Source organism: Rhyacophila brunnea, unplaced genomic scaffold (genome assembly GCF_057557595.1).
Source record: "Rhyacophila brunnea isolate RB1 unplaced genomic scaffold, BYU_Rbru_1.0 scaffold_9, whole genome shotgun sequence".
Classification (NCBI taxonomy): Eukaryota; Metazoa; Arthropoda; class Insecta; order Trichoptera; family Rhyacophilidae; genus Rhyacophila; species Rhyacophila brunnea.
The window spans coordinates 18853440-18997618 of record NW_028233361.1 but is presented as its reverse complement, the minus strand read 5'-3'; the positions used below and the strand labels follow the sequence as shown (position 1 = coordinate 18997618).

Genomic DNA, 144179 nt, shown 5'->3' with positions numbered 1-144179 from the left:
CAGGAATGAAGCAATTCAGATCCAAACTGAAGGCTCTTCTTTATCTTATGCCGACACACTCAGGAAGATAAAAAAGAGGTAACGCTGAGAGATGTGGAAGTGTCGTCCATTCGAAAATCGAAGCGAGGCGACCTGCTACTCTATATGAGACATGGGACGCAACAAACCGACGAGCTGATGGGGGCCATTTCCAGGGTTCTTGGTGAGAGTGCGACGCTCAGCAAACTTACCCCTAGCGTCACCGTCGAGATACGCGACATTGACGGCGCAACAGATGAGGGTGAGCTCTTTGAGTCGCTATCGGCCGTTTCACCGGATATAAGAAGGAATGCGAAAATTTTGTCATTGAAACCTGCCTTCGGAGGAACTCAACTGGCAATCGTCAGACTGCCAAGAGTGGCATCTACCGGACTCATCACGGCCGGAAAAGTGCGGATTGGCTGGGTCAACTGCAGGCTGAGACCGCGTGTTCATCTGCCGCGGTGTTTCAGATGCCGTGGATTTGAACACGTGGCAGCCGACTGCAGTAGCTTGGTGGACCGAAGTAAGGAGTGCAACCGGTGTGGCCAGGAAGGCCACAAAGCAGCAGTTTGTCAAAACAAACCGAACTGTACGACCTGCGCTGCCTTAAAAATGAATTGTGACCATCAGACAGGTAGCAGAAACTGCGCAACCTTCAAAACGTCATTAGAGGAAAAAAGGAAAAAATGTTAAGACTCCTCCAAATCAACCTCAATGGCTGCCAGGTTGCCCAAGATCTGATGGTACAGATAGCTGAAGAGCGACGAGCGGACCTCGTGATTATCTCCGAGCAATACCGCGACGCAGCCAACAGGTGGTATGCGGATACCAACTCGAGATCCGCAATCTACGCACCGACTGGCCAGCTACGCATTACAGGTGTTGAAACCGACAGAGATGGTGGCTGGGTATGGGCAGAAACAGCAGAGCTGAGAATATACAGCTGCTATTTCTCGCCTAACTCTTCTCTCGAGACCTTCGCAAAGGATATCCAACGCCTCGAAGACGACGTGAAGATGTCCACCTTACCAGTGATCGTCGCAGAGGATTTCAACTCTAAAGCTCCAGAGTGGGGTTCAGCTACCACAGACAGACGAGGAGCGATGCTCTCAAATATAGCATCCCACCTGCACCTGCACGCAGCAAATACTGGTAGCAGAAATACTTTTATTCGAGGCAGCAGTGGCTCGGTCATCGACATTACATTTGTGGACGAGCCTATTGCAAGAAGAGTAAAAGATTGGCGGGTCCTTGATATTTACTCAAACAGCGACCACCAGTATATCAGCTTCGAGGTAGAAGAACATCGCACTAGACAACAAGCAAAAATGACAACTGCTGGTTGGGGCGTCCGACAGCTCAACTTGGAAGCCTTCGAAGAGGCGGTGGAAACAAGACGAGTCGACATAATAAACGCCATAGATAGCGGGACGGGGGCTGAAAACGTGGTCCGATCGCTCAATGATTCACTACGACACATCTGCGATGCATCGATGCCAAGGCGCAGCGGACACACTCAGCGCAAGCCAGTCTACTGGTGGACCGACGAAATTGCTGTGATTCGTCGTGAGTGTCTATCATCCCGACGCCGAGCGCAGCGAAGTCCTTGCAACGAGGAAAACCGGCTTGCTTACCGCGATGCCAAAAAAACATTACAGAGAGCCATCAAAGAGAGCAAGGCGAGATGCTGGGCAGAACTGTGTCACTCAATTAACACCGACCCATGGGGAATGCCCTACAAGTTAGTGCGAAACAAGCTCCGGAAAACAACCGTTGATCTCTACCTCGAGAACCCAAAAAATCTGGAGTCTGTAGTAGATGGACTTTTTCCGCGGCATCCTGAGAGAGGAAAGCAGACAGCGACAGACCAGGATGACGTACATATTCCATTCTCTCGGGCTGAACTGATAGAAGCAGCAAAGCGGATTAAAGTGGCCAAAGTACCTGGCCCGGACTGCATCCCAAATGCGGTCATTAAGCGAATCGCTTTGAGGGACCCTGATCTGCTGCTAGCTGTATATAATACTTGTCTGTCCGAAGGAATCTTTGCAACTCCCTGGAAGAAGCAAAGACTCGTGCTCATCTCTAAAGGGAAACAAGGCATACCTGGCCCTTCCTCGTATAGACCACTCTGCATGCTGGACGCAGTCGGGAAACTGCTGGAAAGACTAATCCTACAAAGACTCCAGCAATCCCTAGAAGGCGAAGAGACGGGACTATCGCCGCAACAGTATGGGTTCCGACCAGGCCGATCCACCATCGACGCAATAGCAAAGGTCGTAGCAATGATCCGGGATGCATGGCACGGAAGCGTAAAGGCCTGCAAACATTGCGTACTGATTGCCCTGGATATTAAAAATGCCTTTAATACGGCCAATTGGGAAAAGACCCTCAACGCATTGACCGAAATTTGGGACTCAAGGACATCTGCTAAAACTAATAAGCAGCTATTTCTCCGATAGGGTACTAGAGTATGACAGTGCGGGCAAGAAGTGTGAGCGAAGCATCACAGCAGGGGTTCCTCAAGGTTCAGTATTGAGACCGGCCCTGTGGAATGCCATGTACGATGGCCTGCTTAGGGTGCCCATGCCCAAAGAAGCCATAATGACAGCATTTGCTGACGATGTGGCTATCATTGTTACGGCAAAAACGGTACCAATGCTTCGCCTAGCTAGAAAAGAAGCCATACGAAGCGTGAAGAAATGGCTGAACAATGCGGGACTCGAACTAGCCGTCCAGAAAACTGAAGCTGTCTTTTTCACAAGACGAAGAAAGCTGGCTCCCCCAACACTCGAGGTTGACGGCTTCGTGGTACCATTCTCACGATCTCTACGGTACCTCGGAGTGCAGATCGACGATAAACTACGCTTTGCGGAGCACGCGGAAAAAGCAGCTTCAAAAGCGGCGAAAGTAGGCGAAGACCTTGCCAGACTCATGCCTAACATAGGTGGGCCGAAACCGAAAAGAAGAAAACTCTATAGCGAAGTCGTACACTCCATACTCCTATACGGTGCCCCGATATGGGCAGAGGCAACAAATATCGAGAGGACACGACTGAGCCTAGCCAGAGTTCAACGGAGAAGTGCACTGAGAGTCGCATCGGCATACCGCACGGTGTCGGAAGAAGCCATCTTGGTGCTTACTGCAATCCTGCCTATCGACCTGCTAGCACACGAAAGGCAAGCGGTGTACAACGGGACGCAGAAGGCTGAAGCAAGAGAGCTGACCATGCATAAGTGGCAAGAAAGGTGGAATACATCCGCAAAAGGCAGGTGGACGCATAAACTCGTCGGTGACCTCAAAGCATGGTGCCAGAGAAAACACGACGAGTTGAGCTACCACCTGACACAAATGCTCACGGGACACGGATGCTTCGGAACTTACCTACACAAAATAGGTAAGGAAGCTACCCGTGAGTGCCATCAGTGCGGCGGATGTATTGAGGATGATGCGAATCACACGCTTTTTGACTGCCCAGCATGGCAAGAGTTGAGAGCCATCTTGAAATGCAAGACAGGTGAACAGTCGCCGCTGACTGTTGGTGGTGTCTTACGAAGATTTCCCTCGCCGGAAAAAAAAATAAAAAAAGGTTGGGTTAGGTTAGGTCAGGTCCCCCCTGCGTCTGTCACCTTGTCGTGGTAGGGGGGCTTCCGCTGCCCCGGCAGCTTACTAAGAACAGACAACGTCTTTAACCCAAGATATAGTGGAAGGCATCGTGTTGATGGATGAGTGGCCTGTAGACGCAAAATAACAGGTTGCAAACGATCCCTCAGAGGTACCTGCCAACCCCTCTGAGTATTCTGGCTTATCCGGCTATGCGGGGCTCTGGTCGGATGGACTTCTTCCCTTGCTACTCGTGGGATCAACTATGATTACTAATAAAACTAAAACAAAAACAAATACGACGAAGATGTGGGAGACGGTGGACTTGCTGGAGGCAAAGGTCATGTCCCTGATGGCGTACATCAAGGAAAAAACCAACGTCCACGCCCCGATAAAGGAGGGACTAGCATAGATCACCAATGCGGTTTTGATATTGGCTGACCTCCGCAAGCATGACACGGGCACCTGCCAAGACGTGGCTGTGACTGGGCCGAAGGTAGAAACCATGGCTACCCAGACTTCATCACTCACGGAAGCTGGGTCTCCAAAAGAAGATGAAAAGTGGCGCAAAGTCACTTCAAAGAGAAGGGCCAAAGCAGAAAAGGCGAAGGAGGGGAAAAAAGAAGAATCAAGACCAAAGAGAAAATCACCAAATGGCCCTAAAGAAAAAGAAAATGAAGGCTCTAAATACAAGAAAAGAAAAGAAGAAAAGTCCCAGAAAGGGAAAGAAAAGTCAAGAAAAGAGAAGACAAGACAACTTCCTGGACCCAGAAACGACGCAATTGAAGTTAAAGCTGAGGGAAACGCCTCCTATGCGGAGACTCTCAGGCGCATTAAGAAGAACGTCGTTCTCTCGAATGTCGAGGTCTTAGGAATTCGACAAACCAGGAATGGAGACTTGCTCCTGCAAATGAAAAGAGGCACAAGCCAAACCGAAGAGCTCGCAAGCGCGATAACCAAGGCGCTGGGAGAAGGAGCTCAGGTGAGAAAGCTAACCCCCAGCGTCATCGTCGAAATTCGTGATATTGACGGAGCAACTGATGGCATCGAGCTGATGGATGCTTTGACGGCTGCGTCCCCCCGAATGGCAAAGGATGCAAAAGTCATCTCTCTGAGGCCAGCCTTTAGTGGCACCCAATTGGCGGTCGTCAGACTGCCTAGAGATGCATCCGCAGACTTTATCAAGGGGGGGGGAAATACGGATCGGCTGGGTGAACTGCCGACCAAGACCTCGGGCTCACCTCCCAAGGTGTTTCAAATGTCATGGATTTGGGCACCTCGCAGCGGATTGCACAAGCCCTGAAGACAGAAGCAAGGAGTGCAATCGCTGCGGGACGGAAGGCCACAAAGCCGCAGCCTGCACAAACAAGCCCAATTGCAGGACATGCGCCAACCTCAAAAAGAGCTGCGATAACCAGACAGGGAGCAGAAACTGCGCAACCCTCAGAGCTGCATTGGAGTACAAGAAAAAGAAAAAATGATCCGAGTCCTCCAAATTAACATGAAAGGTTGCCAGGCTGCCCAGGACCTGATGGTGCAAATAGCCGAGGAGCGGCGAGCAGATCTCGTGATAATTTCTGAGCAGCATCGCAATGCCCCAAACCGATGGTACTCAGGCTCAGTTTCGAGGTCTGCAATCTACGCGCCGACTACCCACTTACGCATCACAGGGATCGGTTGTGATAACGGAGGTGGCTGGACATGGGTAGAGATCGAAAAGCTTAGACTTTACAGCTGCTATTTCTCTCCCAATTCTCCCATAGACGCCTTCGAAAATGACCTCAGACGCCTCGAAGATGACGTGAAAACATCAATCTTACCTGTAATCCTTGCCGGAGACTTCAATGCAAAACTCCAGAATGGGGCTCATCGACAACAGACAGAAGAGAAGTCTTGCTCTCTGAGATGGTGTCTCACTTGCATTTACATGCGGCTAACATTGGAAGTCGTCACACCTTCGTCCGAGGCAGTAGCGGTTCGGTCATTGAAGCCACGTTCGCGGACGAATCAGTCGTGGGGAGAATCAGAAATTGGCAGGTCCTCAACGCATACTCCCACAGCGATCACCGCTATATCAGTTTTGATCTGGAAGCGCGCTTCACCAGACCTCAACCGAATCTCGCAAACACCAGTTGGGGATTCGAAAGCTCAACATGACTGCACTTGATGAAGCCGTTGCTGAAAGAGGGAGTGCGGTGCTAAGCAAATCACAGAGTGCTAGTGCTGAGGACATTATCAGCGCTCTGAACGACCTACTGCAACACAGTTGTGACGCTTTAATGCTCAGACGTAGCAGCCAAAACCAGCGACGGCCAGTCTACTGGTGGAACGAAGACATTGCTGAGCTCCACCGCAAATGCCTTTCCTCCAGACGCTGGGCGCAACAGAGACCTAGCAACGACGACCTCAAGCGGAATTACCAAGACCACAGGAAGGCGCTACGGAGAGCCATCAAAAAGAGCAAGGCAAGATGCTGGGCCGAGCTGTGCAGTACGGTCAATGAAGATCCCTGGGGCATGCCCTACAAAATTGTGAGAAAGAGGCTCCGGACTGCAGTCGTGGACCCCTACCTCGAAGGTCCGGGCAATTTGGAGTCGGTAATAAGCACCCTTTTTCCACAGCACCAGCCCAGAGAAAACTTCTGTGCTGCGATGGACGAGGTGATCAGCCCATTCTCCGAAGCAGAACTGCTTATAGCTGCTAAGCGCATAAAAACCACGAAGGCACCAGGACCAGACTGCATTCCAAACGCGGTCATCAAACGAATCGCATTGACTGACCTTGAGCTGCTGCTGGCGGTTTTTAACACATGTCTGTGGGAAGGAACTTTCGCTTCGCCCTGGAAGAGGCAAAAACTGGTTCTTATACCAAAAGGCAAGGGGACGCCACCTGGCCCATCTTCGTACCGACCACTCTGCATGCTCGATGGAGCCGGAAAGCTGCTAGAAAGACTAATCCTTCAGCGACTCCAGGAGTCATTGGAGGATGAAGACAAAGAACTGTCACACAACCAGCACGGTTTCCATCCTCGTCGATCTACCATCGATGCAATAGCGAAGGTAGTAGCGACGATCCGACTTGCCTGGCAAGGAAGTGTCAAGGCAAGCAAGCACGTCGTGTTGATTGCACTGGACATCAAGAACGCCTTCAACACGGCGAATTGGGAACAAACCCTCAATGCGCTTGTCGAAATCGGCGCACCAGTGCACATCGTCAGACTCGTCGAGAGCTACTTCACGGAGCGAGTAATCGAGTATGAGTGCATGGGCAAGAAGTGCCAACGTAATGTTTCGGCGGGTGTTCCACAGGGCTCAGTCCTTGGGCCAGCTCTATGGAATGCGATGTACGATGGCCTTCTTAAAATCCCTTTGCCCGAAGAAGCGACTCTGGTTGCCTTCGCCGATGACGTGGCCGTCCTCGTCACAGCCAAAACAATCCAGCTACTACGTTTTGCTGTAGAGGAGACTATAAGAAAAATCAAAAGATGGCTTGACAGCAGAGGGCTCGAACTCGCTGTCCATAAAACAGAAGCCGTCTTTTTCACAAGGCGCAGAAAGCTGGCGCCGCCAAAACTTGAGGTCGACGGCTTCGAGGTGCCGTTCTCCAGATCACTACGGTACCTCGGAGTGCAGATCGACGACAAGCTGCGATTCGCAGAGCACGCAGAAAAGGCGGCGTCCAAGGCAACGAGAATTGCAGAAGACCTTGCTAGGCTGATGCCCAACATTGGTGGACCAAAACAAAAAAGACGGAAACTCTACTCCGAAGTGGTCCACTCTGTCCTCCTATACGGCGCCGTAATATGGGCCGATGCCACGAAAATAGAGAGGACGAGGCTCACTCTGGCAAGGATGCAAAGAAGGAGTGCACTCAGAGTCGCTTCGGCATACCGCACGGTGTCGGAGGACGCCATCCTCGTGTTGACTGCCACCCCGCCCATAGACCTACTTGCCAAAGAAAGGCAAGCAGTGTACAACGGCCAAAAAAAAGTCGACGCTAAGGAGCTGACCATGCAAAAATGGAAAGAAAGGTGGAATGCCTCCACAAAGGGCAGGTGGACACATCAGCTCGTCGGAAACCTAAACGCGCGGTGCGAAAGGAAACACGGCGAGCTGAATTACCACCTGACCTAAATGCTCACGGGCCATGGATGCTTCTCCAACTACCTTCACAGGATAGGGAAAGGAGACCCGTAAATGCCATCACTGTGGAGGCCATGACGACAACCCTGCACACACGCTGTTTGACTGCCCAGCTTGGGAGGAAGCCAGAAACACCCTGAAGGGGATTGTCGGCGAGGAAGCAATGTTGCTGACGAATATGGTTCTCTTAATGCTGGAAAGCACAGCTGCATGGTCAGCATGGACAGAATTTGCATCGTGTGTCCTCAAGACCAATGACGTCCCGTGGGGGTAGGCAGATTGATCGTCGCTTGGGGGCGGCAGTTACTCGAAGGGCGGCAAATCGAAGAAAATCATTTTGAATATATAGAAATAGCTACCTAAACTTAGTAATAACGAAAATATCTTTCCATTAAAAAAATTCCCTCACTGGTTTTGTCGGGTTCGCGATATCTAGTTTACTTCCGTTACCCTTCGACGTCCTTGGTGACCAGAAACAACACGTACAGATTTGCGAATAATTACTCTGATATTTTGTTAGTAATGTATCCTTAGTCCTTACAGCACATTTCTTAGATATTGGACTGATGCAAGGATGATAAAAAACGAGGCGGCATTTTGGCGTAGCCTAGGGGCGGCATTTTATTTAGGGACGTCACTGCTCAAGACTAAAGAAGAAGACGAAAGATCCCGGCGAGGAGAACAGGTAGAAGTGGCCTAACAAAAGGGAAGGACATAACTGCCTCCCTGACGTAATGCATAAAAGCGGATTCCGGGGGGGCAGCTGAAAAGAGGAGGGGGGTTTTAGTGGGTAAGAATCCCACACTACCATCAGCCAGTCGCCGCTGACTGCTGGTGGTGTCTTAAGAAGATTTCCCCCCGCCGGAAGAAAAAAAAAAAAAAAGGTTAGGTCAGGTTAGGTTAGGTTAAGTTATATTAGGTTAGGTTACGTTAGAATAGGTTGGGTTAGATTAGGTTTAGTTCAAAAAAGATACTTATACAATCTCATGAAGGCATCTGCGCCACGTTTACCAAAATTTATATCGATGAACCGAAAAAAATAAGTATACCTAGGTGGTGTTATTTGGTTGTAGATTTACATCAAATAATATATATACATATTTATATTACTGCGTTAAACATTAATTATATTGACTCCTCAGCATCATTTTTGCGATTGCCTTCTAATAAAATTGTATTGCTTCAATTATTAGTTTGACATTTGTGAATTTCTACCTTTTCTTTGTGCGATATATTATTTATCGGTGAAAACAATTTTACAAATGTGTGCAGTTGTCAAAATTGAGTGAATTTATATTTACAATGAGTGATTTATGATTTTTGTTTTGTGAAACAAACTATTTTATGTGATTTCATCTATTTATTTGTGAAATCATTTAATATATGTGAAAACTATTTTCTAAATGTTAAAGTTATTTTTTTTTCGTGAATTTTGATTATTGCATTGTGCGATTAATTCCCACCCTTAAATTTTTATATTGCGTAGTCTATGCTAAGACAGAAAAGTTATGCAGTTGGCAACACTAGGTAGGTCTTTTGTTCTCTTTTCAAATTTGCTTTCTTTTGTTTTCGTAGTTTCAGTTTCGTGTTTTTCAACTGCTGTCACTATTTTGATAATATAATATCACACGTATTTAAATATAGTCTTGAAACATCTCAGCCTAATAAAAGCACATGTTTCATATGTGCATAAGCCGTTTATAAATAAATAATAAATGTCAGTTTAAAAACTTACTCTACCTACAATAATTAGACAGGTATTTTGTCTACTTGCGAATAAGTACCTAGGTACTTAATTCCCGTGATCGTGATAACAATAGATAGGTACCTATTCCCGGTATTGAAAGCTCTAGTAAGTAGGTGGGTACTCTTTGTTCAAGTTTGAAAGTCTCCATAAATTTCTTTTGCTGGTATTTTAATCAATTTAGTGGCCTGCTTACCATGTTGAATGGATGGAGATTGACAGTGACAGTCAATTTTGAAATAACAATGCAAACTTTAGCTGATAAACAATACATAGACAAAAATATTCTAGGTCACTGACATGCTTAAATAGATTGCATTGTTTATTACATTTTTATAGAACATCACTTTTCCACACGGAAACAACAATGTCCGCTCAAAACAGTATTTTCACGAAGACGATCTTTTGTAATGGAAACGATTCAGATAATTATTTTGTCCATATTAGAAAATATCACCTAAATAATTTTTTAGATAGGTACTCTGTTGATATTATGAATATTATCTTTATCGTTTTGAATAAGAAATACATAGTACCTATTTAATTAATAAGAAGGTAGGTAATGATCTACTTTACTATTGAATAAAGTGCCGCTTTAGAAAAAATGATTGCCCGTTATTTAATTACAAACAGTACTTTCCGTTATTTGCATTTTACTTCCATTCGTTTATTGATTTGTGACATGAAATGGATACTTAATCATTTAATCGCCCGTAGTCCGTTGAACGTGGAATCTACATAAACCTGTTGCCAGTGACGCCCCTACGCAAAGTGCTGCCCTCTACAATTTTATTTTGGTCGCTTTTTTCTTATAAATATGTTATTATTTAATATGATGGTTTTTTAGTATCAAAAACGGACTAAATTAGGTACAATCTTCTTCGGCCATGTCCGCTCCTCAGCTGGATCATAAGGACACCACACAGCACTTCAAAGAATCCCTGTCGCTTGCCAGTGTTATTGCGTTATTCCAGGCCATACCAGCATCCCGTAGTTCCATCGTATCTCTGTAGATCTTATTTAGCAACCTTTCAGGACGCCGGAATCCGGTTGGATTGAAGAACAGGCAAGCCAGGTTGAAATTCTCTTTAGGCGTCCGCTGCACGTGACCGAGTCAGATCTATTATCAGCGTGATGGGAGACTGCTTTGTTTATCTAGTCATTACTCCTAAATTCATACCACTGCATACCGAATATTCGTCACAAACATCTGTTCTCGAAGCTCCGTATAAGATTGCCTTATCCTTTGTAAGGTGCCATGATTCGCTACCGTAAAGCAACACCGTCAGAATGCAAGCGTCGAATAAGTGACATTTGATTTTAACGTACACTCATGAGTCCCAGATACTAAGCACTGAGTTGAATGTTGCCCCAGCCATTCCAATTCGGATTGCGAGTTTTCATTGCAAAATGCCACGATGTGTACCCCAGATGTTTCAAGCTGTCTACACTCTCAATGTTTTGCTCGTCGCTAATCAGAAGGAAGTCTGAATCAGGACAGGTGCTATTGCACAATGCAGAGCCTAAAATTTTTAACATTTAGATCTATAGGTAATATTGTGCAATGGAAAAACTTTTTCACAAATGAAAAAAAAAGTACCGCGTTCCTTTCTTAATATGCTGCCTCCTACAATGTGCCACCCCTACGCAGTGCATAGAAGTTACTGGCCGTCGCTTCATTGGAAGAGCATATTATTATTTAGATATATATTTTTTAAATAACCATGCCTTTGCTTTTTCGTACAAGGTGGTTGGGAGGGTTAGTTAAATTGATGTACAGTTAATTAATATGTTCCTCCATTTATATCTTTAATTTTCTTTATGGCCAGAATTAAATATTTTGTGTAGTGTTATTGTGTTGTTTTCTTGTTTAGTATGTTGTAGGGTTTTTGGAGGTCAATTGCATGGTTACTGTCTACATAGAGTTCTGAGAGTCTATCGCTCCTTTTCTAGTATAGGGCAGTTGTTGATGACATGCCACACAATTTGAGATGTGTAGCCATCACATGGACAACAGTCATCCTCCCTTAATTTAAATCTTTTTAGATAGGCTTGCACTGCTCCGTGGCCTGTTAGTAACTGTGGCAGAGTGTATGTTTGCAATATATTTCTCATATTAGATCTTAGATATTGACTCCGTGAATGAAGATTGTTGAATTTTTACAATATACTAATATAGTAACTCTGATTAATTTCTAGTCGACCCAGAATTATCATTGGACCGGTGCGCGTGAATCACTTGTTAAAAATAAGTACAAAAATATTAGTAAGTATATAGTTTTCGAACCATTTGCTATTGATGAGACAGTACAAGAAATCGCACATAAATCCTTACAGAGTATTATTACGAATTGATTTGGATGGAAATCAGACAAAATTCTTTAAAAAACCTTTGGAGTCGGTGTCAGAAGCAGCTCAAGATCTTGTGAGTATTGTTAGGATGACCAGGCTCGCAGCTGATGTCACCGGAGATTCACCGAGCAGCAACTCCAAAAGAAAACCACTGTTATTATAAAATTTACAATTATTTACGATCATTGATTATGATTATTCGGTTGAATTGTTTTTTTCCGAATATCTTCACATTATTTAATCTCTGACGGAATCTGTTACCGTTTCAAATTACTTGTCGGAAAAATTATCTATTTAAAGTATTACACGAATACTACAATAAAATTATTACAATTTTCTTCAGTAAGCACCGCGTAATTAATTATATTCAGTTACCGACTATTCAATTTGCTATTTTTCATGTTGCAGTATTTACAGTAAATATTGTCTAATGTTCTTCTACTGAAATTTCCATATAATGGAATAATAGATTAGTTACATACGATAAAAACTTTCGCAAGGCATTTTTTAATCATGGTAACATGCTGCTTTGTCCAAATTCAATACAGATTAGATCACTGATAAATATAAATTATTTCATGGCTATAAAAAAGCCAAATTATTCTTTATCAGTTTCTATTTTTGAGGTCGTCTTGTAGATTTATTTATTATGTAAAATGATTATTATTTACACACTCTATTATATAATCGAAAACATCCGCCCGGTTGAGCTGGATTATAAAAGTAGCAGGTTTCTTTGACGCAGATGATGCAATCGATTCGTCGGAAGATTGAAAAGATGCTTCGAAGGAGTTCAAACCAGGCATGTATTTTTTAACTGTACCAAAAGCTTAAAATGAAGCGTATTTCACACAAATTGAGTAAGAAATAATATCGAAGGCATAACAAAATCCATCCTACCTAACATTAAATGGGCCTATAACAGCGATGTCAAATACGTGGCACGCTAAAAGTATTCGATGGCACGCCAAAAAAATAATTCTTAATATCCATGTACTTATTCAATGTGGAAAATTTCTTTTCTTACCCTCTTGATTGGATGCAATTAGAAAATTTTGAAATTCCAATTATTGATTTGCAAACTATTTGGATTGAAGAATTTGTAAACATACGAAAATGAATTGAAGAATTGGAATATCATCTGCTTTCTCAAAATGATGAATTAGAATGTCGAATTGAAAATATACTATTAAAAACTATAGATACTTTTATATCTGTTAAAAAACTAGCAATCTCGTTGTTGACCATTTTTTCTTCCACCTACTTACTAATGTAAAAATATTTTTTCTATATAGAATCATGTACATTTAAATACTATAAATAGGTTGACAAAGGAAGATTCAGCAGGATGTATTAATTTGCAATCAACGACATATCAGCCTGATATAAAAATAGGTCTCGCAAATAACATGAAACAAAAAATCTCAAACAAAGATTAGTGTTATTAAATGTTTTTATATTTCCTTATTTTCTTTCATTTTTTATGTGTATCATTTTTTATATATTCAATAAACAATATAGTTGCCAATATACCTCATTGTTTTTTTTTATACAATAAATATAATTTAGTTAGATTATAATCATCATGTGTGGGTACACCAAAGGAATGGCACCCGCCACGAATTAAAAAAAATCGACTCCTTTTGGCACACCGATCCTATTTACCGGTGGCGAAGGGTGACTTTTGGAAAGAGGTAGGCTGTGGAGATCTAATAAAAAGAGCACACTTTCAGGTATACTTACGAGAATAGTACTATATTTACTACTAATGAATAGGTACACACTAGTAAATGTCAACGACACACTTATTCAATGAAACTTCAAAAACTCATTAATGACATAAAAATGAGCGATGTGTTTAAATTACGTATTTTTCAAAACATGTATACCCATCAAAAATCATTAGATAATTTTTTCTTTATTTAAAAAAACTTTCTATACTTACTTATTTAGTATTATTCGATTAAACGCCGTTGAAATAATTTTTTTAATTATCTAATTATTAATAATTTTGGACAAAGTGCGCAGTCGTGACAACATTATTATGCGCGAATGTTTTAGGCTCTGCGATAGGAGCTTACCTTATTTCGTACAAATCAGCAGACTTGCTGCGGTTACGAGACGTACATATGAAAAAATTCAGAATCATTCACACATAATCGGAGATTTATTTACGTCGAGACGTCGCGGGGTTTATTATTTATTTACGGCGCGCTGTGGTATATTTTTTAATACCTTTGCAGTTGTTTTGTAAACTGTGTAATACATTCCTATATATTATACGACATCTCTCGTTGGCAAAATAAATTATTTTTATATAACATAAAATAATGAAGTGATTATTAAGTAAGTATACAAATATGTCAATATGCAATTAAAAAATATTTTTCTTAAGAAGGTAGGCTTTAAATAATCGCCTAGTATGGAGTCTTCGCCACTGCTATTTACCATCCCTGGCCTATAACAAAACCACTCAAACATAATGTGTGTATTTTATACACAAAAAAACAAAAACCAATAATTAGATAATATGTAGGTACTATTGTTGCATCATTGTCATCTACAATATTTTAATTATTAAATACTGTGATTCTAGAAAAAGGATCCATGTTTTATTAGGTTTCTACTTTTTTTACCGTGAGTGCCTTAGAGTCAGTCAGTGCCTCTAACCTCGGCGTACCTATACCCACCACTACAGGTTAGTAGACACATTATTCGTCAGTGGCGCCTTAAAACACAAGGACGCCCTAGGCCTGACTTCAGGCCCCATGCTAAAAAATCATTACTATGAAATAAATTGGCATCTACAGTAGGCTACATTTTATAAATATAGAATCCATAATTATAACACAATATATAAAATACAATTCAGAAGATATTGAGTCTTCCAATTCCATTTTAATAAGCGACTGAGCCTGTGGATGAAATGCTACGGCTAATGGTGTTTGTTATCTTCTTGTCATCCTGTTTTATCAATCGGCTTAAATTTTTTCTAGCCCATCAGCTCAAAGCTTGATTAACGAACAAATCAATTAATACCATCAAATGTGTGTTCAATTAGTTACAATAAATATACATCATCGTTCAAAATATATGAATTAAGTGAACACACGATAAAAAATGGACATTTCTAAAAAATGCTACTCATATTAATTACGTTTACACTCATAAATATGTGTAATTTCAAATAGTACGAACTGATTCATATTTTTGTAATTAGCGAAGAATAATATAATCAAATCAGCATGTTATTATTATTATTTATACTTAAGTGAGTGCCAAATAGATGTTAGAAGCAGAGATAAACAACGCGAAATTCAAGTGTCGTTGCCGGTACCCAGGGGTGGGCGTTGAGGAACATTTGGGTAATAAGAAACTATTAAAAAGTATAATAATTATTATGGTTGCATTAACAATTTTCAAGAATATATCCACTTTACTATACATTCATAGAGTAATAACATCGTCGTAAGAATACATAGTTATTTTAATGTAGATTTTTTGCGATGTAAGTCTGTCTTTCATTAAAAACCGAAACCAACAACAGATAGCTGTTCTTCGTTGAAATTAAAAGATGCTGTTGACAAATTTGTGGCACATCACCTTTTTAATTAACTATTATTTTTAATTTTAATAATTTTCTTCTTAATAATAGTAAGCAATCTAGTGTGTTTATGCTAATTTTATCATTTTGGTACATAGTATTATTGTTTCAGACCAAAATTGCTTGATTTCCATATTAGCACTACCTCCATAAACATTTTGGTGAAATTCAAAAATTACCCTTACGATAATTTTATTAGTACCTAGTTTATAATATACAGATAGAATTCTAGTGAAAAGGTTATCAGAATACATAATATATTGTCGACAGCTGCTCCTTTCGTTTAAATTCAATAATATCTTGATGAAGTTGGATCGTGGATTCGTGGATTCATTTATAATCCGTCTATACTGGCAATAATTAATTGTCATGTTCCCACTACTATCACCCGTAACACTGCGGTCGTCATCATACCCCGTCCCAGGACGGATGTGCTGTTTCATGATGCTGTGTATCGTGCGATTAACCTGTTTAATGGCACCAAAAAGGCTGATTTTTTTAAAACTATATAATATTCATTGGTGTGTTAAATAGGTTAAATTTGCAATGGTTTTTATCATTTTACTTTAATATTTACATAAGAACATACTTTCTCTTCTACTTTATTGTTATATTGGTTGGTATTTCTAATTAAATTATTTTAGGTATATTCTGTATATAATTTTATGTATTAGAGCGCATTGGCCTATCTATGTAATGTCATAATAATCTTTTTGTCTAAATAAACAAACAAATCAATAAAATGATTGATGTTTTCGTTATATTTTCTATTAAATGGGTTTATATAATTTCAAAGACATTGAATTGCTTTGCGTCCTTTTTGACTGTATAAGTATAGAGAATATAGAGAACACTAACGTTTTTATTATTAAAGGTCATATAAAAACTTAATATATCGGGGAGTTTATATGTAAAGATGTTTACAATATATTTATTAAAAGACAGCGTTACGTATGCGGATGGGTTAACGATATAATGTCAGTTCGCAGTAATATAGGTAGGTGGTTTACATGCACTGAATTGTATATTATATTTTTAATTTAATGAAATCATAAAGCAATAAGCAGGAATATAAAATGCAGTTGCAATCGTGGAAAATGTTCGGACTGCCGTTCGGGCACAATGTTCGCCAGGTGTGAACTCAATATCGCAAAAAGTCGTATTTCGGTCCGTTATTTTTTCTTTAGAAAATTCGCATAAATATAACGTATTATTACTACGTTGACGTTTATCGTGAAGCAGTTACCTTAAATTGACACAATTAATATCAAACTGTGTACTGTTATGAAGTTATGATTTAAAACACAATAGTAGTAAAAGACATTAAAATATAATCAATAGAGAATACTATGTTATATCATAGGCTCTCGTATAATAGAATCATGGCCCCCACATCCTGAAGCGGGCCCCATGGCCGTTTGGCGGACCCCTACATAGTGACGTCCCGTGGAGGTAGGCAGACTGAGCGTCGCTTGGGGGCAGCAGTTACTCGAAGAGCGGCAAATCGAGGAGAATCTTATGGTATATCGCTCATGAGAAAGCAATACCTCGTATGCCACATGACACTTTTTGTGGATGAGATGAAAAAATATCAATATTCTCTATGATTTCATCAAATTTATCACGTATTTTTCGTATTCTACTATTAGTCTTAATAGTGATATACAAAAAATGAAGATTTTTTTTGCCTTGATAGTGACTAGAAAGAGTTTTCTTCATCTCGTGTTTTGCGGCATACGAGGTATTGTTTCCTCATGAACGATATATAGAAATAGCTACCTAAACTGACTACTAAATAACGAAAATATATTTCATTCAAAAAAATCAGATCACTGGTTGGAAACAAAATGCATTAATTAACATAAAACGTTTATCAGGGCTGTATTTTTTTGTTGGGTTCGTGATGTCCAGTTTACTTCTGTTTCCCTTTTTCGTCCTTGGTGACCAGAAACGACACGAACACGGATGATAAAAAATATTTTATACAAAAATGGGGCGGCATTATGGCGCTGCACAGGGGCGGCATTTTGTCTAGGGACGTCACTGCCTCTACATATCGCTATGGTTAAGGGCAGTATGATCGATATTTTACAGTACACAGTAGCGTTCCCAAAATGTTATTCCGCCGTCAAATTAAGGGTATTCTTTATATTTTTAACGATTTTGGTAGTTTTAAATTAATTCATTTGAATTATTGAGTAGTCAGCACTAAACATCATAATATTATTATGGAGTATTGATGGCGACAATTTTGCGACCCTTCGCCATATTGGATAAATAGCCACTACTATATTAATCATTATAATATCAATCATCAAATTCCATCACACAGTTTCATATATTTTTATGTTAATATTCTTTCATTGAAATAGCCCGCAGGCGACATTTTTACCATTAGAGTAAATTTGTGGTCTGTATTTATCTCACTCAACTGGTTAACCCACCACGCCGGGCCCCTCCTAAACCCGGGCCCCCAGGCTCTAGCAATAGCTCTAGAATAGAATAGATGGTGGAACTTATTTTACAGTCAACTGAAATACTTATATACTTACAAGAAAGTTAGTTGCCATACTATTCCACATTGTCGCAGTCTTGAAGAAAATCGAGTCGACTGGGACATGGTCATAATGAAGTCAAAACCGCAGGCAATTTTTCAACTCTCTTCCGCGCGCACAGTCGAAACCATGCCGGGACAATGAAGTTACGGGGATAGCCGAAACGAATGAAAAAGCAGCTTCGACGTATGCGCCGATGCATCATTTTGCTATTTTACCTGCCACCTATGTCGAGTGAAATTTGTTACATGCGACAAGCAGGTGTTTTTGTCTACGAAAAATGTTGCACCGACGCTATGTGCGGCGGTACCCACATTAAGTCACATGTGTTTTCTGAATGACAAGAAACTCGATGTGTTCGATACACAGATACGCAGTCGATACGACTTTCTATGTACCATCGCACAACATCCACCTGTAGGTGCGACAGATCATAGGCCAGATGTTTAATTCACAATTTATCTAGATGCGAGGAACAGTGGCGCACCCAGGGGGTGGGCCAAGGGGCCATGGCACCCCCAAACATGAAAATTATCTGAATGATTTTAAAAATGGAAATTGAAAGCCAATAAACTATACCTTTAACACAAAAATTTAGAAACACTAATGTCGGTTTTTTTTAGAAACCCAATCCCTAATGGAACTGTCAAAAAATTCTCGGTGTCCACCCGAATTCCGGAGTGGCGTAGGTCATGGCTAAGGAGGGCTGACAGGGCTCTAGCCTGGTGGCCTGGGCTGTGAAGAGCCCGGCGTGTCGGGTTGACCAGATAAGTGAGATAAACACACATAATAAATTAGCTTTAATTGTAAAAAAAGTTGCCTGCGGCGCTATTATGCTTCATGGCCATGAATATTTAAAATTATATAATTGTGCAATATATTTTCTGATTATTATGTGTCGATACTTGACAGCTCCATTATTAAAGTAGATGTATTAAAAATCGCCAATAATTCACTATATAAGTACCCTTAATTTGAACTAAAACACAATTTGAAAAACGTTAATTAGTATTTCACACTGCCTTTAATCTTAGCGGTAGGTAGGGGGCTCGCCAAATATCCTGAGGCCCCGTTTCAGGATGTGGGGGCCATGGTGTAGGTATACCTAGTGCAATAGACAAAAGACCGATAAACGAGAAATTAGGCTGTGTTGAGTAGGTTTGTGTATAAGTTAAATGCACTAATACTTTTTTTTGTCCATTTTCAATTATATTTTGGAACCTCAATATTAAAAAATCAAAAATCGATGATAAGAATTCGGCGAAAAGAACTACTACCCTCCTCTAGTCGGTGGTAGTGTAAGTCAAAAGAACATTTGTTCAGTGTAATTCGGCATAAATATTGTAGCTCTCTAGACCAAGCGGGTAGCACAGCCGATATTATTTGAGTAATGTTTTAGCATACTAGACGGAATGCCCAGCATCGTCGCTGAAGTCACTTCCAATCCGCCAGTCGCTGATGACACGTTCAACGGTTACCGCCACTATGTTTCGAATTTTATAAAAACTAGGATAAACTGTACAAATATACCGCCGTGTATTGTGAAAATATGTAAAAATAATTATATGATGAAGAAAAAGAGCCTATGGGACTAATTTACATTCTCCTCCTTGGGCCCCCCCCCATATTAAATCCTGGGTGCGCCACTGGCGAGGAATGTATGCAGGGCTCCTCTGTCGATGATTACGCGCCAGCTTTGAAGTATGTAATCACATGGAATTCTTTCGTGCTGTAACAATGCTACAAGAATGATCTACAAACAGGGCTAACATGCTGTTAATTATAATTATATTGTTTTGATAAAAAGGCTTTACTTGAGGCCAATCTATTCATGGCACGAGAAATAAATAAACTGATTTCGTGGCTGGCTAGATAATCCGCCAAAACTACTTATTTCTTCTGTGATTGGACGAGATCGTTTTTCATTTCAAGTGTAACAACCAACAAAAAAATAAACGAACTGTTAATATTGTACTGTTGGTAACTCTTATACTATTTCATCCCGCTAAAAACTCCCGCTTAAACATTATAATTAAACAAAGTCCGCAGTTTTTATTAGTATCAGAACTCTTCGTGCGTAACCGAAGTATTTCGGTTTTGATTTTAATTTAAACATCTTTACAAAGACTATTATTTTAAATAGCTGACTAAAAAAAACCGACAATTTGAAACGCAGGTACCTATTTGCTTTTATTGAGTAGATTCGCGTTTTCTCTATAGGTATTAAAATAAAATCACAAAGGTACATAAGTTATAGTTAGTTATGTTCAATAGATTTTAAATTAATATAGAAACTTTGAAAATACTATTTCTTTTAGAAAAATAATAATTACTCAAAGATAACAAATACTTTATCATGTACATAATATATATACTCGTATTGTATATCATATAGGTATATTATTAATGTTCGTATGTACTTATTTCCACAATTCATAAGTACAGGGAAGAAAGAAGGATGTAAGTTGTCTTAAAATGTTCAGGAGACGAAATTTAAGATTACTACACTAATATTATTGACCTCTTTTCTACCACTTTTTTTATTGTTTTAGTGTATTGGTGTTGGTTTATTTATTTATAATACTAGCATCTAATAAAGCCAAAACTATAGAAATCTTTTACTTTTGAAGATAGAAAATAAATCAGACTTAATCCCAAATTTACAATGCAAAGGGGTAGGATGTCAGTTGACATTCCCCTTTTTGCACAGTTTATATCACAAGACGAGGTAAATAGAAATAATAAAAGTTTTTTGTGAATAATTTATTTATTTAAGTACCATTATGAAATACATGAAACAGAATAGTAATCTTGTAGAATAGTAATGCTGTATAGCGTTGCGAGATTTTAAATTAGTTACACAAAATTTTCCACTAGGTGGCATTCAAAATTCTATTTCGCAAATTTAGTGACATGCCTTTTTCTCCTATACCCTTCAATTATATTTATAACATGATCGGTTTTGTGCTTAGGACATTTTTAATTGGGAACCAAATAAAATATTTTATTATGTTTGTTATTTCTTTCCATTATAAGGAATAAAAGTACCTACCGACCTATAAAACACTCATAAACTACAAAAACTATTAAAAACTTAATACAGAAATTCGGTAAGAACAGTTGATCAGACCTCTGTCTCCATTCCAATTCTGAATTCCACTCAGTCCTAGATTTATTTATGATTTATCTAATACGTATGTTTATACGACTTTTCCAAATTATATATTTTTCATAAATACATAATGCCACTTTTGTAAATCTTGTGTAGATTTCGCCTAGAATAAAAAAAAACAATTAAATTAAGCGTATTAGTATCGTTAGATAAAGAATTAGTTCATTTAAGGAACTGTTCCACGCGGCCAGGAACAGAGAGAAATTCCAAGAAATGCTGCGTCAGAATCAATAACCTGAGTCCTGAATCGGTTTATATAGGTACAGAAAAAGATAAACGAGTCTTAACATTAGTGCAGAACTCAATAAGAACTCAGTTTTCAAGTTAACTTCTACATTGTATTAATTTTAATTTTCCACTATTCGAACCCATCATAGGTAAACGAGGAAGTATGTTGTTCGCTATTGTTATAATGTAGCAATTAACTAACCAAATTGTTGGCTTCGATACATATATTACCTATGTGCTTAACTCTGTAGTTAGTTTGTGCAGACAGCTTAGCAAAGGGAATCAAAGTAACTAACTAACAATCCAATGCAATGACACCGCTACATTTTTTTTTAAAACAAGAAGGCTCGTTTGCCACAGGGATGTGCCAAGGGAAATTGTATAATATATTGTTTTTCTTCATTTCTTAATCTATAATAATTATTAGTTTCTAAATGGTTAAGCCCATTATTGTAGTTACAATATGTGTATTCACAGAGCTTTTTTTTACCTCGAGGGGTACGCTCGTTTAGACTGCCAAAAGTAGAATACAAATAATGGTAAGATTTATGGGAATCACTCGGAACTGGCTGTCAAAAGTGAATTATCGCGTCGCTAACATAATTATTACGGTAATGGTAGGGGGAGTAGTAAATATCAAAAAAACTACATAATATCTATACGATACACTTTCGGCGCACGAAAATTTTTACACAAAAATACCAAACTGTAAATATTTGAAATATACAACATTTTTTTCAAGTTTCAACACAAGAAGAGATTACCGTATTGTAGGTACGTTTGTAACTCATGTAAAGATAAAGAGTAGACGTACTTTCACGTACTCCCTGAAAATGCCTTTATGTATTGAAATCTCATTCCCAATAATCGAGAAAATAACTATGCCATAACTACATACAACACTATTAAAGCTTGTGATTTCTCGATTTTTTTTCATTGCTCGAGATTCAATAATTCTCGAAATCATTTTATCTAGAATTCGAGATTGGTTTTTTGATTCCTCGAGAATTCTAGAGATTCTAGAGAAATCCTCATTATTACGAAATTACCTTTCACCATTTTTTTTCTTATTTTTTAGTTCCTCCGGGAAAAAATGGCCGACAAATTTCTTCTAGCCAATTTTTTTCCCCTATCGATTTAAGAAATTTTATTCAAAATTAAAGTCACGATCATATTTCTTTGAGCTTTTCCGTCTAAAACAAATTATTCCGTTCGAGGCTTTTTTATCGATCAATCAACATTTTTGAGAAATTCCATTTTTGAAGATTTGAGATTGGGTTTTTCTAAATATTTTGTCGAAAATTCTCGATCATCTACTTCCGTCTAGTTTATCATTGTATCCCATTTTTTTATTTAGTCCACATCTCATCCATCCTTTCAAGATAACGATCAAAACATTATAATAGCTTATATAAGCGATTCAATTAAAATTAAATTGATTTATTTACATGATTGAACGATAGAAATTATTAGTTTAAAAGGTTCACAACAAGACATCAATGTATAAAGAAAGTAATTTCTTTAATGGTATTAACTGTCAATTCTTGATGGAAAGACATTGTATTAATTAAAAATTGTTTTTTTTTAGTATATGTATATAACTATGATACCTATTCTATATTTATTTTGTATCAGTTGGTAGTATCGTCGAAATGCACTGGCCACCAAGAATCACCTGATACAGCAGTGTCAGATTACTTCCTGTGGGGATACTTTAAAGGAAAAGCTTACGTCACAAGTCACTGATATTGCAACAATTATTTATGGACATTATTTACCAGGAAATTGAGTTTTGAATGGCCGAAATGTTGAAGGCAGTGGTGGAAGCAGCCATAAGTACTGTTCAGTTATACGGAATACAGCAGAAAACGCATTTTGAAAATAGCCAATAAACTGGATTATTTGTTAGTTTTTTTAAATTAATAAAAGTTCTTTTATTAATAGTAATAATCAATCGAGGTATATTCTGGTAAACGGTTATTTTAAGTTTACTCGCGAAGCTTTTTGCAGGCCCTGCCGTGGTTTACCTATTGTGGCATGAAAAGCATATCGAGCCATGTCGCCTGACATTGCCAAGCCGAGACAGCCTCCTCTTCTTGGAGGAGTCATCTCAACATCAGTTGGATTCGAATCGCGGCCGCAGTGAACGCGTTTCAAGACCTCACTCACACTCAATACATTGCGTTTAACTTGCATATTCGCAAACAAAATAACGTTAATATATTTTTAAACAATAGTGAAAAATAGTTCAAAAACATTAATCATTTTAAGTAATGCAAAGTGTTAAAATATGTAAATAATGAATTGCTTAACAAAAAAACATGTGTAAGATATTAATAATTAAACTGACATTGTTGTTATACCTACAATATATTGTAATTATTATATTAGTCTATTCCCATTATTTTATAACATTAATATTTATACACTAAAAATAATAATTTCCTCATCTTTTTCAACACTTAAAATTTAATAAAATAAAAGTCAGCTAAACGTTTTTTGCATAGGCATCCAGAGTTCACATGCATATTCAAAAAACTATTACCCAGTCACTGCTATAATGAATACATTATTTAATCACCACTATAACACTTCACAACAATGATTGTGTGTCGATTAGTTTAAACTAAATAATATGTAATAATACGTAATTTTTTGCTTAGATATACGATCAATAATACGATTTTTACGGTTTAGATTTAGTCCATTCCTGATAGGAAAATGCAATATTAATATAAAATAAAAAATTAAATGGTTAAAAATCCTGGAAATGAACAAAATCATAATATTATAATAAGGTATTTTTTTTATTCAACTAATAATTTTTATAGAACTTGTATAAATTTTAAAACACCTCAGATAGTAATTTTAAAAAAATACACTAGGCGGGACTTGAACCCACACAGAATGGAATCTGGCCAATGTGCTTTACCAATTATGGTCACCTACACCTTACCTAATTACGACGAAATTAAATTATAGTTCATACATCTGAAGTGCTTCACAATTAGCGTCAATATGGGCAATGCGATTTTGGGGTTTGAATCAAGGTACTAATAATAGATAGACACTTACCTTGATTCCTAGTCGACGTCAGGATCTCTCCAAAGTTTGGTTTCGGATTCTTTCTAGTGGTTATATATCCAGTGCTCGAAATGAAAAGTTTACGAACCGGAGCGCTCGACAATTTTTCTGAAGATATTTACATAGTCATCAAATCGTATGTGTATTTTATAAAAATAAGTGTGTCAGATTTTCTATTCTATGGTCTATCTAGCTCAGATGGTCAACATATTTTTTCCATGAGACGGAGCGATAATTTTACAAATTTCACGAGCCGGAACGGCGCTCCGGTGCGTTCCGTACCATTTCGAGTCCTGTATATGTCTGAGGTGTTTTCAAATTATACGATAATAATAAATCGGCGGTCAGATAAAATTATTATTTAATTATTGGGATAATTTTGATTAAGTATACTGTTTTTAATTTTTCTTATAATAACAGATTGGACATGAGTATAGAATGCTTTTCATTAATAAACCAAACGACATCTTCGCAGAAATTGAGACAATATTCTTGCATAAATATGTTTGCGATCTCCACAATGATGTCGTTTTTGGTCACATACATACTATAATTTCGCAATAAGTATATTTGTATGTAAATCCTTTGACGCGACGCGAATCTTTTAAAGATCATTTTGTAATGAAGAAATGCGAAAACCTTGTGCGAAAATGCATATGTAAATAAACTGTTCTTTTCGCTGCATACGCAATATGACAATGCATGTGAAATGCATCAACAATATTGGTGCTCACGTTATTTCATTAGTACATATAGCAGTTATAATTAGAAATAACTCTTATATAGAATACACAATGGGTCGTCCATAAAGACGTCACACGATTTTCCCAGCTCCCTTGCTCCATCGCCACATTTCATCACAAAAGTTTTTCTTCCTCACTGTCCAAATTACTTCACATTATTGACATCACCCTCAAATCGTTAGAAAACAAATTCAATTGAAAATGATCAATTTCAGTCAGATTTTATCCTCAAAAGTATTTTTTTGGTTTTGTGATTTAACTTTTTTACAACCCCCTAACCTATTCATCACACAGGGGCGCGCCAAACGGGGGTTTTAGGGGTGCGAAACACTCAGCAGCAGGATTCAAAGGGCGGTAAAAGTAAAAAAAAACAGTTTTATGATTATATTAAAAAAAATACCATGTCCGATCCTAAGATTATATGGGCCTCCACGAAGTGTTGTTTTAACAGTTTTTTTTTTCGTTTTTACGAGAAATAGATGTAAGCTACTTGCTCAACCTAATACGTCCATACCTACTCTGGGTACAAACGCATTGAAAATGTGTTCGAAAAGGTTCGAACCCTAGACCCATGACATTATTAAAATAATATTTTATAAAATAAACTTTATGTTGAAAAAAGTCGACTGCGGCGCAATTTTATTATAAATAAATATTGTGCTACTGTGCTACATCGATACGTCTTGTCCATGGATTTAAGATTCCTACTTGACATTATAATTCAGAATGTTATATTATTTAATTGGTAAAAAATTAATAAGTATTAAAAATAAGTATTTCCACTTTTCTTTGACTTCTGTCATATTTTCACCAACAATGGGGGAGGGGGGTTTTGGGATGGCACCCGGGCGGCAGCTATCCTTGGCGCTTCCTGTCGTCACATATCTTCACATTATATCAGTCCCCGTCCCAACCCTTAAGTAGTGACCTCTCACCCACGACTACTAAATGCCCTCATTGGGTGGCGCATAATATGATTATTACATATTAGTATTATATTATATTAAATTGACTAACTGTAACTATCAATACCTACTAACAATGTATTTTGTTACCAATATCTTTAGACACTCCAACTTCAAACCATACATTAATAATTATTGTCTATTATTATAAATACGTAAATTTCTCATTAGTTGTTTTAAGCATATTATATTCTTTGGACTACAATCACTATAGGATAATAAATATATACATAAATAATCATTTTTTACAGTACCTACCTGCAATAATAATTCTGTCAAAATATAAAGTTAACAACATAAAAAATCGTTCTTGATGAGCTAGTCCTAGTTAACCCATGTGATAATTGCCTACTGAACAATATTTTCAGTGTGTTTAATTTTTGACGTGTAACAAGCATTGTTGTTGGGAGTTTAGATCATAATTTAACGAGACGTTGAGTAGAAAGATTGTTTACCGCAATCAAGAGTCCCGTAACAGTGTTGAACCGTGTAATGCGCTCACTTAACAACCCTCCTGTGACAAACCAACTCCTCAAGTAGACCGCGAATAGAAGACAGCGATAATAATTCACAAGATGATATTCTTCCGGACATCTATACTGGTCATCTCTCTCACATTGGTAAGAAGAATTTAACTAATCTATAACTGATAATCCATTAAAACGTTACCCAAATAATAAAACCTTCTTTTAATATTTTGTACTACGTATCGTGGGTTCTGCCAAAAGTTAGTAAGTCTCGAAACCATGTTATGGAGTAATTGCAATTTGAAATTTTCACATTCCCTACAAAATCAGGAATAATGTTAATTAATTTGTGTTTTATATGCATGTGCTATTATATCTGATCACCTTAATTTTTTTCTAGCATTCATATTTATATTTATAGAAATATAATCCGTTGTTAACTCTAAATATGTACCTAAATTATCCACTTACCAACTTTTGGCAGCAACCCCATGATACTACTTAAATAATTTAGCGAATCACATAATACAGGTGAGTTTTTTATGTTGCGAATTTATTCTTCAAGTTTAAGTTTGGTTCTCCAAGAAAGTGTGAAAAAATGTTAGAAAAAAGTATAGATACGGCACCGCACTACGGCAAAGGTATAAAATTGCAAACCAATCACCCTGCATCACACGCGATCTTAATTGGGCGTAGCACGAGGCCCTGCTTTTAAATATGAAGCATAACCTGTTGTTTATATCCGGAATTGTCTTAAGATCAGTTAACCAATGCACTCAAGTGTGCTTTTACTGAGTTTGCGTGACTTTAAAGAAAAACTGAAAAAATTAAACAATAAAATATAAAACTGCTGAAAGATCTAAGTAAAGAGTTCTTCATGGTCGCATTATCGTATTGAGATTTTTTTAAGCAATAAAAGTGGTCTTAGTTAACTTATCAGGTTGGTCGGCCCAATGGGCCCAATAGCTGGTTTTACGGACTGAAGTAACTCTTGTCTTTCGGTACATATTTCTGGATATTTCCAAGGTATGTGGTTTGCATTTCGAACTTCTCAGCTACATGGACATGTTGGTAGACGAACAAGTCCATGCTCATGAAGCTTGCCAGCGAAGCCACCACATCCAGTCAAAAATTGACCGGTGTGTTGGCCAGGAGTCAGTGCGGTTATCTCTAACCATCATTGTACATACGGAGAAGACAAATAAGTGTGCCTGAAAATGTCTACCAGGGCTTCGACGCCGCATCCAGTGTCATTAGACGTATCGTTCGCATTCTCATGTACAATAAATTCTTCATTAGCAAATAGGGATGGTGGCGTATGTTGAAAGTTACCAACGCACACCTCCTCCCTTTGAAGAACATGCACCGAATACACAGCATATACAATATACCAGTGGTCCAATTACCTATATTCTCAGATATCTTAGTTAAACAGGTGCGAAAAAATGTTTTAAAATTTCAAATTCACGTCAAGATTAAGCATGCCTTCTCTTTACAAGTTAAAATTAACTGTATTCGTTGTCAGTGTGTATTTACCTTTTGGTGAGTGCACATAGTGCCTGAAGATGCCGAAAGTCGAAGCCCGGGATGCAAAAAACTACTTTAATCGAACAGTACATAACTTAAATCCATTAGAATTCATGGGATTCCAGGAATGGGTCCAGCGTGCGGACCTAATGGCTTGAACAGAGGTCTACCAACAAATTCTTGTTATACTCTTTAATGATACATATTTGTAAAGGCCAATATATGAAGCGCCTAGTTTCAAAAGCCCCTAAAACGGTTTTAAGTAGTTCTGAGAAAAATAGGAAAAACGATTTTAGGTGGTATGGGGAAAAATGAGAAAAAATCATATCTATTAAATCTGTGAACTTTATGTATTTATTTTTTAATTCGTTACATTCTAAAGAGTATTTTGGTTTTGCATTTTAGGGGTATTTGAAAATCACACCCACCCATTTTAGCGGGTTTTGAAATTTACCCTAATTTTTGATCATATCTACCTATTAACGGTTTTTGGCGTTTCATAAAGTTCAATCTTTAGCCATAATATAGGTAACAAAAATATCCATCTAAATACATATCTAACTTAAAAATTTTCAAAAACCGTTTTAGGGGCTTTTGGAACTAGGCGCTTCATATATTATATTCTGTATTTAGGATAATAATATTAATAATATACTGACTTACAGTACATATTTTAATACATTTATGATAATCAATCTCCCATTAGAATTAAGTTGTTAAGCTCTGAATAAAAGAGCTTTATCGGATAGCCTAACACAATAAATACCATCATTAAAATAAATGATTCATTATTAACTATTCACAAGGTGTAACTGTTCGTTTGGATCAGATATTATATTACAATTACAATAACGTGCTGTAACTACAAAATTACTTCTGTTTTTACGGAAACAAAACATGTGTACGAAACTCACCTGTACCTTGTAATTATTATTATACTGTCTGCCTTTCCGCTATACGAGCAATGTATGTCGTCTTATTTTGCAGTCAACCACCCAAACATAAAAGTACCCAAGTATATGGTATTTAACTTTAAATTATTTCTGCCAATTCTGACGCTAAGTTTCTTTTAAAAATTTTAATCAATGTGTCATCACCAACGACAATGCACTGAGGGTCTTGGATGCGTCCATAGAATGTCTCCATGCTGATTTTACCGCCATAAACTACATCAGTCGGAGTGTTGGAGCGGACCATTTTTTGAGTTGCTTCGCTCCGGGACCTAATACTTGCTCCAGCTCCGCTCCAGAGTCTGCTCCGCTCCGGGTAAAACCGGGTTTTAATATGTATTATATGTACTTATATAAATATTAAACATTTTAAAAATAAGTAGTTTTGAAATAAGATTTATTATTCGTATTCTATAAACAAAATCCTGACAGCAAATCGTCTTTATTATCTACCTTTTCTGTAAAAAAAAAAGCAAGTCAGGCTTATTTATCACTCGGCAGTGTTGGTGTATTTCAAATAATTCCAGTTTTGCAAAGCGTCAAATATAATATTTTCATCTGATTTTAGGATGAAAATGTAATAATAAAATGAACATTCGGAGCAGGAGTACTACAAATTTTCAGTGCTCCTGCTCCATTCCTACTCCGGGTAAAACCCTATTGCTCCACTGCTCCGTGCCCCTGCTCTGAGCTCCGCTCCAACGCTCTGACACCAGTGCACTTTTAAGTCGGTGGGATATTGATTACCAAAAGTAGAATTTGGGTAAAACCAAAAAAAATCTACCCTTTAATTCTTCCCAATCTTCTATAGATATTATAAATATTTTGTCTTCGCTTGATAGACATGCGGGTAGTTCCATTTCATTGGTAAAATTATTGTCCTCTGTGTTAAATACCTATTTTGTCCTGGTTATGATTTTTCCACTTTGTCAATGTCACCAGTATTTCCAAAAAGTTTATATTGTATTGCATAATTGCCTACTATATCGGCTGTTATAATAGTCTAGTAATTAAATTTGAATTAAAGAAATCTTCTTATTAGGCTGGAAATATAATTGTCTTATAAATGTAAATTAAACTGTGTTTTTACCTATGCACTGTTGAGCAATTACTTTCTTTAGAGAAAACTGCGTTTTCTGCTTTTTAAATTGATCTCATTTTATTAATTATATTATAGAAAAAATACTTTTGATTATCGAATCGCAAAATTCTGATTTTTTAAGGATATATTATCAAATACACATAAGTAAATCGAATAAAAACACGAATTTTATTAATTATGGTTTCATGTCTGAGATAATATTAATAATTTAGTATGAATGAACGAAATCATTTATCTTCTTCATAATATTATATTATGAGAATGAAACATCTTCCAAAAGCTCTAATTAATTAAATAAATTTTACTTACAACTTAGATAAGCAATGGGAACCCGAAAAGCTAAATGTATTACGTGTGAATTAAATACAACTCATAAAATTCAAATGATAAACGGACTGGCATTGTTTTTTTATTATTATCAAACTGATACATCTCTATTAGCCAAAAAATAGGTAACTATTTTATCTTTATAACGCCAACTAGCATAATCTATTTCCTCAGATAAAATACGGATTACATACTAATTATTACAAAAGTTCTCTAAACTAAACTGAATTATAATAAAATTATTCTATGTTGTTTTTTATCACTAATTTTCGTTTCTATTCTGGCAGTCCACTGTTAAGGCGAACTTTACCACTAGTAACGTGTGTACACATTGTCTATTATGTATGCCAGTTCGGTGTTACAATATCAGTTAGAATTTTGATTCCTGGCTACCATAATGAAAAAAATCTTTACTGTAGATATGTAAGAGAATATAATATCTTTCCTTAGTATTTCAATATCGAAAATGTCACACGCATGCTAAAATATTACATATTGCAAAAAAGCCTTCCCGTCTTTAATTTATCATTACTATTCTTATGACAAATTATAATAACATTTACCTTATTTTAAATTAGGAAAATACATAATATGCTTTCCCACAACCACCCGCCATATCTCCACACCCTTACCGGCGTCTACCGTGAAATAACAAACGAGAGATTATACTGGGAACTACCCAACAACAACTTTTGAAGACCCTGATTGAAAATATCCTGCACTTGTGTGTAAAAATATTATTAAAAGGTATTGAAAGAGAATGAATCTATATACTATAATAATTATTTAAACCAAAATTTTCATAATGTTTATACAGATTTATCGAGAAAATAGGTTTTTTGTAAGAAGTGTATGATTCACATCTTTTGTTCACATAATTAATAGATTATTTTAGATCGGGGATGGTGAACATGCACGAAAAACTAAAAAAATGTTTGTGATAATGAGTGGCGTACCAAGTGTTTATTTTTAATTCAGAACCGCATGTGCAGGTTTGAACAAGCGATGTTCCTCGGTACATAGCCCATACCCAGATACTCCGCACTTTGAGTCTAGCTATGGACAACTGACTTGTAACATTCTCAAGATCAGCCGTATCAGTCATGAGATTCAGACGAAGAAAAAGAAGAAGTGATACATATTCCATTTTTCTATTTTTTTTCGTTCTTTGGGGGGGGGGGGGTTCGGACTCGAAACCTCCCCCTATGTGTGCACACCTGTTTATTTAGTAAATAATCATTAAGTGAATTAGTAGATAATAAATTAAATGATAGGTATTATCAATACGCCAACCCTGAAGACACGTTAGTCAAGTAAATAAATAAATAATCGATACAATTTACCGCCAATTGCCACCAGCAAGTTTGTAGAATAAGTCATGTAGGTAGTACACGCAAAAAGCGCGGCAAAAGGTGCAAAAGTAAATGGAATAAATCATTATCACGAAAGCCGATGGGTACAGACTAGTGTGCCGTAGTCTTGTGCATTGTACAAGACGTATTCATAGCGACAGTGGTGTATAGAAATAGAAGATAGTAAATAGTAGATACGACTTTGTTCTGCTCAGTCATAGAAGCGTGTCGCGGTGAGCGGGTCAGATCGCCCGTTAGTCGTTCTCGCGGCGTGACGGTTAACGCTCACCGTATATAAAAATATAATATTGCACTCGTATGCCATAATTTTAATACGACGCCGTATCCCCAAATGAATAATAATATGAGTATTTATGGTTCGTTTGGTAACGCTATCGACTGTCAAACTAAAGCGAATGGCTGTCAAATTAACGAAACGGTAATGCACAACCGTCTTAAATTTGGAATAACATTGTCAACTTACTCGGCCTGGTTTGATAATAGCAGTCAATAATTGAATCTTTTTACGGTTCTTGTCGGTTTACGGGAAGCCAGCAGCATACAAATTTTGAAAATAGCCTTCGGTTAGGTTAGATTTTCATTCTCTAATTCATGAACTTTGCCAAAATCGGCTATGAAAATTGGCGCGGTTACCGACTTTTACAGTTTTTACTGTTAATCAGATGGTGTAAGTCATCACCATTATTATCAACGCCATTACAACCCAATCTAGGTCTTGGCCACCACCAGAAAACGTCTCCACTCCCGGATATCTGCTACAAGCTACCTCCACACCCTAGCCTCAGAGATAATGTGCTTCTTTCAACACACTTCAACCATCAACTAGGTCTCCCGACCCTCCCCTTCTCCCGTGTGGGAAGTTGAAAAGGAGCCTCTTGGGTAGTTAGGTGTCTTCCATCCTTGAGATATGGTCTGCCCAATAGAGTCGCCCCATCTATGAGACGATTCTTTGGTCTCACTTTCCTCGCCACGTGCTATCCATCGCACACGACTCCGAATATATGCTAAACTAATACTAAATATTTTCCTTTGAAATATATATAGCTTAGTATTTCATCAATATATAATATATAAAATATGTGCAAAAAAAGCACCAACTAGTAACCAATTATACATCCACCAGAATAAATTGTCCGATGAGTGAGGGCGCCACATGCTACCATTTGACATAATATCATTCAATACTTTTTATACTGTGTTGAGCTTAGTTCCAAATTCGAACACCTGACGATTTACAATGGTATAAATATGTATAGTAATAAATACATCTCAGTTATTAAATTGGTTACCAGTAATGCCGAGTAGCCAATTGTTCCTAAAACTCTATGCAGATTAGAGTATACGCTTCATAACTTTGCACTCCGACTCTAGGATGAAAATGATGTAATATACTTATTCTAAAAATATTTTTTTTACATTTTAAGTGAATATCATTTGATCTAATTTTATGTGAGGTAATCATGCAAAGATGCGTATCAGTGTAGTAAAAAGTGCAAAAAAGTGCAAAGTTATAAAACGTATACTCCACCTATCTATCAATGTATTTGTTATCCCATATCTTCACCTAAATAAGCTATTGGCGAATTTAATGTTATATTAAACGAAACAAATTCCTGCAAATTATTGTCAGGCACCGGGTTGTCTGTTATTGCCTTGAAAGGCCTTGGCGCCATGCGTATCGGATACAAATACAAAATGATCGAACACATTACGCGCCATAATTGCTGAACATCTCATCGCAGAGCTGCAGGGCTGTAATTCACACACAGCACATAATTCTACCTTTAATAAGGATCTCATAGCCAAAGAAAATTATCGATACCAATATGTACTTATTGAAAAATATATCAATTAGCCATTATCGATATAGCGTTCGTCTACTTGTCAGAATATATAAATTAAAATAATTTCATTGAGATTTTGAACGGGAGGCATGAAGTGTTTTAGGATAAATGTTGATGACAAGTTCAGGATGGATGATAGACGCGATGTTCGCTCAAACCGTATCAGATTTAGCACAGCGAAGGTAGATCAAATGCATTTTGGATAAGTCACTCTGTGGTTAACGACGGCTTAACTTTAACAAGCCTAGTCACCCCCGCTGTCTTGAATTAACTGAATTTAACTACAATCACGGTCGACTAATGACCTGTAACTGCTGATCGCCCTGACGTGCGACAATAACTGGGATTTTTGGTAGGTAGGAAAAAAGGAATGAGAGACACCATAATTGGCCAAACCAATTTATATTTTTAACACGTCAATCAGATTACGTGAATGTCATTTTCAAATACACAAGAAAATCTGCGTCACCTCATCGTATCCCTAGATTCACATTATATCACTCACGGCCTGCCGCAGAAGTGAGAGAAAGAAAAAATGTAAATTTATGTGCTTCAAATTGATTTGTGGATTCCTCTTACATATTGCAATAAGTACCCAAAAAAAGACCAAAACTTATATTTTTTTCCACGAATTGGAAAAAAAGACAATTCAGTGTTGTTTGCTTTGTATCCTCACGCCTCAGTATCCTCAACTAAATATACCTAATACTTACGTTTTTTCAAGTCAAAGAATCAGATTCTAGATCATTACCAGTTTTCATTGGATAGATCACAGCCTGCTTGAAATTTGACATTCATGCATTATTGCAAGTGTTCTTGAAAAAATAATAACATTGTGCATAATATGATAGTTCTAAAGTTGGGAACACTACTCTAAAGAATGTGATATATTTTTTGTTTCTTTTTTCAAATCTTACATTCTTTTCTTTCATAATATTATGGTATTTCAAAACATTGTTTTTATCATGCTTAACACCGATACCCTGCGTAATAACACTATCTTTATTGCACTTATGAAAAGTAAATTAAAAAATACTTTCTTTGCGTACCATAAAACTGAAAATAGCCCACACAACTGGATATAAGTGTAATCAAAATGTCGAACGCGTCTCGGGGCATCAATGTCTCAAGAAACAGTTAGGCATTCTCACTATTTAATTGTTCCCGCGAAAATTACTCAATTTGATACAGATCTTTTTTGAAAGACCGCAATAACAACGAGAAAAAAAACTCCGATTCAAATTTTAAAAGATTATATTTCCGTTTATAATTGATTTTGTTTTGATTGTGCCGCTCGTGTGAAGATGGCCTATATATTATTTAAATATATTTCGTTTTATAAGGTGCAAAGTAAAAATGTATTTAACCGTGTTTGCTGAGATGAATCCGGCCAGTTATAATTGCCGCGTACATACTTACTTGCCACATTAATTTTGCATTTAATCGTTATGCAAATAACGCTGTTATTATTGAGGTTTGCACTTTTTCAAAGAGTGTGTTAAGTGTGGTTCCATTCAATACAGCATACTGACCGCATAGAGTCAAAGGCCTGCTTAAGATTTTAATAACTTATTAATACGGTAATTGAGGAAAATAGATCATAGTATAAGCCGTATAATGAGTAATTATATAAATTAGGGATCGGCAACCGGCGGCCCATACGTGATTTTTTGCGGCCAGTGAACGATTGATCATACTAACAGAACATGCCACCGGTACGTTGAATTTAATGATATATTATTTTTAGTATAGAACTAATAAATAAATGTATAATATAGTGTGATACTCGGGTTTACGTTACTTTGCGAGGAATGGCAGGAAACTGAATACAATCTCGAATCGGGAACACATTTATCGGTGCTAATTAATTAGAGATTCAACAAAGCCGATTTATATGACAATTATTATACAATATACACGGCCATGGAATTGATTTTTTTACTTATTGGCCAAGTGCGCGATATGCTCTCTTGGCCAGAAAAACAAGCCAAGATTAGTTACATTTTGAATGGAATGCTTGTTGTGAAAATCTCAAATAATTCATCAAAATCGCCTGTATTATAATTTAACCTTGAAGCCATGCGAATGGATATTCTGCATATTACCTAGTTCCAATTAAAAAAAAAAAAAAAATATTTTGAAGTCAAATGACGACATGGCAGATACAAATGAAAATAGTAATTATTAATTAAATTGTATGTGAATATTATATGTTGTGCTTGTACGCAATGCATTTTCCTTGGCAGTTAGTAGTAAAACAATGATGATGAGAGTTGGCACTTTTATGAAAAATTTATAAAAAATAACATAATGCCAATATAAAGTTCCTAATAACTAATTTTCAATAATTTAGATATTATTTCATACATTCTTTGACGGGCTTTCCACTCAGTAATATTATAACTACATAGGAAAAATTATGCTCAACATTACCCCCCTCCTCCTGAACGCGAGGACCGATTAGACTCAATCTGTCCAATTAAGTTAAGACCGCATATACAGTAATATCCCGACTTACACTAACTCGGAGTTACGCGGTTGAAGTACCTATCCGACATTATTCAGATCCAGTTCCACCAGAAAATCACATGACAATTGCAAGCTTTACAGAAGGTATTAGCTCAATTGAAAAGGGCTTAATTTTTTTAGAAAACATAGACTCTATCGAAGAACGCGTTATAGCTATAAAGCAAGGAATAAAAAAAATATTAGCTTGCTACGCAGAAATTCAGCGTGAAAAAAAGATGGCATTGTGTTTATGTGAATTTGTTGGATTTAGATTGAAATAAGTAATAATTTATTAATAAGTAAGTATTTAAGTGACTCATTTATTTTTTAATATTTCGTACATAATTAATAATACATATTATTATGTGCAAAGGACATTTTTTTTTTTTTAATAAGTAATTTTCTTTTAAACTAGTTGTTAGCAATGTTTCCTGTAAGGTGTGCGCGTGTGCGCGCGCACACCTACCAAAATGTGTCCGCACATATTTTTTCATCCCCCGCACAGTCCTCACACAAAAATATTGGAAAATAATGTTTCCTTTGCCAGAAGGCGAAGGTCAAGTGCGACTAACGCGAGCACGCAAGTGAAATTTTACGTCAAGCGGGACCACTATGCCGAAGTATACGAAAAGAAGATACGTATATTAATGTTTATCAATGACCACCTATGTGCCGGGTCCTCTGCATTTCTTTGTCTTTGACATGTTTCAACTTGCAAGAAACATTGTCAGTACAGTCTCTCAGTAGTCCTTATTGTGAAAACATCACAGTTCTTACAATATTCACAATACGCACTGGGTGACACCAACCCTAGTTACGCCACTGCTCAGATGCGTTGATGATCCGCACACACAATAGAAAAATTAACGGGAACGTTGGTTGTTAGTCCTTGATCTTCTTCATCTTAGTGTATAGCTTTTTACGTATAAATGGAGCTCCGGGGCTGGGCCCCCCATCTCCTTCATCTTTTGGTAAATTTGGTTTGGTAAGCTTTATCCGAATTAAACAAAATGGAAATGCAAAGTTGTACCCCGACTTACGCAAATTCGACTTAAGCGATTTTCCTCGGACCCATCCATCGCGTAACTTTGGTGTATTGCTGTAGGTATGTATTTTGAGTGTGGGAATCGCACCTGGCGCCCCCATGTGAGTGGCCAGTGCCTGATGCATTAGACTACGAGGGCCGCTCTACTTTGTGATAGTCCATCCCATCAATTATCTGTTCATGAACACTTAACTTATTTGCGTTATAAAATTGCGTGACAAGAGACGCGTCTCATCTTATTCAAGATAATGTGTACTCTGAGAGATAGTATTTTGTTTATAATACACATTTAAGTGATACAAAAACAGAGAAAACCATTTTACTTTGGCTTTAAGAAAATGATAAAATCACTCACAATGTCAAAATCCCGTATTTACCTACTTGTTTTTTTTTTATAAATGCATGTAACGGTGTAATATCTCAATAGAGATAAGATTTATTAATCGCAGTTACTTACATAGAGAGACACATTTTATTACAACACTTTACCAGGTACACATTATTTACTGTTATTATAATATCTATTAAGTTAAACAAAATGCTGTTACCGCTTACATTTACATTTCAGATCCAAACTCTCAACAAGCCCAAACAGAGCGGGACAAAACTGAACATTTTGAAAAGAAGATGTTGAGAAAGGTCTTTGTGTCGAAGTTTTTTGTGACTATATGTAATTGGCACAGAACAGAATAAATAGAATTCCTACAGGCTATTACCCAATACACTAAATTTTAACGTAGGGTTTTGAATGTGAGTGTGAGTGTCCTCCGAAAATGAACCACACATTATAGACGTGCAATAGTTTGTGTTTGAACCTTCAAATACACCAATATTGAATGTGTGTCATTGAATAAACCGAGTGCAGTTGTCAGAACAAAGGACAATAATTGTATTCTTGACACGTGTTTAAGTTTATCCCATATTCTAACGCACACACACATTGTTACATTATTTCATTACTTCTTAAACTGGGACATGCTGCGATTATTATGTGTGCTTCCTTACATTATTTTCACATTTTACATATTTTCATCATTAGATCGTTTGTTTTAATATTGTTAATCGTCGTCAGTTGAATGCAGAACTATTCTAACTCACATTTGAAATAATTTGTAGAAGAGTTTTTTGAAACGGCCTACTTCAGTTATTTATTATTTATATAGACAAGCGTACGCACCATTTTTTCATCAATAATCCAACTAAAATATGATGCATACATTTATACATAAAAATAATAAGTAATTTCAGTAAGTTGTTTCAAAGAGCTCTCTTGTAAAAAAATCAAATGTAAGTTCAGCTGATGTCTAATAAATCTACATAACACGTATATACTTATATAATATATTACACGTCATCATGTTAACGTCTTTAATTTATAATTACACAAATGTTAGCATCATATAAATAAACAAATTTGGATCCAATTCAGTAAATAATCCTGCTAAAATTACTATACATATAAAAAACGTTTTAAAATTATCCATATGAGTTTCGGTAATGCGATTAAAAGGTACAGTAAAGCCACAGCCGCTCATGCTATTAACTACAAAATGATTATCACGCGTAGCAATGTTTACTATTATAATTTAATCTATTGAATATGTTTTTTTTTATATAACACGGTGTTTCATATTATAAAAAACTACGTGAGACTCGAGAAAATGTTGGGGGTCTTTTTAATCTCGTACTTAGAAAAAATGTTATCACCAACTTATGGTCGATCGATACTATTTACTGTTTTAAACAAATTATTTCGACTATCTCCAAATATGTCATGCATATTAAAAATAGTAGACAATAATATACTGAAAACAAAAGTGTAGGGCCGCGTTAAGTGGGGGTTTTGTGGGTGCGCTGGAACCCGGTGGCATGATTTAGGGGGAAGAAAAATACTCGGAAATCACAATAAAATTCAAAAAAAAAAAATCTTTACATATACTTAGTTTAAATGTAATACGTTCACAGCATGAAATTTAAAAATAAATATTTTTAAAACGGTATAAAGAACAAATAAATGTATGCTGTATAACAGTAAAAAGAGTAAATAGGTACAAAAATTATAACCTAGATAAATGTAAGTACCTACACCAAATGATCTAAGTCCTAAGTGGACCCTATTTTAAGAATTTATAAAGCAACGCCCACCTATTATATTATATATATATTACGTAGATTGAATATATCAACATCGGAAGCGATTTGGTTGAACAGAGTTAATGCTCTCCCAACTGGCTTCACCAATGGCAGGGTAGTTCTGCACCTTGGGGGAACAAACAACCGATTTCTACGATAATTATCAGGGACACACAGGTGCATACTACCAATAATGCCATAGTTTTCATTAACACCGCGTAAAAATACATATCCAAATATAGATATATTCTAGTGTTTAAACTACAGTATGTATACTATCTACCTAATACTTATTATTAAATAAATATTATATTCATTAATATAAACTGAAATCTATCTAAGATGGCACTTGCTAAATTGACACATTAACGCAAAATATAGTTTATTTGTGTATTTTATAGGTTTGCGTAAATGTGTAGGTACATACTGACTATTTTTCAGTGCGTAATGTAAATGACAGCCATAATACATTAATTTGTTTTGAAAATCTATCATCGAGCATTCATGAGAGATAATGTATGACTATTTTAATATCCCAGAAGTAACAAAAATGTTTTGATATACGAGGGTGGGTCAATAATTCCTTAGAAAAAAGCATTAAAACAGTTTTTATTTTTGTATTTTTTTTTTATTTCTCAACATAATCTCCTTGGAGCTCAATACACTTGGTTAGACGTTTCTCAATTTTTTTTAAACCGTCAGAAAAATAAGTTTTCGGAAGGTCCTCAAAATAAGCATTTGTCCGATCGATGACTTCTTCATTTGAAAAAAAACGTTGTCCACTTAGCCATTTTTTTAAGTTTGGGAAAAGGAAAAAGTCACTGGGGGCTAAATCTGGCGAATACGGTGGGTGGTCGACCAATTCCAATTTCAATTCTTCAATTTTAGCCATTGATCGTAAACATGTGTGAACACGGGCATTGTCCTGATGAAAGAGGATTTTTTTCCTGTTTAAATGAGGCCGTTTTTCTTCAATTTTGTTTTTTAGCTGGTCCAATAAAGATGCATAATAATCCCCTGTTATTGTTTTTCCTTTTTCCAAATAGTCAACGAAAATAATTCCACGTGCATCCCAAAATACAGTAGCCATAACCTTACCAGCTGATTTTACGGTTTTCGCCTTCTTTGGACATGGTTCGCCTTTCGCAATCCACTGCTTTGACTGTTCTTTCGTCTCGGGAGTATAGTGGTGTATCCATGTTTCATCTACAGTCACAAAGCGACGAAAAAATTCATCCGGATTGCGTTGCATGAGCGACAACAGGGCTTTAGAGGCCACCACCCTATTGCGTTTATTGTCGACTGTAAGCAAACGCGGCACCCATCTTGCAGAAAAATTTTTATGCCTAATTTGTCATGTAAAATAGAAATGACGCTACCTTTTGAGATCCCTGTAACCTCAATTATCTCACTCAACTTTAATCTTCGGTCACTTAACACCATATCGTGGATTTTATTGATCATTTCTGGTGTAGTCACCTCTACAGGACGTCCTGAGCGTGGTTCATCCTTTGTTGATGTACGACCACGTTTAAATTCATTTAACCAGTTATAAATAGTTGCAAGTGAAGGAGCAGATATGCCGTGAACTAAATCCAACTCATTTTTTATTTCCTTTGCTGTTAACCCTTTTATATTAAAATGTTTAATAACAGCTCTAAACTCAATTTTCTCCATTTTCCATTTTTCCATTTTCCACAAGCAATTTTTTTTTTTAAATGTACGAGAAACACACAATAACCCGACCAATCTGATTGAAACTTCGCAGCATACTGAATCGGTAGTGCCGCTGCATGAAAACAAACCGCTTACAGTACTAGTCGCGCCACCTGTCGGCTTTTCTAAGGACTTATTGACCCACCCTCGTAGGTAGTCGTTTTCTATTGTAAACCCCATTTATGGATACTATAAAAAATGTAAAAAGAATTATGGCATAGATTATAGAACAATGATTCCTGATACTAGCGATTAGGATTCCTATTCATTGTAAATATAATTTAAGAATTTACAAGGTGGACCGCCATATTTATAAGCATACATCTCAAAATACCTCTAATGATATTATTGTAAATAATATGTACATAATATTATGATGTATACTTCCTAATTATACATATATAAGGTTTGCCTTGTATGTTATATGCATTTATTGTGTTTTTCCTGAAAAATCTGTTTTAATGCAGGAAGTATGTATTTATAGAAACCACCAAAGTTCACATTTTTTTCATTTACATTTCCATTAAACGATTCAACCATGTGTCGAGGTTGCTTAGGATAACAACATAATTTGCAACTTTAGCAGAGGAAGTTCATTGTTCTTAGAAAATTATACAATTTCTAAAGAAGCAATAATTATTCAGAAACATTTCAAATTATCGAACAATTATAATAACAATTTTAATTGATCATTTATATTACACCTACAGTATTTATAAAGTGGGTGGTAATATTTAATTTTAATAGTCGACCTTGGATCAATTACGTACTTACTTTATGCTTATATTAATTGTAGTTGTTGGTCAATTCTCTCAAATAGATTTAACGAGATATCATCATCAGCCTGAATCTATCCACTACTGGAAGAAGGTCTCTCCAAGCTGATTCCACTTCTGTCTGTCATGTGTGTTGCGTTGCCACGCACTTCCGCAGAACTTAACCATTTCATCGATCCAGCGGCCTCTAGGTCTACCTTGTGGACGTTTTGTACCTCTTGGGTACAAAACGTACGTTGAGGGGCTTGTCAGTTCACAGTTTTAATGCGTATACAAGAAGTTCTTGTTCGACAATACATAAACACAACTCACCAAAGATGACGCTTGCTATCTCCCTGAAAATGGCTGGAGCAGCTTTAGGTTGAATATTTTTTTTTCGACCATGTCCGATCCTAATAAGATCATAATATGGGCCTCCACAGATTAGAGATTTGTATTAACAGATTTTTTACGAGAAATGGGTGTCAGTCACTTATTCAACTATTAGGTCAATATGAGTTGGTCCATAGGAGTTGAATACCCAGGGACGATCAGAGCAAAATGCAGCCTGTTCAACACTTATTAGCGTAGGTACTGGCGGGCCACAGTATCCAACGAATACCCAAATCAACTGTATGTACACATGTCAAGGACAAATGCTTGTTGCAGATAAGTAGGTGTGTTTTGTCAGAATAATGAACATAAAAACAATATAACCTCGCACCACATGTACGGTGAAGATACGATTTGGATATAGTTCGGTGAGTGTAGAGAATTCCCATTATTCAAGTCACCAGACGATGCAATGGGATATTGGCATGGCTTAGAAGACGAAAGAAGATTAACGAGCGACAGGAACTGCTGGTGGAAAGAAACACATATAGACAGGAAAAGAATACATGCTATTTATTACATCCGGCCAAACAATCCAATACAATACAGTTCTTGTACATATTATTGTACTGATTGATGGTCGCTATTTATGCTCTATGACCTATGTAATTCCGAAAGACATCTAAGACATCTCAAACGAACTACAGATGGGAATTTCGAAATTAATACGTAAGGCATTTGCGATCAGGCAGAAAATAATATTTTGGCAAAACACCTATAAAAACAAATCAACTTCGGTTTAGGACGTCGTGGTAGGTAGGTACTTGAGATCAAATTTTGCGAAATCGAAAATTAGAAACTTATCGTAAAGGAAGCAAACAAAAGAGTATAGGTACTTAAAAGATATTATGAAATCATCTTACGACTCCTAGTCAAGAAAAGATGTTGGCGCCCTTTGACGCATGTTGAAATACCGACACTGTGTCGATATATGGCAAACATTTTCTGGCCAATGCGAGTGTCACTCTCCTCGCAATAGTGCACATGGTCACAAACATTTATTTTGTCTGAGTTGGACCATTGTGTGGTACAGTATTAGATACAAATAACAGATATAAAATAAGTTCATATTTCAAGAGGAACAGCAAACAACCGTAATGTGTTGTTGATAGTATTGAATATGTCTTAGGAATAGTTTGAAAATGGTGCATTTGAACGTTGCAACCAGAGGGTTGGAGCGGACCCTTTTTTGAGTTGCTCCGCTCAAGCTCTACTCCGGGACCTAATACTTTCTCCAGGGTCTGCTCCGCTCCAGGAAATAAGTTTTAATTTGTATTATATGTATACAAATGTTAAAAAATAAGTAGTTTTGAAAATAAGATTTATTATTCATCCTTTCCATTAGTAACTCTATTAAACAACATTTTCGCCAGCAAATCGTTTTTCATTATCTGCATCTTCTGTCAAAAAAGTATCACTCGGCAGTATTTCAAATAATTCCAGTGTTGCATAGTGTCAAATTAATATAATATTATTATTGGATTTTAGGATGAAAATTTAATTATAAATAAAAAAACACCCGGAGCAGTGGAGCACTGACAAAAATCGGTGCTCCGGCTTCACTCCTGCTCCGGGTAAAACCCCATTTATTGCTCCACTGCTCCGTGCTCCGCTCCAACGCTCTGGTTTTTAACGATCGAAATACGAAAGTGCAATATGTAGCGCGTTCTTCAAAGCAGTGGCGCACCCAGGGGGGGGGGGGGCAAGGGGCCTTGCCCCCCCCAAAAACATTGAAATTGAAAGCCAATAGATTAGAAAAATAAAAACACGGCAAAAAAATGATTTGTAATAATTCTCCAGCACCCTTTTTAGAAAAAATTCTTAGATTTTAATTTCTAACACAAAAATTTCGAAACACTAATGTCAGGTTTTTTTAGAAACCCAATACCTAAGGGAACTGTCAAAAAATTCTCGGTGTCCACCCGAATTCCGGAAGGTCATAGCTGGGGGAGGGCTGACAGGGCTCTAGCCTGGGGCCCCGGGCTGTGGGGGCCCGGCGTGTCGGGTTGACCAGATAAGTGAGATAAACAAACATCATAAATTAGCTTTAATAGTAAAAAAGTCGCCTGCAGCGCTATTACACTTCATGACCATGAACATTTTCAATTACTTATATAATTGTGCAATATATTTTTTGATTATTATGTGTCGATACTCGACAGCTCCATTATAAAAGTAGATGTATTAAAAATCGCCAATAATTCACTGTATAAGTACCCTTAATTTGAACTAAAATACAATTTGAAAAACGTTAATGTAGTGTTTCACACTGCGTTTAATCTTAGCGGTAGGCAGGGGGGCCGCCAAATATCCTAGCCTGAGGGCCCGTATCAGGATGTGGGGACCATGGTATAGGTACATCGAGTGCAATAGACAGAAGACCGATAAACGAGAAATTAAGCTGTGAAGAAGAAAAAGAGTCTATGGGACTAATTTACATTCTCCTCCTTGGGCCCCCCCAATATTAAATCCTGGGTGCGCCACTGCTTCAAAGTATCCATAAACGTCAAAGTCACGTAATAATATATGCACGAGTACGATTTAAGTAATTATTAGGTATTAAAAATAAAAGATAATTTATTATTTTATTGAGATTAATAAATGGCGCTTAATAGACAAAAGACAGGTGGTTTTGTAAGACAATTTCGTGAGTCCATAATTGAGTTACATCCAGTTATCGCTGGTAGCCGCTCAATGTCATCGCCCATCGGCATAATGATAAACAGATAATTCATTAAAAACTTCCAAGTATTTTAAAACGGCATAAAATTCCCGCGGATAAAAAATCAACCCGTTACCGGCGAGTGTTTACAAACCCATTCAAAAGAATCTTCTTTACGAGGCAGTCCAAATTGTTCCGTTGATTCCATCGGCATAAAAAAACACCATCACAATAAACAAATTATTATCACCGAGCTTCGACGGATGGAATAAGATTCGACATGGAGATTGCGTTAATTTGTATGTTTTCTTACTTTTTAATCTCGCAAAGTCTTAACTGTCCGTTACTAAAGCTTTTACATTTAGACGAATCAATATTATAGCTACCGCAGCTCGCTATATTATTAGAAGACTACAATAAAATTATTATCATTACTCATCAGGGAACTCAAAAATAATGGTAACTGAAATACTTAACGGCCCACATGCTCAGCGTAGGTCAAAATGGAACATTTATGGTATTTTCAGAGCATAACCCTGGACATCCCTTAAACGTTGTAGATAATCTATTTATATAATTTTGAAGCCTTATTATCCTTTATATTTATTTTAAACAGTTGATGACTGCAAAAATTATTTTTTATTACATAAAATAATATTCTTTTAAACCTCTCGCTCTAATGTTTTAGAATATAGTCATATTTCAGTACATCCATGTGCAGTGGTGTTAAGATTTATTAATTTTTAAACGCATTTACAAAACCATTAGTAAAATTAATGTTAACATTATATAGTGACATATTTACGATAAAAAATATATTTTATAATCTTTGTGATCCCAAATTTTACAAGAATTAGTTAGGCATTTAGAATTATTCAAAAAATGGGCATGATTAACACATTTGAAGATAATTCTAAAGATATTGATTATAAGCTATGTCTTTGATCATTCAAATGTGATAAACATCCTACGAATAATGATTGCTTTATAATAATTATTGACCTAATAATATGGTAGTTTTTTTTTTGAAATACGCCATTTCTATCGGCATTTCCCCAATTATTGCATTTCCCAGTGGTTAAGCGACAAACGATAAATGAAGTAGGGAGTAAGATCACGGTAACGCGCGTGTTTGAACATGTACTTTTTTAAAAAAATACTTTTTTTCGGTTAGGTTAGGTTAAAAATCTTAACACCACTGCATTCCATTAGCTTATTTTGTGGTCTTTCCGCGTTATACTCAAAATATCACGTTACGCTATTCTTATTTTTTGGATTTCTCTGACATTCAGTATCCGTGTTTCACAAGATGTATACGTGAGAACTGGTAACACACATTGGTTGAACACTTTACGCTTAAAACACAATGGGAAGTCATTTTTGGAGATACAATTCATATGCATTCTTTCTAATTATTTATGGAAAAATAACGGCCTTATTGTATCTGGAGAGATATATAAATTTAAAATACTCTGGGTCAATGCAAAAAAAAAGTATTACGTTAATAATTGAAAACCATAAATTTATTTTTGTCGAACTAAGCACCTTTTACTCGCTAATTTGATATTTTAAAAAATTCCATTATTTATCTATCTATTATCTAACTAACAAGCATGTTTATTTCATTTTTCTTAGCTCTATTAATGACAAAGATTTTTTCAATTCAAATACCGAAATGGCTATGAACCGTCGTAATAAACAGCTATGATTTCATTTTCGAATTATTTCAATTGAGAATTTCCAGAGTTGCCACTAAAATGATCCAACTATCCCTTACCCGTTACTAACGATGAGAATAATAATAATTTAGATGGCTTATTATACGGCAATACTTTTATAGTGGAATCTCAGCTGTCTTGAAATTAAAAATGAGCTACCGTTGGCGGAGGTTTATAAACATTTTTTTTCTTCCGCCAGCAAGTATGCTACGTGGGTAAGTACATTGTTGTCAGTGGTTTATTCTTTGAACAGCCTGATGAGGCGAATTGGAAGCGATAAAATATTAATTGGGCGTAACCAACGTGGCAGAACCTTCGTACAATGGCAGCTATTTGTACAATTTTTTGTATTTGAACAGCTGTTTGATGCTTATCAGTGGCGTGGACGGAAGGTATCCCCGACAAAATTTTTTTCGAATATTATAATGTCGAGTCGACTTTTTAACAGTTTCCAGTTTTTATAACATCGCGTACTCCCCCTACTGGATTGTCTTATATTAATGTATATGTTACGCCGAATGTGCGTAATTGACTATTACATGAAATGGGCAAAATTTTGCCTAATTCATGTAATAGTCAAGCCCGTTGCCTTAATCATGAATTAGGTAAATTATCTGCTGAATGCGTGAATTCCCCAGTAATTCTGAATTCAACTGAATGTCCATTTTGCGATTAGCTAACAAGTGTCAACAAACTATCAAATCACACTATCACAAACAAACAAACGACCATTGCACGATTGTTACATTACATTTCATGTAATAGTCAATTTCGCACATTCGGCGTAACATATACATGATTATTATCTATCTGCATGCTCAAGCTCTCTCCACTCTCTACACTTCTCAGTTTATTGTTCTTCTCTGCCACTCAATTCCGCCGAACCTTCATATTTCATCGCAACGTAGCTTGTACTGGGCCGCTCGTGGAGGAGATGCGCGGACGCAGAAAGGCTGTATGATCGACTGGGGAGAAAGAGAGAGTTTGGGATAGAGATTCCTGGAGGACAGCTGTACAGTGGACTTGGTGGTGCTATGACTTGAGGACAGTGGTGCTATGGACTTGACTAGTCTGCGTTCGTTTTATGTCCTTCGGGTAAAACTGGATTATCGCATTCCTCCAGCATTAATTCTGTATGTGACCATGTGTTTTGGCATACTTAATTACGCCGCATACTCTTGTTTGCTCGCTTACTAATTCGATTGTTCTTCTGTCTACGCGTGATGCCCAGCATACACCTCTCTGTGCCACGTTGTGCAACTCTTAATTACTGAATTTGTGAACGGAGATATTCAGAAATTGGTTATTATCAAGTTAAAATAGTCAGCTTTACATTATAATTTAAGCCTTTTACTTTAAGGCGAAAGCTTAGCCTATCAATGTAACTTGGTAATTTACATTTTTAAGCATTTTAGTTAATCAATATAAATATCAAAAAACAAATATGAAAACATTTACAGTCAAAATTTTAAAAAAATAGGTTATAAAATAGGAATTCGTTGAAGGATCACATATTTTTATTAAGTACATAATTATTATGGTTATGTTTTCATTCAAATCTGATTTATTATAAAATTATTAAAATATTTTTGAATAATTATTCATAGTTTTAATATATTTTTAATTTATTTAAAAAACGTCAATTTTTCTAAAAGATAATATTACAAAAGTGACAATATAAATCAATGTTGATGATTAAATATGAGATTGATGCTGTGATTTTTTAAATTAGTGTTAGAATTATGTAAAACACATGCAAATTATAAAAATATGTCGTATTTTTTTGTAAAACGACCTCTTTGTGTGTCAACAAGTAGGTACCTATCTAATAATTGTACAAGCTATGGATAATGTTGCAAATGAACCTTCTTAATGTACCTAGTATTAAATTATTTGTATGTAGGTATGTTGACAGTTACCTTACGCCCAATATGAAATGAAGGCGCCGCTGTTGGCGGTGCTGGTAGGAATGGGTACTTGTTTCGCCGCATAATACGATTTTCATGGGAAATAAGAACCTTGTATTGTTTGCTTTCCTATGACATTTCTTACCATTATCTCAAAACATCAATTGAGTGCAATTCCCATCGTGAAAGATGGGCGGCAATAATATAGAGAACATTACAAAATGGCGTTTTCAATTTCCCATGAAAAGCGACATCATCATTATCTATCCATTGCCGCATATCACATTAAAATTGTTATTGTCGGCTACACTATTATTTTTCCGTTGTCAGATGATCAAGTCACAAAACGGCAACATTATTCTTAGATACCTATTCTAATGTCATGGGAATAAATATTGGACTATTATACTAGGTAATGGACAGTGGTCCACCCTACTAGTAACATTCACTTTATAAGAAGAAATTTAGCACACTGGTACAGTAGGATTAGCGGGAATTTTTAAGTTTCATTCGCCATTTTAGAAAAAAATAATTCGAAATATCACCTGTAAGCTGTATATGAAATAATTGACTATATTTGGTAGCATTATTATAATTTTTCCGCAGTATGCATTTACAGCGGATCAAACGACTGTTTCGCGAAACCAAGTTCATTGTTCACAAAATGAAGTTTGATCAAAATTTTTGGCTACCGAAATTGTTATTAATTACTTATTTATAAACGCACCTTATAATAAATTATATAAATATTTAATGAGCTTACTTGAACGTAGTTGTTATCACGTATATATAACTTGTTTTATGGGTCAGTTAATCTACAAATTGATAGTTTAATGTATTCTTAATAAGGCATGGCCCCCACAAGGGGGGCTGACAGGGCTCTAGCCTGGGAGCCGGCGTGGCAGATCAACCAGTTAAGTGAGATAAAAACACACAAATTAACTTTAATAGTCAAAAAAGTCGCTTGCGACGCTATTTCACAAGTAGTCTTATTTTAAAATTATTTTTAATGTGTAACCTGACTAATAAAAATGACTATTTATCTAATATGGCGAAGGGTAGCATGTCACTTTTGGCTATCACAAAAGGGGTCGCGATCAGTGATTCATAATATTATGATCCCATGTGTCGACAATTATTCAAGTGGATTTATTACCCTTTATTTTACACGGAACCCTGGTGTTCCGTGGAATACCATTTAAGGAACACTGCTGTATAACATTACACTGCCTTCGCAATAAGTTGCGGAGCCCGCCAACCATCGTGGCTTGGATGCCCGCTTCCGGATGTGGAGGCCATGTAATAAGGGCATTATTTTGTCACTTAAATTGCCATTAATTATCCCAACTGTGTGTAGTTTTGGTATTTTTCCATTAAGTCGCATTTAGACAAAGCGATCTAATGTTTGTTCTTACCCCATTCCAGCGAAATTATTATGCTCGCTCAACAAAAAGCGTTTAAGTCAAGAGAATTTCGCTGGAGTGGGGGAAGAACAAACATTCGCTCGCTTGGTCTAAATCCGGATTTAGACATTGCCATAATTAAATCTCTATGACTTCGAAGTATACCCACTCTTCCGTATATTGATTAACTTCAAACTGGTAAATTGTATTTTAAACAGCTTGGCGAGAGGTGAAATGACAATCATATTAATTGTGAATTGGAACAATAATAGTAATTGGCCGACTAACTGATTTTTTTAAATCAGAATTGCCATGATTTACCGTTTATTTATTCTCAAGAATTTCGTATCAGGTATATTTTAATGTAACGAAAACGTAAAACAACAGTATTATTTATTACGTTATCAGTGTTATAATGTATACATTTGTATGTTCTTATTTCGTTCATAAAAAAATGTGTCTCTGTAAAAAATATAACTAAACATACTTCCACTAATTTTGATTAATTGATGATGTTTCACCACTATGATGAAGCCACGAAGCCACATTTATTACATACAATAATGTTAAACAGGTCGAGGATTCCCCCGAGCAATAATTTACATAAAAGTCATTGTTTTCCGTTAGTCGATCTTAGTTGAGCTCACTTAATTTTATCTTTTAACACTGCAAACACACACGTTTTCTGCAAAACAAATGTAAGCTAAAAAAAACTTACCCACTATCTACTCATATCAATGACTCTCAAATTTTAAATTAAACATATTTTTTTCAATAAATAATTCACAAGATTTAAAAGTGTAAAATTCTTTATTTAGGGCCTGGGTGCTGTGTGAAGGTCGGAAATGATTTTTGTTTTTGTAATTTTTGAGAGATTAACCAAGATAATCTGTAGTCTTATCTATATATCTATATTTCTATATGTCTTTTCTCATCTTAGAAATTAATATGTAAGGACCACATAAAATATATTATGTATTAATACCATAAAAGAGTATTATTGTCAACATCGTCGTGTTAAAATTCAGAATTAAGCCATATTTGGTACCTACACTATCTACATCAGATAAATGTCCGTGGTTTGATAATGAATATGATTTTACATAATTATTTTATGAAAGAATCCAATTACCGACAGGCTACCGCGCCGATGATAAAACATGTCCTATTTAATATATAATCATATTTTGGAATGAAATTATTCTTTTCTCCAATGTAAAATTATTTTTTTTCAATGAACAACAAACAAATTACAGACTCCATTGCAAATTTTACCGAATTTATTTTACTATATACCTAATGTTAAATTCGATGAAAATTGGAGATATAAGCGTGTGTTGTTTTTTACTTAATTTCTCTCTCTCTATTCTCGTCTCTCAAGAAGGTCCTCATAGTCCAGTGCGAAAGGTCCTTTCACCCGGGGCTCCGCGTTGATTCCCGGTGACGTCACAATATATATGTCCCTAGATTTCAAAATCAGCTTAGTCCATAATATATGAATAGGAGAAAAACAGCTTTTTGTTTCAGTCACAAGGGTGAAAGTTTTTATTATTTCGAGTATAGAATATTTCAAATTAATAAATTCCACATGTTGATAATGCAGAAATGTTAGAAAGCAGTAGTTATTCAGCAATTCACAAAAATACCTAAAGGTGGACATGGCTGATTTTGAAATGTAGCGACACATATATATACATAATCTAATATGTATGTGAATTCCTAAGTCTGAGAGATTTTCCTTTGTATTTGGGCTTCGCGGCTTGTGCGTTGTCTACTCTGCGTTTTTCTTGGCAGAACTAGCGTTTCTCGATACCCATCTGACTTGCAAAAAACTCATCTAGCATATTATTATGGCATCTTTTCTATCGTTTTTGTGCTTCAAACAGCTTGAAACGCTCCCAACAATTTATTGAGAATCTCTAGATTAAGCTAGGAAAGAACCAATTTCGAATTCTCGAGAAAACAAATATTTTTGATTTCAAGAATAATTCTCGAATCTCGATTTTTTTAAAAATTGAAACTCTATTACGAATACATATTATATCATATTCAGCTGCGATTTTTGGTATCCAAGAATACTGCTCTAAAATATTTATATAGGTCATTGTCAGGTACAGCACTAGTCCACGTTATACATTATTATCACCCGAATCAATAAACTACTTACCCCGCGAGTATTCCTACATTAAAAAAAAGCCTTGATGTCAGACTCAATCGATTCCTATCTTGACAGGATTCCAATTTCATTGTATTACCGTGTCAAATCAAATGGTAACATCAAATTTAGATTAACCATCTCAACAACAATGAAAATATAATTTTATTTTAGGCCTTCATTTCACAGTTCAATTATTTAACAAATTTAATTATGAAATAGCCGGTACCTACTCTATCAGATAACAGTTACCTAATAAATTAAAAGCTTTGATAAAAACGCATTCGAATAACAGATTCGGTCTGACAATCGCAAATCAAAATAATACGTCAAAATCATTCAAAATCAATATGACAGGTATTATGAAAATAACATAGGTTTTATCTACTACTTATTTAAACTAAACTAATTAAATACTAAAATAGTAATTAGTAATTAAATACTAATATTCATAAACTACCCACGGTGGTCGCGCGGCTTGAGCGTTGGACTATCACGCCGTGGGTCTCGGGTTCGAATCCTGGGTCTGGCAAGTACACATATTGTTTTTCAATTTGTGTGCGAGTCAGAGTATGGACCTAATAGGTTGAGCAAGTTGCTGACATCCATTTCTCGTAAAAAAAACAAAATCTGTTAATACAAACCTCTACTCTGTGGAGGCCCATATGATCCTATTAGGATCGGACATGGTCGAAAAAAAAAATTCATAAATACTAAAATACTAAAACTAAAATAAAAATTAACTACTTAAATAGGTAACATATCTATTTAAAAAAAATCCTAAAAAAATTAACAGAGAGGAATTCGAACTCAACTGCCAAATATTTATACAATGTAATATACAAGAAATATAGTATATACAAGTTAAAATAATCGGCGAGATATTATGAGAAAAATTAAAAACTATTATGAATAGCTAGAAAATTAGACATCCATGAAAATCAAATAATTTATAAAAGTGAAAAAAAAACACTTCGAGCTTAACACTCCCGTTACTGTAATGGCATCTTCGGTTATCTAGCCCAATGAAACTCAACCTTTTTTTTCTTCGGATCAAATACATGTATTTGTAAAGTAACGCGGGCCGCATCACTAGGGTCTAGGACGATTTGGCACCGCGAACTGGCCTCCGGCGATTGGCCTCCGGTAATTGGCCGCCGGTACAATCGGACGCCGACCCAATTCGACGCCGACCCAATTGGCCTCCGGGAGGATTAAACGCCGCACAGTTGAATTAAATGCGCAAAAGAATAGACGTACGTTACGATTTGTTGGAGTAAATAAGCAAGTCAATTATTGATGTTTGTATTTTACATTTTTTTATATTTCCAAAAAAATGGGTTTTTGTCTCTCTTGCAAAAATTGCGCAATTATTGATGTTTGTATTTTTTTATTTTTCGGGATTTAGGCTTTCGGGATTTCGGCCATTCGGGATTTCGATTTTCGGGATTTCGTCCGGCACCCAGTACCTAAGTAGTTTATCAATCAAACTACTGAAACATTTATACTTGGCAGATAACTTACTTAATATTTTGTTTGTAATTTCATACTATCTTAAAATACGCATTTATCCATAATAATATACATTTTTAAGCTTTATTATAATATTAAGTCGATAAAACGCTGAAATATAATGTAATTTTCATTCTAACATCTAACATTATTTTTAATATTTGTTGTAAATATAAATAAGTACCCATGTATAGACAATAAATTAATTGATTATGCACATCTTTAAGTTTTAGCGAGGCAAGAATTATTTTCTTTTAATAAACATCATAAGGCATAATAATTATTCTCAATCTATATTAAAAATGTGTCAAGCGCGAAATGTATAAGGTACAACTACTGAGAAGATAGAAGCATATTAAACTGAATTGCTTATTTACTCCAACAAATCGTAACGTACGTCTATTCCTTTGCGCATTTAATTCAACTGTGCGGCGTCCAATCCTCCCGGAGGCCAATTGGGTCAGCGTCCAATTGCGCCGGCGTCCGATTGTACCGGCGGCCAATTACTGGAGGCCAATCGGCGGAGGCCAGTTCGCGGTGCCAAATCGTCCCATTTCCGCATCACTACTGGTGTGATGAAAAAAATCATGAAACCCCTCCTTTTTTACAAAACATTTTTGAGATTGTAAAAATTATGCGTGTTTTTTAATAGTACATCTTATAGTAATTATGGTATATATACAATTAACAGTGTTTTCGATGGGCCAGTACAAGCTATATTTATGGTAAAAATTTATTTACTTATAAATTCTATAGTTACATCAAATTTTCGTCAGTATTATTAGTATCATTAAATTGTATGCCTAATTCATCCCTGCTTTAATGGACATTCTCGTCTTGAAATAAATTACACTGTCTCGGCTCAATAAATTAAATTGTATTGTGATAAGTAATTCAACTAAGGTACCCACCTCAGACACCGGTAAACATTGAAAGTCAATAATAGAAATGAACTGTTTGAACAATTTGAGAGCTTTTGGACTCGAACCACTGACCGAGAAGTCACCGGTCGCCAAGCAGACAATTGTATATTACTATTATCACCAGTTACAGCTGTCAATTTGCCACTGCATAAAAGCCTCCCCATACATATCCACTTTCAAAATAATTACAAATGAAATCAAATCTATGTTTAATATTGTGAACATTCACTTTAATACTACGGATTAGATTAGAGGAATCATTTTGAATAATTTAACTTTACATCCCAATGCATTAACAAGTGGAGTTTTCTTTTTATCCAACGATAAAACCAATTAAAAGAAATATCCATAATTCAAATATGTTTTCAGCAATCAATTTACCATCCCATCAGACGACTTAAATACGTACATACCTATTAAATTATAACATAGATAGTTTTGTATTTTTCTTCGTCCATGTTGTCTCCCGAAGTGTATTGAGCACCATTCAGCGCCTTTAAAGATCTCTGTCACTCGTCAATTCGATGATTCCAAAGGATTTCTTGACTTGACTTGAAGAAGAGGTCTTATGTTGTACCCACTCTTACTCTAGATGTAACTATGGTTTTGTCAATGACCTGAAAATTCTTGAAAAACCACCATATTTCTTTTTTTGAAACAGTGATCTAGTATTAACAGTGGAAAAATCACAGAAAACCCCAAGCTTTGAGAAAATTCCTCATCGGGAATCGAAACTGGAGCCTCCGGGTGAGAGTACTGTGCCACGCATTATTCTATCGTTGCATATAACGAACTATAAATATTATGTTTCAATGGTGATTTTTATGTTTTTTTACCCACTAGTAAAAATAGTAATACAGTCATACACAAGTAAAGATCGTTATGAAATCGATTTGGGGAATACCATTATTTTATGAAGTAGACTATTCCATTGCATCGATCCTTTGCTCTATCTCTAGCTTTCGACACCATGTAATCTCAGATCTTTCTGTACGCCATGAATGCACCGGATTTGTGGTTTCATCGGTTGTAGGTTACAGCGATGGAGAATGTTTTTGTTTCACCTCTGATCCCTGCTCTAATATATTATCATTGTTTATGGTATGCAATGTACAGATCCGTATAAATAAGGTTATAATTTTGAAATACTCATTGCATAATGAATAATTTTTTATTTAAGAAAAAACCTTTATGCAACATGGTCAGTACTTATTGTAATTGTGTGTTGAGAGTTGGAAATAATATTACTAAAGAATGTCGCCAAATTATTAAACAGGACCGTAAAATCTCTAAAATGTGAACGTACTCATTTATAATAGGACTTTTTCGATAATTAAATATCTATCATACGGCAGGGAATTTAAATATCGGTCAAACCGTTATACCAATTTAAAAAATCAGCATGATTGTTGTCATAAAATTTGATCGTGTCATACAATTTTCTGCGGGAATCGAACCGGAAACTGCTGACTGAGAAGTCATGGGTCGTCAACGAACTAACTGGCGAATGCGAGAAGAAGTTGGCCAATTTCTTTTTGTTCTTCTTCACTGGGCCACGAAGAAAGGCCACGACCGTGACCACACTGACCCCCCATTCAAACCCGCCACATCTCGGTGTGGTATTACTACATAATATATGGAGATAAAATCTTAAGGATTGCGATATTTTGTTGTACTTCTCTGTATTGTTTTCATAATTTATTAATGTATGGCTTTATTGAGTAATTGTCGGCCGCCGTAGTGTTGTGTTAAAAAACAAGACTACAGAATCTTAATGAGTTGAATCAACGCACTGATTTGAATTAACCCGCCACTGAATCTATGTCTCGAATATTATGCAGCTGCGATTTGTGCACGACCGCCTTCCGTGACACTATAAACGTGTCTTAATGAATAGGTTTTAGTGCCACACTTTCTTGTCTCGAGACGAAGCCGCACTAGCTAATGTAGCAATCGTGCACCATGGTTCTTAAAGGTATTCATTCATAATTGAAACTACAACATTATGTGGATGTTAGCTACCTCCAGGAAATATCTCTACTTCCTTTTATCTGCCGGTACCTTAGCTTCAGGGACACCTTGTCTATACAGTCCAATCACCGCAGTTTTAAGTCTCCTGATTCTCCTTATTAGGTACCTAATCGGGTGTCTTTCAGGGGAGGATTTAATCGTTCGGGTCCCTATATTCATATTTCAAACAAAATGTAACCACGAATAAATAGTGCGAAAATCTGTACTTGTATTGATTTTAGGCACTTTCTTTTTTAGTTTCTGATTATGAATGTAAACGTGAAAAATTATCTAGAGTATTCTAGAGCTTCAAATAACCGCTATAACCCGCAATAAAGAATTATAATTTAAAAAAAAATGGAATTTGTAAAGTGCTGCCATTCACCGGAAAATAGATTTCCCAAGGAAAATTTGGCGGCGTTTTAATCTCGATGTGTGTTCCGCCGCGCTCTCTTTACCTACATATTATATTACCTTATTACCTACACCGTAATATGTTCGTTTCTATATATATGATTTTCTCAAGATAAAAATGGTCGAATTTCGTTTCTCGCCTCGAACGAAAATACTTACAGGTCCATATTATGTATTCTAATCGCTATAAGCCATACAACTCAGAATAGAATAAAGATACCAGCAGAGCTATTTACTGTAACTAGTTAACACGTTTCCGTTATTTTTCTTGGTCCAAAAATACGGATATCACTCGGGCAATTCCGTATACCTACAAAGCGGTCATCTACAATAATTGGTAACACACGGCACAGCGTCTTACTTGATTCCAAATAGGATTTTTTTATCCTAACCGGAAGCATATTTGGCATCAAATATGACGTTTCAAAAATATATTGCAGTAGGTACTACTCAACGATATTTGACAGCTCTCAGTTGACGCGGTCATGAGCGGCCGTATTAAAAACAGCACACCTGACAGTTAACTTCCGGGAATAATGAACTATAGTACTTTTGTCCTCTCATAATGTGGCCGAAGTACTGTAGTTTCCTGGTTTTGACACTATGCAGAATTTCTCGGTCCTTTCCCATTGAGAACTTCAACATTTTTCTCACCCGGTCAGTCCAAGGAACTTTGAGGATGAGTCTATACAGCCACTCTCTCTCTACCACTCTTCAACTCTCCGTGACATCTCTTGGTTTAGCATCCATACTTCCATACCATAGAAAAGAATTGCGAGAACATAACAACGTACCATACGCAGTCTCAGACCCAAGTTAAGGTTTCGATTGGTAAGGAGGCGTCTCATTTTGAGAAAGGAACTCCTTGCGATCTAAGTACCTAAATATGTATAATGGGTCATACGTTCAATTGGTTCACAGTTAATTTCAAAACTTGTGTTGGTGTTTAGTGTCGCTATTTTTGATTCTAGTAATAGTTTTGTTTTTTTAGGTTCATTTTTAAACCCCTAAGACCTCATTAACCCTATCTGCCAGTTACCCAATAATGACAATATTAACAATGACTTCTATAATATAATATTGTTATGGTTGGTTTTTGGGTTGTCACCGTGTATTCTCCCTTCTGATTCTTTACTCGGTATTGTATTGATCATTTCAGTCTTTTCACACTTTACCCAATTATGTCTTGAGAATAGCCTCTGCCTTGAGACTGAATGGTCGAGGAAAGAATGAGAAAGTACGGTTAATAAATACAATAACAAATACATTATTGTGAAAAACCAATAAAATCTATATTTATTTATTTAATAATACAAAACATTGTGGACATTACAAATCTAAATTCAAGACGTACACAGCATGAGATTTACATTATAACAAATATTATCATCACAAGAGAGAAGAAGAGAATATAGAATATAATAATAATAATAACAGAAAAACAAATTAAATCAAAACATACTTAAGTACAATTTAATACAGAAAAATGAAATTTTGAAAACAAAAAACATACAATTTTACACAGAAAAATAAAGTTTCAAAAACAAAATACATCACTGAACATGTATATGTCTTTAGGGAGCGCATTTCGCCTCGCTAATGGTGCCTGATAGGCTTGACACGAGGAAACGGTTCCGATCCAGAATAAATCATGGCTGCGACCACGTAGGTAATTGGCAGGCGCATGTAAATTCGAATTTATTAGGACACCAGGATTGGAAACCATCCCTCGCGCTAATAAGCAAAAGTGTTTCAAGAGCAGAAGAGACCGACGAGATTCAAGAGAGTGAAAAGTAAGCATGCCTTGTAGAAAGGCAGTCGGAAAATAATCATTTGATTTGATTATTAGTATTCACTGTTCTGTGAATATCCATATCAGGGATAATCTTATTTAGTTGTATGTACTAAATCCATTTTTTTGTAGCCCCAAAGCATCTTCATTTGGTTGGCCATAATATTATATTAAGATTTGTACACATTATGTTGATTATTGGTAACGTTCCGTTTTTTATTACCTATGTGTACTCCTTTTGGCAAGGTTATTTTATTTATTTCTTTAAGTAGTTTTCTGCGGGCGTTAAGTCATGATAATATTATTTTACTGGTTCATTCGTTTTAAGGGGGACAATTACCCGTTACCCGTGATACAAAATATCCGAAGCCATCTTCTTATCAAGTGACCCACATTGTTATCATTCAACTTCTCTACGTCATTTTACATACTATTTGCATGATTTCAATTTTAAACATATTGAGCGTAATTCAGAGAAAGCTGCTTAGTATAAACTAAGAATTTTTTCCATTTGAATATTAGATTAAAATAAATAGATAAGTATTTACTACCTTCACAACACGCCTGCGCATATTATGGACGTTTTTAAACCCACTTTATTATAAATCACATTACATTTCCTTGCGAATTGGGGTGGAGTATTTGTCTTTACAGTTTTATGTCAGTAAATTTGATGAGAAAATACAATTATGATACGTAGTAGGTATGAAATGAAAATAGTTTTTTTGTGATTTATTTATAAAACAGAAAAAGTCGCCAAATCTGGTTTGTGACTCAACGACTTATAGTTTTAAGAGGATTGGTTAATAAGTTATATAAAGTACCTAATATAACTCCAAATAATGGGTGTAAATGGCTTATCAATCTTTTCATTATATATAGTATACTTATATAGTTTTTGAAACTGCAAAATATATACACTACTTCAGTTTATCATAAAGGGGAAGATAGTGGGCAAAGGTAGGAATCAGAGAGGAACACCCCACGACATCAGAGATGAGCACTCTGAAAATACTTACTCCATGTTGTATGAAATTTTTAAATATAATTATTTTATAATATCGGTAGAGTTTTTGATTACCTGTGGGTAAAAGTGTTATAATGTTTTTTTAAACATCACTATATAATAGTAATTTCTGTTCTTTTCTAGATACAGTCGACTTCTTCACAGGACTATGACGGTAAAAAATCATTTTTTTATTTATTAAAATGCGTTTATTACATGTTATCAAATATTATTTGAATTTAAATTCAATAGTTGATTTCATATATTTTCTTATACCAATTTTCCAACCACATATCTACTTGAGATGACAGTGGTTTATACCTAGTGCTAACCAAAATATTAGTACAGTAAACAAAAATTTTAAGTTACCTCCAAATAAAACACGGTTTTACTTAAATTGTCACAGTCACATTTTCCTGAATTCTTGATGATAAAGCTTTTTCAAAACAATTTATATAAGAAAAGGATTGAGAATATAATAATTATTGAATTTTTATTACTGTGTGCTTTCAAACTTTGGCTGATACAACTATTATAATAAAGAGTAAATGTGTAATATTATAGACTTAAGTACATATTATATCAATCATACATAAATCATAATTTTATTTTAAAGAAATTTTTGGACGGAAGCATCAATTTGTCTGAACGAGAATTAGCAAACACATACAAGCCGATTCATAAATGACTGAATACCATTCGATTCGAATATAATTTGTATCGATAAGCTGTTTGCTGACCATTTTACGAGTCTTATACACGCATACTGGGTGTAATTTATGTGGGATACCTACAGTTTTTGATGACAATTAAATTATATAACATTTGGATATTATTGAGAACCAAACTATTTAATAACAGTTTAAAATGATATTCTTAATTAAAATAATATACAGTATGTTATAGGTAGCATGTCCCACATAATTTAATAACGATGAACTAAATCGTCATCTTTAACGTCACGTTCTCAACAAATATTATTGAAATGAACTGATCGCTATTAAATTATGTGGAACAAAATACTGCGTACATATTATTATGCTTTATTTAAAATTATACGATGTTTCCATCGTGAATTGGCATTTATCACGGTGATAATTAATAATATATAAGTAATATATAATAATTAATTAATATTCGTGCAATTTTAATCTTGAAATTTACCTGAATTCTGTAATGTTAGCATGGCTCATAACTTTGTAAAGAAACGTCACAGCCAGCATTAAAGCATTAAAGCAGAAATTGATTGCTTCATATAACTTAGTCGAATTAAAAACTGAAATAAAATATATATTGAAAAATAAATTTGTGCCCGTTTTTCAATATCAGTATTAAGTCATATGAACAAATATATGAATGTATGACCACGTAATCTTAAAAGTGTTGATGCACCTAGATAGCAACTCTAGTTTTTCCTTCAGTTTATAGATTTTTTTACAATGCATATCGATTGTTGAAAGGAAAAAGGAGTTAACTCTCAATTTTTTCAAAATAGGTTTTTTGGATAATTAGACAGGATTAAATACACGCCGTGTCCAATCAATGGTGTTAGCTGCAAATGCCGAATTATCCAAAGTTTGCTTATAATTTGAAAAAGTGAAGTGGGAAAAAAGATTTAACCATCGTTTTTGTTGGTTTATCTTTAATTACCTCGATAATTAGTATCAGATTGGGAACATAATATACCAAATTAATTTCCCTCGTGCACTTATGGCTTATGCCTATTGCATATTTTAACTTTGATTGAAAACCATACCAAAAACGAGCCTCCTTTAAAACTTGATTTGTGTGGTTAAATCCTATTTCCTTTAAACAGTCGATCCAAAATTAATACTCACATATTATGCAATATATAGGTGGGACATTTGTGACATCTCTATAATAATGTCTATATTCCAAGTAAACTTATAGATTTAGAATATTATATGGTAGATTATATAGATATGAATTTTAACGATTTTCTTTAAATGTGATCTACCTTTATCTCTAAAATATCATTACCCAGTTAACATGAACCTAGTTTTTATACAAGTTACATGGAACAAGACTACTTAAGTGTATTTTAAAGTAGGCTCGACTGTTACAGCTAACTCATTAAATCGCGATATTTGTGTTACAAAACTGTATCTCATTCCAGTGACGGACATCCAGTGCACATTCGGCGGGGTGGGGGGCCGCGACTCGATTGCCGCGCTTCTGCGGAAACCGGAAGGCTTCCGGGGCGCCCCGCTATTCGCGGACGACCGAACCGTAGACCCCAACACCGACACGGCCTGCCAGATCAGAACCGAAGGCGCGGACCCACAGGGTCTCTTGTACAAATTGAAGATAACGGATTTTACGCGGTGCGGGGTTCTAAAGAGAAATGTACGTAAATAATTTACATAGTTATTGATAACATACCGTACCCACGTAACTAAGTGGAGCAAAAATAATGGACCGTCTCTAATTCCGCAGATATCCATTACTACTATATTGTCAAATTTAATTAGCATATAAGTATTAAATTATCTTAATTGTTGGCTATACAATTCTGTATATATGGTGACATACAGGATACCTCACCAGCATGGCCCACATCACAAATTTGCCCTAATGGGGAAAAAGTCGGCTGCGGCGCTAGTTTGTTTGTAGAGTCGATATTCGACAACTTACTCCATAATTCTCATAACTCCATAATGGGATGACTGGGCGCTACGCAATCGAACGTAATTCGAAAATAAATAGACGTTGGTGAATAGGTATTTTTAAAATATATGTTTAATACTTATATTATATTATTATATAATTTAATCTCTGTGAGAATTTCAATATGCACACGTAAAAAATGATGTAATTTTGCATTAGTTTATGTTCCAACCAATAGAGTTCTTTTATTTTTCTAAAAAAGCGTCAGGCATAATAATTCTAAATCCTCAATAAAAAAACTTTATGTTACGAGCAAAGTGAATTAAAACTAACAAGTAGGAGATAGAAACTTATAAAATTTCCTCGTCTACTTTCTGTATCAAATCCCAACGAACGTCTACTTATTTCATTGACGAATGTTATTTCATTCGACAGTGCGGTGCCCACTTGTCCTGGCGTCCAGTTGTCCCATTACCCCATCCCATGTCCTCGCCTGTCTGCCATATGCTGTCGGTCTCCAATTTCGAAGACCCAGTGTGATAACTTCTTGTTTTTTTTTAATAATTGAACCTTCTTTCCTACTAGGTTGCCAATTGTATAATAATACATAATATTGGAATAATCAATCCAATATTATTGGAATTGTAAATACATACTAATTTTCTCATCGAGTGTTTCAGGGGATGCTAAGTATCAACAGTATATAATATTATTATGGATCATTGGTACATACACACATAAAAATAATTAAACTCGTATAATGGGAACAGTATTCAAAACACTTTACGTATATATTATAAGTATATACGTCTTTATAAATAGAAAAAAAAAATCCAAATTTCTATCCAATATCGGTAGATAGGTACATTAATTTTATTGATTCACGATTTTTCATATTGGTTTGTTATTCCATACCTTCTTCACACACATTTCGCAAATATAATATTTGTATCAATTTAAGAATATACTTAATTGTAATATTAAATTAATTGCTCTTTTAACCTAACTGTAATTTTAATTATTGAAAGGTTTTAAAATATCGGAACAAAATAACTGCATTTTAAAATACTAATATACATACATCGACATTTTACTCATCTACATACATCAGAAAAGCACTTAGTACGAAGTATTCCTGTTAAGTATAAAATTTAAATCTGTGTCATTATAATAAAGTTATAGCTTTACATGTAATGAGTTGAATGATTTTTAATGCAATGTTACTTCTTCTTAATTATTATATGTAGTAATTGACTAGATATTTCGGTAATCATCTTTGTATAATATACAATTACCCGTATCAAACTTGTTCTCGTTAGTGCTAAATAGGTATAATTTGATCGATAATTTTCCAAATCACTATTACCTATTTTTCTGAACTTGAACATCTAATGATTTGTTTCAGGGCTTCGTACACGTGAGAGTCTGGTTTCCACAATTTCCAGGAGTTGTAATGCAGTCAGACCAAGAACTAATTATCATGTGCAAGCCTCCGGAGCCGACTATCATTGAAAATAAAGCAGCTGGATTCGCTGGTAGTTTGTAAGTAACTTGTCCATGTTAACAGTGAAAATAATTTAAAATAAGAATATTGTCTATACATAGTAGACGAGATTGCTCGCAGAACCAAACTGGCATGTAGTGCATTTGGACGTTTATCAGCACCTGACGTTAGGGATTGCGATTCCGGTACTTCAAAACCGGTATACCAGTATTTTTAGATACCAAAATACCGGTTTTAAAAATTAGACGATATCGATATATTCGGTATTGAAAGTGGAAACAAAATGTATTAATTAACATAAAAGGTTTCACAATACTGTATTGTTTGTCGGGTTACGCGATGTCTGGTTTACTTACATTGCCCTTCAACATCCTTGAAGCTCATCAATGTGTTAGAAAATATTAATATTTTAAAGAGATTTATATAATCTTCTGTTTTCCATATATGGCACAAATACAGGTATCAATACCGGTTTTTATATTTTCATTCGGTATTGCAATCCCTACATGGCGCCACATATAGGTACCTACTTTAAACCGCCACTTTGACTTATTTAGCTTTCGATTAAATTCAAGTTTGTATCTGACTGAGACTGTATCCTATCGTACTTGTGGGACTGTTTAATAATGTATGGTACTTACTTTTTAGTCCCCATGGTGCACGGGTTTCTGGAGTTGTGGAGGAGACACCTGGCAGATTGGAATACGAGGTCGCCCTTTATAAGGAAGCACCCGCAGCGAGAATAACCAATTCTTCGAATGAACTCCCAGTAGATCAGGTAAATAATTCTTCAGGAGCAAATCAATCAATAAATTGTAATTTTAAAGTCCCGATGTAGTAGGTACTTTAAAATTGTAGAACGACAAAATTCGGACACAAAAACAGTGACGTCCCGTGGGGGTAGGCAGATTGAGCGTTGCTTGGGGGCGGCAGTTACTCGAAGGACGACAAATCGAGGAGAATCATTTGGTATATATAGAAATAGCTAAAATTATTATCTTTACCTATTAGTTGTACAATAATAGTATAGTAAAAATGGTGTGAAAATAATAAATCTGTGTATTGCTCAGAAATGTCAACCAAATAGAACCTCAGACCCTGGTGAATTCGCTTTTTATGTAAATTCGCCTAAATTTAATTATGTATGTTTTAGTGGTAAGTGTAAGTATATTTTGTTAGTAATGTATCCATCCAACACATTTCTTACATATTGGAGTCATGAAAGGATGATAAAAAATACTGAATAAAAAATGGGGCAGAATTTTGGCGCTGACTAGGAGCGGCATTTTGTGTAAGGACGTCACTGCACAAAAATGAAGTTCCTATTCTATTTATATGATCATAAAAATCCTACTTTACTATTTACATACTGTATAGTGTATAGACATAAATGAAATGAGATGAAGTATAATATTATTAAAAATTCATTTTTTTCACGAATTTTAAGGCTGTACCCATTGGCACCAAATTACAACTAAGAGCTCGCATCAACCCTGATTCTGCTTGGAAATATGTGAAACTGATGGAAGTAACCGTTTCTCCGGATCCTGATGACCCTCGTATGGCAGGGAGTGTCACATTAGTCAAAGAAGGGTGAGTAGTATTAACATTTAAATTGTATCCAATAAATTTTGTTAGAATGATGAAAGCAATGCTAAAAAAACAAATATCATTACGGTCCTTTTTGTAAAAAATGCCAATTCGATGTCTGGATTTTTAAAAATTAATTATCTAATACGTGTTGTTGTACTTCCTCCTATAGTTGCAGAAACCGGGACTTTGCGTCAATTATACCTCATCAGCCAGCGAGATACCGTGACAAGCACAATGAAGTTTTCTTGGATTTCGAAGCCTTTCTTCTTAGCACCATGAAGGAGAGAAGTACTTTGTGGATCCATTCCCAGATCAAGGCTTGTATGGACGCAGCAGATTGTCAACCCGACTTTTGTTTAGATCTCTTCGAACCATCAGGTTTGTTCATAATATATTTCGAAATATAAATCGTATCCATGTCAAAAACTGTTTCCATGTAACATATAGTATTTAAACATCGTCAAAACGTCCGGCATTTTTCATTTCATTTGACGGTTTGCGTTGTACAGTGTTTTTACGACTCTCTTTGAACATTTTATATATATTTTTGTTTTTCATCTAGAATCGCTCTAGTAACTCACCAGTAACATTAATAAAATCTATTTATCACTTTGAATCCAGTGGCGGGATTAGGAGACCGAGGCACTGACTGATTTTGAGCCTCTCTCCCACAATTAACCATAGTTTCGAACTACCTACATAACTAGTAAAAATAACAATGCATCTCTTCACTATTCAATTATTAGTGAAAATGACAGTGATTTTTTGTGCAGGTACAAGTACTATCTGTTTGGTGGTTTTGTTATATGTATAAGACTTTTCGATGTTGGTTGCCGGATTTTTTTAATAGTTAATTAGTAATAAATACGCATTTTTTTAAAAACGGTATAATTTAATAATTGTAGGACTTGTTTGAACTGTTTCGAGGCCCCCATTTTAAATTTTCTAACGAATCGATTGCGTCATCTGCGTCAAAGAAAATCGACTCTATATACAAAAATACGACACATGTGTAGCTCATGGTGAGCTTTAACAGATAATTATTATGAGTATAGACCGACTATTACTATTATTATTAATGTCACGATGTGGTACATCCAGTGTTTTGTTAGCTGTTAGTTCTACAAACAGTCTATATTATATTATATTCTAGATATACCTAGTTGAGGTCTCTGCCTACTAAATTTTGCATCAGAATCCATGTAATAGTATAATAATTATTATCGTGAATATCTGTCGTGCTGAAAACGGGTAGCTGATAAAATACTGAGTTACAATTTAATAGAAGTAGTGGGAAATTTTATTAGGAAAATTGTGAAGAGTAGGAAGCAATTTGGTTTAAAAATGTTCTCAATTATTGTATGTATTAATTATTATATGATCTTATTAGGATCGGAGATAATTAAAAAAAAATATTGTATTAGAATATTAGAAATAAGTAGATTAACGTAGTAGGTACGTATATTATACAATCATTTCCCAACTAGAAAATTATGACTATCTGAACTCTGTCATTTTCAGGACATGGCCGAAGAAAACGTCAGATGACATTCGCCTTGTACGAGAACTCATCAAACGTCCAGACTTCTTCGAATGGAATCCAGTCCGAAGCACTAACTCAGAAATACAACGACACTACACAATTCACGAGGTTCAAAGAGAATATTGAATATACTGTTCTGATGCCTGGAGAACTCTTCCATAAGACGGCAGCGATGGAGTCCTCCTGTAACACTTCGTTGGTGATAGCTGGTGCCTTGGGGTGCCTTCTGTTCATATCTGCAGTTATCGTAAGTGCAAAACAAAAACATCTATATTAATTTAGTTATTTTAAGAATCATTGTTCACTTTGAAATCATTTAAACTAGTGTTTCCCAACATTTTCTGCCCGTCCAAAAATAGTTGTCGATCATTAAAAAAAAGAAGAAGAATAACCACCTCGAAATTACGAAGCAATTAAATTATCGTCCGCTTTTTCAATTAACTGCATGTGAGAAGACTATATAAGACTATAAATAAAAAGGATTTCAAGTTATACACATTTATATTTTTATAAAAATCGATGTTTTATAAAATGAATATTAACAATATTAAAACTATGAATTAGTCGAAATTCTCTTAGGCGATACTTAGAAAACTTAATAAACTAAATTAATAATAAATATGACCGTAAAATAAATGTTACAATAGGATGGGGTGCGATTCAACAAATTCACATTTTTTACAATTATAAGTTTACCTTTGAAAAATGTTTTTCTTTTTAATGTTTACAGATACATGTGTTAACACAGTTGAAAATGTAAATTATCAAAAAAATGTCTCAAATTGCAAGCTTCGTGTTTTTTCGCTAGGTGCCTCTGATAGGTAAAGACATCACCTTAATGTTTTTACATAGGTATTCTACAGCGCTCAAAATGGAAAAGTTAACGAACCGGAGCGCTCGAAAATTTTTCTAAAGATATTAACATTCTCGTAGTTGTAAGATTTTTCGTTATATTATCTATCTAGCTCAGACGGTCAGATTATTTTTTCCACGAGACAGAGCGATAATGTTACCTATTTCACGAACCGGAACGGCGCTCCGGTGCGCTCCGGTCCATTTCGAGTCCTGGGTATGCACGTATCGATTATTAAAACTAAAATTATCAGTAAAATGTAGTTTTCAAATTCACTTGCAAAGACATTTCGGCCCGATGGGCTTAATATAAATAAATGAAAAGCTGTTTTAAAATAATCTTTCGAGTTATACATTTAATAATTTATTCATGTTCACAGACTATAGATACAATGTTTACTCATGAAAAAGATTTTTAAACAGCATAACGGAAAGAATCGATTAAATGTTTATCGTTCTAATAAAGTAGATTTACCACTGTATTTATGAAGGCATAATTTAATTTTAATTTCAGTAATTCGTTGATTTTATTTTATTGTGCTTTCATTTATATTCATAAACACAGATGGCAAATATGATAATATTCGTAGCTCTTATTGTAATATATTGTAATAATATGTATTTTATGTTTAAAGTCTTACCTTTATAATATTATACGTACTTACCTTACAAATATTTTTCAATCATCTCATTTAGTTCCTAATCAGCTAATGATGCATTTTAAAACACGGCATAATGTGAATCCATTTTGCCTAATCGTCATTCAAATGTGATACAACGCAAAATACAATCTGATCTACTTTTAATGTTACAGATGTGCTACCTGGCCAGCCGACTCCATTCCGCAGTTCTTGGAAGCAATCTGGCGCACCTGTCAAATAAATCCATCGAACAAATCGTGAGAGAGGCACAAGCACAGTCTTTTGGCGACTCCATTGGATACACTGGAAGACCAACCCTTCAATGAAACGATTCAAAAATACTCAGATAATAAAAGTTTCCTTAATTACTATTAATCCCCGGAAGTGTCAATTACGCCTATAGAAATGAGTAGAATAATACTATAAACAGATAAAAAATATACAATGACGTAATGTTAATCAATTCAAAATAACCAAACCTGATGAATTTATACTGTTTTAAAAATATGACTATCGACGGGTCGTGAAACAAAGAGGAACGTTTTTTTTTTTTTTTTTTTAAATAAACGTCATATTAAATAAAACCATAAACAAATTAACGTCTTTATTAGTAGGGAGGTAAATATAACAAAGGTACAATAAGAATAGGTAGTTCAGTGTGTTTATTTCTTACCTATTGTATACGGAATTTAAATAAATTTAAGGCTGTCAGATTAACGTTGATATTGTTTAAAAGTGATTGATAAAATAGTAAGTAATATAAAAATAGTATACCTACACAACGTTAAATAAGTATGGATTTCGTAAAAATTATTATTCTAGGTGAGGATATTTATTAATATGTTAGTAGTAGGTTATAGTAGGTAGGTGTTTATTATTATTTTTATGTGAGTATATCTTAATTTAAAAATAATACAGTGTATCCAAATATTCATTAGACGTAGACGGAGTTTATCCTTTTTAAAATTTAGATTTAAAATATTTATTTATATACTCAACAAGAAAATTAAAGCATGCCCTGGCATTTATAAGTATAATGTTTAGGTAGTTTTTTTTTAAGTAGGTATTGTATTTTGTATTGTATTTTAATTTTTAATATTTCGGCAAGTATTGTAATAAAAGGGCATTATTTTCTATTTATTTTTCAATTCGCCATAGATCACGTCATTAGTAATGCTTTACAGATAAACACCGCTTTATCTATCAATATACATTTGATAAATGGGTCATCCTTAGTGCTAGGCCGTAGTGGTTTGGCGAGCGCGGCGCGGCGGCGTCTTGCAAAACTCAAACGTATAACCGTGTGTATTATGCCCCAAAAAGACACTGTTTACGAACATTTCACACACGGTTATACGTTTGAGTTTCGCAAGACGCCGCCGCGCCGCGCCCGCCAAACCACTACGGCTGAGCACTTAACGTCAATACGCTTTCGGATAAAGCCATCCTCATAGATAATTCGACTCAAAGTGACAGTATAAAATGTTTTTCGAAATTCCCTTTTCTAACATTTATGGTTTTAAATTTTAATACTTGTGAATTAGTTAACTACGGATTATATTAATCAACCCTGCTTAATAGATTAGAAAAAAATAATGCGGAAAATTAATGTTATTCCTGTTGTCGAATACAGTGGCGGATTAAGTAAGGCACATGCGCAAACTATTTTTGAGGCACCACGTAATTCTGAAAGAAATGGTCGCACTCCATTCAACTCAACTTATAATCTCATACATCGAAATATTTTTTATTCCTAAGACAAGCTTGCGTTAATTTATTATAAATGATATTATGCATTTCGTTACCGCAATTCTCACTTATCGAAAGATGCTATTAGTTATTACGAGAGTCAAGATTAAATACAAAATAAATTTATATAATGTGAAAAGTAAGTATTTTATTTCACAGTAAAATTCCACAGTATAATTCCGGGTAAATTAAGATTTCTAAGCATATGAGTCAACATATTATATAATCAATTCAAAAAATGGTTTTATCGTTTTAACTGACAGATAAATAAGGCTTTGAGGCAACCCCATTAAAGCCTGTGCAATAAACCGTCCCCATTTTTCTAATATATTGTTTTATGTATTCGCACGTTTCATTTAAATTCAATATGACATTGAGATATTATTAACGATTGATTACCCAGGTGCAATAATATAATAAAACCACCTATAATTTATTAAAATTATGGTTATTATGTTCATTGAATAGATTTATTATTTTCTCATTAAATTGAATGGTTATCGATTTTATGCATGTACCCATTGCCTTCTTGATACCTCTATAGTAGGTATCTGTAGTAGGCAATGATGTACCTCGATATAATATAAATATATTTTATAATATATAATAATGTATTAGATACCATAGAATAAAAAAGTAGGAGAGGATTCGTGTGTATTTTATTCGTGAGACTTGTGAAGCCAGTTGCAGTTTGGCATCCAACATGAGAAGGGTTTGAGTTCACCTTGTTTACAACTTACTCATGTCGTATGGTATGTACCTGCACCACCTGTTATCCAATGTATGTTTTAAAACAATATTATAACATTGCACTCAATACAATCTAATATCTTCACAACCACACCCAGCAATAATTGTCATCCTTTTGTTATGCTATGACCTATTGACCTATTAAAAAAAGTGCTACCTAATGTTACGGTTTTTTCCTGATAGTATGTACGGTAAAATAAAAATGCTTCATTATATTGCTTTACAAGAGTGTACACCAGGGATTATCCCGGCATTTGGAATCTTATAGTTTCGTAATTACTTTTAACATTTTTTTTTCTAAAAACACATGCTTTTGTAAATTAAATAATAGAAACCTGTTTCATATTGTATTCGTGAATAAAATAAATATTGCAATATCATAAAAATACCACTCATCTCTGATGATCACGATAATAGAGGTTGTGAACGAAATTTCTCGAGAAATAATGACACAAATTGATTCTCGTTTCTCGGGATTTTTTAAAATTATTTTTCTGTATTTTTATTTCTCGAGAAATTGTAAATGGAATTCTCTAAAATTCGTGATTTTTTTCACAAATTGTATAATATTATGTTTAAACTGTGAGACTTACAGAATATAAAAATACTAGCTGGAGCAATAATTATGTAAGGGTAAAGCCTAAAATAATTCTCGGTTATTCTGGACGGAAAATTTGGAAAATTGAATTAAAAAAAAAAACTAATCTGAAATTCTCAAGAATCACATATTATTACTTTAATAAAATTATCGAAGTCTAAAAATGTCAAGCTCTTCAAAAATAATATGCAAAGTAAATCATCAATGAAGATAATGCTACTAAATGTGATATTTCTGGAAAGGCTGTTTTGTTCATTTAATTTAAATAAAAATATCTTGACACTGGACAATATTTCAATTAGGTGGTAGATATTGTTTTTGTGTGATACCGGAATGCAAGAAATAAAATTCAGTCGGGGATTGGAATACCTAGTATCTACCTACTAATCAATAATTTGCTTAATGTTTGTTGTTTTTCCTTGGGTGATAATAAAGTTAATGTAATGAAATAATGGTTTCCAATCAATGGCAACATTGCGAATGGTGCTAATCCAGCTAAGCACTTTAAATAATTGTATACGTAGATTAATAATTGACAGTTACATAGTTGATTAGCAAAAATAATTAATTATTAATCAAACAATAACATTTTACAATATTGTCAATAAAATATCATAGTTATGGTTCATTCTTCACAAAGTAACTGGAGTGCTTTTACGTAGGTGCAATATCAATCAACTGTAAAAGGTATTTTATATATAGGCATCGTTTTTTTATAAATTAGGTACTGTAATATACTGCCGTAAAATAAATAGCATTGAACGTAATAATATCATTTTACCATAATCTAACAGAATTTATGTTAGTTTTAAATGGACAATCGTAAGAGTAGATTGTATTTGTAGTATAAAATTATCGATTATTTTTATATGAATAGAATAAATCGGGGTAAATTATTAGTGAAAAAAAATCAGTAGCTACTTATTATTGTTTTCGTTGGAGTTAAAATTATTTTATGAGCTGATAAGAATAATATGTTTGTTGAATGATTGTTCCCTACTAACTTTTGTGTAGTTAAACTCCAGAATGTCGGTGAAAAACAAACATTTATTAATTCTACAGTTTCTAGTTATGGATCAATATAAGATCGTTCAATCCATACCCTAATCTGTGCAATCAACAAAGGTTTGATATTATTTTTTTATTATGTTAGATATTAAGTATTTTATTATAATTTTAAGAATATTGTTGTGTCTGTACTACTTGTGACTGGGAAAAGTTATTGATTGCAGTGCTGTTCCATACTGTTAAAATCAATAACTTCTTTTTCCCGGTCATGACAAAGATTGTTTTGTTTATTTATTATATAAAGACAACATATTTATAAAATAAAAGATTGATTTCCGTTATTGACAAATAACTTTTGAGTTTTATTGCGCAACAGAGAAGCAGCATAAATGGTAAATTTATAAATGTCTGTAGAATTATTATCTTCCATTTTTTCTATCGAAATAGTAAATGGTTTTTATGAAAGTATTAAGAAATATGCACTGGTTCAAACAGAGTTTACAGATAATCCATAGGGCTAAAGGTGTTGTTGCCAGGGCTCGAATCCCAGCAAATAATTTGAAACAATCTGCAATAAAACTTTGTGCCAGATGAATTCGCAAATGTGCAAGCTTTTAGATTCTAGAAAATGGTAACCCAATTCTTTCCAAATATTATATTAATTCTAAACGTTCAATTAATTCTCTTTAAAAAAAAAGCGTTCTCAGGTTTACCTGCATCTAATTTGCCAATACGGAAAATTGTTCTTTGTCCACATCGTCATGGAATAAAAAAATATTTGCAAAGCTCATTAACCAAAACCGATTACGTTTACACTAATGTCAGAAATGTTGAAAATAATAAGTGTTTTTGCGACCAAAAAGGGTTAATACTAAGTAGGTACTTAAAAACTACGTTTTAATAATATGTTTTTGGGGGGGGCTCTAATATGGATTAGCACAGAGCCCTTTCAAGCGTCAACATATTATAAACGTGCAATAAAACGTAAACATATTATATTAAGGTAAGTAAATAATTATTAATAAGTTGATACCACATTTCAACAAATTCAACTTGTAAGTTGAATTGAACGAAGTTGAGGTCCTTTCTACTTTTTCCGATTCAACGGTGAATCATCATTCGAGTCAACTGGTTGCCTAGACCCTAGAGCAGGGGTAACGAACCTGCGGCCTTTTAGGGTCTCCAGTGCGGCGTTTTGACTGAATCCAAACTTTACAAAATAAATCCTTTTATTTTTATATTCGTGCAAATGCAACATGAAATCGGCAGTTTCGTAACACACTGAAGTCGAACGATGAGATAGATATTTAGTGTGGATTTGCCGTATCGTTCGGGTCTAGGACGATTTGGCACCGGACAACTGGACGCCACGGAATTCGAAAATAAATAGACGTTAGGTACTTATAGGTACTTAAAAAAATATATTCAATATTATTATTTATACTTCAATGATTATATATTATGATTTAAAAGTTTGTAAGAATATAAATATGCAGACGTAAACAATGATTTAATCGTGCATATGTTTAAATTCCAACGAAAAAAGAGTTTTTTATTTTATATAAAGCCTTAGGCATGGTAATTGTCAATCCGCGATAAAGAATACATTATGTTAAGAGTAAAATGAATTCAAACTACTAAGTAATAGATATTAACTGATTAAAATACCTCGTCTACACGTGTCTACGACAGTGCGGCGTCCAATTGTCCGGAGGCCAGTCGTCCCATTCCCTATCATTCTAATCAAGGCTATCGCAGGGACAGGTGTTAGCTAAAATTTTGTCTCTGCGAGAACAGATACCTAGTTGATTTATATGAAGAACAGAATCTGCGATGTGAGTTATTGAAAGTTAATTTACATATGAATGTTACATTTTTGTGTGATACCATATTAAATAAGTAATCAAAATGACTTGAATATTTCCTTTCAAGGTAAAACTAAGTCTATATTATATAATATTATAATATCGACATGTGGAAAAAATCCAGGCATTTTCTAAAAATCTATCTTTTTTAAAAAGACTTTTTCTTCAAAATGAAATTTCGGATGAACATTCCCCCTGTTTGCGAAGATCATTGATTAGCAGAATAATTATTTATATTCGAGTCATTTGAAGAATACGCAGCTGTTGTTGAGTTATTAATTGTAAAATACAATGAAATGTTTACCGATTTTGAGACTCATGAAATCGCACTGAAATAAGCATTTCAGCCTCACCTAGTTGATGTCATCAAGGCACCTAAAGCCTACATATGAAATTCATTGAGCTCTCGGTAGATGATATTCTCAAGTCATCAAATTAATAAATTTCATTGTTTTCCTTAATTTACAAAATAATGTACACTCATATCTCAATTTGCGCGGTTCATTTTTACGCGGTCGAGAAAGAAGTTTTGAAAAAAACATTTTTTTTTCTTAAAAAATCCTTTGGAACTGATCTACCTACCGCGTAAATTTACGGATGCATTTTATGAATGTTTCTTAAATGCGGCCTTATTTGATTGAAGATGAATGAATGCGGCCTTCCGACAGGAAAAGGTTCGTCACCCCTGCCCTAGAATAACCAAAGTAATAACAACTCGCATCGGCACGTCAAACTTTTTTGTTTTTCTTAAGGGCCCACATGCCCAACGTAGGTCAACATGAAGATTTTATGGTATTTTCAGAGCATAAGCCTGGACATTCCTTAAACGTTGTAGATAATCTATTTATATAATCTTGAAGCCTTATTATCCTTTATGTTTATTTTAAGCATTTTGATGACTGCATAAAGTATTTTTATTACATAAAATAGTATTAAACCGGGTTTTAAAAGGTTTTAAACCTCTCGATCCAATGTTATATTAGATGCTTATATAAGTTATATTAGATGATCTAATATTATATTAGATTTCTGACTATACGGTTTAGATACATTACTCCCAAGTGACGTTACTGGTTTATATATTAATTTACCAATTTATAAATTCAGGAATTTCGTTACACTTTGGGAAATATTTTACACTCAATTTGTGAAAAATACGCATCTTTTAAAAAAATCAATATAATTTAATAATTAAGTATGTGACTGAGTATTTAAATTTTTTGGATGCCTCTTTTTAAATTTTCTGACAAAATCGCTTGCGTTATCTATTTGCTGGTCGATGCAACTTAAATCGATATGACGTAGGAACATTTCTTTTGATTACTTAATCAACATTCAACATACAGATAACATACAATATAAATCGCCACTGAGCACGTGGCATAACGTGGTTATTTCAAAGATATTTATTTATTCATACATTATGGTGTATTTTTAAAAAGTCACTGGTAAAATTGAATCACATTCATATTACTTTTGTTGTGCAATCAATAAATTATTTATGGAGAGCAAGGTTTCTTTGTATTTATTTAAAAAAAAAATAATGCTGTGTTGTTTCAAATGACGTGAAACTCATAAAATAATATTATTAGGCACCCACGCGACTTCCAGATAATTTAAAAAAATTATATGTACTTGAGTACATATAAAAAAAATTGGAGTACAAAAAACACAAATGTGACGCTAAAAAACAAACGTAGCCATCTCCATCACAAGTGAAACTGAGTAAATCAACTTTTTTGTTTTTGTGGTTAATTTGAACCCGTAAGTTAATAATTTCCTAATTTATGATTATATTTTATTTAAAAGATACGATTTAAACAATGCTCAATAATCGCGAATCTTTAACAAACAAGATATTTACGATTTTATGTTGGAGATGGCTATGTTTGTTTTGTATCATCTGGATTTGACCAGGTTTGAAATAAATACTATTGGAGATGGACAGTTTTGTTTTGTATTCGATTGGTTTGTTTTGTATTCTAACAAACAGGGTTGTGTTAAAATGGGTGCCGGACGAAATCCCGAATGCTGAAATCCCGAATGCCGACATCCCGAAAGCCGAAATCCCGAAAGCCAAAATCCCGAATGGCCAGAATCCCGAAGGCCAAAATCCCGAAAAATAAAAAAATATAAACAGTATTAATTTTCAACCAGCGGTTCCCCAATAGGCGGCGCTTTTTCTTGGGTGTGTAATTTAACAAGATAATTAAAATAGTTATATAAAAACTGTTATTAATTATGGAATAAAGCAACAAAATAGTTTTCAACCAGCGGCACCCCAAAAGGCGGCGCTTTTTCTCGATTGTATAATTTATCTAGATAATTAAAATAGTAGTATTAAAACTATTATTAATTATGAAATGAAGCAAAAAAATAATTTTCAACCAGCGGTACCCCAATAGGCGGCGCTTTTTCTTGAATGTGTAATTTAACAAGATAATTAAAATAGTTATATTAAAAACTATTCATAATTATGGAATCAAGCAACAAAATAATTTTCAACCAGCGGCACCACAAAAGGCGACGCTTTTTCTCGATTGTATAATTTATCTTGATAATTAAAATAGTAGTTTTAAAAACTATTATTAATTATGGAATGAAGCAAAAAAATAATTTTCAACCAGCGGTACCCCAATAGGCGGCGCTTTTTCTTGAATGTGTAATTTAACAAGATAATTAAAATAGTTATAAAAAAACTATTCATGATTATGGAATCAAGCAACAAAATAATTTTCAACCAGTGGCACCCCAAAAGGGGACGCTTTTTCTCGATTGTATAATTTAACAAGATAATCAAAATAGTTATATAAAAATTATTATTAATTATGAAATAATGCAAAAAAATAATTTTCAACCAGCGGTACCCCAATAGGCGGTTCTTTTTCTAGAGTGTGTAATTAAACAAGGTAATTATTTTCTTACTTCATTCCATAATTAATAATTGTTCTTATATAACTATTTTAATTATCTTGTTTTATTAAACAATCGAGGAAAAGTGCCGCCTATTGGGGTGCAGCTGGTTGAAAATTATTTTATTGCTTCATTTCATAATTAATAACAGTTTTTATATAAGTATTTTAATTATCTTGTTAAATTACTTACTCAAGAAAAAGCGCCGCCTATTGGGGTACCGCTGGTTGAAAATTATTTTCTTGCTTCATTTCATAATTAATAATAGTTTTAAATACTACTATTTTAATTATCTAGTTAAAATATACAATCGAGAAAAAGCGCCGCCTTTTGGGGTGCCGCTGGTTGAAAATTATTTTGTTGCTTTATTCCATAATTAATAATAGTTTTAAATACTACTATTTTAATTATCTAGTTAAAATATACAATCGAGAAAAAGCACCGCCTTTTGGGGTGCCGCTGGTTGAAAATTATTTTGTTGCATCATTCCATAATTAATAATAGTTTTTATATAACTATTCTAATTATCTTGTTAAATTACACACTCTAGAAAACGCGCCGCCTATTGGGGTGCCGCTGGTTGAAAATTATTTTCTTGCTTCATTTTACAATTAATAATAGTTTTTATATAACTATTTTAATTATCTTGTTAAATTATACAATCGAGGAAAAGCGCCGCCTATTGGGGTGCCGCTGGTTTAAAATTATTACTGTTTATATTTTTTTTATTTTTCGGGATTTCGGCCTTCGGGATTTCGTCCGGCACCCGAAAAAAACAAAATATAAATGTATAACTTATTTCATATTTACAACTAACACTTAATAATTTGAAAATTATAATTGGGTTTATGAATTTATTTTGAGTTTTATGATATTAGAATTAAATAGGTAACTAAGCAAACATAACAATATTTTTGAATAAAAATATATAAAAAATTATAGATGACTGAACCAGTTTACACGATATTATGCAGCTAACTGAACTTAAAATATGAACAGCCAAGGCACAGCCCTGAGGTTCTAAGATGCTAACTGTCGTAAAACGTTTGAAAATCAAAATTTACTTGCCGTTTTTCAGTCTTCTTTGAACGTTTAATGGTATAATTTGATCTGGTAAACTTTCGTGCATTCTCTGGAGACACTATTTCAAACTTTATTTGGATTATTTTCCATTCTTTGACAATTATTTCGCTTAAAAACTTGAAGAGCACATCTTAATACAGAGAAAACTTTTTGCTGATGGGAGCCATATTGATAAAATGCCACGACATGATTGGCCATTCTGAAAAAGTGCTACGTCGTGATTGGCTAAGACGAATGTGACCACGTTTGATATAAAAAGTCAATGGAGATGACTAAGTTTGAAAAAAATCACAACTTTTATTTTGATTTTTTAAGCAGAAAATAAGGAGATAGACATGTCTGAAGTGAATATTATTATATAAAACAACACAAGCAGTCATACCAACCAAAAATCTAAAAAAAGTCAGTGACTGGAGATGGCCACGTTTGTTTTTTAACGTCACAAATATTTTACAATGCTCGCTTATTTTAAGCAACCAATGAAAAGTGTCAGAATCATCTCTCACCATAGACAGTATTGATAAAGTGCGCAGGCACAAAAAGTCACACGCAGTTACAAAAAAATGATTTTAAATTGTAATAGATTTATAAGGCATTGATATCACTTTGTTAAAATATTTCAAATTAAAAAATGTTTTAATGATAATTTATATTTTATATAAATAAAAATGTGCTATATTTATTTTGTTCGCTAGAGGTTTTTAGTTTGGATTTTTTCTGTCTTGTTGCATGTTTTGACCGTGTCGAGTGTGTGTTGTTGTCTATGGATCCATAGCTTTTTGATGGGTCCGCTGTCGGCATCCTGAGAATATTTAACAACAATTTCCAAGTCTACAACGGAGTTATCGCCAAATCTACCGTCTCAAAGGTAAGAGGGTAAGATTTCGAATAAAACAAACCAAGGAGATGCGGTCAGTCCACGTCAAAAATGATCGCCGACACCATCATGCATATTATGTAGTGACCATTATGCTCTTTCATTCTAGCGATGTCGAAGTTTTTTTTTAAGTTCAGTTGTCAATTTCCGAGTATACAGTAAGCGGTATCAGAGACTACAGTTACTGTTTTGTGTTGTGTATATAAAAGTTGAAAGTCGACGGAAGTAAATAGTTCAAAAATGAAAAGTGAAACAAAGTGTCGCCGCCGTATCCTCCGGGGCCACCGTGTCCAGGTAAGATTGTCCAGGAAGTCTTTAAGCGGTTTCCGAACCCTGTCGAATGTTTGTTTAACGCTTTGCGGGCAAGTCCGGTTAACCATTTCACATTAATACTTTGATCCGTTCAAATTACCATTTTCTTTCTGTAAAAAAAAACATCAAATTATTTACCTGATTTGAAGCGGCATTCTTTTTTGAGGTTTTGAGTTTTACATTTTATTGTTTTGAGACGCCATATTTTATTTTTCAAGACGGTACACTAATCTTTGCTATGTGCATGATGTGCAGGGATGGACTCGGAAGATTCCCGAGAGGACGTCCGGGGAGAAGGCTCCTCATCCGGTGACTCTTCGCCGGAAATAAAAGAAACGGGGGGGGAACCGACCCCCCGGAGCCCTTCTTCCACACCTCAGAGTCCGGAGTCCACTCCGCAGAGTCCCGACTCTGATGCAGCCTTTGGTGAGGCTCGACGCCATCCCGAGACTCCGCCGATGCGCCTCCGACCGCAATCCCCTGAAGCTAAAAGGCTTAGCGAGACGGAAGGCGGATCTCCTGTCTCAGAAAAAAATTATTATCCAAAATCTCCCGAACCGCCCGCTTCTCCCGATCCACCATTATCCCGCTCCCGTTCTCCTGTATCGCCTCCACGTTCACCACCTTTGCACGATGAAAACGAAGCTTCCGGTCATAAATGGAGCCCTAAAAGTGAATCTCGAAGCAGACAGGATTCTCTCTCGCCTGCAGCAAGTCGTGGATCAGAAAAATTTGACAGGACTTCGGGTAGGGAATCGAGAGAGAGAGCCGTTTCAGAATCTAGTAACTCCAGTCAAGAATCTACCCCTGAACGAAGGCCAGCTACTAAGGATCCCCCCACGGAAGAAGTTTCTGATGGTAATCACATCAATTGTTAACTAAACCTAATTTATTACGTACTTGGCTGTATTACAACATCCTTACCAAAATACCTACGGATGTCAAAAATCTATCGATACTTTTTGACTGGTACCTCGATACCAACTTATTTCAAATATCTTGCAGCCAAAGATCATTATTTTGATATTGATGACATAATCGATACCATTTCTATACCTTTAACACTACCTACCATCAAGTTTTAAAAGATTTATGGCTTTAGCATAATTTGGACCTAACCCAAAAACATCTGTGATTTCCGGGTACAGGTAACTCCTCCCCCCGTTGATTGCGGGGGATGCGTTTCGGACACAGTCCAGTCGTGATGAGATTAATTTTGCGCATGATTCCACTCATTATGATGATGCATGCCACATTGCAGAACAAAAAAAATATGAAAAATGTATCACAATACATAATATAATAAATTCATACTGTAAGGGTTACCTGTGTTTGGAAAAGTTACATGAAGCTGCATAAAAGTACCTATGTGTAAAATAGTCTTTAAAAAAATATTTACTAATAGGTAAGAACCATTTTGTTTTTATTATGCTCCGTCAATAAACAGAAGAGAGCAATCACCTAAATTAGTGATGGAACAACCTTTTTACATGATGGTAAAATTAAACACCCATAATATATTTTAATTGCATAAGTAATTATCTAAACCGATTATTTTGCAAAACAATAAATTCTTATTCTTAGGTTTTATGATTAGAAAAATCCTTGTTGGGCCACAGCGTTGCTCATCACTGCCCTAAACGAATACAGAAACCTAATAAGTCATGTTATGTATGTATTTTTTGCCACTCTGAAATAAATAAATACATATAATTATATTTCTTTGATAACATTAATTAACAATAGGATTTATATCCTTACAATAAATCATTAGTAGGTACAGTCGATTAACCTCAAAGAATATTTCGCATTTTATGAATAATATAATATTATCTCTTCCTTTGTATGATTCTTATACTGATCTATTTTTTTTTTATTACTAATATTTTCCTGTGTAAATGTAGTGAACAACTTTATTTAATGTGATGGTATATAAGTAGAATAATATTGTTTTCATATTAATTTGAGAACCTATATAATTATAATATATTGGTGGCGGGACTGAATGGTAAATATTTATCTAATGTTTAACGAAATGAGATTAAAGACAATATGCGATTAATGTCACCGATAGTCCAAATTGATTTCTGTATGCGAATGGAAATAAGTTTAAAGTCACTAGTTTTCAGGAGAGCCAGAAGAAGATTACGTTTTAAAAGCGTTACTTCTTATGGAAAATTTTAAGTTTCTTTGTTAAATTTACTGATCCATCAGTGTAGATTCTACTCATTTCAGAATAATCTCTCTTTTTTTCTACACACAGGTTTGTCTGTAGTTTAATTAGGCATAGTGTGGTAAACTAAATGAACCATATTTTTCTGTTCTACAGTTGAGTAAGATTTCATAGTTCAGACGAGAAAGATCGGAAAGTAAACAGAGCGATAGAAGTCAACATGACAAATGAATGTAAAAAATCTCAACAATATCTACCATAGAATATACTAATAATTAGCCCTGCCTACTTGTGCACTGAAAGAATTGGTATCAGTGCACCATACTCCCCCTGTGGTACCACTATTATAGTGATACCAACATATTCTATATCACAATTATTTTGTATACGATTATAGAACTGTAATGCTAAAAACACATTACTGTCACTAAGCGCATTGTAACTTGCCATGGGTAAAAAGTGTGCAATGTCATAATACTTGCTATTTAAAATATTACCGGACAGATGTTCCCATCCTCATAGTACATTAATTTAAGCTGAAGATAAATAGTGTCGGTTAGCAAAATCTGTTAACACATTTTGAGTCACGTGATCTCATGTATTTTTTATTCATTTAGTGGTTTGGAAGGGAGCTGCAAATGATACAATGTTGTCAATTCTTATTATTGAATGTTCTGATAATTCAATTATATGCATAATTAAAATTATGTAAACACTAACACTATCCATAGGTAAATCTACGATTCCTTAGTGCATTGTAGTCACATCAAGCATTTGCAAAGTGAGAATGCATTTCGAGCTAACTCATGTCATTTCTGCAGCTTTATTTAAACCTGCTACGAGTCTTAACATCGTTGTATCTGCGATAAATGATATCTCTATTAAGCGTATATTCGAATCCGCAAGCGATCGAAGGCGCAATATCATTAAATTTGTAGACGTCTTACCATCAAATAGTATATAGAAATCGTATTAATTGATTAATTACTTTGTGAATATGTTTAAAAGATACTTACGATTCCATACATTTAGTTTCATAAAGGTTTTGTTTGTTAAATGATAATGATTTTGTAATGTCAAATGTCAGAAGGTTCAAGCTTGTTCTTTGATTTTCATTCAATAACAGTAAGTATCGTTTTATTTATACAAATATTCCTTCTGACTGACATCCTAGGGTGAGAAATATGTGGAGATAATATAATCATAGTAGTAAATCACCCACCATCTACAAATCTATCATTTTATAATTTGAAGCAAATGGTTAAGTACATAAATTACATAAGTTACACTGAGTAACCAAGCTGATTACTACTTGCTAATCTCAGCAAGGTATATTAAACTTGCGTTGGGCACTGAATAAAACTGCTGGTGTAGTTTGCTTTGATTTCTGCTTTATGTCATATATTATATTTGTTTATTTCAAATAAACTATTTTTTATATTATTGCCCGAGCTTTTAAAACCATAGCGGTTATTCAGAATATGTTTTATTTGTTATTTCAGTTTCAGAAGTATAACTTACACTGCACTATCCCAAGCGTGCACATAGTATTATTTTCGGTTATGTATTTGATGTCCAACAACCAGTATTTCGCCATTAATATGTATGTAATATAATGTTCTCTATGGACTCTCCTAATGACTCATTACTTTTTAGGGGAAATGGAGTCAGATCATGAAAATGATAAGTCAGGGAACAAGTCAATGTCTGAAGGAGCCCCTAGTCCTAAAAGCGAAAAGAGAGCATCTGAGAGTAATGTTAACATGAGCCACGAAGACTTGTCAGATGTCTCAGACTTGGATTCCATGGGACCACCGTCTGAAGAAGAGCATAGGAGTGTCAAGAAAAGCCCCATACGTGTAAGTTGCGATGACATTTCTCATGAAACTTTGTTATCCATTCACATATCATGTAACTTATCTAAAAAAAAATTACTAGTTAACCTGCATCCTAGATATGATATATATTATTCTATGTTACTATGTACGAGAGTTTTGAATTGAATGCCATTCCACTGATTACATATTATATATTTAAAAAAGACAAAACAGTTTGTGCGCATCGAAATATACTTAAACATATTTGATTCTGAACCATATCTACAGATGACACGCAGGGCTATTCTAACTAATTAACGTGGTAAAATGTTTCGTTATTTTTCTTGATCCAAAATAACAGATAACGTACGGCACTGCGTCTTAATTGATTCCTAATGCATCCAATTAAATTCTCCAATTGGATTTTTTTCAAGTATGACGTGTTAAAAACTATGTTGCAGTACTACTCGATGACATTTGAAGCTTGCAGTTAAAAACATCACTCCTGACAGTTAACTTCCCGGGATAATTAACTGCATAATACGACATTGTTTTTGTAGATTTTTTATTGATTTTGTAGTTCAATGATATGTTAGAATAGCCCTTGCTGGAGTGCTATAGGAAATTATAGTGTTTTTGGTAGGAATATGATGAATTTCAAACATGAGATTATCGTGTCTGGAAGTAATTGTGTTCAAATTTTGTTTAATTCCTTTTTGAAGGCATAATGAAATGAAAAATGTAATTTTCTTTTATGCATGCTACTATAGATCTACCATCATAAATTGGCATTTCAGCGAGGGCGCTAGTATGACATTGAGAATATTAACATAACTAACAAAAAAATGGTAATTTATAATTTTTTATTGGTAGTAGATTTCTGTACAAATATTATGCAATCCATAATTCGAGAAACATGTTGTAAAATTAAATGGCATTTGTAACAAATTTATCCTCGATAGACAATTTTAGTTACAAATTCGACCGGCTGCCAACTTACGATGGTAGATCTTTACCATGTTTTATTTTTTTTTAAATACCGATTTCATCAGTTATCACATTTTCAACTGATCCATAAATGAATAACAGTGTCCTATTGTTATTCTGGCAATCGATAATGCCTACATAATATATATTATATATTTTTCTTATTTGTATATTATTTTCAACAGAAATATATTATAAGATACATCCTATTAAGTATTGTTTACCTTTTATTATCAACACTATGTTATGATATTGAAAAAGGTACTTAGAAGTACAAGTTATACTAGAATATGACAGTATTCAATGGTACACAATAATAATTTATTAATAAAGATATATTTATAAACCTTATTTCACCGATTTAGGAATATATTCCAATAAAATAATTCTGTTCGCAAAAGCAAAAGGAAGGTGAACCTGATGATTATGCCAAATTAACCTTAATAAAGCTCAATATTTTTGGTTTTCCAGAAAAGAACTGATATTAACCCTTTTACTCCCAGCTGATTTAGCCTAGCATATGTGAAAACTCCCAAGCGTTTTTTGCCAAAAAATCGTCGATTCAGTTTTTTTTAAATAAATAATTCTACATATGTTTTAAAAATTTGAAACTTTTTTTGTGTGTTCTCAATGGTGTATAAAGCAATAATAAGTAATAATATTGATGGTTTAGATCAATAAAACAAAAGAAAGAAATAATGTATCAATAATTATTTAGAAATGAACGGATAAAACTATGTTTGAACTACAAAACAAGTGTGACAACATTTTTTTATTTATAATTGATATATCAAATTTTATAATATAATCTATTCTTATCTAGTAACTGAAAAAAAAATAAACATATTATTTTTTCTCTATGAAATAGAATTTTTATAAAGTAATCAAAAAAAATCGTATAGTGTCAAGGTATTCAAGAATATTATTCAATTCACGAAATCGCAAGAGAATTCGATACATCGAGGACTAACTGATATGGGAATGAAGTAATTTCAAAAAATGTTTCAGAGCACTAAATCATTTATAATAATATTAATTCATGTCTTTTTTCACCATCCTACCAAAAGTACAGTGGGCATCCATTGTTTGTTCGGTCAGCTCATAAAAATTAGAAAATTCATTTTGTAATGTGATAAATGAGTCATAAAACAACTAAAAGAAATATCAGAATTTAAAATGTGTCATAAAAATAATGTTTTATTATTTTTTTGACCCTCTTTGGTCTCAAGTTCGACAGCAAGAGCAATTATGACTTGTGAGTTATTAGGGTATGACATAATTATTAACAAGTGCAACACTAAAATAAATATTAGTCACACCCAACACAGAGTGAATATAGTGCTTTGTCTACACTAGACGAAATATGACAGGAAAAAATTTGGAATAAATCGTAAATTTGGTTCCAAACTTTCGGCCGATGGATCGGCCCAGATGGAGTTTTCGCATAGGTATGGTGGGCTGAATGGGAGTAAAAGGGTTAAACTTATCTCGCTTTTCCGTTTGCGCATAGTATGGCTTGCCTATTGAGTTGTTCTTTTTATCTCTTCTCTACCGGTTACCAAAATCTTTCTGCAGTTTTTACGTATCTATGTTTAATGCAAATGCATAGTTCTGGTTTCATATTGGATCATTTCCAGGCCCCTGACCAATCTGACAGTGGAGAATCGCCACCAAAACCTGAGACTAAGCTAAATGGAAATGTTAATGCTAAAATTGCCCCCATCTCCCCACCAAATACGACCAATGGAGGCCCTTCTCTTGACATTCCAAGAATGGATAAGGTACTGAGTGTTTCTAAATCTATTACATAACTATATAATGGCCAAATGAAAACTGCAATTGTTGCGATGATGCACAAGCATTAGTTTATCGATAACCAAACCAGTTTCTTCTAATTTTTTAATTAGATTACGAATTCTTGTCGAATGATTTCATTTAAAAAAATCATTCTTAATATTATATTTACTAATGAACACGAATTTTCACTATACATTCGCACAATTTATAGGCATTGTTGAATTGTGTAGCACTCCATGATTAATTTACTATCTCACTAGATGATGGCTATCAAACATTGACATAACGAAAATAGCCATGTAATTCAAATCCTACACCTCATATTGGATCACCCATTAAACTAATCGTTTGTTATAGATTCCTCAAGAAAAAACTAGTAAAACAGAAGATGTGGAAGAACAACTAGACTTTGAAGCGGAAGAAGGAGAATGCATTGAAGCTCCCTCACCTGCCAAAAATAATTTAAATAATGCTGATTCTGCCAACAAAGGTATTGCTATATTATGATATATAATAATGTCCTAGACAAGAGCAAATAAGACTGTCTATTACTCATGAAATGATATTATGTAATCCCCTGGCGATGCAAATGTACAACTGTCTACATCATCATCAGCCGGGTCTATCCACTGCTGAATGAAGGCGTCTCCTAGCTCCCTCTGCTCTTCTCGGTCCTTTGTTCTTTGCTGCCTCCTACATACACCGAACTTTATGAGTTCATACATAATTTTGAAAACACTTTGATAAAATATATTATAACCAATAGAAAAAATCTTTTTTGAATAAAGTAAGACACCCTGCAGGAATTGAACCTATATCACTTGGGTTTCACGCCCATACACATAGACCATAATGCTAAAGGCGCCATACTTAATTGTGACAAATTTTAACTAATGGCTCTTAATACTCTCTGAAGCGCTTTCCAAATTGAATTACTATTGGCGATCGACTTTTGTATTTTAAATCAAAGTAGGTACTACTTTAATTATTACTAACTGACTAATTAAATTGTCACTATGTATTGTATTAAATTTAACCCAATAGTGTAGTTGATTATAACTAAACAGTGCACCCCATGTTTATTGCTTGGACTTCTATAAAGTGGAGGGATGAATTAAATTTTATTTTAGATGACGATGAGGGTTCAGGTGCGGCTTCGTCTTTGGAAGAAGGTGAAGTTTCTGATGAAGAGGAACGCCGCCCGGAAGAGACAGAGCCTCGGCCGATCTGCCGATTTTATAGCAAAGGACAGTGCACATGGGGCATCAGTTGTCGGTAAGACGTTCATTTTTCACCATTGTAAAAATATCTACGTGTCAAATATTCAGTAAGGATCTATCTTTATTTAGGTACAGTAAAAACAAAACAATTATTCGGTTGGTCGATGGTGTGTGTGCGGATGGGGAGCCGTACTTAATACCTGGCAGCTGATGAGCGAGTATCCGTACGTATACATATGCATACAATCCACGTACTGAATCACATTATTTTGTTTTTCCTGTACCTGATAGAAGCTCGAAAACTTACCTATTATGGAAAATCTTAAGGACTCTAATCTCTAAAGTTTAGACTCACTGTCGACCCACATATTTCCTAATATGCATAAGATAACTGTGATAACTGAGTATGTTTTAAAATACTACCGTCTTTATATTGTAGAAGTAAAGGACTATTGTGGTCATTTTTGTGCATATGACACTCCTCAAGATATGCAGACTTTTTTATGATGAATGATTGTTAGCCATTCCCCTAACCTGTCTGCACTGGGTCAATGGAAAAATCAATAATTCATAGCTTCAGATGGGCTCTCTACTAACTATACCACTATGGGTGCGATATTGAAATTCAAAATTTTTGGTATGATCTTAAATTGAACTGAGCAATCATCAGCTGAATGCAGAACTATTCTAACTCACATTTGAAATATTTCAGAAGGGAGTTCTTTGAAACAACCTACTTCAGTAATTTGATAAATTTAATGTATACATCATATTTTAGTGGGACTATTGATAAAATAATACACTCAATGATGATTCAAAGAACACTTCTGTAAAATATTTCATAATATGTAAGTTAGAATAGTTTTGCATTCAGCTGACGTAATGATCTTATTATGTCCTAGTACATATGTGTCGCTGAGTTTCAAAACCCGCTATAACACTTTTTCATTATGTTGAGAAAATCAATAAAAACTTTTTGAACTAAAAAGCTTTTTGAATGTTATAAATGACAGTTAAGGTGAAGCCTTTGGCTCAATTTACGATGAAATGTGACTTCAACGCCATTTAAAGGCGTCTTACCATGAATTTCTAAAAATAATTACTAAAAACTTTGGTCGATCGCAACCAGATGGCAATAAAATTTAAAATAAAATGTTGAGTGTCGCCACGTATTAAAAATCATAAGCTTGATAAAAATGCATTTAAATTTATTATATATTTACTTACCTATGTAAAAATATTTACAATTAATATTCACTCCATAAAATATTTACAATTCTTACATGTCTATTTGATTTGATTTAAAGTGTTTATGATTTTTTCATTTTGTTTACCATAGTTTTTTTACACTGGCAATAAAGGGTAACCTCTCCAGTCAATGAACCAGATTTTTTTACATTGTCAATACTAATATAAATATTTTTCTACAGTAAAGTTTATTTATAGTAGTAAATGAACATTTAAGTTCAAATGTTTATAAGATTGAGTTTAATCTTGAACAATTGACAATTACATCAAATTTCTAGAGGTGGAATAAAAAAAGGATATTAAATGAATAGCAAAACAAATGCCATTCGAAATATTATTAAACAAAATAAGGAATATACAGTCGTACTTGCTTATTACGAGGAAGGTTGGACCGGCTGAATTTGCTCGTTATAAGCGGTACTCGTTATATCAGAGAATAGGTATTTTCATTGTCGGCGAAAACAACAATTAGACATTTAACTAGTGTCATAAACGTAATCCGTCCCCGGCGGCATCTTGTCCGATCGGATTTTATTGCCTAAGGTCGAAATGTTTTTAAACGATCAACACATTAACAGTATTTTAGCTCGGTATATCCGATAAGTTTCTCGTTATAACAGTGAAAAAAATGTAAGGAGAAAATCATATACCAAATGTCAACGATTGTTTTCTCATTACATCCGAGATCTCGCTATGTCCGAGATTGTAATAACCGAGTTCGACTATAGTTGTTATAATAATTATGACATAGTCGATATATAGACATCCCAATTCGTTTCGTTTCAACCATGTCCGATCCTAATGGGTTCATATGGGCCTCCAGAGAGTAGAAAGTTTGTATTAACTAACTAATTATATCCGAGATAAAAATGAAGTAAGACACGCAACGAATTGAATAAAAAAGAAGTTGGAAGTAAGAAAAAACGTAAATAAACATGGGAACAAATCTTGATAAGCAAACCCAAGGACAAAATAAGTGACAAATTTAAAAAAAAAATTGTAAAACATAAGAAAAAAAATTAGAATTTGAGGTAAGTGCACCACTGATTACATAATATTCTAAGATAAAGACAGAACGCTATTTCGTTGAAAAATTCTAATGTCGATTTTAACGTAAATGCAAGATAAAATAAAAGATAGTTATATTTATTTTACCTATGTTATGTAAGTGAAATGGATTTGGAGATATAAAAAGAAACGTTTTTGGCCCAGTGGTTTCTAGGTGTGGACTTTTGTAATTCCCTGAAGATCTCGAATAAATAATTAAAAATTATCAACACCTATACCATATTCCTAGGTATACTATGATTGAAAAGTAGATCTTAATTTTTTGTATTTATGATTGCTTCGTAAAAAAAACAATATTTACGGCTTTATGATGTGGCAGATAAATGAGCAACTAAATAGTGATCCAAATATTATGAAAAGTCCAACTATCAAAGCATCACGGCATAAAATTAGTAATACTACGGTTATACACAATTTATTGTACCTACCTATTGTTATAATTTTCTTAGTTAATTTAATTTTTATTTTAATTTAATTTATTTGAATTCAAATTCATCTCTTATTTGTTCATTCACTGAATTGTTTACCCTAGCTAGCGTATATTCTTTACTATTCTTAGCATACTAAATTATCAACCTCCACTTTTTGATACGATGACAGACAGTTATAATAGGCACGTAGATAATAATTTTAAGGCCGTAGACAGGAATGAACGTTCGATGGCCCAAATATAGTACACTAGTATGTATGTAATTAAAGTTAGGGTACAAGTCGGTTATCCTGGATACAGCGGCAAACACATTTTGAAAATAACCGATATACTAGATTATTTGTTAGGATTACCTAACCTAACCTAATCTAACTTAATCTAACCTAAACTAACCCAAACTAACAAATAATCCAGTACATCGGCTATTTTCAAAATGTGTTTGCCGCTGTATCCAGGATAAACATATAGAACAAAAGTTAGTGAAGTGGAAGTTTGTCGAGGCTGTTTTGATCGGGTTAATTTGTCTTTGAATAATATTGTGACTAGAAATTTTAACAATTCTTATTATTTTTAACATTGTATATTGTTCATAATTTTCGCGACTACCACGTGAATAGATGATTTTTTTTTTACTAATAACATTTTAAACACTTAACATAAATATGGATAAATTGTACAGTTACTAGACAAAGATTAAATTTGATGTATGTCAGAAGTATCTTAGGCATTTTCGCTCGTATGTTTTCTTTATATTATTATGAAACTATATTTATTTTAAAATCGCTTTATAAAAGGTAGGTACGTCAAAACAGTAATAAATATCTGAAATAATTACTAACACTATTTCAGAAAGTGGAGGTTGATATATGTAGTCCATTGACATATGCTCCAATATCACAAACAAAAATTATTGACAGCAGAATTAACACAGTCTTTGTCTTCGTACCTGGCGAACCTTTATTTTCAATGTATGTGTGTGTGTATGTATTTTTTAATCTATGCAAGTACTGTTTCAAAAATGGTTCGATTTATTTCCGCGTTAGCAGCACATGTCGATAAAGTCTTGTCAAATATTCATTTTATTTACAATCGATTCGTTAATATACAAAAATACAAGATTAAATTTAAATAACTGGCCTAAAAATTAATAAATAATATTTTTAATTGAAACGCTAAGCGTTTTTTGCGATTAATTACGTCTGAACCGAGATGTTTCGATTTTAATTGCATGCTTTCTAACCTCTAAATCGATGTTTTTTAAATTTGAAAAAAGAGATATAAGGATGTAATAAATTCCAATTAACGTTTAGCGTTTCCCTAGGTAATAGATTTACGTACATTTTTATCGTAATTTTGATAATAAATCTTATGTCATTCATTCTTACCACCCGATAGAAATGTACCGAATTTGACACGTATTTTTGGTATATAGAACTCCACGATACATATTAATTTTTTATTTTATTTTTCTCAATACTTTTGAATATATATTTACCGATTAATAAACTTTTCTAGCTATTTTTCGATAACAACTTTACCTAGAAACATCACCTTAATCGTAGCGGCTTTTGAAAGAGGCGATAAAATTTTCATGTAGAGATTTTAAGAGGGGACATGCTCGTCGAAGGTCAAAATTGAGTTTTTATTGTATTTTCAAACCATGATCCTGGACACTCCTTAAGCGTTGTAGATAATCTATTTATATAATTTTGAAGCCTTATAATCCTTTATAGTTATTTTAAACATTTGATGACTGCATAAAGTATTTTTGTTACATAAAATAGTATTCTTTTAAACCTCTCGCTCTAATGTTTTAGAATATAGTCATATTTCGGTACATAACTGTGCAGTGGTGTTAAGATTTTTTACATTTATTAATTTTTAAACGCATTTATAAAACCATTAGTATAATTTATTACGAGATAATTTTTGTAAAATATTCACGATAAAAAATTATATTGATAATCTCTGTGATCCCAAATTTGACAAGAATTAGGCATTTTATTATTCAAAAAATCGGCAAGATTAGCACATTTGAAGATGATTCTAAAGATATTTATTATAAGCTATGTCTTTGACCATTCAAGTGTGATAAACATCTTATGAATAATTATTGCTTTATAATAATTATTGACCTAAGAATAAGGTAGTGTTTTTTTGAAATACGCCATTTCTTTTGGCATTCTTCAGTGGTTAAGCTACAACATACGGCCGTAGCCATAAATTTACAAACTATAATTAAAGTAGGGAGTAAAATTATGTTAACGCGCGTGTTTGAACATGTACCTAACCGAGTTTTTTTTTATTTTTTTTAAACGGTACATGTTCAAACACGCGCGTCAATATCATTTTACTCCCTACTTCAATTATAGTTTGTCAATTTATGGCTACGGCCGTATGTTGTAGCTTAACCACTGGGGAATGACAAAAGAAATGGCGTATTTCAAAAAAACACTTCCTTATTCTTAGGTCAATAATTATTATAAAGCAATCATTATTCATAAGATGTTTATCACACTTGAATGGTCAAAGACATAGCTTATAATAAGTATCTTTAGAATCATCTTCAAATTTGTTAATCTTGCCGATTTTTTTAATAATAAAATGCCTAATTCTTGTCAAATTTGGGATCACAGAGATTATCAATATAATTTTTTATCGTGAATATTTTACAAAAATTATCTCGTAATAAATTATACTAATGGTTTTATAAATGCGTTTAAAAATTAATAAATGTAAAAAATCTTAACACCACTGCACAGTTATGTACCGAAATATGACTATATTCTAAAAAATTAGAGCGAGAGGTTTAAAAGAATACTATTTTATGTAACAAAAATACTTTATGCAGTCATCAAATGTTTAAAATAACTATAAAGGATAATAAGGCTTCAAAATTATATAAATAGATTATCTACAACGTTTAAGGAGTGTCCAGGATCATGGTTTGAAAATACGATAAAAACTCAATTTTGACCTACGACGAGTACGTGGGCCGTTAATAACGAATCCAACGATATATATATATCTTAATTATTTCAAAAAAGTGTTATAGCGGGTTTTGAAATTTAGCGACACATATCAAACATTTCCTTTTCAGACAATAAAGATAATCTTGAAGTATGCATATCTGTTTGGAGGTTTAATCACAAACTGTACAGTGTGCGATGAATTGGATAATATCCATACCATAAAATATACCATCTTATGGTGTGGTGAAATCTAACTTGGGTTGCCATGCTCAAACATTGTTTTACCTTTGGAAAGACTTACATGCAGTTTACTTTCTTTTAAGAGGTGTTTGTTCATTTATAGGTTTCTTCATCCTGGAGTGACAGACAAGGGTAATTATACGATGTTTGACATGGTGCGAGCGATGCCGGCAGGTTACGGTCACGGCGGCGGTCATCACCATCATCCGCATCACCAGCATATCCCAGTGATGCACCCGCCTGCCAGATTACCTCCTGCCGAAAGCCCCTGGGAAAGAGGGCTCCGAACCGCTAAAGAGGTATTCATTTTCTTTTCAACGTTTTTACAAGTATCTGAAATCTGTATTTTGTAATCGGCATACAGAAAGAAAAATAAGGTGTAGCCCTGATCTTATATTCGAGGAATTTGTGTTTTCCCGTTATTTGAGCATAGACTACAAAATACAAAATAAAGTCGCGTTATATTTTAGTAAATTTAATTCTTGGTTGTATGTTTTTATTTCTGTAAATTTATGTTTGAAATATTCAAAATTCAATAAAATTATGTATTGAAAATAAATTTTAATTCTTTCTCAATTAAATGCATGGCAATTGTAAATGAAATGAATTGTGGACTCACAAATACCAACCTTAGAAATAGCTGCCCGGAGAATGTTATTAGACTATCAAAATATTCACAGCCATGATTATTACTAGGGATATAGTTAACGTGGTAGTTTCCCGTTGCTTTCCACATCGCAGTGTCAAAGCCATTAGAGCCGTTGTGACCATGCCTTCAGTTATCTAAATGTAAGCTGTACCGAAGCCTATCCTCTCCACCGCACATCAGTACTGGTAATTGCTGCTGCCCAATACCTGGAATATTTATTGACTTCCCAGTCTAGATCCGCTGTGTTCTGCGATACCAGGGTCACCTCTAGGAGGATGTGATGCTGGCACCACGCACAGGCGGTCTCGGTAAAGGAGAGGCTAATTTAGATCTTATTACGCATCCACTTGCCTTGTAGGACAATGAGTCAGTGTCTGGTTTACTCAGAACAAAGAGAAAGAGATGTCACGGAGAATTAAAGCTTTCGAGATGTGGCTGTATAGACGCATCCTCAAAATTCCTTGGACTGATCAGGTGATAAATCGTTACCTTACTTTGAAAAGGATCTAATTGCACTTGACCATGTTTTGAGCTATGAGCGTTTGAAATTTGGAATGGTCATATTCTCAATATAAAAAGACATGTAGATAGAACTCCGGCATACTGCTAATTCCCATATTTGACAATAGATGACTCTAAAATGAACGTACATATATGATGTCTAGGAGGCTAATGGAACCTTTTCACACCAAAAAGTCATTTTAGGCCAAAATGTCAGTTAGAACCTTTTCAAAGTAAGGTAACGAAATGTTAAAGTTCTCAATTGAATGGGAAAGGACCGAGAAGTTCTCCGTATTATCAAAACCAGGAAACTACACTACCTCGGCCACATTATGAGAGGACAAAAGTACATCATTCCTCAACTTATCATTCAAGGAAAGATCAATAATTGTAAGCGTAGCAGAGGACGATGCCGAATTTCATGATTGGTATGAGTGCAGCTCCACTAAACTGTTCCGGGTAGCAGGTGACAAAGTTAAGATCGCGTTGATGGTGGCCGACCTCCGCTAGGGGATAGCACAATATTCACACCATACGTGGATGTTATGCTGACTAAGATAAACTTAATCTCTCTCTCAAGCTTGAAACACACACAGCTACTGACCGCGAGATTGTCAGAGAGAAGCATTGTAAGCATATGAGTTGCTATCTCTAGTGTAATTATTAATAAATTGCATGTTGCCAAATTACAAATACGTCCGCTATCTATCAAAAAATGCTTCACAAACAACTTGTCATAAGTGAGGGAAAATATTTCAATGCAATCATTAATCCAACGATTTATTTTTATAATCACCATAAGTAATGAAAGTGTTGCATTTACAGATGCTTCGAAAAGCCAGCAAACGCAAGGAGCAAGATTCAGACTTTGAAGAGAAGAAGATGCACTTGAGCCTGGCGGGCAGTGGAGGCACAGGCGGGGTAGGCGTCCGCAGCGGCTCACCTTTGCTAGAGGAGGAGGAAGGGGACCTGGCTCTGTACACCGCCTTCCCACCGTCCACCTCTCAGCCCGCCTCCCCGCCGCCCTCTCATTCAATGCCTCTGGCTCACATCAAACGAGAGAGGGACCGGGAAAGGGAAGATTATTATCGACAACTTGACAGGTATAAATATTAAGGATTATTTTCTAGAGCAATGGTTGGCAAACTCTTCAAATATAGAAGCTATTTAGACTAATCAGTTGCGATTGAATGCCTGTGATTTTTACTTGTGATATTATGTTAATCTTTCTAACGCGGCAACTGACTTTAGTCAGCCTATACGCGCAAGTCATCCGCGCGTCAGCTGACTAAAGTCATTTCGATTTTCGTTTGCCTAGTACTGCTTTCGGCCAGGCGCGAAAAATTCTAATATTGATTTAATTTATTCAGAAATCATCCTTCTCTTGACATCTGTCAATGGATAGCCTAAACTTTTGTTCTATCTAATTTAAATAAATATTTTTCGGGAGCGTGTCTTGGATAAAAAAATATCAGTCATCGGGCCAATTCAAACTTGCCGGGTATATAGTGTCTTATCGCTTCTTAGTGCATGTGCGCCGAAGACATTTGACTGACGCGTTCGTAGCGATACGAGTTCGCAATATAATATGTTATATTGTTTTTTAGTGATTGAAAAACTATTTGGTGCATAAATTGTTAAATAGAATATTCGAAAGTTACATTGATTAAAGTGAATTTACAAAAGGAATGCTTTTAGAGATTGCATTCATTCGTCTATCTACTAGTATATTATCCGCGAGTTAATAGTTTCGGAAAATAATTTGAACAAGGTGTAATTTAAATATAAGAGTCCGCGATTTAATATTTAAATAAAGTTGTTTATTTAACTTAGTTATCAGTCATTTATAAAGAAAAGATATGTTAAGTGAATAAACATTTTCACACAATTGAAAATTTCTGTATCGGAAAAATTAAAAACATTTTGTGATAACATATTTTGTGTGTTCGATTTTTATTGATTATTTTAAAATGGATATCCCTGCTAATTTGTGCGATGAAATGGGAGAAGCAATTCATGACCCTGATTCAGATTATGAGTTGAGTGAAAATGAGTACTACGATGATTCAGATACTTCCAGTGCCCCATCAGAAAGTGCTACTACCGCGGCCTCTAATTCAAATGTAAATCGTAATGTTGACGATCTGTCTTCGTGGACTACTGGACCTTTCATATCGATTTTTTTGAGCATTTTTCGAATTCAAATATAATGGACAGAATCGTAATCAAAACAAATAACTATTATACAGAAGACATTAGAAGACAAGAACCATCGCCGAAATCACGAATGCATAAGTGGGTCAACACAGACGTCCCGGAAATGTGCATTTTTTTTGCTGTAAGTATGTTGATGACTAGAAATCGTCACATCACAATAGAGGAACATTGGTCAACCGATCCACTCTTATCCAGCCAAATTTTCGGGAAAGCAATGCCAAGAGACAGATATACTTTGCTTTTGAGGATGTTGCACTTTTCGGATCCCAATACTCAAATTCCTGGAGATAAATTACATAAAATTAAAATTCTGATCGACCATTGCCGAGAAATATTCAAAAAAACAATGATGCCGCACGAAAACTTATGCATCGACGAAAGCATAATTGTTTTCAAAGGTAGATTGCTGTTCAAACAGTACATTCCTTCAAAACGCCACCGTTTCGGCATAAAAATGTTCGTTCTTTGCGATGTGATGACTGGTTACATATTAGATTTCATAATATATTGCGGGGAAGGAACAGATATTGTCGATGAGCAAGGACTTGGCATTTCGGGAGCTGTGGTAACGACATTAATGAACGAGTATTTTGGTAAAGGTCATACTATGTGGACTGACAACTGGTATTCAAGCCCAGACTTATTTAAACACCTTCACGATAACAAAACAAATGCTTGCGGAACAGTCCGAAAAAATATGCCAACATTTAGGAAGCTCAAGAAAGGAGAAGTGGAGTCAAAAAATAGTAGCTCGCTATTGGCTATAAAATGGCACGACCGGCGAGAAGTCCATATGTTGACCACATTGCACAATGATTCATTTACACCCACAGGAAAATTCAATAGGCAGACCGGAGAGCCTATACAGAAACCTACATGTGTTATCCAATATAACAAATGTATGGGATCTATAGATAAAGCTGATATGATGTTAAGTACACTAAGCTGTATGCGTAAATCAATAAAATGGTACAAAAAGGTGGCTTTCCATATCATAGATCTATTTTTATTAAATTCATATATTCTGTTTAGTACTATCACAGGCAAAAAAACAGGTCTAGCATATTTTCAGTTAAAAGTAATCAGGCAAATATTTGAAAAATATCAAGTTCCAGCCACATCCCGCGCACAGCAACCCGTCGACCATCCACTGCGCTTATCAGCTAGAGCGATGGCAAAGCATATGCCGGACATAATTCCTCCCGCAAATAAACGGATAAATCCTTGCAGAGTTTGCCATCTTTGTGCGAATACAAAAAAAAAACCGAAAACCAAAAAATATTCCAGATACATGTGTTCCGAGTGTAACGTGCCATTATGCATGTATCCGTGCTTTAGAGAATACCATGAAAAGGTGAACTAGTAAAATATGTAAGTGTTACAAAAATACTAAAATGACCTACCTACATCTCAGACGATGTTGAAATTTATATATTAATAACATTCGAAACTATGTGGATTATGTGTTCTGTTTAGTGAATAGTGTCTTGTCATGTTATCAAAATAAACCATTAATATTATCAAGTGGGGTGTAAAAAAGGATTTCTCATAATTTATTAAGTGGTCTGGGACTACGTTTGCATTAACTTAGAAGTGTTGAACATCATTCTGTCATTGACGCACTCGTCCGGAGCCGACACGTCAACAAAATGGCGACTGAAACGTAAGTCATACGCTTTTTGTATAATGCGGCTTGTTCGTCATTCTTTATCATAATCAGGGCACGAATGTTTATTTTTAAGATCGTTAAAAATATTACAACTGTTCATAATCACCGCATAATCAAATCATAACACTTAAAATATTTTTGATGACTGTATTTGTACATGTTTGACTGACATTTATTGTGATTTATCAATACTTGAAATCATGACGCGCTCTATTGTATTAAAGCGGTATTCTTGACGCTTTGAAAGGGTTAAAGAAGAGAAAAAAGAACTCCTATCACGCTGAAGCAGAAATTTCTCAGTATATATTATTTTCGCTTTTAAAACGACAAAGTACCCATGACATCTTGACAAATATTAAATAAACTTACACCCTTGTTTTCGTTGCTTCCATGTCTCTGTTCTATATCTTGTGTAAAAAGAAAAATATATCTAGTATTCAAGTGCCCTGAATCTGTGGTTTTAATATAAGTCAAAACAAACCCCCTGAAATTTCACCCTCAATGTCTAATAAAACCGAATCCACCGAAAGAAAATTTTCGGTTGTTTTGGATAGTTAATTGTCTTCAAAACCACAGAACCACAACACAGGACGGGCAGGTGTGGAGAGATATCCTGGAGGTGGCCAAGATCCACACAGGTTTATTGAACCAATGATGAATGATATTTTAATTTGAAAGTTTGAATTATTTTATTCTGTAGGCGAGCAGCGTATGAAGAAGCAACAAGCCGAGCAAACTATGCCCCTCGGGAGCGTGCATCTCGTTACCGAACAACCTCCAGTGCCATACCAGCATCCCCCCCGCCCCCTTCAGCCCGACACCACCGACAGCCTCCTGCACATTACATGGAACAAGACATCCACGAAAGGGGTCAGCCCCCTGCCGCTCAATCTGCACATCATAAATCTGTGAGAATTTTCTTTTGTCATAAACAGAAAAAAATATAATTCCTCTACATGCTTGTTAAATGGTGCTTAAAATCATGTGAATGCAGGTCTTACTTGATTCCAAATCTTTTCCAATTGGATACATCAAGTAAGGGTTGATATCAGTTTGATTCTGGCAATCAGTTATTTTATTCGCCCCATATACAAACATATAGTAAATATCCCTCCAAATGGCAGATGACCAGACGAAAATCACAAGTGCTTTCAATATGTCATGTAATGTTCGTTATATAGAGACATCTCGCAATGTAACATAAATGTGTCAATTACCAACTGAGCAGAAAAGGAAATGCCAGATAGTATATCGTTGATCTGCCTCATCTCAATACACAAAAGTTCACTAGCGCTATAGAAATATGTAGCAGAATTTCATGAACTTCTATTTCACATTTTTCTCATTTTATTTACTTATTAAACCTTTTTTAACATATTAAATTTAATCTACTGACATTTAAAATGGAGCGGTTAACTGTCTTGAGATTTTTTATATATGGGGGCTATTTTTGTGGGTGGGCTCTTGTCCTATCACCAATTAATTCCACTATACTCAGCTTTCATCTGGCTCCCCCACTTACATGTTTATATTATGATTTGTTTGCATACAATGAGGCTATATTTTTAAATGTATTTATACCTAGGTAACAGGTAGTTGACTGATAATTAATAGTTCATTTGAGTATCATTTCATTTGCATCTAATATACTCAGCACGTTGAATTTATAACACTTGAGTACGTATTTTTAAATAATTTGTGTCAATATTCAGAGGCGCGGTCGAACGACTCGTGAAGTGATAGTCCAGCGAGCGGCCCGAGGCGACGAGTGGGCGGATCCCTGGATGAGAGGAGGCGGAGACAGGGCGGGCGGGGCCCAGGCTGTCTCCAGGGATGACCGACCAGGCAAAAAAGCGCGCAACTACAGCTCCGCCACTTCATATTCTTCTTCTAGGTTTGTGAATAACATTTTTATTATAGTGCAAAATTTTTATATCATAAGCGGTTGTTCAGGTACTATACCACCGAAAGCAAATTTACATTATCTGCATTGGAATTATAAATTAAATTGTTCTTCGGATGTATTGAGGTATTATTCTATATTCTTTTCAATAAATTTGTAAAGAAAGTATTCTCATTAGGGATTGAATACTGGTCAAAATAGTCAATTCCAGGATTTCAGGATTAGTATTCTCAACCCTGGTATTGGTGAAAACATATGACATTTTCTCAAAAAATTCAATTGTTTTACCAAAGTAACAACTATATATGACAAAAATCTATACGTGTTTGAATAGCGAATAAGTTTTGTTGCCAAGTCTCCCTATAATTCTGAGAAAATAAATTGGCAGGCATTATGCTTGATTCAAGACATTTTTCAGAACAACTCTTCAAGCTACATATTCGTATTATAATTATGAAGAACAATGGTATCTGCTAAATTTTACCTACAGCGAATGAAATATTTATTGAAACTACTGTCTTTTAAAACCTACATTATTTTGCTTGTTCATAACATGATTTTTTTTAAATTGTGAAATTATTATAACTTCCTAATAATTGTGGTTATTAAGTCCACAGAAATGTGTTATTTTTGATAATTCTGGGACATCACGATCGTCAAAAATAGCAGGATACCATACCTACTCATTATTATGTACTAGCCTCACACATATCTGTTCAATAGCAATTCAATAAATAAATTTCTAATCAATTTGTAACATCCTGCCAATTCCTACAAATCCTTTTTATATCATCGCCAAATCATGTGGTTGAGTACTTTCTCTCTTCTGTCCCGGTTCCCCTTTTATTCTCTCGAATTGCAGTTCACGATCATCAAGCTCCAAACGCTCTGGGTCCCCCGGAAGAAATGTCACCAGACGTGGATTACATTCACCAATGAAACAGAGGCAACTATTTCTTTTTATATCACACATCTGTTTGATAAATCTGGTAACGTTTTAAACCAATATTTATTAACCAACCTATCAGCTTTCTTGGGAGGAAACTGTCACCCTGGATAGCATGGCATATATTTTTTGGTGTCTTCATTTTTGTCACTATCAATGTAATGCGCCGATACACGGATGAAGAACAAGTATCTGCATCAATGTGATGCACTGACCATCGTAGAATATTTTTTGTTTTGTCATTGGTTTTTTGATAAAGTACCATTTCCTAAGATAGCATCCACTAAATTTATATTTTATGAGCGTTTATGACAATGGTGAGAATATCGAAATAGCTATCATCCTACAAACAAATATTGAATTTTATTCAATGTGATTATAAATCTTTTCTTATTACATACAGTAAAACCTCGTTAGTAAGAACACTAATAATTCGAAATTCGCCGTAATTAGAAATTTTCACGAATAAAAAGTCCCTTGAACATTATTTTCAATAAAACCATGCCTTTAATTCAAATTTCGAAATTCAAAATGATTTCAGAGTCATATGGCATATAAAAATATTCAATAAATCGTAATAAAGTACACTATTTCATGAGCCAGTCATTGAAAATTGTGACAGACCTTAGAGCAACAACTACACTCCACTCGAAGGAAAAACAATAACTCACATGTTTCAGGGCTGTAGGTATTTATTTGGATTTTCACCTAGTTTTACTGAGAACCAATTCCAAACAATTGTGTTGACAAATCGTTACCTTACTTTGAAAAGGTTCTAACTGACATTTTGGCCTAAAATTACTTTTTGGTGTAAAAAGGTTCCATTAGCCATATTCTAGCAGATACGTTCATTTCAGAGTCATCTATTGTCAAATATGAGAATTAGCAGTATGCCGGAGTTTTATCTACATGTCATTTTATATTCAAAATATGACCATTCCAAATTTCAAACGCTCATAGCTCAAAACATGGTCAAGTGCAATTAGAACCTTTTCAAATTAAGGTAACGAAATTGGAATAATAAAAAATGTTTTGTATTTTTCTATAATTCTAGTTAAGTAGGTACTTGGTAACTTCAATTTATGGATTATTGACACATGGTATTTGCATAGATTTGAATTGGAAAGAATTGTATCAGAAATTTGGTAGGCACATCTATTATCCGAAACGAAATTAATGAAAATCTAAAAAAAATATTTTCAAAATTTTAATATTTTTCTCCCATACAATTCGTAATTCGATTTTTTTTTTCGATTTTCGGTCCCATGGAATTCGTATTGACGAGGTTCTACTGTAATAGCATATAAAGGCATAAATTATAAAAGAATGTCCCACACACATAATAATATCACTTTTTCTTAATTGGGTCTCGGAGCTCTATAAGGATCTTGGGTGTGGATGGGAACTTGCTAGACAGAATTGAATTGACAGATTCGAACACGTGACCACAAAGCTTTACACAAATATAATATACATCTAAGAAGTCTATTATATGGTTTTTATATTACAGAATTGGATAAACAAAATAAGAAATGGATGTTATCCAACCGATTCTTTTTATGTTGACTATGTAACTTATCAATAGCAGTGAATTTTTTTCCATCAGAAGGAGAGTTTGGGGCTCGAAATCATTTTGAAATATTGTTTTTAGGTTGGCAGCACTGTCTCCTTCGGTGATAGTACAAGAGCGCCGTGCTGCGACTGCCCGTGCTCTGGCGATGAATCCCCCTGCACCTTCGTCTCGCAAGAGAGCCCCCTCTCCTGCAGCAGCCAGGCAACACGCTGCCAACCCACCACCTCCACAGCATACAAAGGTTGGTTCAATTTATCTAGTTGTTTATGGTGCATGAAATATAACAGCAAATGTTTTGCTGCTCTTTTTAATAACTATACGACAAAGGTCATATAATATAATGCATAGATAGATATAGATGCAGTGGCAAGATCGGAATCTGCCCAAAAAGAAGTGTTTATCGCACTGGAAAGAGCTGCCAAAGAAATTAGACTACAGATCAATAAAGCAAAAACAAAATACATGCCTGCGAGTGAGACTCCTTCAAGCTCACCAATCAAACATCATCATCCAAGAAGTTGGTAAAAGAATTATTCTGGCAAACAAATCCTATTATGGTTTACAAAGACTTTTCAGATCAAAACTCCTATCATAAAACTAAAATAAAGCCTCATCATGCGTATAGTGCCATGTCCTGCAGGTAGAGTGGAGTCAATACGTTTCCCGGAGGCGACCTAAAACCTATATTGGCTTGAGATTGTAAGTCCCATGCCCAACACTTTTCCAATACCTGGTCTGGCTCTAGCATCGATAGAGATCTTCTCTGACTGGCGTGTAATTTTGGTTAGTGAATTAGTGTACCGGATTCTAAACAATAACTAATTTCTCCACATTGATAGGTTGACGCTTTTGGACGGCCGAAACCTGGTAAACCAAAACAGCAGCGGCAGAGGAAACATTATTCAAAATCTTCTACATCAGGATCTGGTAAGCTCTACATTGCCTTTTATTTTTTAATTTCAATAAGTCAGTCTAAACACTCTGGTTATAAATTGCATAATGTTCTGAATGTGTTCTAGAATGTGTGCAGTTAAAGACCTCTGCATGAAATGTGTGATGTCTTTGTAGTATTGAGTAGCTGGTCCTGAGATATTCAGTGTCTTGTGTTGAGTTTAATTTACTGAAACCGATTAATAAAATGATCCAAACAAATCCAATATATTCATCCGCCATATTGATCTAATTTGAAAATACAATACAATGGAACAAAAGACTGGTATTAAAACGAACCATTACGTTTGAAATATATCACTAATATTTAATTGTGGACTATTTGGAAAAAGATACGACATTTGACCACACCTGCAAGAACTCATCATGTCTTGTCATCTTCAGATACGTCATCTAGTTCGAGCGATTCTGAGTCTGACTCTCGCAGTTCGAGCTCGAGTTCTTCATCAAGCTTGCGGCGTGCGGGGGCAATGGGTGGAGGCGTGCCCAGAGGCCAGCCGGTGCATCATCCCCACCTCCAGGCCAATCCCAACGAGCGGAAACATCGGCAGGAGGTGAAGACCGCCGGAGGACAGCCGCTTGTCAGATCCGGTCAGCCAATGGCACAAAAGAAAGACTCAATGATTGATGGCGACATGAGAAAGGGTATTTTAATTTATTGAGCTGTAAATTTCTTTCAATCGGTATGTCGATATGCATTTTATATCAAACCTTTAATAGAGGTGTTTTTTTAAGCCCTATAGAACCGTTAATTCTAAATGGACAATCGAAAATCGAATTACAAAATACAAAACGTATGACAAAAAACAGTAAAATTTGAAAAAAAATATTTTGCAATTTTGTAACATTGTTTCTTTTTCCGATACAATTTCTTGTAGATGACTTTTATGTTTCATTCATCGAAATTAGTGGAAATGGCTATAAATATATTTTATGAATTTGACGAACAATTCGATTTACAATGAATTTGGAATTAACGGAGTTTTGCCTTAATTTAATTTAAGACAAGGATTTGCGATGTAATAGAGTTCGCTAAAAACCTCATGGAAATGGGCTGGACACATAGCTCGAAGAAGAGACAATCGCTGGACAAATCTAGTCATCCAGTGGTATCAAAAAGGTAAAAAACGTCCGCAAGGTAGAGCTAGAGGCCGCTGGATCGATGAAATGGTTAAGTTCTCGGCTTCGGTTCTCTAAGGCGACGCAACACACAGGACCGAGAAAAGTGGATTCAGGATGATGATAATGACTTTAATTTGAAAACATCTCTATTATATAATATTGTTAATTTTATCCTAATTATGTTGAACGCAAGTAGCTCAATTGGTAAAATACATTGACCGGAATCCAATGGATGGGGGTTGGGTCTTTTTTCAGAGAATTTTTCTCATGGATTTCTGAGATGTTTTCAAATCTGTTGAAAGAATATTAACTTTTCTATTGTTACCAAATCAACCACACTAAAAACATTCTGATCATTCTGATGACCCCTAATGCTGATAACGTTCCTCCAGTAACTCTCCATCTTGCCCTATCCTTACATAGTATGTACTGTCCAACAAGTCTTAAAACTGTGAACTAACAGGCTCCTCCCATTTTTAACCGCACTTCGATTGAAGCGCCTTCCGGTTAGCAACGAGTTGTCCACGTGTTAAAACTGTGAACTAACATGCTTCTACTTTTAACCTCACTAGCAACTTCCGGTTATTACCTAGGTCTTCTTGTCAGACAGTAGTTGCTTTTCAGTTCTGTACTTCAAGTATATGGCACTCATTAGTAGTTCTATCTAACCACTGAATGTTTGACCTGCCGTTTCTGCGGCCTACCGAATTACTCGTACAGACCATACGGCTGTGTTCTAACTTCCCGTCCAAATGTGGCCATTCCTGATTGTCCCTTAAATACGGCAAAAGAATATTTCTCTCAAAAACAGCTTGATAAACTCCACCACATTCGTCCAAAATCTTTGTTAGTGTTCATCTTTTATTTTTTTCCAGATATGTCGTTATCGAAAAAGCGAGCTCCTACATCACCAATAAACAGCATGGTGCCTGCGAAGAAACCCGCCTCCAGAAGAGAAGAGCTCCTCAAACAACTCAAAGCTGTCGAAGACGCTATCGCAAGAAAGCGATCCAAAATATAACAAATTCAACTTTTACTTCAGTAATAATGAAATTTTTCAAAAAATATTATTGATGATGTTAACACTTATGACAGGGAATTTTAATAATCCCATTAGTGCTTTCAAACGCTCATAGTTTCTATTCTGCCTAATAATAACTAGGTTAATTTTACGATAATTTTTAAATCATCGGATTAACGAGAGCGTCTGATAACGAATGGGTAACGAACAAGAAGAAAATTATCCAAGTGTGTGAACCACAGGTAAAAAGGTGTTTTTTTACATTTCCAAATTATAATATAGGTAAGTATTATATTGTATAAGAATTCACATTTTGGATGCATCATTGACTCAGTACAATGCTATGATAATAAAATTAAAATTATTGTCATATATACATATATATATTTTTCAAGAAACTAATTTGTTTTTCGTGTTAGCGGCTAGAAGGACTATCCTTGGTTTTCGTTGACGTGATCTGTTATATTTTTTTTGTTATAACCTTGATTAAATATAGTATTACATTTTAGTTATATGACCGGTATATGTAGAAATTTTTATTGTGATAATTCTGTCGCTCGGGCTATGCGCCTATGTAATAAAAGCTCTAGTGTACATACACATTTTTTTAAATGTAATTGTACTGTGACGCATGTTATTGTAGTATCTGTCAATATTGATTTCAATAGTTTTATCAAAGACATGGTATTTTGGAAATACCTACTTCTAGACATGGACTCATACAATTGAATATGTTCCATTGTGATTATATCATAAATGTAAAAGTATTTAAAAATTTCACTATTTTCGTCCTACGTTACTTACTGCAAATTACCAATGTTCTCTGTGATGCAAGCCCGGCGATAATAATAGTTATTGAAAACTATATTCACTAAGACTTCACTTCACGGCTGATACCTATTTGTTCCTGGAAAGTTGATAGTAAAGCAAAATCCCGTATAACACTGTTTTGTTATTACAGAAGTCCATTACAAAAGTCAATACGTTCTTCATCAAAATCAATTTGAAGTAGGATGTTTATTCCCTGTTCGAAATGTGAATGTTTTTTTTATAAATCCTTCGAGGTTAACTCTCAGTTCAGTAGTTCTTATCACATGTCTTGTGTCTGATTTATATTGCAAATGGTCCAAATATTTCCATCTCCGATGGTTTGTTTGAGGTATATTTTTTGGTTGTAAATCCAAATTGTTCCTTAATTAAAAACAGGTCATTATAGCTAAAAACTATAATAATATGTATAACAAGCGGCTGTATTGTGATTGTTGACAATTTTCACTGAAAATATTGACCTGTAATACGAGGGTGGGTCAATAATTCCTTAGAAAAAAGCATTAAAACAGTTTTTATTTTTGTATTTTTTTTTTATTTCTCAACATAATCTCCTTGGAGCTCAATACACTTGGTTAGACGTTTCTCAATTTTTTTTAAACCATCAGAAAAATAAGTTTTCGGAAGGTCCTCAAAATAAGCATTTGTCCGATCGATGACTTCTTCATTTGAAAAAAAACGTTGTCCACTTAGCCATTTTTTTAAGTTTGGGAAAAGGAAAAAGTCACTGGGGGCTAAATCTGGCGAATACGGTGGGTGGTCGACCAATTCAAACTTCAATTCTTCAATTTTAGCCATTGATCGTAAACATGTGTGAACACGGGCATTGTCCTGATGAAAGAGGATTTTTTTCCTGTTTAAATGAGGCCGTTTTTCTTCAATGTTGTTTTTTAGCTGGTCCAATAAAGATGCATAATAATCCCCTGTTATTGTTTTTCCTTTTTCCAAATAGTCAACGAAAATAATTCCACGTGCATCCCAAAATACAGTAGCCATAACTTTACCAGCTGATTTTACGGTTTTCGCCTTCTTTGGACATGGTTCGCCTTTCGCAATCCACTGATTTGACTGTTCTTTCGTCTCGGGAGTATAGTGGTGTATCCATGTTTCATCTACAGTCACAAAGCGACGAAAAAATTCATCCGGATTGCGTTGCATGAGCGACAACAGGGCTTTAGAGGCCACCACCCTATTGCGTTTATTGTCGACTGTGAGCAAACGCGGCACCCATCTTGCAGAAATTTTTTTCATGCCCAATTTGTCATGTAAAATAGAAATGACGCTACCTTTCGAGATCCCTGTAACCTCAATTATCTCACTCAACTTTAATCTTCGGTCACTTAACACCATATCGTGGATTTTATTGATCATTTCTGGTGTAGTCACCTCTACAGGACGTCCTGAGCGTGGTTCATCCTTTGTTGATGTACGACCACGTTTAAATTCATTTAACCAGTTATAAATAGTTGCAAGTGAAGGAGCAGATATGCCGTGAACTAAATCGCACTCATTTTTTATTTCCTTTGCTGTTAACCCTTTTATATTAAAATGTTTAATAACAGCTCTAAACTCAATTTTCTCCATTTTCCATTTTTCCATTTTCCACAAGCAATTTTTTTTTTTAAATGTACGAGAAACACACAACAACCCGACCAATCTGATTGAAACTTCGCAGCATACTGAATCGGTAATGCCGCTGCATGAAAACAAACCGCTTACAGTACTAGTCGCGCCACCTGTCGGCTTTTCTAAGGACTTATTGACCCACCCTCGTATTAACAAAATTTTATTTTAATTCCAAGATTCATTTTATAATTTTTTAAATTATTTTCCGGTTGCTGCATTTTTTCAGGAATGGATAAAATACTAAATACTGGTGTAAATGTAATTGACTTTAAACTTATATTTCTAAAGTAGACACTCCAGATCATACTGTCAATTTGTGTTGAAACAAAATGAGAATTACCCAATTATTATTGTTTTATAATGTCATTGTGATGATTAATTTTCTTCAATTTTATAGTGCAGTAATAGTTTTTTGAATAACCTTGTGAATCCATCTGCGTATGCTGAGTAAACTCACTGGGACACCGTTTTATTGCACTTGTTACATGAGGTAATGGGCTGTCTTATTGAATTGAATGTACTGATTTGACACTTTAAACGATTCACAAGCAAAGAGATTTTAAATAATATAATGTTCATATTAGAGTGGTAACATTTCCTCACACCATTACTTGATTCTGCAGTTCCTACTATATACATAATTACATCTTATCTATTTTGATTCATTCACATGTACCCCAAAGAATATAAGCAAAATACACTAACTGTCAGTAATGCTCAATATCATCTTTATGTGATTATAAAAAGACAATTGCAAAATTTTCTAGAGAACATTGTCTGATTCATTTAGTAAAATAAAATTTAATAGTAATCATACACCTGAGATAATTTTTTTACACAGTGGATACTTACAGAGAATATCATGTAAAAAAAAATCCAATAGTTTATATTATAAGAATTGGAGATAAGATCCCAGTACATGAAGTCAACTCTGAAAATACATAAAATTTAAATTATTCTTACTTCGTTCGAACCAAAGACTCCACCTGCACTTTTTCCCTTTTCGAATAATATGTCATATTATTATCAGACATTTTAGGCTATTTTTTTGTATCACAAACCACATAAAAAATATTTTGACTGAATAATTAGCCATGCCGTGTTAAAGCAATATGACTAAAATAAAAAAAATAATCATCCGGATTCTTATACCCAAGCTTTTTAAAAATGTGTAAAAAACCCGTGCAAAAAGTGAATCTGGTGTATTTACTTTAGAAATTTGATGTGTGTGCTGAATAATTCAGTTTTCCATACATAGTAGATGTTGCTGAATCAATGGTGGTGTTATGTAATGTAATTTGCTTTACTTAAACTATGGTCTTTTGTAATAGTTTTTGGTATCATTAATGTCCCAAGAGTGCAAGATCAATAGTGTAACAATAATAAGTGCATATTTTTCTTGACATATTTTTTTACTAAATCTAAGTTTACGATAATATTGAATATTCGTATGCATCAATGTCTTTATTGTTGTAAAATAAAGGTATTCGTAGTTTTTTTTGTAAAATGTATTTATATCTTTTATCCCAAAACTATCCTTTTCTACCCGCCAGCCCTTGGAAAAGTGTTACTTTTACAACCAAAGAAAGCTAATAAAATTTTAATATTAAGGACTGATAGCATTTTCTGAATGTTTTAAATATAGTGGAAGTGAAAATTAATATTTTGTTTGTTGGTGTATTGAAACAATATAGCGGCATTCTTCATAGACGTCACTTCTTCATCACACACTATGGACAGATAAGTGACTCCAGCAGATTTATTCCAACCCACCGCGAGTTTTCCAAATAATAGTTGCATCTCCGAAATATCTTCATTTTTGCCGTCACGACCATGGAAAGTTTGACAGTTCTTCAAAGATTCTGCCTACTTTATAGGCCATGATAGCATTTATTTTATACATCATACCGTAAATATTGAAATTTGAAACTATCTAATGTGGAACTATCACTGCTAACCTTTTAATTACCCCATTTAAATAATACGTTAATTATATCTAATGGCCAACGACTCCGAACGCGCCAGTCGCGGTATTACCACTAAATGAGTTGTAAATATGTTTAAAACTTAGTTAAACTTCCGTTCAATTTGTCCAAAGGTTCAAGCAAGCTCTTTGGTTTTCATACAATAAAAGTATTGTTTTAATTCCACAAATTTAATATCCTTTCTGTCTGACATCCTAATGTAAGAAAAGAATATGCAGAGATAATTTTATTACCATAATAAATTATCTGCAATCCATTCTATTTCAGAAGTTGAAGCAAATAGTTACATATTTACAATACTCCCATTACCCAGTGTCTTTTTGTTTTCTTATGCGCATGCGCAATACAATTTGCCAAGAATGTCAGGTGATACTGCGTAACCGATTTACCCTGTTCCATGATCCGTGAACACTATGGTATGGATAATAATTACTCGTGAACCAGCGTGATAGTATGTATATTGCTCTCTTAGGCCCTCCTCTCACGGCGCAACTGTAATCTGACGGAACTGGTTGGTGATGGAAGTCATAAACTGACCAATGTGATGCTTCGCACACAGCGCTACTGAAACCCACTTGAAAAAATAATAACCTGTCAAACTGGACCATCAGCTGTTTTATATAAAAACTGACAACGCGCACACTTACAATTAGGTTATTTCAATTTTGCTTATCTTGTACTTTTGACGTCTTGGGTTGTTATGGTTTTTATAGCATGACGCTTGTTATGCAGTGCTACCAACTTTGGTAAGAAAATATGATTTTTCGCCGAATCTACTGACATTGGTACCACTGTTTTAGGTGACTGGAAACTTGAGAGACTGCGCAACTAGCATGTCTCTTCACGACCGTTTTGAAACAGAGATTCCAGTCTCGCCATCAGCGAGCCGCCATCGAAATACATTAGCTAGATACTGGTTGGAATTATAGTTTCAGTTTCGTCAGATTTCAGTTGCTCCGTGGGAAGAGGGCCTTCGTGGGGAAATGGAAAAAGCTGCTCATAATGCAAGAAAAAATCAAAAATTAATAAAACAAAATAGAAGTGGGTTTTTAAATGTTATTAGATATTTATTTGAAACACATTCAACCTGCGAGCTTCGTGCAGTAGAGCTACAGAGATTCTACCTGCAGACATTATTTTAGCATAATTTTCAGTTTAAAAACTTCTACACTAGATCTCAAAATATACAGCGGCTGGGGATTTCAACAAATCTTAGTGTACGGCCTAAGTAGACAGCGTTTCGCGCGATGTGAGCGGCGTGCGCAACTTAAACGTATAACCGTGTATGAAAATGTTCATAGACAATGTCTTTTTTTGGTTATAAACGCTGTACACTTAGTAGTTAGATGCAAATGAGTTTACTGATGGAATGTGAATTCCTATTGACAACATGCATTAGACATGGAAATCACACCGGTGAGGAAAATGTTATTGATGTAATAACAGTTAATATTAATCGGCCGAGGATATTTTGATGGAATTTGATTTAAATTCTAATGGATTGAAGTTTGTACTCTTCCATTTGAGTTGTTTTTTGGGACCTGGGTTTCGCCTTTCGGCATCTTCAGGCACTATGCGCACTCACCAATGGATAATGTACTAAACTTAAATTTAATTACAGTTTGGGTTAGACCACTTAGAACACTAATGCAAAATGTTTTTAACCCAGTGCAGCCCTGGCAAACTAATCTCAGCATTGCTGTGAAGTTTTCTATAAGTTAATCTGCAATGCTGAATGGCAATAATAAAATAATTGATTTAATCAGTAGGCATCCTTAGTACAGATCTACAAACTTATCTGAAGAATGGGGTGGGGGAGCCACTGTCGAAAACTACCCAATCAAGACTCGTGACTGACAAAATCTGACATTCGAATGAAATTTTCAAAATGGCGCCCTATGGTAGTTCTAGTCTCATTTTTGGCCATTCCACAGATAAGTTTGTAGGTCTGTAACTACTTTTAGCTCAACTTTATATTAAATAAAAGTTCTAGGTAGGTACCTACCTGATTTCTTCAACATTTTCAATAGGTAATTTTTGAGGTCCATTTACCTGGATCACCCAATGTTAAAACTCCAACTTTTTTGGGTGCATTTGTTTGTGCATCGTTTGTTCATGATTTTTTTTCGTTTGTTCACCTATAATAACCGAAAAATTTCAAATTGGGTGTTCCAGCTAAACGTTGGGTCACCCAATGTTGAAATTTCAACTTTTTTTGAGTGCGTTCGTTTGTGCACGCACATTAACCCTTTTACTCCCATTCAGCCGATATTTCGGCCCACCATACCTATGCGAAAACTCCATCTGGGCCGATCCATCGGCCGAAAGTTTGGAACCAAATTTACGATTTATTCCAAATTTTTTCCCGTCATATTTCGTCTGGTGTAGGCAAAGCACTATATTTACTGTGTGTTGGGTGTGAGTAACATTTATTTTAGTGTCGGCATTGTTTATAATTATGTCACACCTTAATAACTAAAGGCCGGATCTTTGAAGTTTTTAACTGTCAACCCATAAAAAAACACATTAAAATGGTGGACGAATCCAATATCCTAAGGAGACTTTTGCCCAAATGATTCTTGGTATTGATTTCTACAATTTGTCAGTTGTTTTTTCTGGCAGCTCAGGTGCGATGGTAATTATTGTAATTAAAATAATCGTCTTGCCAATATTATAACGCGACTTGCGGCCACGTCAAACGAATTCAAATTCGCAAATTGCAATTAAAAAGGTTGCATTACAAAATTGATGGTTTGTTTTATTGCAGGTAAGTAATGGTAAACCATTTTTATAAAATGCGTGTGGAATATGTTTTTTCATAATTAAATATCGAATAGCTTTTGCGTACCTACCACTTATAAATACAAATATTGAAAGATTTTGTCCGCTGACCCGTTTTATGTTCTAAATGTATCATATTGATACCTATTAGTATTACCAAGCAACAATACCGTACCTACATATCGATAAAAAAGTCACATACCTACTTGTTTATTTCTTTTGATATTTAAGTATTTTGAGGATGCTCTGCCCAAACTGGTCTATTTGATTATAAACTATTGACATTGAAGAATTTCATCAAATCGATCGTAAGAAATTTCATCTTCAAAATACCAGTGGCGTACATCTGTAGATGCGAGACATCCCTGAAAATATTCGTTTGAACCTACTATTATAATATTATGTAATGCGTAAGCCGTAATTGCATTCTTCTAAAGGTTTTGCAATATAATATTGCTTCAGATTTTCATTTATAGTCATTGTATTACGTTAATATTTATTGTTGTTTAATTTAATAAAATGATTTTTTTTGTAGTACTTATTCCACTTTTAATCAATAAATTAGGACCGGTTTCGTTCGCATCAGAGGGACATTTTCAACTGAACAAAGGAAGATTCAGTTGAAAATGTCCCTCTGAGGCGGACGAACCCGGTCCTAATATATTGATTAAAAGTGGAATAAGTACTACAAAAAAAATGGAGCCATTGTCGAAAACTACCCAATCAAGACTCGTAACTGGACAAAATCTGAAATGGTTCTTCAAAATGGCGTCCTATGGTAGTTCGTAGTTCCATTTTTGTCCATTCTACAGGTAAGTTTGTAGGTGTGTAACTTTAAAAAAGTCCCGCCGTCCCATTTAATACATTGTATGCTAAAAGCGTGCCGATTAGGTGGTCATTCGACATACTTAGCATTATATTTTTATATTTAAATGTTGTAATTAAAAAGTAATTATCTGATATATGATTATATTATGTATTTGATTTAAATACTTACATATTATAAAGTGTAAAGAACTATTCATCACATAAAACGACTGGTACCTAGATACATATTTCATTCATTAGATTCATTAAAACACTTTATATGTACTTTCGTACTTTTTCCACATTTATTTAATAATTTTGATATTTAACCGATTTTATCCTAATGGACATTTTCAATTGAATAACATTACAAAATATAGGTAGGTACATATTATTGCATAAAAAGTCAATTAATCAAGTATAGATAACGTGGGAGTCGTTGTTTACTTGAACTAACTTGTTGGTGATATTTGTCCTTATTTATTAAATGACTGATTTATATACATTATGAAATAGCGTAAATTCATCACTGAGAAATTTTCTGTGTTTAAAATTCACCTACCTCAGATATTAAAAAAGGTTCCCTACCAATGACAAATTTTGAATGTGGTTTTATTGTTTTCAATCGCATGATGAATACAAAAAGTCCACTACTTAAAAATGAATTATTTTCCATACGATAGTATGTATCATCATCAGCTGTAGTATATACCAATATTGTATATAAATTTATGTTTACATTTTAGATATAATAGTGCAGCCATCTATAATACCGTGGATTTACAAGAATAAAATTACAAAGCAAAGGATAATCTTAAAAAAATAACAATGCAGTGTGCTTTTAAAACAATATTAATAGCAGGTCTACATGCATTTGATAGTCACGCAGCCTTCGCTATCGAAGCTTGATAATTATATATTGTATGTGCCATATTATAATTTTTAGGAATATTATATTTCATCCATTATTGTTATTTTTAAGTTAATAAGTCAAAAGAATAATATCAACTAAGATTTAATAACAATAAACAAAAATGCAAAATGTACAATAACCGTGTTGTGTGTCTTGGTGGTCACTACAAAAACATGTTTTTATGTATACATTTCATTATGGTGAAATTCATTCTAAATATGGTAAAAGGTGGATATTATCAACAAACACGGTAGGAAATTGAATAGAAAAATTTCATATGAATTGTCTGTACTTACAATAATTGTTAATGTATCGGATCGGATGATTTATGATGATGAACTGTTTTGTTTTTCGAAGTAAACGACGAAGAGTTGCTCGAGGTGGATTGGTGTTATATTATGACGTCGATTATCCGCCAAAATCCATTTTAATTGAGAAAATGATCTTTCAACTTCAACTGATGTGACCGGGCAGTATTTTAACTTTTCGAACAGTTTTATTGTGTTTATATTGTCGTCATCAGTACAGTTAATTTCTTGGTATTTTAATAATTTATTAACTTGACACAACGTTCGGTACCCAGGATTTTTTACTAATGTATTTCGTAACTTTTCATTGATAAGTTCTCCTTTACTTCCAGGCACAATTGATAATGCTAACTGAAGATCTTGTATGATGTTGAAGGAGTCTTTAAGTTCTAGCCCTCGTTTTTCTAATTTGTCTATAGATGATTTTACTACTGAGAAGTGATTTTTAATAAAATTTAGATCATTTTCAATATCTCCATCTCGAAGCGCATTCTGAGCAGCTGAAATTGATAATGCAGCCTGACAATCAAAACTGTTTATTATGGATTTAATCCCTTCAAAATGATTTGCGTAATATAACGCAGCACTTATCCACGTTCCCCACCGTGTAACTACTGGCTCTGTAGGTAGTGGTATATTTGGAAGAATGCTCGAAAATGCTGCGACTCGAAGGAGATTTAGAAAAAATCTTTTTAACATTAGAAATTAATTTATTTACGTTAGGATATACGTATCTAATTTCTTCTGCAACTCTATTAATTCCATGTGCAAAACAGGTGCAGTGTAGAATATTTGGGTACAATTCTTTCCTTTTTTTGCCAAATCTAATCATGTAAGGTGCTGCATCGGTCACTAATATTAAAAGTTTATTTCTGCTAGATTCATAATTTTCACCCCACAGTGCCAACAAAGAATCATTCATTAAACGAAATAAAGTATCTGAATTGCACCTTTTAATCACTTTTGTTGAAATTAAATGGCATAGCTTCACCTCATTTTCGGCTAAGCGTCCACAAATCACGTTCACTATATGTCTACCATTTTGATCCGTAGTTTCATCGACACTTACCCATACATAACAATCACTTAAATCTATTTTAATGTTATTTACTACTATATTATATAACTTTGGTAAATAGCGCTTTCGTAGATTTGATTCTGTAGGTAGTGTAACTTTAGCGTATTTACCCGTTATACAATTATTTTAAAAAACTCGCATTATTGGATTCTGCGCTTGCATCCACGGTATGTTACACTTTATTAGAAATTCAGCAAAGTCTAAATTAAAGTCACTTTGATGGTCAATAACACCAAGATTACGCTGATGAGTCTTACAGGAAACATGCTTAATTAACTTTGTTTTATTACATGCTATATTTATATTACACACACTGCAACGTATGACAGTTCCAACAAAACTCACATCACTATAGTCTTTAATCCAAATTGGCGCGCGTTTTGGACGAATCGTATTCTGCATTTTAAATAAATTAATGTTGTGTGATCAAGAAATAAAGTAATGTTATGTGATCAAGACGTATCTTTCGCCACTATCTCGTAAGTTGTGATAGTTGTGTGACGTCTCAATATAAAGTGATTTTGTGGACAAAAAAAGTGTTTAAAAGTACCTTATATACCTTCTAGAGGAAAACGTGGTATAATGGTCCCTATATCTAACGGGTACGAGTGTCAAAAACATTAATCAATAAATTCTAATTGATTTATGTTTTGTACTAGGTATTCTATTTAAGTCATTATTTACGACCCGGCGTATGCCTTCTTCGTGCACTATGCGCACTCACCGATCGTAAATGCACATTGACATCGAAAAAAGCTAATTTTCGTTTATATAGTAATTTAATATAATAAAAGAATGTGAAAACCTTCTTACCTATTAGTAAAGGATCAAGTAAAAAACAAATTTTGATTATCTGAAGTGTTTGTGAAAACCCGTAATGAATATCTTACATACTATTAATACATTCAATAGGTAAGCCCGTTAAATCGTCATTTCCCGTAAACAATGGAACCAGCTAATGTGAAATATCACGAAATATACCTACTCACTAAATAAAAAACAAATAAACAATTTTAAGCTATAATCCATAATCATCAAAACTGAAGTGATGTCGGATTTTAAGAAAATACGTAGATCAGTTAACAAGCGCGCAGGTTAAGTTTTTTTTGTTTTTTCTACCATATTACTATAACATCAAATTATAGTTTCATGTGTGAACTCCCAGATTGGATAAAGCAATGAGCTATTAGGGAAGGTCAACTTGTTAAGAAATGGTAGGCACTGCAACTGTGTTATACCTATTTATATCTAATACTAGCTGACCCGGCAAACGTTCTGCCATATAAATTATTTCTAGTGAATATTTTGGTTGTTAAATAAAAAATAACGAATGTATCGTAAGTGTGTGGGGATGGGTTCTATGACAGAAAGAGGAATAGAGCGCTGTAGACGATGACCGCCGATAAAAACAAAAAAACATCAACCATTCATTTTCTCAATTCAAAATGAGTAATGATGTTCATAATGAATGAATTACCTGTGACAGGATCTCGTTGTTTAATGTTTATGCAATATCCGTCTTGTCCCTTCCAGAAAATTAGCGGATATTGGAGAGCGTCATATGAACGGTGTGTGTCAGCGATGAACTCCAGATTATTGTTTCTTCTTCGAATCACGATTTCTCGCGTCGATGTGCGGTCGCCAACCATGATTCTAGCAATGTCGTCAACAACAGGTGCATTGAATCGACGCACATGCTCTCCAGCTGGTGTTTTATCAGGATTGATGACAATAGCGTGATTGTCACTTTGCAATTCGTGCATGTGTGCTTTGAAGAATTTCAATAATTCATTGTGCTCATTCAACTGGGCGTCCAGTTCGCCGACGATGCGCCTAGAAATAGGCGAATTGAGGCCATTGTAGCCGCAACGTGCATCCACATGATCCTCACCGCCCATGAAGTAGATTTGTAAAAAATTATGTGGTTCGTTTGGCATTGGCAGCAATGAGCCTTCTTTGTGGTATACTTGGCCTTTGATTTTGAACGTAGAATGGAATTGTTGACCATTTGCCGCAGTATTGTGAACTATTTCTGTTGCTCCGAACGAAGTCATTTGGAAGCATGAATTGAATGTGCGAATGGACTTCAGGAACAGGTTTGAATCTGGAACCGTGCCGCTGAGCAAGCCGTTTAATGGTTCTGGTGGTATCTCAATTTCTGGTAGTTGCACTTTTCTTGATGCGCAACACATCCCGGCTAACTCATGTTTGAATTTGAGCGCATGACAATGGGGACATTCTTTGTCCATAGCACCAATCAGCACTTTCGGATGAGCGGAATATTCAATATCTGGCTCGTACTCGAATGCGAGACGAAGGAACGAAGCGGATGTAAATGTTCGATGTACTTGTTGGCGTTGTCGGTCATTTGATCTGCGTGTGTTAACTACGAACCGGCGCGCTTGGCTCCGTTCCAATTGTCGTTGTTGATTTCGTTCAGCTCGTGCCTCTTATGATTGAGATGCACGCAATTGCGACATGCTTACACGCACGTTTTTGTTATCTTGTTGGATTTGTTCGTTTGTTCTTTCTGCTCTACTATTTCGCATGTTTGTTGCTTTATTCGTTCGAAATTAATTAATTGTAGTTGTAAACAAATGTTCCTTTTTATATTTTCATTGGTTATATTTCTCAAATCATTAAAACCGATATTGTTTTGGTTCTACACGAACCGAACCCATATTATCGCAGAGAAATTTTGATTTTGATTCAGTAGTTTTAAACAATTTTTCAATATGTTAATAAGTTGTATTCTAATGATTATAACATATTTTAAAATAGGTATAGGCATATGTGTAGTTAATTTAGTTTATTGCAGTTGTAAACAAATGTTACTTTTTTATACTTACTACTATGTTCAAAAAAATTCATAAATAACTATTAAAATTATTCCACATTAGTTTTATTGACAACCTTGACAGAAGTTTATCTAATGTATGAAAACACGCCAGAACAGGTTCGGTACTTCGCCTACTACCAATATCTTGCTAAATTGAACCTTATACACCCATCACTATGGTTCATATTGTTTTGAACACATCTATTTACTATTAAATCTTTTCCTTTATTTATATATATGGCTACAATTGAAAAATACAACGCTGGGCGAAGTTCGGGTAAGTACACCATGCTTCGCCTGGTGTCTTTCAATGATCAAAAATTAATGTTTTTCCTACAAAATGTGAAATTTCATGTCACTTGTACAAAATTGACAACGCAATACTTCATTGGATATAATTACTAGTTACGAAAACATTTTAATTTTTATGATATTACGCAAAATCACACTAAAACTAGGCGAAGTTCGGGGTCACGACGGTATATCAATTATAAATAAAAAAATGTTGTCACACTTGTTTTGTAGTTCAAACATAGTTTTATCCGTTCATTTCTAAATAAATATTTATACATTATTTTTTTCTTTTGTTTTATTGATGTCAGCTATCAATATTGTTACTTATTACTGCTTTATACACCATTGAGAACACACAAAAAAAGTTTCAAATTTTTAAAACATGTGTAGAATTATTTAGGGTGAACCACCCAATTATTGGCACTTTAAGGGAACTGAGCAGTTCAAGTTCGCATAGCATTCTATCAATTATCTTTCTAAGTTCCTAAGTTCCTGATTTAAATAATATGTTTACTTAACTTTTATTTGAATACTTCCAATAACACTTTTGTATTGTGCTTATGCACACAATTGTGATATTTCCTGAGTTTGGCCCTTATTCCAATTATTGGCATACTTTTTCCTATTATTGATACATCCTTTTCCAATTATTGGCACAGTTATTAGAGATAAGTGTATTAATCATGCAAATCAAATACGTTTTACACTAGTATTCATACATTTATTCTTAGATAACATTATTTTTAAAAAACCTCAAAAGAAACAATGCTTATATTTAAATAAAAATCTAGTAAATTTGGGAACTAATTGAGATCAAAAGATTCTCAAAAAATTATTAGGTGTCTAAAATTAAATTATGTAAGTTCTTATGATGTTAACCGTTTAAATATTTAATCATCATCGTTTAAAATGGCTTCAAGTTCTTCCAGCGTGTATGATTTCTTACGACTGCTTAAAATTTTATCAAAGGGATCTCTAATCCCATCATTTTTCTTGTCTTCATCAACTATGAGATTCGAGACTTGTTGGTTAACTATTGGCATCAGAGGCTTGTTCAATCTTATATCGGCCAGTACTTTGATTCTTTTCGTTTCGGGTATCATATTCTCTTTTTTTACATTAGGTTCTCTTTCCACTTGACATTCTCTTTTAGTTGTATTTTGCACAGGTACGAACTGCACTTTCTTACTTTGTTTATTTATTAACGTTGCTGCTGTTTTTTTTGTAAGGTTTTTCTTTTCTCCTTGTTTAGTTTTCACTTCCTTTTGTTTTTGGATTCTCTCCTCTTTTCTCTTCTTGACTTGTTCTTCTTTAAGACTTTTTTCTCTCCGTTTCTGGGTTTCCTTGCTTTGCCATTAGTCTGAAGTTAAGACAAAGGAAACTCTTTCACTTTGTTTAACGCCTTTTCTTTGAGGTGTTTTCGGTTTTACTAAAACGTCACTTAATTTTACAGGGGTTAAATATTCTTTCTGTTGATTAATAATATCCATAATCTCGCATTCTATGTTCTTCGCACGTTGCTATTAAATCACTTTCTGGAATCTCCATTTCGTTTTTATCTAAAGTAACTAAGTCACTTTCAAGCAAAGTTTTGTGTTCTTTTCTTTCAAATTTGTTTTTTCCCATTTCTTCAATAGATTTCTGCACAGTAACTAAATCAAACTGTGAGTTATCAAGGATATCCATAAATAAAATTGGCATCTCTTCTATAGTGATTTCTTCTGTAAGGTTGTCCTCATGTAATATTTCTGATTCTTGGTGCTTTTCATCATGTTGGAAATAGTTCAAAAGCTTTTTCAGGATTTTGTTACTGTCTATTAGAAAGTCTTCGGTAAGAGTTTGTAATGCATTCAATTTTTTCTCTCCCACTATGTTATAAAACGTATCTTTCGATAGAGACTTTTCTTTGAAATTGGCATTGTTCTTTTCTTCGGTATTTGAATTTTCAACAGTTTTCTGATGTCCTAGGCATTTGTTAAAATTGATTGCATCACAATTCCATGGACATAAACCGGTGGTTCTAAAACCATTTATAACAGTAGAAGGCTTAATGCCGTTTACGACAGCTTCCTTGAGCACAAGAACAAAATCTGTTTTTGTGAGTGCTGCTAAGGGGTTTTCACGCCTCCACTTCAATACACTTTCTTTCCAAGCTTGCTTAAGTGGCCTGAATGCTGAAACATCGGCTGGCTGCAACAATCTTGTTACGTTTGGATATAAAGCTACCAGAACTATGTATAGCTTACATGATTACTAAGAACAAACGGCAAGACCCTCAAAATTACACAATATTACGTAATTTCACAATTGCAAAAGACTATGGAGCAAGCTACCACCATGGTAGACCAAGCCACGAAACTTGTCCAGCAAAATGGCTACTAAGACCAATCCATCCTCTCTACAGACGGCCATCTGGAACGCTCGCGGTACTTTAATTATTGATAAGGGGAAAATCATCAATTTCCTATCCGAGCACGACATCGACATACTCCTAGTTAGCGAGACTCACCTTAAACCTACCTCCCGCATCCGTTTTCCAAACTACACCACGTACAGAACAGACAGACTAAAGAACAGAGGCGGCGGAACCGCTATCTTTATTAAGTCTCATATAGACCACTGTGAGGCACCTCCGACCCCACAAAACCGGGCACTAGAATCATGCTCAATAATAGTTAATACTCGTTCCTTCGGCAGCGTTAAATTCACTTCAGTCTACGTTCCTCCTTTTAAAAAGGAAGACTCTATAAACAGATCAGATCTAGATAGCCTACTGGACGCTAACGTTACCTCAATAATCATCGCGGGTGATTTCAATGCCAAGCACTCTGCCTGGCACAATCGATCCGCGAATTTCAGAGGTAAAATGATACATAAATTCATAGAAGACAACGACATAGCCTTAGCCGCTCCATCTGAGCCCACTCACTTTCCAATAAGCAATCTAGGTCAACCTAATATCTTAGACTTTGCTTTGCTCGCGCATACGGATTTCATTCACGAAATTAGTGTAGTTAACGAACTATCGTCAGACCACAAGCCGGTACTTTTACACCTAGGGGACCCATCTAATGTGGCCCTAGCAATCAGCAGAAGAATCAGAACCCGAACCTCTTGGGACGATTTCAAATCAGCGTTCAAGGAAAAGCTCACGCAGCCAACCCTACTTAACACTGAGGAGAGCATTGACTCCGCAGTCGCGACACTCACGGGCGAAATACTTGATGCTGTAAACTCAGCCACCGTAGTTACACCGTCAAATCATACACTCCGCCCAGACATACCACAGCGCCTCAAAGATAAAATCTGAGAGAAAAACATAGCACGCAAGGAGTGGCAGGAACTAAAACTCCACACATCCAAAGCCATTTACAACAGGTTGATACCCGAGATCAGAAAAGAACTCGCAGAACTTGATGACGCCTGCTGGTGCCAAAAAGTTAGCAATCTAATTAAGGGCAGCCCACCATACTGGTCCATAACTAAAATTCTAAGATAGACTAAACAAAAGATAACTCATATCCAGAGACCTAACGGTCCAGTATATTCATCCATAGATAAAGCCGAAGCTTTCGCAATTAGCCTAGCCGAACAATTCTCTCCAAACACAATAGACAGGAACAATTCGAAAATAGTTAATCATGTTAGGCAAATCACTAGGAAAGCCAGGGATATCTACAATAAGAGGTCAGATCCTCCTCTAAATCCTCTAACGCTGGCCACGGTCACGGAAATCGGTTATCTCATTAAGTGGCTAAATAACCGCAAAGCCCCTGGTAATGACGGTCTAACAAACAGAGCTGTCAAAAACCTCCCAGACAGAGGTATAGAAATACTTACGCAGATAATCAACGCCAGCTTAGAACTCCAATACTTTCCAGCAGCCTGGAAAGTAGCGGATATAGTCCTTATTCCAAAACCCGGCAAAGACCTGACTAGACCAGAAAATCATAGACCAATTAGCCTCTTACATACTTTAAGTAAAATCTTTGAACGAATCATAAAACGCAGACTTCAAATCATGATCGATGAAGCAGACCTCATCCCAGAAATCCAACACGGATTCAGAGCAGGACACTCGACCAACCATCAGCTACTTAGGGTTATTGAATACATAACCAAAGCGTTCAATTACAAAGTCTTCACAACAGGACTTTTCTTAGACATAGCAAAAGCCTTTGATAAGGTCTGGATCAAAGGTCTTATAATTAAACTCGAAGAATCAGGACTCGACATAGCCATGATATGAGAAAGGAGCTTATTATGATATGAAGCATGATAAGCTCCTTTCTTCGGAATAGAAGCTTTAATGTAAAAATTAACGGAATTAGATCCACCACTAAAACACCCACAGCTGGAGTCCCACAAGGATCCGTGTTGGGTCCCACCCTGTACAACCTGTACACAAAGGACATACCGATTCCCATCGACAGTTACGGTAGCTCGCCCATCGTAGCCCAATACGCAGATGACACAGCTATCCTTGGCAAATCGCTCAATCTCATTAAATCGATCAAACAAGTCCAGAAAGCGGCAAACCAGATCTCCAACTGGTGCGACAAATGGCATATTCAGATTAATCCATCCAAGTGCCATTCACTTTGCCAAGCATCCGAATAAGCACGTCTCTAAAATGGAAAATCTCAAAATGCATAACCACAAAATCCCGTGGGATAAGTCAGTTAAATACTTAGATCTAATGATAGACAGCAGACTCACGTTTAACAAACATATTCTAGAGAAAAAACGCCAAGCTGCAATAGTCCATTCAAGACTTCGACCCATAATGGGTCCCAGGAGTAAACTGTCTACTCGAGCAAAACTTCTGCTCTACACAGCAATCACCAGACCAATAATCACCTACGCAAGCCCCATATGGGCATACGCAAACCCTAGGCACACTAAAGTCTTTCAGACCATACAAAACAAGACATTGAGACAAATCACAAACGCACCGTGGTTTGTACGCAATACTACACTCCACAAAGACCTTAAAGTAGAAACCATCCATGAACATATCATGAAACTGTCGAAGAAATTCTACAAATCCATGATAAACCATCCCAACGCGACTATTAAAAATTTGCTGATCGAAAATGGAAGCGATACAGACTACGTTTATAGGAGGCCGAAGGCAATCCTGCTGGACAAGCAACCACCATAGTTTCCTCACATCCATACCACAGACTTCCTATCATCCAAGCGACTAACCTGTTATTTTTCAGCGTACCAAGGAGAGACATTGATACCCGACCCTCTCCCGAGGATAATAAAAGATGAAGGGCACCCCGCCGCCTGACGCAAGTGTAGGCGGAGGGAACCTTCCTCCCTAGTATTAAAAAATATAAATACACAACTTATATTTCATCTCAGGGACATAAGTATAAAAGACAAAATAATGCTCGGGGGAGATAATCGGGCTATCAATGTCACAGCAGAGATCTTCACCGGAAACCGCCTGACCAGTGATGTGACTAGAATCTGGGTCACAACACGGCCAGGATGAAGAAAACCTGAATTTTTTGTATATTTAAACGTATAAAATTGAACCCGTTGTGTATGTAATTACGCAAACGTGTCCCGCACCAAAGCCTATCAAAGCCAAAAACTACAACCGAGATGACGGAGATAGGGGGCCCAGCCCCGGTGCTCCATATATTACATGTAAAGGGCAATACACAGAACGAAACGAAAAAAGCAATCGCTCTCTCAGTTTCTGGACTCCGGTGGAAGAAAATCTCTCTCAGTTCCTGGCCTCCGAACGATCAACATCTCTCTCAGTTTCTGGACTCCAGTGGAAGAACATCTCTCTCAGTTTCTGGCCTCCGAACGATCAACATCTCTCAGTTTCTGGCCTCCGGCCGAAGAACATCTCGCTCAGTCTCTGGAATCCGACGGAGAAACATGCCTCTAAAACCCTGACGACACGCGATGGGGATCGCACTTCGATTCCGCTTTGGACGGAAGGACTGTCCAAAAGCGGTGCATTTCGCCCGTCCCGTCCGAACTAAGAGTATTTTAATATGGTATTTATGTACTTAAATCATTTACGTAACGGTCCACCGAACTAGCCCATTTGATCTGTGATATCATTAACCAAATTATTTTATGCAGGCGCTCGTCAATACTTAATTAATCTTACACCTGTTTTATACTTGCATTCTCCCCTGCTTGTCATATTTCTTTACTTCAATCAATTATACATTTGTTAAAATTTTATACCCGCGTTTTTATTTAATAACATTTTTATTGTCTCTATGCAATTCATAGGGTGGCGCTCAACCTAATCTATTATTGTATTTCAATTTCAATTATTATTACAGTATTAACCGAATGGGTAAAACAGTCCGACGGGTAGCTCGGTTTTGGAGGTATGTCAAGCTCCCACGGCCCAATCCCGCGACTCATGCTCTGCCGCATCCCATTCCCATTCCTACCCCATCTATCCTATTTCCACTTTCCCCCATACCCAGGCGCACCTTCCATCCTTCATAAATCCCTTCCTTCTTTCATACAATCCTACTCACCTTCACACATCCTTTTTTCATAGGTTATATTAGTAAATCGAACACCACATTACAAAAAAATATAAGACGTTTTAATTTTGAAAGGCAAGAAAAGATGAAGTTATGGTTGCCAAGTACATGGGAGCAGGTTGTAGGTTGAACTGTCGCCTTAAATGTATTGTCAAAAATGGTACTGTTCGGTTATCAGGAATACAGTAGAAAACACAATTTGAAAATAGCCGATAAACTGAATTATTTGTTAGGTTAACCTAACCTAATAATAACCTAATCTTGTGTACAACAAAAAAATAAATTGCATTATTGTCTATGGTTCGTACAAGTATTTTTGTCTATGGTCCTGGCGACCTATTGTTTGTGGCTTTGTATGTTTGCAGTGTTGCCAACCGTACTATAATTATAGTAAAAGCACTATAATTTTCGTCTGCGTACTGTGTACGATATAAAACAGGTATAGTACGCCCAAAATACTATAATTTTGAGTAATCGGAAAAAAGTTGCCAATAGAAGAAAAACAACGCCAAAATAATCCGTGAAAAGCAAAATAAATAAATAATCCCCATGTCTAAAAAAAGGTGACGTTAATTACTTAACACAGCTAGTTCCAAAATGGGAGGCGCAGAGTGTTGCAAAGGAAGACGCAAAAAGTTTAACACAATTAGTGCAAGAACATAGTAATCGCGCGAGGGCGGCGCGGTGGCATCTTGCAAAGCTCAAACGTATAACTGTGTGTAAAATGTTCGTAGACAGTGTCTTTTTTGGGGCATAATACACACGGTTATACGTTTGAGTTTCGCAAGACGCCGCCGCGACGCGCCCGCCAAATGACTACGGCCGAGCACTTAATGTAGCCACAGGTTTGCAGTTTGCAAATGCATAGTTTATAAGACAGCCGCTAGTTATAAACTACACAAAAAAACAGTCCTATAAAAGGTTGTTTCCAAACCTTTCTGCAAATATGGAGACTAATTTTATAATCCTATCTCGTAAAAAAATGAAATAAAAGCGTCAAATTAATCATAATATTGAAATTTGAGGCAAATTTGTTTATTCACGATAATTTTGTTGTTAAACTTGTCTATTTGGTTGAAATTTAAAAAAAATTGAGTGAATGAATAAATCCAAGGACCACTAATGCATTCACCGATTTAAAACGAAAAAGTGAAGGCATTCATAAAAAATTGGAGCTTAGGAAATCAAAATGACAAAAAAAAATTCGCCATGTCTCCATTATTTTTATATGATTTCTACGCCAGAGTTCTTGGTTAGTTTGCTAATGCACTTTTCACATATTTTTATTAATAGCAAAAAAAAGTCGCGTGCGGCGTTGTTTGTTTCGAAAATATTAAATATTTTAAATATGTGGTTGAAAAATCCTGACCCGAGGGGTCCGCTTCGGGATGTGGGGTCCATGATAGAATTCATTTGTCAATGAACGAAGATGAATTTAAATTTACTACTAAAAATTGATTGTGCTAATAAACAAGCGCATTCGTCGAAAATTAATGTAATGTAAGTAGTAAAACCTCGTTTTTTTATTTCATTTTTGTATTCGTAAGTAGGTACTTTGTCAACTATTTAAAAAGGTGTCTGTATTATTTAATGAAGTAAGGGGGGAGGCGCCTAGATTAGATATTTTTTAAGGGAGGCGTAGTAACATAAAGTTTGGAGACCACTGACTTTTGAATTTTGTCTAAAAAAACAAGACGTTAATAATTACCCTTCATGGATATTTTGTCTAAAAAAAACAAGACGTTAACTACCCCACGCTTAATTTTTTGAAAATGCAGAAAATTATTGGCACCTAACGCGTACTATATTTTTTGCAGAAATACTATAATTTTGAAGGCACTGTACTATATTTCCACTTTCAAAATATGGCAACACTGTATGTTTGTCAAGTTTCACTTTCTCAAATCACTCAAATAATTCAGCTCTATTTTGAAATATGTCAGTGTAACTAGTAAACCCACGACATAAATAAAATATTGATACAATGGCTACAGTGAAAAGAGCTGGATTTGAAGACTTGCGCTCGGAGTACAAGGTAAAGACGGCTCCTTTAAAAACAAGCAATAAGTATGAGAATACAGCCAATAACAAGACTTTATTATTTTAGGTTATCTTGCACCGATCCTTCCTTCAAAGCGATAATACGGAACTATTGACAGTATTTTCTGAATCTCCCGGTTTCGACAATGACAAAAAAGCTTCAATGGACCAGGTATTCCGCGATACCCTTCTCGAGTTATTGAACATGGATCAAGACGTCCTGGAAAAATACATATCATTTTGCATCGACTGTTGTCGGAATCAAATGGTGACACCGACAATGCCCGTCGTTCTACTGGGAGACGTGTTTGATGCATTTACACTGGACAAATGTGAAAAGATGTTTGCGTACGTTGAACAGGGCGTATCGACGTGGAAAGAAGAATTGTTTTTCATCGCTTGCAAGAATAATTTACTGAGAATGTGTAATGATTTGTTGCGCAGATTGTCTCGCTCACAAAATACGATATTTTGCGGTCGCATTCTATTGTTTTTGGCCAAATTTTTTCCGTTCTCTGAGCGGTCTGGTCTCAACATTGTTTCGGAATTCAATCTTGATAATATAACCGAGTTAGGAGGAGATAATACGGTGAATTTAAAGGATTCACTGGCTGAAGAGGAATATTCTGATGATACCAACAAAAATAAACTGGTTATCGATTATAATCTGTACTGCAAGTTTTGGGCGCTCCAAGAATTTTTCAGAAATCCTAACCTGTGTTACGACAAAGTCCAATGGAAGACATTTGCCTCAGTGAGTAACGATAATACATAGATAGCTCTGTAATAATTTTGGTTGTTGGTTATAGTGCCGCAGGTCCATTTATCATTTTTATTGGCTGAAACAGTTTATCCCATGTAGACAATTACAGTCGAACTTGGTTATTACGAGGAAGATTGGACTGACTGAATTTGCTTGTTATAAGCATGACTTGATATAACATTTTTCTCGCCACGTTCTATTTAAGCATAGAACATAAAAAATCTGAAAACCATCATAAAAATCCCCCAAACAAGCATGGCATTCATAAACTACAAAAGAAGTTGTTTATTGTAATGAAGTGCTGAGCCGCCGGCGCTGGTAGGTACCTACTGATTTCACAAAGCTTGGATTTTTTACATGCAATTTCAACCATATGAGTGGATATTTTTTCAATGTTGTCAGCGAAAACACCAATTAGATACTTAGACACTTAACTAGTGTCATAAATGTAATCCGATCCCGGCGGCATCGGTAAAGTTAACTGCCCAGTTGGATTTTATTGCTTAGGGTCGAAAATGTTGTTTTTAAACGATTGACACATTAACAGTTTAGCTCGGTATACCCGAGAAGTAGCTCGTTATAAAAGTGAATAAATTTATGGAGAAAATCATAAACTAAAATGTCGTTTCCTCATTACATCCGAGGTCTCGGTATTTCCGTGATCGTAATAACCAAGTTCGACTGTATATTAAATACCCTTTCCTGTCGGCGCTGATGCTTTTCGATTCAATAATAATTGTTAATTTAAAATTTGATATTTTCATACATTTCGATGCATTATTATCACATAATTACCAAGATTAGGTTAGGTTTGATTAGGTTGGGGTAGATTAGGTTAAGTTCGGTTGAGTTTGGTCTTGTTGAGTTGAGAATTGCAGATGGTGATGGTTAGTTTTTAAAATCCAATTAAACCCTGCCTAAACCAAACCATAATATTTTAGGTATGCTATGGACGATCTGACAAAAATTGTGCATTCTTTTTCAATTTTACAGATAGATGGTGATGGTTAGTTTATTAAAGTTCATTAAGCCATGCCTGCATTTTATGATAATGTTATGTTTTCTTGTAAAAACCTGACGAGAAATTTATTATCGCATCTTGTGCACTGTAAAGTTTTTAAGTTCATATTGTGAACTATGTAATCGTAGCTATGAGTAAGTGGGTGCTTACAACAAGCAGAACCATGGATGATTGAAGATAAACGCTGAATTTTAACACATCCTAGATCTGTTGTATCTAAAAAAGCTTAATCAAAATATGACAAACCATATTTATTTTCAGCATTCCACAAGTGTTTTATCAGCATTCGCCTCTTACAAATTGGAAGCCATGCAAATGAAAGACAGTAAGGCTGTCAAAAGAACTTCGCAAGCGATGGAAGAGGGCATTCAAGAAGAATCCGAGTCACATTACTTTGCAAAGTTTCTGACCAATCAGAAGCTGTTGGAATTGCAACTGTCAGATTCTAATTTCCGCCGCTGCGTGCTCGTGCAGTTCTTGATTTTGTTTCAGTATCTCAACTCTTCTGTCAAATTCAGAATGTATGTATAAATAATATATCTATTACCTAATCAAACTACACAAATGATTTTTTCGTTATAGTATAACTTTTATATTGTGGTTGACACATCGTAGTTGCCATGTAGGGAACTAAAATGCACTCTGTTCTGCCCCCACATCCTCCTGAAGCGGGCCCCCAACCCATCACTAAGGTTAAAGGCAGTGTGATGTTGTACAGTAATGTTCCTTAATTACCCCAGGTTTTCGTGAGATAAAATTAAATGTATTCCGTGTATTTTTAGTTATTTTTAAATAAATCCACCTTAATTATTGAGTTGTCTGCACTCGTAGTCATATTAAGCACTGATCGCGACCCCCTTTTGTGGTAACCAAGTACATAACATGCGACAGTACACCATATGGGAGAAATAGCCACTTTTATTAGTCAGGAAATAGACTAATCAATCGTAATATCACATCAAATTGAATCGCATAGCCATAATATTATATTTTTGAATATTAATATTTTCAATAGTGCCTATATTTTTTTTACTGTGAGAGCAAATTTTGGTATATGTTTATCTCACTCAACTGCTCGATCCGCTGCGCCGGGCTTCTAGCCTAGAGTCCTATCAGCCTCACCCTTGTGGGAGCCATGTGATACATCATTAAACCGTGATTGTACATACCAAAGAGATTGAACCACTGACTATAAATAATAGATTGAGTAATAGAGTAGTATGAACTTCTTGTATTACACATGATTTCATAACATTTTTAATATGATTGAATTGATAACCATAGAAAAAATAATGTTCATTGTGTTGGCAGCATTGTTTGTAAATTTAAAAAAATCGTAGTCTGCTGTTGACATCAAACTTATCGTATTATTTTCAGGGAAACATACGAATTGAAATTGGATCAGACAGATTATGTCAAAGAGACAACCGACCGAGTGTATAAGCTGCTATCTGAAACACCGCCGGACGGAAGGAATTTCGCCAACTGTGTGATTCACATACTCAAACGGGAGGAACATTGGAACAACTGGAAAAATGAGGGATGTCCGGGTGTGTATTCATTTAGTAATTAATTATGAAATCTTTTCAAGTTATCATTGTTACTTGTGCGATACTCGCAATATGCATTATTTGACAATTTTGAACGATTTAGATTGCCAGATAGCGTTATTTTTTCTACACCTGTTTATAATTTTTCCTAAATGATTGAAATCACAAAATAAAAACAAAATCTGTCAGTACATAGTGTTTATTTTCAATGTTAAATTTCCGAAAAGTGCGACGCAGAACCGTCGACGTTAAGCACCCGTTCTAACAAAAAAATATGTCACATGTTCTTTCTATCTTCCACTTAGGCGTTCTAATTAGAATGGTATATGTTTTACTCACTGAATTTAGGTCGTTGAAATAGACACGCGATAGAGAAGACGCGATAGAGACTTACGCGCTTAAGTATGGGTCTGCATCGCGCTTCAAGTAGTTAAATCAAAATAAATTTGATAGAAGAAGATTTTCGCAGCGTTTCTGGATCGATCAAATGATCGTTTAGTGATATGCTATACATTATATAAATCAAGTGAAACATTTCTGGTGTCTAAGTTTCTTTGGCTGTTATACGTTTTTGCATTTTGCAGTCTATTTTATCTTTATCTCTACTTTAAAAATAACGTTATTGCATACAATATTTTTACAACAAAATGTTCATAATATTATCCGTAATCACTACAGAATTTCAAAAGCTGAAAACAACTCCGCCAGTGGATTTAAATAGTACCGATGAAACAAGAAAGATGTTGAAACCTCGAAGGAAGAAACTTCTTGGAGATATTGTAAAGGACTATGAATCGCAGGGAAAATTCTACTTGGGCAAGTGAGTGACATTTATGCATTAGCCATCATAATAATCCATATTTTTCAAGTCAAGAGTTAATTTTGTAACTACATATTTTGAAACTATAGTATTGTTAAGTGTATTTATATGTATATGTACTTAATGAAATGTTTTCTTTCAGCAATGAATTGACAAAGTTGTGGAATTTATGTCCAAATAACCTGGAAGTCTGCAAAGGAAAAGAGAGAGATTTTCTGCCATCGTTAGGTAATTTGTTTTCTTATATTACAGTTTATTAAACTATTTCTTTTATTCAACGAATACGACACAAGATTTGAGAATGTAACATTCTACATATTCAATATACATTTATTTGAAAATATCTCATGCATACACACTAAATAAATACATTTTGTAGAAAAAATACGACACCCGATGTGACTTGAACCTATAACCGCTGGATTTGCGCTAGTCTGCTTATCTAATTGAACTAAGGGCATCCTACTTAATTACGGCGATTTTAACTAGTAGTTTGTACATGAAATGCTTATCAAATTGCATTACAATGTTGGCTATCGGTTTTTGTATATTAAACCAAGGTATCAATTAAATGCCCTAATTACTAACTGATGTCACAGATCACTTCCAATATTTTAGTTTTATATCGTACTTAGACTTGCTAATAATTTTTGAGAATGTAATGTCCCTAATCAGGTGTTGTATTTTTTTCTAAAAAAAGATGTTTTCTAGTGTGTATATGCATGGGATGTTTTCAAATTTTGTATGTTCAAGATATGTATTTGGTTTATATTGAATTGATTCATATATTGGTTATCTTCTCAGAATCGTACTTAGCCGAGGCCATTGAACAGGCGGAGCACGGTGTGAAGGGGGAAGGCCGTGTGGTGGCCGATGGTAGTTTTGGATGGAGAGCTCTTCGATTATTGGCAAGACGTAGTCCACACTTCTTCACTCACAGCAACAATCCCATCAACCGACTCCCTGACTATCTGGACATCATGATAAGGAAAATTGCCAAAGATTTACCATCGTCTGATGCTAAACGTATCAAGCAGGTGAGTTATTTAATTTTTATTAATGCTCATATTACAATAGTAGACTTGTAGACTCAATAATTGTCACCAACCTTAAAACGTAATTATATGCAACCTTTCAGGACTTTATTCAATACAGTGTAATTTGGACAATATATAATTTGTGAATATTAATATAAAATGCATGCAACAATGTTGTGTCAGAACCTTACAGCTTCAAGGCAATTTTTCACGGTAATCGTTAAGTTGGATCGGGTTATAATAGAAATGTTTCTTATTTCGCTCACAGCACAATATGTAATATGTAAGATTAAAAGTGACATTTCTCAATGTGGTCAGAAAAGTCGTCACATCTGCTCTTGCAATTTGGGCATAACAATAATTACACTATTCTGCATGAAAATATCAAGGCATATGCTAGTGGGATTAAATAACTGATTAATCCACCACTGCATTAGAACTCATGCCCAATGGTGTGAGTACATGCTCGACAATATACTGTCTCGTATAAAGCTGCGAGAATTACCGAGGCATTACGCTACTTAGTGGTCCGGGAAAGATTTTGGCAAACATCCTCTTGATGAGAATAAGGGAACCAATAATGCGCATCCTCAGGAAAAACCAGGACGGGTTTCTATCTGGACGTGCGTGTGCAGACCAAATCTATAACCTTCGATGTCTTCTCCAGCAGAGCCATGAGCTGAACAGTCCGTTGGCCTGCTGCTTTGTGGATTATGAGAAGGGTTTCTACAGTCCGCACCGCCCCTCCCTCTGGAAGATACTGGGAGCATACCTGATTCCTCCCAAGATCATAGCCATAATCAAATGCCTGCACGAAAATAGCGAGTGCTGTGTCAGAATTGGTGACACTGTTATGGAATGGTTCGGGGTCACGACCGGAGTCAGATAGGGTTGTGTCCTTGCTCTATTTCTCTTCATCATCCTCTTTGACTTCATACTTTGGAAGTCAATACCACCTGACCGAGGCATACCTGTTACCCTCACCCCACGGTGAAGCTATGTGACCTGTAATACGCTGATGACGCTGTCCTATTCGATGATTCAATCGACAGGTTGCATTTTGCAGAGAAAGCTCGCTATCTGTATGGGAATGGCTGGAGCAACATTCAACTGATGCGGAGCTTCTGGGACTCACGATTGTACTCGGTCAAAACCAAATGCCGCCTATTCGATACTTGCATTCTGACGGTGCTGCTTTACGGTAGCGAATCATGGCACCTTACGAAGGCTCAGAGCAACCGTATACTGAGATGTTCGAGACTGATACTGGGTATGCGTTGGTACGACTTTAGGAGTAACGAGGAGATAAGAGAACTCACCAAGCAGCCTCACATCACGCTGAGAGTGCAGAGGCGACGTGGGACCTTGCTCGGCCACGTGCTGTGGATGCCAGAAAATAACCTCAACCTGGCTTGCCTGTTCTTCAAGCCGACCGGATTCCGGCGTCCTGGAAGGCCGCTAAATACTATCTATAGTGTATACGGTGGAGCTGCGGGATGCTGATTTGACCTGGAACAAAGCAAGAAGACTGGCGAGCGACAGGAATTCTTGGAGGCACTGCGTGGTGTCTATATGCTCCAACTAAGGGGGCGGATATGGCCGAAGAGATAAAATTATGTTTAGTTTTCATCTAAAAGGCCCATATTTTGCTCTGCTTGTGCAATGAAAATAGTAATTTATCTTTTGTACCCTTATATTATAGGAAATGGAAGAAGAAGTATCTGAAGAGCAAATGGAAGCTGATTTGATGAAAGGGGGAGATCCTAATGACGTTGAACAGGTATACATTTTTTATAATGGAATATAATGATTTTTTTAGAAAATTGTCATGTTTCAATTATTTTTCGACTCATAGTGGACATTACATAATCACATACTACGAGGGTGGGTCAATAATTCCTTAGAAAAAAGCATTAAAACAGTTTTTATTTTTGTTTTTTTTTTTATTTCTCAACATAATCTCCTTGGAGCTCAATACACTTGGTTAGACGTTTCTCAATTTTTTTTAAACCGTCAGAAAAATAAGTTTTCGGAAGGTCCTCAAAATAAGCATTTGTCCGATCGATGACTTCTTCATTTGAAAAAAAAACGTTGTCCACTTAGCCATTTTTTTAAGTTTGGGAAAAGGAAAAAGTCACTGGGGGCTAAATCTGGCGAATACGGTGGGTGGTCGACCAATTCGAACTTCAATTCTTCAATTTTAGCCATTGATCGTAAACATGTGTGAACACGGGCATTGTCTTGATGAAAGAGGATTTTTTTCCTGTTTAAATGAGGCCGTTTTTCTTCAATTTTGTTTTTTAGCTGGTCCAATAAAGATGCATAATAATCCCCTGTTATTGTTTTTCCTTTTTCCAAATATTCAACGAAAATAATTCCACGTGCATCCCAAAATACAGTAGCCATAACCTTACCAGCTGATTTTACGGTTTTCGCCTTCTTTGGACATGGTTCGCCTTTCGCAATCCACTGCTTTGACTGTTCTTTCGTCTCGGGAGTATAGTGGTGTATCCATGTTTCATCTACAGTCACAAAGCGACGAAAAAATTCATCCGGATTGCGTTGCATGAGCGACAACAGGGCTTTAGAGGCCACCACCCTATTGCGTTTATTGTCGACTGTGAGCAAACGCGGCACCCATCTTGCAGAAATATTTTTCATGCCCAATTTGTCATGTAAAATAGAAATGACGCTACCTTTTGAGATCCCTGTAACCTCAATTATTTCACTCAACTTTAATCTTCGGTCACTTAACACCATATCGTGGATTTTATTGATCATTTCTGGTGTAGTCACCTCTACAGGACGTCCTGAGCGTGGTTCATCCTTTGTTGATGTACGACCACGTTTAAATTCATTTAACCAGTTATAAATAGTTGCAAGTGAAGGAGCAGATATGCCGTGAACTAAATCCAACTCATTTTTTATTTCCTTTGCTGTTAACCCTTTTATATTAAAATGTTTAATAACAACTCTAAACTCAATTTTCTCCATTTTCCATTTTTCCATTTTCCACAAGCAAATTTTTTTTTTAAATGTACGAGAAACACACAACAACCCGACCAATCTGATTGAAACTTCGCAGCATACTGAATCGGTAGTGCCGCTGCATGAAAACAAACCGCTTACAGTACTAGTCGCGCCACCTGTCGGCTTTTCTAAGGACTTATTGACCCACCCTCGTATTAACTCTTGCCACTGGTTTTCGAATTAATGTAACAGTTGTTACATTATTATTTTTGATACTTTAATTTGACAATGTCTACTTAATAAACTTATTAATTCGGTACTACCCACTTGGTCAATTATATCTGAGATCATAATATTGAAATCAGTGGAAATACCTGAGGAACAGATCCTTGAAGAATTGAATAGATTTTGAGAATCCTTCATTTACCAGATTATATTCATAAGTACCGTTCAATTAAACATGTAATTATTTTTTCCCTTTAGGTCCAAGATGCCGTGCTGAGATCCGGTGATGACAATGATTTCGAAAACGACAGAAAGCCTTTAACGGTGCCCAGAAAAAACCTTTCCGACCAGCAAATGGACAGCGTTTGTGATAAACTTGGCAACAACTGGAAGAAACTTGCATTAAAACTTGGCTTCCAAGCTGATGATATTCTCTACATGGAGACGTCCAAGGAGTCAAACCCTGTCAGAGCTCGCTACATGCTACAGGTTTGGTTTGAAACGGACGAAGATGCTTCAGTGGATAATTTGGCCTACATAATGGAAGGTCTGGGACTGGTGGATGCTTGTGCTGTATTAAAAGAGTCGGACAGTTGATGAGAACTTTTTATAATGTAATTAATTGTGTATACCACCAAAGTTGAAGACAAACCTTTGTCCACGCAGATTTAACTTTTTAATAATAGAGGATGCTAAGCAAGGCACAAGGGATATTAGGGTGAAAATATGTTATTAATGTCAGTAAATTACTGAGAATGTCATCTTTAATGTCCCAATAGTGTATGTAAATGTTTTTGGTAAGGTAGTGAAAAATACATGAAAAAAAAACCAATAAAATTCTTGATTCAAATTATTCTCCAGTAATGTTCAGTAATGGACCTGATAGGTTGAGCAAGTGGCTGACATCCATTTCTCGTAAAAACGAAATCTGTTAATACAAACCTCCACTCTGTGGAGGCCCGTATGATCTTATTAGGATCGGACATGGTCGAAAAAAATAAAAAATGTTAACCCAAATACACAGTGACATCTTTATGAATAATTATGAAATACTAAGCCACAGATTATCGTTATTACAGCGCTTGTAGTAAGATCTTCGCTCTACATTCAACGTGTGTCGTTAAAAATCTGCGGCCTGTCAGATACTGCCGTAGTAATATCGTGAGGCATAGTAAAGGCTAATTATCAATTACTCACATTTGGCTTAGCAGGCTTGAATGATACTGAAGCTGAACACAATGTTACTAGGAGTAATGATTAGATTATTAAATATACTTAAATCATTTCAAATTACAGATCATCTAATGCATGTTTAACACTCTAGTTTGAGATTTATTAATCAGGGCCGTATTAGAGATAATTACACTTGCGTATGTGTTACGCGCCTAAAACAATCCCCTTGTACAACTGAACCATCACTACTCACATGAAAAATCGCAAATAACAAACATTTCATAAGTAACCAAATAATAGAGATTGCGATTTCTTCCTATGGGCACATAGGCGGTGTTAATCTATTTATGGTCTATGGTTATTACGGCATTTATTAATTAAGTGTATGCTGTATCGTCTTGGTTCCACTCCCATTGTCCAAATTATATAATTATTGGTAATGCGGCACCTTTACGTAAGGTAAGAAATTCAACTTTATTCAAAATGTTTTGGAATCACTTAAATATTGTAATACAATATTATTTACCTCCTATAGTAATTTTATAGTTCAACGTCTTTGGTTTTGGCCCAACGCAGTAATGACATGAATACATTAGTGTTAAATCTTATGATGTCATAATCTCTTGCTGTTAATTACACCTTTTGAGGGGTCCGATTTAAGATACCAGATAAGTCCTCATTTTAATATTAATCGTGAGTGCAGAACTACAAGTGTTTATTTTTGGCGAAACAAAAGTAACAATGAGGCAGCTTAGAATAATACTTCATTGTTGGTTTGTTTTGTCAAAAATAATCACTTAGGACCTTTTCATATTAGGCTTGTGAAGTGGTAAATGACATTATTGTGCGTCAAGCTTAACTGGTTGGTTTTAATGTTAGTTTCTTTTTCAAGATAGACTTAGTATATAGGAAATAAGAAATTTGGAGATGAAGTACTTATTTTGAGTCGCAACAAATGCCATTTTGGCCCGCGGTTTCTGCATCACTGCTCTAAACCATGTTTCATTTTTAACTTTCTTGACGGGATAGTTTATTTTCAGACAAAAATGAGTTAATAATTGCAATGTCACATTTTCTACTAGCCCCCTCCCCTTCCTTAGGCCGTGATGACACATGTGGACAACCCTTAGGTACCTACTAAGCTCTTTCACCCTACATAATATTAAACTTGAAATGTCTCTTTTGGGATAATATTTACTTTCAAATCGTGTATGTATTTGGTCTAATATGTTCGTAAAGTGAATGAAATACGAAATTATGTTGTAAAATTTTATATCCTTAATTTTTAATAAAAATAATCCGATACCTATCTATCAATCAGTATAAAAATATTTTTTTTTATGAAAACTAAGACCCACCCATGAGAAGTTTAGTAAGTATCACCACTGGATATCATTATAAGTAAGTATTAATTCTATATTTTGAATTTAAAATTGGAAGAGATTTTTTCCTTGTGGAACTTCATACACTCAGACGGAAAGTGTTCACAGTGAAGAAAGTGTCCTGCATTAGTGGTTGAAGGGTAGCAGGTTCGAATCTTAGATGAGTGCGTAGAATTCACATGGTGTATTTGGCCACAAGGAGTTAGGATGAATGCTCCACCTACAGGCACATAGTGGAAAAACCTGAAACTTACAATATGACAATATATTGATAATTAACATTGTCAAGTGTTTTAATTAATCAATTCTTTTGACTATGTCCGATCCTAATATGATCATACAGGCCTCCACAGGGTGGAGGTTTGTACTAACAGATTTTGTTTTTACGAGAAACGGATGTTAGCCACTTGCTCAACATATTGGGTCCATACTCGGACTTCAAACACAAATTGAAAAACAATATATTAATTTGCCAGACCCAGGATTTGAACCTGGGACCCACTACATTATAATTTGTCGTGTAAGCCGCTCGGCCATTGTGGGACGTCCTAAAAACATTAAAAAGAAGAATGTTTTTCATTTAAAGGCAAAGATAAATTTAAAATTATAAATCGCTATAAAATGCACCATCTTATTACATAATATTATATTATGGTTATGTTTATCTTTAAAATTTTATGTATTTCCTAAGTATTCTCTAATGCAGCGGAAATATTTTTGTTTGATTTATTGTATTAATGTATTCTATAGGTACCTATATTTTATTTAAAAAAGTATCGGTCTTTCTAGAAAATAAAAATGTGTATCTAAGACATCTTTTTTGTTCAAATTGAACCTAATTTCGGTATGGTTACAGTATTGTATCTCGATTAGATATAAATAAAAAGGATTTCAACTCCAGCACATTTATAATTAACCGGTTAGATGCCACGACCGTATATATACGGTCTACAATTCCGTGGGCGCAGTGCCGGCCATAGTAAATGACCGTATATATACGGTCCACTTTGACACCTATTTTTACTATCCAATGACAATTATTTTAATAATACAAGCATATGGTAAACACAGCAACATCTCTTGGAATCATGGTGTAATATTTTTGTATTTGCACAAACATTTTTCTGTTTTAAAATCAGTGTTTTAAAATAGCTTCATCTCGTTACCGATATGTGTCGCTCAGCAGGGTTGACACACACGTGTTGACAATATCAGTCAGTTGTCTTGTAATATTTGCATTGCTAACCTAACTTTGTTTTACGGGTGGAATACTGGAATATTGTGATTTTATAGTTTATTTCTTTTATGACAGTTTTATAATCGTGTGTAAGTTTTGTGACAACCCTGACGTTTTGTGAAATATTTGGTTTTGATTTTTTTAATAAATGGCGAAGCAGATGACAAATAGTGCATTTATTTGGTAAGTCTATATGATACACTATTAATTTATTGCCAAAAAATATATATTTATTAGGTTTTATTTTTTAAAAGAAAATCGCGGCCTTTCATGCACGGCCATACTAAAACTCCCGGCATATAACAGGTTAAGACAAGATGTTAAATTAAACAGAAAATTCAAGGGGCCCTGGCACCCCAAACATGAAAATTATCAGAATGATTTTAAACATTAAAGTTGAAAGCCAATAAACGAATAAACTATACCTTGGGCTTAGACAAATAAAAACAAGGCAAAAAAATGATTTTAATTTCTAACATAAAAATTTCGAAACACTAATGGAACTGTCAAAAAAATCTCGGTGTCCACCCGAATTCCGGAGTGGTGTAGGTCATGGCTGGGGAGGGCTAACAGAGCTCTAGCCTTGGGGCCCGGCGTGTCAGGTTGACCAGATAAGTGAGATAAACACATCATAAATTAGCTTTAATAGTAAAAAACAGTCGCCTGCGGCGCTATTATACTTCATGGCCATGAACATTTTAGATTATATAATTGTGCAATATATTTTTATATATTTTTGATACTTGACAGCTCCATTATTAAAGTAGATGTATTAAAAATCGCTAATAATTCACTATATAAGTACCCTTAATTTGAACTAAAACACAATTTGAAAAACGTTATTGTAGTATTTCACACTGCCTTTAATCTTAGCGGTAGGTAGGGGGCCTGCCAAATATCCTAGCCTGAGGGCTCTTTTCAGGATGTGGGGGCCATGGTGTAGGTACACCGAGTGCAATAGACAAAAGATCGATAAACGAGACATTAGGCTGTGTTGTGTTGAGTAGGTTTGTGTATAAGTTAAATGCACTAATACTTTTTTTATCCATTTTTAATTAATATTTTGGAACCTCAATATTAAAAACCAAAAATCGACGATGAACATTCGACGAAAAGAACGACTACACCCACAGTCGGTGGTAGTGTAAGTCAAAAGAACATTTTTTTTCAGTGGAATTCGGCATAAATATTGTAGCTCTCTAGACCAAGCGGGTCGCACAGCCGATAATATTTGAGTAATGTTTTAGCATACTAAGCGCACATGTCCATCACGGTCGCTAGAAAACTAAGAGAAACTGTACAAACATACCGCCGTGTATTGTGAAAATAATTATATGAAGAAGAAAAAGAGCCTATATGACTAATTTACATTCTCCTCCTTGGGCCCCCCCCAATATTAAATCCTGGGTGCGCCACTGATTCCTATAATACGAGGGTGGGTCAATAAGTCCTTAGAAAAGCCGACAGGTGGCGCGACTAGTACTGTAAGCGGTTTGTTTTCATGCAGCGGCACTACCGATTCAGTATGCTGCGAAGTTTCAATCAGATTGGTCGGGTTGTTGTGTGTTTCTCGTAGATTTAAAAAAAAAATTGCTTGTGGAAAATGGAAAAATGGAAAATGGAGAAAATTGAGGTTAGAGCTGTTATTAAACATTTTAATATAAAAGGGTTAACAGCAAAGGAAATAAAAAATGAGTTGGATTTAGTTCACGGCATATCTGCTCCTTCACTTGCAACTATTTATAACTGGTTAAATGAATTTAAACGTGGTCGTACATCAACAAAGGATGAACCACGCTCAGGACGTCCTGTAGAGGTGACTACACCAGAAATGATCAATAAAATCCACGATATGGTGTTAAGTGACCGAAGATTAAAGTTGAGTGAGATAATTGAGGTTACAGGGATCTCAAAAGGTAGCGTCATTTCTATTTTACATGACAAATTGGGCATGAAAAATATTTCTGCAAGATGGGTGCCGCGTTTGCTCACAGTCGACAATAAACGCAATAGGGTGGTGGCCTCTAAAGCCCTGTTGTCGCTCATGCAACGCAATCCGGATGAATTTTTTCGTCGCTTTGTGACTGTAGATGAAACATGGATACACCACTATACTCCCGAGACGAAAGAACAGTCAAAGCAGTGGATTGCGAAGGCAAACCATGTCCAAAGAAGGCGAAAACCGTAAAATCAGCTGGTAAGGTTATGGCTACTGTATTTTGGGATGCACGTGAAATTATTTTCGTTGACTATTTGGAAAAAGGAAAAACAATAACAGGGGATTATTATGCATCTTTATTGGACCAGCTAAAAAACAAAATTGAAGAAAAACGGCCTCATTTAAACAGGAAAAAAATCCTCTTTCATCAGGACAATGCCCGTGTTCACACATGTTTACGATCAATGGCTAAAATTGAAGAATTGAAGTTCGAATTGGTCGACCACCCACCGTATTCGCCAGATTTAGCCCCCAGTGACTTTTTCCTTTTCCCAAACTTAAAAAAATGGCTAAGTGGACAACGTTTTTTTTCAAATGAAGAAGTCATCGATCGGACAAATGCTTATTTTGAGGACCTTCCGAAAACTTATTTTTCTGACGGTTTAAAAAAAATTGAGAAACGTCTAACCAAGTGTATTGAGCTCCAAGGAGATTATGTTGAGAAATAAAAAAAAAATACAAAAATAAAAACTGTTTTAATGCTTTTTTCTAAGGAATTATTGACCCACCCTCGTAGTTTGCTAAAGGACTAAACAAGCGCCATCTTTAGATTAATAAAGCCTGAGCATATCTTTTTGCACAAGCAACGAGTGGTCCACTGTTCAGCTGTCAAAATCAGATTCCAGATTGCTTGACATATTGATTCGCCCTTTCTCGTTTCAAATTTTATTGAATTATAAAAAAATTTCAAATCAAATATATTATTAACTATCAGTGTTATTTATACATAATGTACATTCCTGTTGACCCGTCAGTATGAGCACTCTATAGAATAATGACAGGCAATGACAGGTCATCCATAAACAACAACGGGAGGGGCGGAAAAAGTAGGACCAGTCGTTGTGAATGTATCGGCTTTCTACTCGAGTCGGCAATGACAACCCAATTTCAAAAAACAACAGTACAGATCTACAAACTTATCTGGAGAATGGCCAAAAATGGAACTATGCACTACCATAGGGCGCCATATTGAAAAACGACATTCGAATGTCAGATTTTGCCAGTTACTAGTCGTGATTGGGTAGTTTTGCCCCATCTCATTCTCCAGATAAGTTTATAGGTCTCTACCAAAGAGATTTTCAATCTCTTTGGTCTGTACCTATTCGACAGTGCCAATGGTGAGTTACCGCATTTTCAATAGATCTGTGTTCAAGATTTGTTCGCTACATTATAAACTGCCCTTACAATAAAGAGAGATCTGCAATCAATTTGAGAATAAATTCACAATCCAACATTAATTCACTTTCAGTGCCGGATTTACTTTTACGGGACTGAAACAATTTATAAACCAGTGTTTTTAATTTTATCTTTTTAGGAAAATCATTAATTGTCGGTATGTGATCGATATCTATTAAATTACACATTCCAGATTATTAATATTAGAAAAAGTGAACAAGATCGATGCTTTCACCATTGGAGTTTGTTGTTTTTAATTTGATGCAATCTGAAAAATACTTTTCCCTCTGGCAATTA

General features: G+C 35.0%; 3 protein-coding genes across 4 annotated transcripts; all 3 read left to right on the top strand.

The window, feature by feature from the left end:
* The first annotated feature begins 26660 nt into the window (after positions 1-26660).
* On the top strand, positions 26661-69048 carry LOC147063359 (uncharacterized). Its single transcript, XM_085959660.1, has 9 exons — positions 26661-26833; positions 60000-60030; positions 61993-62222; positions 63889-64025; positions 64636-64765; positions 65435-65580; positions 65750-65958; positions 67102-67370; positions 68790-69048. Exons 1-9 carry the CDS (start codon positions 26789-26791, stop codon positions 68940-68942), a joined length of 1350 nt encoding a protein of 449 aa, XP_085815786.1. The 5' UTR covers positions 26661-26788; the 3' UTR covers positions 68943-69048.
* Positions 69049-79335: 10287 nt separating this feature from the next.
* On the top strand, positions 79336-107203 carry LOC147063358 (uncharacterized). 2 transcript variants are annotated; one of them, XM_085960100.1, is made up of 15 exons: positions 79336-79450; positions 80027-80629; positions 83601-83803; positions 86386-86529; positions 86903-87035; positions 87676-87820; positions 93827-94022; positions 95699-95976; positions 99460-99667; positions 100472-100653; positions 101525-101608; positions 103260-103422; positions 104021-104108; positions 104517-104777; positions 106130-106481. In XM_085960100.1, exons 2-15 carry the CDS (start codon positions 80029-80031, stop codon positions 106273-106275), a joined length of 2832 nt encoding a protein of 943 aa, XP_085816226.1. In that variant the 5' UTR covers positions 79336-79450; positions 80027-80028; the 3' UTR covers positions 106276-106481. The 2 variants fall into 2 exon arrangements, with proteins under 2 accessions (XP_085816226.1, XP_085816227.1); XM_085960101.1 differs by having other exon boundaries at positions 79339-79753; positions 106130-107203.
* A 20961-nt stretch (positions 107204-128164) lies between these two features.
* Positions 128165-139194, top strand: Hpr1 (THO complex 1-like protein Hpr1). The gene is made up of 9 exons (XM_085960072.1): positions 128165-128305; positions 128378-129064; positions 130356-130615; positions 131472-131644; positions 132323-132464; positions 132607-132692; positions 133269-133501; positions 135204-135281; positions 136955-139194. The coding sequence occupies exons 1-9, from the start codon at positions 128255-128257 to the stop codon at positions 137291-137293; spliced, it is 2049 nt and encodes a 682-aa protein (XP_085816198.1). The 5' UTR covers positions 128165-128254; the 3' UTR covers positions 137294-139194.
* Positions 139195-144179: the final 4985 nt, after the last annotated feature.

What these genes read in the sequence shown, in the direction of transcription:
- LOC147063359 (XM_085959660.1), top strand. Translation starts at nt 26,789, where the DNA reads ATGATATTCTTCCGGACATCTATACTGGTCATCTCTCTCACATTG. An exon ending in ATGAACTCCCAGTAGATCAG is followed by an intron (nt 64,766 to 65,434) that starts GTAAATAATTCT and finishes ACGAATTTTAAG; the next exon opens with GCTGTACCCATTGGCACCAA. An exon ending in TGTTCATATCTGCAGTTATC is followed by an intron (nt 67,371 to 68,789) that starts GTAAGTGCAAAA and finishes TTAATGTTACAG; the next exon opens with ATGTGCTACCTGGCCAGCCG.
- Hpr1 (XM_085960072.1), top strand. Translation starts at nt 128,255, where the DNA reads ATGGCTACAGTGAAAAGAGCTGGATTTGAAGACTTGCGCTCGGAGTAC. An exon ending in TCTTCTGTCAAATTCAGAAT is followed by an intron (nt 130,616 to 131,471) that starts GTATGTATAAAT and finishes TATTATTTTCAG; the next exon opens with GGAAACATACGAATTGAAAT. An exon ending in AGATTTTCTGCCATCGTTAG is followed by an intron (nt 132,693 to 133,268) that starts GTAATTTGTTTT and finishes TTATCTTCTCAG; the next exon opens with AATCGTACTTAGCCGAGGCC.
- LOC147063358 (XM_085960101.1), top strand. Translation starts at nt 80,029, where the DNA reads ATGGACTCGGAAGATTCCCGAGAGGACGTCCGGGGAGAAGGCTCCTCA. An exon ending in CATTCACCAATGAAACAGAG is followed by an intron (nt 101,609 to 103,259) that starts GCAACTATTTCT and finishes TATTGTTTTTAG; the next exon opens with GTTGGCAGCACTGTCTCCTT. An exon ending in ATCTTCTACATCAGGATCTG is followed by an intron (nt 104,109 to 104,516) that starts GTAAGCTCTACA and finishes TGTCATCTTCAG; the next exon opens with ATACGTCATCTAGTTCGAGC.